Source organism: Oenanthe melanoleuca, chromosome 9 (assembly GCF_029582105.1).
Source record: "Oenanthe melanoleuca isolate GR-GAL-2019-014 chromosome 9, OMel1.0, whole genome shotgun sequence".
Lineage (NCBI taxonomy): Eukaryota > Metazoa > Chordata > Aves > Passeriformes > Muscicapidae > Oenanthe > Oenanthe melanoleuca.
The window spans coordinates 8,263,787-8,407,965 of NC_079343.1; the positions used below are offsets into that span (position 1 = coordinate 8,263,787).

General features: G+C 43.6%; 4 protein-coding genes across 9 annotated transcripts; all 4 read right to left on the reverse strand.

Moving 5' to 3' along the window:
- Positions 1–2,378: 2,378 nt before the first annotated feature.
- SCG2 (secretogranin II) lies at positions 2,379–36,531 on the reverse strand. Of its 4 annotated transcripts, none has more exons than XM_056498908.1 (2): positions 36,479–36,531; positions 2,379–4,655 (listed from the first exon to the last, which is right to left on the reverse strand). In XM_056498908.1, the coding sequence occupies exon 2, from the start codon at positions 4,639–4,641 to the stop codon at positions 2,770–2,772; it is 1,872 nt and encodes a 623-aa protein (XP_056354883.1). In that variant the 5' UTR covers positions 4,642–4,655; positions 36,479–36,531; the 3' UTR covers positions 2,379–2,769. The 4 variants fall into 4 exon arrangements, with proteins under 4 accessions (XP_056354883.1, XP_056354885.1, XP_056354884.1 ...); XM_056498910.1 differs by lacking the exon at positions 36,479–36,531 and adding an exon at positions 31,769–31,787; XM_056498909.1 differs by lacking the exon at positions 36,479–36,531 and adding an exon at positions 25,711–25,731.
- A 4,830-nt stretch (positions 36,532–41,361) lies between these two features.
- Positions 41,362–57,093, reverse strand: AP1S3 (adaptor related protein complex 1 subunit sigma 3). Its single transcript, XM_056499336.1, has 5 exons — positions 56,934–57,093; positions 45,099–45,277; positions 43,818–43,926; positions 42,792–42,929; positions 41,362–41,847 (listed from the first exon to the last, which is right to left on the reverse strand). Exons 1-5 carry the CDS (start codon positions 56,934–56,936, stop codon positions 41,812–41,814), a joined length of 465 nt encoding a protein of 154 aa, XP_056355311.1. The 5' UTR covers positions 56,937–57,093; the 3' UTR covers positions 41,362–41,811.
- A 6,894-nt stretch (positions 57,094–63,987) lies between these two features.
- Positions 63,988–87,209, reverse strand: WDFY1 (WD repeat and FYVE domain containing 1). Its single transcript, XM_056499335.1, has 12 exons — positions 86,980–87,209; positions 81,289–81,356; positions 80,496–80,569; positions 79,295–79,349; positions 77,832–77,982; positions 75,123–75,235; positions 72,673–72,799; positions 71,002–71,107; positions 69,532–69,633; positions 68,641–68,771; positions 67,568–67,676; positions 63,988–66,868 (listed from the first exon to the last, which is right to left on the reverse strand). The coding sequence occupies exons 1-12, from the start codon at positions 87,114–87,116 to the stop codon at positions 66,809–66,811; spliced, it is 1,233 nt and encodes a 410-aa protein (XP_056355310.1). The 5' UTR covers positions 87,117–87,209; the 3' UTR covers positions 63,988–66,808.
- Positions 87,210–94,185: 6,976 nt separating this feature from the next.
- Positions 94,186–117,306, reverse strand: SERPINE2 (serpin family E member 2). 3 transcript variants are annotated; one of them, XM_056499339.1, is made up of 10 exons: positions 117,221–117,282; positions 103,991–104,265; positions 102,675–102,791; positions 101,303–101,530; positions 100,062–100,259; positions 97,505–97,703; positions 97,266–97,366; positions 96,199–96,285; positions 95,610–95,693; positions 94,186–94,848 (listed from the first exon to the last, which is right to left on the reverse strand). In XM_056499339.1, the coding sequence occupies exons 2-10, from the start codon at positions 104,244–104,246 to the stop codon at positions 94,811–94,813; spliced, it is 1,308 nt and encodes a 435-aa protein (XP_056355314.1). In that variant the 5' UTR covers positions 104,247–104,265; positions 117,221–117,282; the 3' UTR covers positions 94,186–94,810. The 3 variants fall into 3 exon arrangements, with proteins under 3 accessions (XP_056355314.1, XP_056355312.1, XP_056355315.1); XM_056499337.1 differs by having other exon boundaries at positions 102,675–102,794; XM_056499340.1 differs by lacking the exon at positions 102,675–102,791 and having other exon boundaries at positions 117,221–117,306.
- Between the last annotated feature and the right edge of the window lie 26,873 nt (positions 117,307–144,179).

A 144,179-nucleotide genomic window follows, 5' to 3' on the forward strand; every position in this document is an offset into this window, starting at 1 on the left:
CTCCAGCTGACAAAATAATGGAACCATCAAGAGGCAGATGTAAACAAAGCACTTGCAGCAGCATATGAATTAATGAAAAAAACAAAACAGCATTTACTCTTATGGGTACTAATAAATGAATTCTAGTGTATGTACGAAGAAAAATTACCTCATATTGTGAGGAAGGTGTTCAGTAGCTTGGTGTATTAGGACAGATACAGAATTTCTGTTCAATCTGAGTGTTAGGGAGGACCTTAAACATGAGGACACAATGAAACAAGTTTTAGGAGGAAGATTTGAGCAGAAACATTTTCTTTGCTGGACAAAAGCCATTGACACAGAGAGTATAAACCAGCTGCATCTGGGATGCTGTCAAATCATAACACAAAAGGGGAATTAAAAATCTGCTTCTCACTTTGCCCGAGTGAAAATTGCAGGGTGGTCACTTTATTTTGTATATAATTATAATAATAAGCTTGATAGTGTATCTGTTATGGATTATGCATTCTGTGTGCATTATTAACAACATGACTGTTTGTCCCACTGCACCCATAAGGAAAACACAAACCACAGACAAATGAAAGCAGAAGCAGCCGTGGCTATTAAGAGCAATTAAGCACTACACAGCCTCTCTGCAGGGGGAGGCTCTGGAGTGGTTTAATGGAGCAGATCTCATGATGGGCTGTACATTTGGATAATGCTGTCTTGCATATTCAGGTATAACTATCACTCTTCTGCAGGAGCCTTGGTTGCAGAGCAAGAGGCAGCTATAGCTACCAGGAGAGTGCTGCCTATTTAATATTTTCTCATTTCATTTAATTCCAACATAGAGTTGGAGATGAGTTTGTTAGAAATAAAGCACTTCAGAGGGAGATTAGTTGTCTGCTATCTGAGGCTTGCAGAGGAAAAAGTACTGACATAACTTCTTAGCTTGAAATCAGCTTGACACTTCCATACAGTTGTGTTAGAAAAAGAGTAATTCTGTTATTTCAAGCATGACACCCCTTTTCTTGGCTGTGAAGTTCACAAGGCCCCTAATGGCTGCACATGCTGTGAGTGAGGTGGTCTTCTAAAAAGTGATGTAGTTACTCATGCCATGACTAGGATTTTCCAAAGCTTATTTCCTCTTCTACACAGCATCTGTCCTTTTACATGTAGGTTTGTACTACTGGTTTCTTAGATCCAGAATCATTCTGGCATGCAACATTTTCATTGAGCTCTCCCTGAGTAAGAGCCTGCAGCAGTCATCTCCCCAGGGCTTTGGCCAGCTCAGGAGCCTGGGAAGCCCAGGGCAGGGAGTGCTGTGCCAGGAGGGGAATGACGCTAAGGAACTCCCACCTGTCATGGGTCACCACGTGTGACATCCCTTCCAGGTCCTACACACACCTGGAAAATGAGATATTTTATTGTCTGGTGTGTATCAAGGAATAATGGCTGGAACAGGGCTGAGCTCCTGTCAGCAGTGATTGCTCAGGGTAATGATGACACTGAAGATGAAGTTTTATTTCTGCAGCCTTGGTACTTCATCACACATTACCTTGCCAAAAATCATCCCCACCCCACTTAGCCAAGATGAGCTGCTGCAGAATACCACAGGGAAAACCACTTCTAAACTATAATGCTGGAAATGAGCTGTCCCAGTGAAAACCACCTCTGACTCACAGAGTTATGCAAGCACATCTCCTCTGTGGAAGAGCCAGAACTTTTCCAGACCATCTACTGTAGGTCATAACAGGAGCTCAAGAGACATTTCAAGTGTCCAGAGAGTGTGCTGAACAGTAAAGGTTTTCTGTGTATTTATGTGTCGTGTAATGGTTATTTCATAGAAAAGGAAATAATATTTTTATATGCTGTTCCCAGGGGAGTTCCTTGCCTTGGAGCCTGGCTCTTTCTTTGTGGTTGTCATTGTGAGAGATGGAGGGGACTCTTCTGCAGAGCTCCCCAGCTGCTCCAGCAGAGCTTCCCAGAGCTCACCTACAAAGGTTCATTTTGTATTTTTTCAGAGCTTCATCATCAAGTCTGTCTCAGCTGGACAGATCATTATATTCCTCCTGCTGCCCAGAGGTACTGATGTACCTCTTAATTATGTGAGGTCAAATTTTCAGTTGTTGGTAATGCAGCTATTACACTGGTTGACTACAGCAAGCTCTTTAGGTACCCACTGCCCTTAAGGGTAATACCACTTGATGATCTTATGGCCCAGAAAACCACAAGTTTATGCTTAAAACTTAATTTTTAGGAAAAATAATATATTTCAGAAGAGTCATCTGCAGAAGTAAAAAAGTTTCCAATTAGTATGACTTTATCAACTGTCACAAAGAAACACAGTCGATTGTCCAGAAATAATTTATTCATCAACAATAAAACACTGAATAGAAAAAGCCTTGTAAATAAAACTATATATATATAATGCTTTATTTTTTTATTCGATACTGCACAAAAACCACTACAGACAGTAACAAAATAATCCAATAATCTTAAAAATTTCAAATAATAGTTGTCACTCTTCATTTATCATGTTTTATTAACAATGCAAAGGTCATTTGTTTACATATTATACTTTTACTTGATATCATTAAATTGTTTCTTAAAACACTTGAAGCAATTTGTTGTTTGCCCCATAATTTATAACATATATCAATAAACAATATAACAGCTCTGAGAAAGATATGCAGACTGTTCAATGGTAAATAGTCTACCATAGGTTGTTTAGTGGGAGAGCAGGAATAAATCACAACTGAATGGGGGTAGAAGTCAACACATTGAAGAGAAATAGTACTTGGGGAACAATTACATGTTTTCCATTGCTCGCTTGGTGATGTGATCTCTTTCAAGCTCTGATTTCTCCTGTTTTAGGTACTCCAGCACCTTTGCCAGCATATCCTCATCCAGGAACTGCCTGGCTTGAGTGTCATCAGCCTCCCCGTTCGTGGAGAGCCGTTTGCTGAGCGAGGCCAGCTTGGCAGCCTCCTGTGGCCCCAGCTGGCTCAGGTGCTCGCGGATGGCCTGCTCCAGCTGCTCCTCCTCCTGCAGGCTGCCCTCCGAGCCCAGGGCTCCTCTCACCTGCTTCGTGCTCATCACCTCGGGGTAGCTGGCCAGCACCTTGGCCAGGTAGTCGGCCAGCTCTTCATCCTTCTCGTTCAGTTTCTCATACTCTGTTTGTCGCCTTTCCAAATCGCTCATCCAGGCAGCTTTGGGGAACAGGTGTCCTTTCAACCTTCTGGGAACGTAAGACAGTCTTGGCAAATCATTTTCTTGATTAAGACGACTTAGTAAGTAGGAGGGGTTCTGATTAGCTAAGTTGTCATTTCCCAGAAGGCTGACAATATCTTCAATATTGAGGTCTTCAGGTAGATTTTCTGGAATAAGAGGCTGCTTCATGTACCCGTTTTTAGAGTTTATATTATTTTTAAATATGTCGCTCTGTCCTAGATTGGTTTCGGTTATCTCGTCGAGGTCTTCTGGGAATTCCATTTCCTGCTCAGCTTCCAACCTTTCGCTCTGAATCTGCTTTTTTTCTCCAGCTTTCAACATGTCTATTAAATCCTCAGGAGGAATTTGCAAATTCCTTGAGATTTCTATCAGCTGAGCTATAGCCTGAGGATCAAGTTGTTTATCCAAAAACATGGATGCTCTTTTTTCCTCAAGTTCTCCTCCAGTCCTTAATTTCCTATTGCCAGCACTACCAATCAGTCTCTTCAGGTAATAATTCATTAGTTTTGAAACATCCTCTGACACTTGATCTTTATTTTCTCTTCTTATTTCATCCTCAAGGAAGCTGAGTTTTCCTGATCTTTTCATTTCGTCCTCAATCTCCTCTTCGTGTTTATCAATTTCCTCTTTGCTGTCTTTTATCTCTTCCTGAGTTTGGCTTTCCACTTTTTCCTCTATGGGATTCCAATCTTCTCCTCCAACCACATCCTCATAGGCGATGTTATTCACTTTATACACGTCATCTTCATCATCTGTGTACACCTTCTGGTCCTCATCCAGCCTTTCTTTCTTGTGGGTGCTGGGTCCTGCCATCTTGCCCAGCTCCTGGAACACTGACTCCAGCGTGGCCAGGCTCTGGGGCGTGTACTGCTCCTCCACGATTTCGTTGGTACGTTTGTAGGGACTGTCTCTTGAACTGTCTTCATAGCGCCCAAGTGGCATTTTGAGGTACTTTTGCCACCTCTCAGGCCACTTGTAAGCCTCGTAATCATCAGTGACTCCAGCTGGGAAGTTGTTATCTGAGCTCAGACCGTAAGGCTTACTCTCCTTCGGGCCAGCCTTTGACTCCTGCTCAGCTTGCCGCAAGGCTTCCAGCATGACCTTGACCCACTGGGACTCGTCTTCAGTCAAAGAATCCCTCACACTCTCCGGGAGGTGAAGCTGGTCCTTGCTTTCTCTCTGTGGGAGGAGGTAGGGGACGCTTTGATAGGAGCTGTAATCGGGGCTGCTTTCCCCCTTGTTGGTTTGCTTGCGAAGGTCTTCGATGTATTCCAGAGCTTTGATCATGTCGGGGTTTGGGAGCCTTTGTAAGTTTTTCATTGCATAGTCCGGGTCTTTCTGAAGCAGCTGGTGCTGCTGGAAGGAGGCTGCATCAACCCAACAGATTAGGACAAAGAAAAAGGTGAGAGCACAGGCTGCTCCAGGCTGGAAGGTTTTATTTTCTGCCATGTTTAAAGTACTCCCTTTAAATAAAGAAGAAGAAGAAAAAAAGAAGCTGTTAACACATAGAGACAGGCTTAGGAAACAGAGCTATGCAAGAAATTTCTTATTTCTATGCTCCATGTATTTCATGAACATTAATTGTCCAATGGCAGCACAAAAGTACAAAACACCAATCCTGTGTAACTCATGAAATGCCCACAGACATACCTAGCTATCATTTTGATAATGAGAACAAAGCACCTAAATGACAAAATTGGCGCATCCATACATTTGAATGCTGCTCAAAATACTAATATTAAAACTACAGACAGAAATAATTTGTGAGATTGCTCCATAGGGCATCTAATTTCATGTCAGGACAATACTGCTGAATGGTGCTACACTACAATAAAATTAATGTGATGAAGTGGAGAATGTGGCATATAAAATTACTTGCAAGTTTATTTCTGTCAGTACTGATAGTACGGAAGCTATTACTTCCTTTATTTTGCTGTTTCATTAAAAAAATTATTTGTATTAGAAGTGAATCTCAGTTAATGACCCTATGAGTCATCTTCCTAGGGCAATGATCTCTTATATGAGCGGAAAACTATAATCTATGCTAAAGGTACAGAATAATTTCACTGAATCCTTTAAAGCACATCTTGGAAATGAGTTTGAGTAGTTAGGTTCTGAGCGGTGATTTCATTCATTTGCTTATTCATTCACTTCAGAAATTGAATCAGGTCCCAGGACAGGCAGAAACATGACCACTGGCAAATTTGGTTAGAATAGATCAGTAGGAGCCCATGTCTGCCCAGCTCACACCAGACAAAAATAAACTCTGGAACAGAACTGGGAAAAATATGCCTCTGACAGAATTAAGATGATTACAGCATCACTGTGCATGAGGACACAGCTGCAAAAGCCCAGCCTTGCAGGGAGCTGGGCACCCTCCACACAGCACAGGGGAAAATTGCCATAGTCATTCCCCAGGACATGCTCAGGCTCTGGTACACTGGGGCCACGGGACAGATTAGACTCTTTTCTGATCCAGTTACATTAATAAATAAAGTACAGTAATGAGAAAGGAATGATAAAGATAGAAACTGCTTTGATTAATTGACCTATTTTGGCTCCTTTGGTTTTTGGCTTGTCTCAACCATCCTGTTGAGACACTGGTGGTTCATGACAGCCAGAAAAAGCTGTGTACACCCATGTTTGCCCACTGCTGGAAGTAGAAAGTGAGCACGACATTTCAGCTCACTTGTAGATTTCTCCACTCAGTCTTTGTCCTTAACATAATGTGACTTAACTAAATAATTAAAGCACTATCAGTTCAGAGAGCTGCTTGTTTTCCCTCCTTTAGCATGCATGAGCAGGCTAACAGGCATAATAGCAAACAATTTCCCCAAACATTTCAGGCTTCAAGCCTGGATACATTTGAGCATTGATTTCACAAATGGTTAGTTCAAGAGCTGATTAGACAGTCCCACCCTCCATTTGCCCTGAGACAAAGCCAACACATTGCTTCATTTTCTGTCACAGAAAAGGCACTAACCCTGTACATAAATGTATATTTCCATTAAAAAACAAAAAGCAAAAACAAAACAAAACAAAAATAATAAAAAAACAAAAACAACAAAAAAAAAAAAACAACCAAAAAACAAAACCCAAATATCACCTAATTTTCTATTTCTGTAACAAATAAGTGAAATTCAGACTTTCTTTTTCAGCAAAGACCGGTTATTAACAGAGTTTGTTTGATTAGCACATGAGAAACTGTCCTTTCCAAAGGGTGAGGGAAGGGAGAGTCATTCTATCATCATCTGCCAAGCACCTCCCACTCACAAAGACCAGGAACTCACCCTCCTTGCTGCACACAATTTGGATTGTTACAGCCTTTGCAAGAGCTGTCAGCATCCCACTAAAATCAAAATGTATGCAGCCAGGCAAAGTTTAGTTTAGTGTTCCACAAGGATGCTGCTCCATTGGATATTTCCTTTGCAGGAATAGCAGATCATTGGCTCCTCTCTACATATTTTGTGTGCATTTGCCTCTAGATCAATTTTTCCTTCTAATTTATTGGTAGACTATATTTGAGAGCCTTGTCAAACAGATTTGGGAATGATTTCTTATAAAAGCTACGAGTTTGGGTCGTAAATCTTGTCATTAAATACAGTGAGCTATTCAAGGTAAGAGGATTCCTCGCCAGTCTTTTAGATTTTAATTCCACATTTGTTTTTAGAACGGGACATTTTAGCCTATCTTTAGGAATTACTGCAAGCATTCTGTCCTGTGCCTCTCAAAGGACAGTACTCTAAACAGCTCTTTTGTCTCCAGATCGATAACTGTGAAGCCAGTCTAGACAGAGAGCATATTTTCTCCTCTATTAGCACCTAACAAACAGGAAAATCATCTTTTAGCCAACAAATGAAGATGAAGAAGCTTCTCTTTACAAAATGAGGCAATCATGATCAAAATTTAACAAATACAAAGGCAATACAGACTGAAAAAAGTTCCCTTAAAAACAGACACAGAAAATATCTCCTTTCTGGGATGTTTCCATGGTAGCAATAATTTTTCTGTCTCATTCTCCTAGCAGTCGTTCTGATGTGACTCTAATGTTTCCAGTGAAATTTATCTATGAAAACTCACAGGTTTTTCCTATAGACGTGTCCCTGCCCTGAGAGTCTTAGGTGAAACCTAACAGCAGTTTTCCACAGGGAAAATAAATTTACAGTACACTCTTCCTCCCATTTCTTTTTTGCAATAAATAACACGATTGCAGTGAATGTGCCTTGTTTAAAAGCATCTCTGACCCTTTACCCTGTGGAAAGAACTGAAAACACAAACGAAACAGCGACGAAGGGTAAAAGCCCAAACCCACAGCAGTTCTAGTGAACATAACGAGCGTTTGCAGGCGGACACATCTGGGCAGTGGCTCGGAGGGGGTTTGCACGCGAGGGAACCCCCCGCCCATCCTGAGCCCATCCCGGCGTGACCGAGAGCTCGGCTCCCGAGCCCCGGGCGGCGCTGGCAGCGCACGGATACAACAACGACACAACGCGATAAATACAGCCAGAGGGGCACATTCCCTAGGGATGAGTTCCCTCGCAACACCAGCCGCGTCTCCGTGCGACTTCAGGGCTCTCTCAGTGCCGGATCCCCCTGCGCAGTCCTGGGGCATTCCTGCATCCTTTACTTACATCCCTTCATCACTTGCATCCCTACATCCCTGCATCCGTGCATCCCTGTATCACTCACATCCCTACATCTCTACATCACTTCATCCCTGCATCCCCGCATCCCCGGGCAGCCCGCCGGCCCTACCTGCGCTGCCGCCGCTCCGCCGCTCCGCCGCCTTCAGCACCGGGACAGCGCCGCTTATACCGCCCTCGGAGCGCGTCACGGCCCCGCCCGAACCGCCGGACCCGCGGGCGGAGCCGGCCCGGCCCGGCCCAGCCCGGCACCGCAGCCGGGCAGAAACAGCAGCGGGGAAAGCGGAAAGGACAGGGCAGAAAAGGCACGGGGTGAAACGACAAGAGGAAAGCAAGGCAAGGAGAGGAAGAAGGGGGAAAGGGAAAAAAGGTTTAAAAATAAAAAAAAAAAAAAAGGCAGACGTGATATAGCCTTCTGCTTCTCAGCTCGCACGGGCTGGGAGGAAGGAGTTGATAAACCCGACCCGCACCTCGCACCCAGGGCTGCGGGGCAGCAGCAGAGCTGGGACATGGGGGGCTGGAGGTGGCTGTGAGCCCAGCTTGAGGAGAACTCTGCGCCCCGGGTTCACTGTGTGTGTGCCTGGCTGTGCCACAGCCTTTCAACAGCTATGGCCAGCAGGGGTTTTTTATTTTTTCTCTTCAGCTCATTGACTGAGCTATTGTGGCACTTTCTGGCTTTGTCACAGGGCAGGGACAGTCCATGGCATCTGTGGCCTTGCCATCAGGTGTGGGAGGCCCTGGAGCTCTGGACCAAGGAGGGATGGGTGCTCCTGAGGGAGGGGGCTGAGGGGGAAGGACACCCCTCCGTTGTTTGTCTGAGGTAGATGGAAAATCTGAAGCATGTTGGGGAAAGATGAGGTTCCTCCTGCCCCGGTAGCCCCACAGTGTGTGCTCTGTGTGCTCTGGCTCTGCCAGTGCCTGTGGCGTGGGACGGGGCCAGGCTGGCACTCCTCTGGGAGGGGCACTGCCCATCCCTGGCACCCCTGCCAGGCACTGCTGAAAGCGTTTTACCTCCATTCTCAGCACTCAAAAAGGGCAGCGCTTGCACACCTGGTGAATAAATACCACCATGCCATAAATCACAAAATACAAGATGTAACACATGGCTTCAGCTGATGCTCAGAGTTTTAGCTTCTTCCTTCTGCTTCCTTTCTATTACAGAAAGGTTGTTTTACTTTGGCTTTTAAATAAGGATTCCTTTTCCCCAAAAATAAATCTTTCCTGACAATTTTGACCTTTTACAGCACAAAATGCAAAAAAACCCTAGGATGAATGTACCTTCCAAGCCAATAAACATTGTAAAATTAAATTATTGTAAGAACAGTAAGCTAGAAATAATTGTAGCCATGAACAGACAAGATAATCCTGGCTGCATTTGCTGTAGTTGACATGGAGATCTGGAAATAGAGATCTTATTTCGCCTCATGTAGTTTTATGGGTAAAATACAGTATCAGTTTTTGTGCTGAAACTCTTCAGCAGCAGCTTTATTCGGGCCCCAGACTCCATCCAGCACACTCACTTTCATTACCAGAGCCAGGAAGAAAAGAGCTAAAAAAATATTGCATTAGGGCCTGTGACAGCACCCCAAGAAGGGGAACAGGAAGGCATTGCAGAGGGCAAGGTCCAAGTGCCCTCTGAGCAGCTGGGAGCTGTATTGCTGAACACCACATCCCTTCAGCAGGGCTCTGAGTGCCCACAAAACTCAGCTCTGCAGACATTGCTATCACTCCTACACCTCTGTCCATGGACAGAATACTCAATGCAACCAGAACCAACAAACAAAGTATTAACAAAAAACACCCAGAAGAAAATTACTCAATTCAGATTTTCAGGAATTTTCTTGTGCTTCTGCAGGTATTTCCAACAGGCTCTTGTGCATTCTGTCACCAAATGACTAACACTTATGGAGAAATTTCTTTCCCATTAAATCATCCTGCTGAAACTCATCCATCTATCCCTGATCTTCCGCATTGGAGTGCTTTTCAGACAACCCAAATTATTTGGCACATGATTCCATCCTCCTTAAGCACTCACCTCAGATTTACAGCATATAAGGTCAGGCAGACACTTGGCTTAGGTCTCTGCTCTGGCTATTCTGGGTTCAGTGGATAAAATTTTCCAAGGGCTCTCTACAATCATCTGTCAATTTTACTCCATATCAAAAAGTCTTGCCTGGACTTTGTGCTTACGAATGACTGCATCCACACAGCCCCTGTAAGGAGGGCCTTACTGAATGTACTTTTTTTGGCCATATTGAATGTACAGCATTCTTTTCCTCAGAATGAGTCATGCAACAGAAAATTGGATCTCTTCTGTCATCAGAAGTTCCATGGCATTTTATACAAGAGTGAGATCGCATCACAGCATCTCTGAATTTTAGGAAATTGCGTTAGAATTAGCTTAATATCATCTGCTTAAGCAAAGGAGCTGGGTAATCTTGTTTTTCTGAGTGAATTTTGACCGTGCTGCATCCTTTTGTGGGTGCTGGGAGCAGCCCATCTCTATCTGCAGTGATTTCTCTGAACAGCTTGCCTTGTCACATGCTCTAGCTTACCTAGTCATGCATCATGAGAAGATAAAAGTTAATCAATCAACCCTGCACCTTGCAGCAAAAGGCTTTTCTTTCATTCCATGCAAGAAGGAGGGCATGGAGTTGGGAGGGGAACTTCACTGCAGCAAACTGAGGCTGGAGAGTTCCAACCTGCTCTGTTTTGTCATACCCAGCTGGAATATCATCATCCCCACAGTCAGTGGGAAAAGAAAAGTCAGGGAACTTGTCTTGAAGAGGAAGCAGGGTCTGGCAAAGGGCTGTGGGTCACTGTCCCTGTGCCCTGGCCCCAGGACACACCAGCACCAGTGGGATGATGGTGGCCAAAACCACATCATGGACTGTGGCCTCCACCACAGCTGCCCAGCTCCCAGGAGGGGATGGAATGATGATCTTGCTGGAATGACCATCCCAGCAGAAACAAGGAAGCAGCACATTTATCTGGCTGCTGTGGCCGTTTTCTAAACACCAGAATGGTTTGCACTTCTGCAGCTCTAGCTCTCTCCTCCTCTAATTGGTGCCACCAGGATCAGCACTGCTCAAAAATAAAGCAGGGTTGTGTCAATATTGATTATTTCCCTCCCTTCTTCTGTTTCAACAGCAACTAAAAATAATTTACAATTCATTACAGACATGACATCTCCTGCAGAATAAATGTCATTGTCGCATTTAAAATTCAGTCCGTATCTGACTTGAATATCTTCATTTACTCTGTATATAATGAGAAAGAGGAGGTTTTCTTTTCTCAGAAAAAGTTCATATTCCATCATAGATACAGATTATTTTAAATTATTTTGATTTTAAAATACTTGAGCTCTGCTTGTGTCCAACATAGATATGTCATTTTCTGCTCATTTTGCATGCTTGAAAGATCAATCATATTTGTATGCAAATATTTTTGGTCTCCCTAAATTTAGTGCACAATAAATGGCTCAAATTTCATTTCCAAAGGCATGAGGGGAGGGATAAATGCAGCACTGTAAGGAAAAATAAGGGCTTTGCAGTTTTAAAGCACAGTCCTTTAAAAGCAGGGATGTCAAGGCAAGTGTCCACTGGCTGTAGATCACTGGGCTTTATTCAACACTGCAACGAGATTAAGCAGGTTTAACACCAGCCTGCCCTACACACCTCCCTGAGGGGACATTTCAAGAACAGGAAAAGCTCAGGGAAAAAGAAACAAACAAATCTGGACTTTTATGCAATATTTACTAGTTCAGGATTTCAGGCTGCCTGCTTATAAAAAACAAACCTCTCTCTGAAGAGGAGCGCTATGTGGCTGTGCCCACCATGGGGAGTGGTGCTCCCGTGGAACCATCACCTCAGCAGCAGCTCTGCACAGGGGTCACCTGAGGCTGGGGGTGCCACACCTGCCTGCAGTGCTTCCCCTCTGGTGCCTCTCCTCTTCTCCAGTGCCTGCTGCCTCACTGCTGCTCCCTGCCCACCACCTGCACTCACTCAGGGATGCCTGAAGCTGGGGATAATCCCACGGGAGAGCCCCCTTCTCAGGGCAGGGAATGGGATCTGTCAGCTCAGCCAGGGCCAGAGAAGCCCAGGCTGGAAGGAGCTGCAAAAGCAGCAGATGAATCAACAGGGAAAGAGTTTAGTGCTATCCTTGTTCCAGTATAGCAGCCTCCACTTCGAGTACCCTGCACAGGAATAGCAAAACACCAACGGATTAAGGAATATATGCCTTCTCATAGAACCACCAAATTATTTTTATCTCCAGGCCTCCCACACACATACTCACATATTTTCTCCTGCGGAGTTTCAAGGCTTTTCACGAGCCCGTGACATCTGCTTACCAACATTTGGTGTAAAAATATCGATATCTGCTCTGCATAGCTGTTCTGAGTGCTACATTTACCAGCCAGTAAAGATCAAGAGTCTCCTGGGAGCTGGCTGGATCAAACTGTCATGATTTCAGCACTGCTTTGCGTCAGACAGCAGAATTTAAAGTCAAAACACAGATAGTTCAGGGAGGAAGACAATGTGAAGCCCTGAGTCATACCCTGCTGAGGGTGAGGAGAACAGATTAATAGACAGCAAACATGAATGAAACTGAAGGGCTCATTTAGTCATGAGGCTGCTTCTGAAACCCAAAATAGGATTTATTTTTAGTCCTTGGGCATGAAAAGAGGATTTCTTTGCACTTTGCCAAGGAGAAGTTGAGAAAAGAGTTTTAATTAGCGTGGGGCAGGCTCCCCTTTGCCTTGGCACCCCGAGGGGCAGGGCTGGCTGTGCCCAGCTGCTGCTCACAGCCTGCTCTAACAACCCATCATCCACGGGATGCTGGACCCAGCAACCTCCAGCATCATTCACAGATGGAAGAGGCAGCCTTTCTCCAGCCCCAGCCAGCTCTCCTTTGCTAGCTGAGTCAAAATAGTCTGCTTGTAGCCAGGTGGGGTTTGTCTGGGGATCTGTGCCACTCCCCACTGCTGCACGTGGGGAAAGGAGACAAGGAACCGTGTCTAGGCAATTGGAGAATCTGCACAGGTTCACCCAAATCACTGGAGATTACATAACTGAAACCCTTCAGAGCAGCTGTGGCAACAAGGAGCAGCAGCAGCCAGCAAAACCGGTTTGCCTGTGCCTTCCCAGGGCATGCCACCTGCTCATGTCAGGATGCTCAGCTGGCCTGAGGGTCAGCCAGGGGTGTTGGCCACCCTGGGGTGTGTGGGTCAGCCAAGATTGCCCTTCAGTGATGTTTCCTCATGAGAGAATACAGAAGGTTTTACCTGAGAGAGAAAAATCTTTGTACAACAGTGATCTGTACACACATTTATGTGAGTTTCCATTTTAAATAGAGAGAAGTGCTTTCACAGCTGTGCATAAGATTAGGTTCATTATCTAGTCCTCTGCTAAATCATTCAGCAATTCTGCTCTACAGAAATGTCATGATCTTGGGGCTAAGTAATTTCTATTCCTTACTTACATTAAAGCCTCATTAATTTTTACATTAATCACTCATAAACATGAGGAAACTCAGTGATTTTGGATCTCCAAGTCTCTGGCAGAAAAGTGTCCACTTTATTATCTGCTGCCTTGTCTGACAACACAGGATGGGGTTCAGAGCAAAATTGCCACTCCAAATTAACACTTCTGTGCTTCCTCTTCTTTTTTTTTTTGAGAGTCCAACCATTCCCAAAGTAGGAACCAGCATGCTGGCATTGCTGCACGTGGGCAAAGGTTCTTCCATCCCCAAGCCATTAGGGCAACAGGTGCTTTAGCAATGGAGCACATGAGAATTTATGTGCTAAAGCTAGGAGGGCAAAAAGCCATGCACTGCTCCATGCCATAAAATATTATCACAATTTTCTCATGCATTGTCCTTGTCAGGGTCATTCGTTTCACTGGTTTCACTACAGCCTTTTTTGTGGCCAAAGGTTTGTCCTTTGCTCAGTACATATGTGCATGAATTTCAACCCTATTGATACAGTAATTTATACAGATCTGGGTCAAAATCAAATCTAGTATTTGGTCAAGAACGTGACAAAAATAGGCAAAAGAGACTCAGTGCAAGGCACATCACAGAGACAGGGTTATAGAATTTCCCCCTTCTACAAGAAAAGAGCAAATAATTTGATTTGTTAGCTCATGTGAACAAGGCAAAACCACTTCATGCCATGCCCTTTTAAAAAAGTGTATACTAAATTAAAAGTTTAGTAAACATAATTATGAGTGATTACATCAGAAAGAGAGAACAAATTCATGTCCTCCCATGTGGTCATGGCTATTAGCATTTGTAACATCAGCATCAAAGCAGAAATCTTGTTGGTTTAGGGTTCAGCTGAGTTTCAGGATATAGACCCAGGGAGAGCTGGCTGGCTTCAATGGCAGCTTCCCTAGTTCAGTGGCTGTGGAGTGAAGGCAAGTGCAGAGTCTCAGTGCAAAAAGCAGAAGAGATGCAGGTTAATCATTCACCCCCTGCTGCAGGCTGTGCTCGGAGTGAGCACAGAGCCAGCAGGACCCACTGACCTGCTGACACCCACTGCTGGGTGCTGAGGGCTTCCTGCCATCAGACAGATGTGCAGGAGGCAGACTCTGGACAGCAGGAGACACAGAAATCCAGCAGTGTGGTCTGTGAGCTGCACAATTCCACAATGGGCAGGTGATCTTGGAGATCACCGTGCTCCATCCAGAGTGGGATGGGGTGGGAGCCAGAGGGTGGGCACAGCTGGGTACATGGCACAACATCCTCTGCAAATATAGAGACCTCTGCCAACATCTCCAATTTGCTTTTTCTTATCACTCAGTCACAAAAAGGTCTCTTGGGGCAGGAAAAAACTGATAGGCTGCTCCCTTCTCTGGCAAAAGTCAAAATACAAGTGATGACATTGTTTCTCCAAACAGGCTCCAATCTACAGGACAACTACTGACATTTCTGCAAGCTGGGAAGAGTATTTGTTTGGATGTCCAAACTGTTTTAGATAGCAGTCTCACATCTCTCTCAGCTATAAAAGCCTTGACTGGCAAGTAAAATCCATATAATCAGGTGAAAATGCTGTGATTTTCCCCTAAGGTAAATACTTTCTGTCTTACTTACCTTACTGGTAAGTGCCTGAGATGGGCTGAGTGTCCTTCCCAGCCCTGAGGCTCCTGCTTGGGAGGGTACATCTTTCACCAAACTTGTAGCTGGTGCCTTTATTTTGAAGCAGTTCTGCTGCTGCCACTGTGCTGCTAAACATCACCCCGGGTCCATCCCACCAGCAGCAGGGCTGCAAAACCCAAAAAGCACAGCCCTGGAGCTGCTCACAGATGCAACCTGCATCCTCAAGGACTGAGTGGCCATCTTCCAAAAAACCACCAGGTATCCTGTCATCTGTTCCTACTGCATCCAGCATGATGCTGCATCTCAGAGAAGCGTTCTCTCTCCCAAAATAAATGGTCTGAAATTCAAGGCAAAAGCAATTCATTGCAACTCAGGTCACAAAGCCCTCAATGAACTGCTGCCAGCATCACCCTGAGCGTGGCTCACAGTGCTCCTGTGTGGACCTGGGGTCACAGGGAGCTCTTTGGCCAGCTGTGGGTTTCCACTGGTGTGCCTCAGAGATGGACCAAAAGGCAGATGCTTTGCCTGAAGAACGGGATGGATTACCTGTCCATGCCAGGAGGTTTTCACCACCTGTTGCAGATGTAACATTGATGAGGTTCTCAATTGTATGTAACCATTTCATGATGCTGTTATATGAAAAACACACTAACAAAACCAAACCCAGCCATTCTGGGTTGCTGATGCTTGTTTTGATCAGGGAGCTGTGACCAATCTGTTTGGAGGGGGATTCTCCTTGGCTTCCCCCTCTGTGCTGGTGCCTGTTGTGGCAGGTGGGTGTCCCTGACCAGGCTGCAGGAGCTTTGTGATGTCCCTGCTGGCTGGTTCTCACCCTGATGCACAAAGGTCTCTTCCTCACTCCTCATCCTCTCTTCTGCAAGTGCCTGGCAGGTACAGACTTGGTCCTGTGCAGAAGCAGAGCCCCCTGAGCTCCTGGGAAGGACATCAATCCCATCTTATTATATTTTTTGAAGAATGGAGGTATTTTGTCTGGGACAGGAAGAATGTAACGTGAGGAGGCAGAGCAGGAGTTGGTAAGTGAAGAAAGCAGCCAGCTGCCAGGGATGCAGCTGCAGTGCCTGAGCCAGCAGAGCACAGAGACCAAAGCTGCTCTGGAAAGCACAGACACAGGCTCCTCACTGGGAGGACCAGATGGTGCAGGAGCTGAGGCAGGAATACTGAGTCTCTCTTTGAGGGTCTGTGCCAGGGAGGTGGGACCAAAGGGTAATTAGGCTGATGAATGGTGATATTAAATGTATGAAATGAGGCTTACAATGTAAGAGAAATCTTAGGAAAAATTAGTTGAAGGGAGAAGCATAACAGGGTAAATCCCAGCTCAATTAACCTGCAGGGAAGCAGAAATACAGAACCTGCTCCCAAAAGTAAATCCACATAAAAATTCCAGTATGTTTCCTGATTTTTACCCACCAAGCACATATATGAATTCCAGTGTTTTATTTGCTTCTAAAAAGCAGTAAACCCATCGGATTCAAAATATCTGCTTCAGTTGTAATGAGACTAAATATATTTGGAATATGCACAAAATTAAAAACATATCTAAGTGCTTTGAGCAGCAGCCAGTGTTTGCTGAATGAGAGCCCTTAACCATAATTTTTAATTAGTATTGACAAAAACCTTAATACTAAGTTGATGTTATTACTTCTCACAGCTGCATAGGCAGCCAGGGCTCAGAGATCATCTATCAACAGCAACACCCAGACAACATTAACTTGGAAACCAAACACAACTGCAGAGGCTTCTCTGTGCAGTGGCATCAGACAAAACCTAACCAAACCAAACCAAGCCAAACCTTTTTTCATAATTATTACAACCAAGTCCAACCTGTTCTTTTACAAAACAATGACACTTCAGGAGAAGAGATCAAAAAAAAACCAAGCAAACAAGCAAAAAAATTTCAGGCAGACAGATTATAAAACAAATTTGATTGCTCTGTTGATCACTGAAAGCAACATCTACAAAGCTGCCAACAACCCACTGATAACTGTGGTATATTCCCATGGCTGTATTGCCTATTAGCTTAAGACTACTCTAACCTACAGAGTAGCTGTTGAATTAATACTTTGTATTGTGCTGAAGTAAGTCTTAAATTCATAAAGCAACATGAATTTTAATAATGCTGAGTAAGTCTTGCCTGACATATCAGCTGCATTAGCTTAAAAAAGATGGATCACCAAATACCATATAACCACACGTGCAGAAAATTATACACACCCCAAAGAGGTGGCTTGGTCAGGTTTTTTAGGCAGAAAAGCAATGCAAAGCAAAGCAATTCAGGCTAAGTAGTTTTCTAAGTCCCTAAATTCTTACATAGCACAGACAAAAGTTCTGAGACCTGTTCCTTAATGAGGTCTCTAAGTACTTTGGGTGCTGTAAATCATTCCTCTCCAAACCTTACTTTCAATTGCCTTGTGAATATAGAGGTCTTGCAAAGTAGTTGCCACTCCTATAAATTTCTTTCTGCTTCATTTAGAGGCTACCAAGATACTGTAAAATAATCTGGAGCAGCTGTGATATAGAAACAATTCCAGCTGCAAAATAGCATCCTAGGAAGAACCAGGAGTGCTTGTTTTGCTTGGTGACATCAAGTATATCCACCCTTTTGCACAGACAGAGAAGGCAGACATGACTGTAACTGAGAAAGTGAGCACTTGCACGGGACAGAAGTGGAGGGTGGTTAAATTAACCTTTCACAGACCACTTCAATGCTGACACATTCTAACACATGGTTTTTTCTGCAATCTTGCCTCCCATTCATCACATTTCTGAGCATTCTCTACTGTGTCTAACCCAATGAAGCCCTGGCTGGGACAGCAGAATCTGCTGTGAATAGTTTGTGTTCCAGTAGAGCTGTTTGTGCAAGGATTAAATCTCATTATACCAGTCTGGGGAACAGACAAGCATTTTCTTCTGGTCTAACCGAGCTCAGGTTAAGAAACCTTTATATGTAAGTAGGAACCTGTCCCTCTGTTTCTTTCACCCTGGTTTGCAGTATTTACCAGCATCCTGCTACAGTAGAGTCTAACTCCTCCTACAGAACAACTGGCAGAGCAGAAAAAAAAGCAGCTTCCACTAGACTTTTCTTACCAAGCTTTCCATAATCTTCCTGTAGACTTTCTTGTAGCAGTCCAGGGCAGTCAAAGCCTTGGTGGCCTCACTGCTGAATAACAGTAAGTCTGTGACCATTCCATTAATGTTACATGAACAAAAGATCTGTAAGGTATTTGCCAGTATTTGTTATCTAGAGGCATTTTGAACAGCCACCTTCACAGACAGTTGTATCACAGAGACAAGAATGTTTCCTTGACCAATTGTTTGCTATTGTCTGGTGAATCCTGAAATATTTTGAAGTGGTTTGCTTATGACTCAAGAAAGGAAAAAAATAAGTAAATAAAAAAGGCAAGATCAGAAACAAAGACTTTGCAGCTGATGCAGTTGGCTGACATTGATGACCTCTTGTGCTATTTAAACCTAGACTGAAGGTGCAGAAGGCAGAGTGGCAGATAACTTGCACGACTGCTGAGGGAAAGAGAAGCTTCCAAAACTGCAGTGCACACTTTTGCACTGATGTACTGGCAGTAGAGCATTAGTCAGGCAGACAGAGAGCTTCCATCTAAAGCAGCAATATTAGCATGCAGTGCCTGACTACATTTTCATTTGAAGCTGAGCAAGGCAGGCTCATTCTCTCCAGCAAGCCAGACTGATGCATTCTCCCAAGAATCATGTCTTACAGAAAAATAACCATGAAATATTAATCATTTCCTATTTAGAGCTACAACTGTCACAAACGATGTAGCTCTCTCATGTACAGCCCCTTGCTGAAAAACTGCATGAGGAGCACAGCAAACATCCCCTGATTCCCGGGCAGACCAAAACCTGGACTGTGCACAGAGCAGGGACAGAGCTGAGCCCTGTGGCCAACCCAAACCAGACCATCCCCTGCACCACGGGCCACGTGTTCATAACCAAGGAGATGCTGCCAAAGCCTGCTCACAAGGCTTGGCACAGAGAGGCACAGGACTGCCCCACGCACCAGGCAGAGCTGCCATCCCCTGCTGGCAATAACCACGGCACAAGAACAGGAGCAGAGCCCAGAAATCTGCCTGCACTACTGAAAGATCATCCTGGAAGCTCCAAGTGAGACTGGAAGCTGCTCATTCAGGGCTCAGCCTCAGTGCCCCGTGACTTGTAAGGACTGTCATTCAGCTGAAACAGCAAATAATGAGAAATAATGTCTTCTCTGAATAGCTGATAGGCAATCCAGAGCATGGAACCATTTGCATAAAACAGTCATTGTCATTTCACACATGCAGATCTCTGGCAGTCAAAACCTCACAGCAGATCATTCAGGCACCAAGGGAAAGAAATTAAATCAGTTGTTTGCTACAAATAACTCATCCAGTTGTATCTGACATGACACTGCCTCATTACTAGAGACTGTCAATGCTCCAAGGTTTGACCTGTGCCCAGGATCTGGGGCCATCAAACCCTGTGTGACATCTGAAGACACATGCCTGGCTGTTACAGGCTGCTGCAAATGGGCCAGGAAGATCAAATTCTTCACATGGGTCAGGGGGAAAAAGCACTCACAAAATAAAGGTGATGTTTTCCAGACAGAACTGGGGGATCTAGACCACAAGAAATTAATGTCTGTAATTCAGTGTTTATAACTGGACACTTTTGGGTTTGATAATGATTTTTGTCTACTATCAAATACATTTTCAGTCACAAATTTCATGGGTGTCTTCTGATCATTCTCAATAACAATTATATATTTTATCTGAAATAGAGCCTCCTTCTCACTATACTGCATTTGGTACATATGCAGTTTCTTGAAACTATGTGATTCTGTTGCACTTTTCCCCTCTTGAAACAATGAAAATCAGTTTTTTAGACAGAATCAAAATATCCAACCATTACCTCTGTTACCAGGAACTTTTTGGGGACAGAGAGGGAAGCCACTTTCATGGAGCTGGCTTCAGCACCCACAAAAGTTTTCCCAACTTCCAGTTCCAGTAATGGTTGCAAACCACATTTTTCAGCCATTGCAGTGTGATACCATCCAAGTTTATCAGGCTAGAAAGCCTTGAAACACCTGCTAGGACAATTAGCAGTCTCTCTCTAATGCTGGAAGGTAAATCAGAGCTGTTGTGCATCAACACTCACCCACACCCCAGCAAGGGACTGGGACTGGATGGAGGTGATTAGAGCCCTTCTGCCTGTACTTGGTGTCTCTGAGTGAGGGTTTGTCCCAAACACCCACAGTGTCCTTCCCCAGTTATCTCCATCTCACTGGAAGCTCCACTAACAATGGGCAGCCTGCAAGAGGAAGGGCTGAGAGAGAAACAGGTTCCCCTTGGTGACACCAGCTATGACAATGTGTTTCCCCAGTCACTGAAAATAAGGAGGCTGACCGAGTTTTCCAGCCAGAGTGATGGATGCAGTGAGGCTGTGATGGACTCCAGGCTGTGCCTCTGTGGTTCCTTCTGCTGCCTGTGGAGCCATGCCTTTCTTTACTGCAGGGGCTCCATCAGCTCCTTTGCCTCCCTGCTCCAGATTTCTCTCCCTGCAGAACAGAGAGCTTTCCCTGCCCATCACAGCTTGAACATCAGGCAGTCAAGACTGAGAGGCCCCTTTACTATTAAAGGCATAAAATTTTCAGCAGGTTTTGAGAGGGATAGAAAACTGCTCAAAATAAACCACAAGAGAAGAAAATTACACAATAGCCCCCTGTATTGTGACTGAAATCAACTGTCTATGGCTTTGCACAGAAGTTACCTGAAAAAATTTGTGTTCTGTAGCATTGTGGCATTAGAGTGGGCTCTAGCTCTGAAGCACAATGAATTTAATAAATTTAAAATACATTTGTTTACAGCCTAACTAAAGAACTTTTAATAATCTCATATCACAGGCTTTACATTTTAAGCTATACCACTAAAACCCAGTGGTGAGAACAAAAAGGCCAGGTTCAGCTATTCAGAGCAGTGAATCTTTTTCTCCTGATGTGCCATGCAGTGAAAGGCATCAACACTGTAACAAATATTAAGAAATCTGTCACTTGCTATCATCCAGCTGGAAAGAACAAACTCCCCAGGGCTCAGTGTTGACAGCACTGAAAGAAAGAGCCTCACCTGGAATCACACATTATTTCATCACAGGGAACGCTTCAGTGTGCAGCCCTTCCAACCCAGATATGGGTGACAGGCTATTTTCTGCACTAATTAAAGGATGTTAAATTGAAATCAGCCACTTCTTATTGCCCAGCTCATATTTGTGTTCACAGGTGTGTTCAAGCACAGCTAGGGGTGGCTAAATATTAACCATGAACAACTGGGAAAAAAATAGCAATAATTTCTAGATTAGAATTTGCCTTTTATTTGCCCATTCTAATGACTAGAATTTCATATACCATTTTCCTATTTACAATTCACAGGGCTGAATCACCCCTGGAACTAATGAATAGCCACACATTGAGATTTTCCCCCTAAACTAAAGAATTTATGGGAAATGGGGCACTGTATCCCTGTGGGCAGGTACATGTGTATTTGCTGGCAGCAAATCCATCCTGGAACTAGCACAGCTGTGGGGATGCTGGGCAGGGCTGGCCTGGGGTCACCCCCAGGTGCCAGGCAGGCAGGGGCAGGTCCCAGCTGTGCCCAGGTGCCAGTGTCCCCACTGCTCCCTCCCAGGGAGTTTGGGCTTTCTCTGCCACAGAGCTCCTTCCCTGTGCAGCACAGAGAGGGGACAGCACAGCCATGGCTTCACTGCCAGCCTAAGCCCCAGGTGCCCACACACTGGGGGGGACCCAGAGCCAACTCAAGGCTGCCAGAGCCACAGAAATATCTGAGTCCCTGCAGCACCCTCACCCTGAGCCCCAGCACACTGCATGTGCAGTCACATCTCACTGTCAAAGCACACCCAGCCTTCCCACAGACCAGGCTCTCCTACAGAAAAAAACACACCAAACCTGAACAGAACAGGTACAAGAAACGCCAAGAATTTCCCCCATGGCAGGAGATTCATGCACACATCCTGCTTTGCTGTGGCCCTACTGCCCACACAAATCCCAGCTGAAGTTTGCTCCTCCCAGAAGCATCTTGTGAAATTCTCAGCTCTGTGGCCCCCACAGAAGCAGAGATGAGAGCACAGAGGGGTTCAGGGTGCAGCCAGGCAGAGCCCATGGTGTGAGCACTCCTGCTGTGCCATCAGCACTGGGCAGTGCCCCTGGAGGCAGCAGCAGAGAGCAGTACTGCCTCTCTCAGGGCTAGCAGAGAGCAGTACTGCCTCTCTCAGGGCTAGCAGAGAGCCCAGGCTCTGCTGCTTCAGCCCAGGAGAGCCCTGCTGTGCTTGCTCCTGGACTCCCCTGTTAAGGTTTCCCAGTGCAGGATCCCTTGCTCAGAGCCAAACCAGCACAGCTGGCATGATCAAGGCCTGTGGAGGGGCAGAGCAGGTACTAATGGATGCTGTCCCCACTGTGTGACACGCCAGCCAGCACAGCACAAGACTAATGGCTGCTGCCTCTGACAGGTGCCAGCACAAATCCTATTTCAGACAAGTCAAACCCATCCATTCCAGCCAAACACTGACACATCCCAGCCTGGGAGCTCCATCTCCTTACTGACAACAGCTCAGGTATCAGTCACACAAGTTTCCTTTTGCTGTTCCTTTCCTTAAGGCAAGTTAAGAAAGCGTGTTCAAAACAACAGTAAATAATCTGCCTAACAATTCAGAAATATCTGCATTGTTTTGTGCCTCTGTTACAGCATTAGTCTCCCTGGAGATCTCTCAGTGGCATGGACTCACTCAAAAAGCAGTAGTGCAAAACCCCACATGGCACACAGTCAGCTTGTTTGTCACATGGGCTGCTCTCTGGAGCTGAAAGTCTGAAGTGCATCAGGATAAGACATTTGGGAAACAAGATCACCAGCAGCCTCTGCATCTGCCTGATAGCAGCACACAGAGTAAGGACAAATGAAGAAACACAAGGCCTGCATTGGGGTATGTCACATCAAAGGTTATCTTCGTGCCAACTTGTCACCTGGATTGATTCTGGTGCCTTGTAAGTCTCTGCTGAGGTCACAGAGTTACCCATCTGCACACAGGAGAGAGCACAATCTCAACATCACCAGGCACAAAATGTTTCTAGCTCAGGTGCTTTTCCCTGTTGATGAAGCAGTCACACAGGTGCTGGGGTGCACACAGACCCATGTCCCTGGCAGCTGCTCTCAGCCCCTCCTTCCCTCGAGTTTCCAGATCTGAGGGTCAATAGCTACAGAAACCCATTGCTGCTGCTGGAGCTCCTCAGGGGGAGAGGTGAAACCAAGAGTGTTTCTTGCTCCAGGGGAATTCTTGCCTTTATTACCAACTAAAATCACAGAGAGTGACCATTGCAATTTAAAATCCTCTATCTGTGCTTTAACCTGTGTTCCCAGGGGGGATTTTTCCTCTGCTGCAATGGAACACCATGCTGCTGTGCTGGTGCTGTTCAGCAGCACACTGCACCATCCTTGTGAAGATAACCCTGTCAGGACACCCCTCCAGCCCGAGGGCTCTCCCACCCAGAACTCTCCATGGGCTGGAGCCAATTCTTTCCAGGCTGCTTCCAAAGAGAGCAAACCCAGGCAGCCAGCCCACCCAAGGGGCTGCTTGAGAGAGGTGGGAATGGCTCATCCTGCTCTGCCTGTCCACAGCTAGACTCACTCCACACTTCACATTATCAGAGCTCAACCTGCATAAGGTGAACACCTTCCAAAGTGATCACATCTTGAAAAAAATCAACCCAAATGCTGGAACACGTTAGTGACACTGTGTGGAAGATTTCTGCTCTGTGGTATCTGCAGCAGGTGACACCAGGTAAAACCCAACCCACCCACCACACCCACACATTCCTGCTTATCAGCTCATGCTGAATTTCAGGCACCTTCAGATGAGAACAGAATTTTTTCAGCCCATCAACACCAAAGATTAATTATATTTTTAATGAAAATGGGTGTTTTCAGATTGAAATGGCCTTTATAACGTCTCTGTTTCACTGGAAATGGATGAGAGGTGAGGAACTTCCCTAATTGCTGTTGGTACCCAACTCTGCTTCAAGGTACCCCATGCAAGAGTAATGCCAATGCATGGGCTCAGCCTTTAAATTCAGCTGAAACTTTAGAAGTACCTGAGTTAATATAAAGAAATAGTAGCAGTGGCATTGACCACCATCAGTCCCAAAATAGTTTTAATCACTTCTTACTCCACCTTTACTGTAATTATATGAGCCTTCCTTTGCAATAATTACACTTCATACCATGGACAAATGGCTTTTGATTTAGTGATCTCCTTCAGTAACTAATGGTAACATTAAGACAGTCCTTCATTAAACATTAATGATTAATACATCAATACACCTAATAGCTAAAGATATTAGAGTAGTTTCTTCATATTCAATTATTGTCCAGAATGGTGGCTCAGGAGGGCTTCCATGGCTTCCATTGGGAGTTCTGGGAAAGGGTTAATCATCTTCCACAAGTAGCTAAGCAACAGTGCTCTGCTCCTATGGCATGTTTTGCCAGCCAGAGCCTTGCAGTGAGGCAACCTCTGCATCTTATCCAGAGAGTTGGCTGAAAACTTGCCTGCCCAAATAGCAAACCCCTGGGCTGCTCACAGACTTAAATTTAGCTTCTGGTAGCTATTAGTTTGCAGATTGATTTATAGCAGTTAATTTTCTGTTCCAAAGCATACATTGTATTTTAATATGAGTTAAATAATGGAAAAGAGGTCTAACTAAAATGGGGCTGTAGAACTAAGAACAAAGAAGCCCTAATACTCAGCAACATTCAACATCCCACCAATAACTTCATGAGACATGTCAAATATAACAAATCTGCAAACTTGATAGACTGCAGAAATTCATAAGCCAGGTTCAGGCTTCAGCAATGGTCTCTTCTCCCTCCCAGAGGGAAAAGGGAAGCTACAAGGAGGGAAAAGAGAGCTGCAAGCATCTGCACTGGAGGTGCAACCCAAGCCACACCAAGATTATCATTCATCAAGAATTACTGAGGGCTGGTAACTGATAAATCAGTCTCATTTATTTGTGTTTGTCTGGCAATACACAACTCATAAACACCTTAATCAGAGGGGAGGATGCATCCTACAATGAGCAAGGCCAAAAATCCAGAGACCTGGGAAATACATTCCCAGCCTTTCAAAGTTAACTTCCAGGGACTCACTTCTGCATAGACTTGGAGAACATTTAAATTCACGGATGAACACCACGCACATGTAAATCAAGCACCCCTTGCTCAGCCTCAGTCACTCACCATCAGCCAACCTCTCAGAAAACACAAAATCTCTGTGCTGCCAGCATTCACTAGCAAAAACTACTAATCAGATTTAATGGAGCCAGGTTTTGCTTTGTTTCCTGCTAATTTCCTTGCTGCCTTATATAATGCAGTCAGACCTGCTTGCAGTAATATCCTGGTCTGTGTTTGTTACAGGGGTGCATCAACTCAGTGGGGCAAGGCAGGTCCCAGCCCAAGGTCCTGGCTGCTGCCACTGGCTCTGGGCAGGATCAGGCACAGCCTCAGGGCTGGAAAGGCAGCTCTGCAGATGCTCCAACCCTCCTTTGGTCACTTCACTGATCACTAGATCTCAGCAAAGCAAAAAACCTCAAAGCTGTTCTGGACTAGCTGTTGGGTTGATAAATGAAAGTATCTGGAGAGGGTGAACAGCTCTCATGACCAGGAACACTTTTACCTGGGAGCAGAAAAGATACCTGAAAAATGACTTTGCCTTCTGGAAGGTTGCTCCAAGCAGGCTGGGAGGTCTCCTTTGGAAATACTGAAACTAAAGACAAGCTCTGTGTGAAGGAATGTTACATTATCTTGACCTTGCTATGTAATTAGTGTCTTAGGCAACCAAATGACAAGAAAAATAATGAAAACCTATGGATTTGGGGAGCTGGGTAGCCTAACTCCACTGAGAGATAAATGATCCATCTAGCTTTATTTCAGTTTCAATGCTGATGCTGGTATTTATTTCCTACATTTTGTAAAGATGTTGAAACAAGTGAGCATTTTTTATAAGAACAGTTTTAAGTTAGTTTTCATCTAAATTTCTTAAAACAGGATGACTTCAATATTGATGAAGAACAAAAAAACCTTTGACTGAAGAAGGACCAAAAAATCCTCTAAACAAACACAAATACTTGTTTCAGAAAATTCTCTATTTTGTAATGAACAGGGTTTGCTTTTAAAATACCTTGATCTCTTGCCATGTGTGGATGGATTATGTGAGGAGAGGCTGAGCAGGCTCACACCTAAGACCCCATCAGCTTCTGGACTTGCAGCTGGACCTGGGAGACTTGTGGGATGCAGCCACCACGGGCACTGGGAAACCTGGCAGAAAAGAGAAATGGGTGTGGAGCTGGCAGCATTTCTGGAAACAGAACCAGCAGATGAGGAAAAGAGCACAAAGAGCCAGAAGGAAACCTGGGAAGAGGAGAGCTGAGGGTCTCCCACAGAGGCAGGGTGGAGGTGTTCCTGGTGGTTGTTCCCTCCTGCTCAGACTCAGGAGCTCACAGGCACAGAAATATGGCTGGGCACTCTGTCAAGGTCCTTCCTTCACTTGGTGCTTGACTTGCAAGGCTGATGATATTTAAAATCATGTCTGAGTTTGTTTCTGCTCTGGAAACCTGCCCAAGCTGTGAAAGAGAAATTCACCTCCAGCTCAGATGTGAGCTCCTTTGAAGTCCTCGTGGCTGTTTCTGTCCTTTTTCTGCAATGACCTGCCAGCCAAAGGAAACCTGGACATTTTTCAGCCAGGCTTTCAAACACACTTGTTAAATCTCTATGTTCATGGTGTTTTGGAGGGGACAACAAGCTCCCATGTCTTTGAGAACTCCCTGCAGCTCACTGAAGCTAGGAAAGGCTCAGGTGCCCAGGAATGCAGTCAGGCTCTCTCAGGTAGCTCCAGCAGAGGGATGGACAGTGACTCAGGGCAGAGGAGTGCAAGTGAGTCAGGAAGCAGGTTTCCCTCACTGAGCCACTGTCCTAGCTGAGCTGAACACCAAAGTGATTACATTAGATTTCTGCTGCTTTTTCTGAGAAGAGCTAATGAGATAAAGCTGGAGAGATCTGAATGCCTCTCTTGGAAAGGCAGAGCCCCCACATGCCACCAAGGCCACTCTCTCACACAAGAATAAAACGCCCTGCAGGAGGGATCTTCACTGCTGGGGCTGCCTGCTTTTTTAACAGCACGAAGACAGAGCTGGAATGGGCCTCTAAAGGCTCCCTCCTGCACAACAGCATTAGAAACAGTTAATTAATATTTTCTATATTACTTCTATAGGACCAGGAAATCTCAAGTAATGCTGGAATGCATGAATAAGACATGCACTTCCCCCATCCCCCACAGGCATGCTGTAATACTGCCAGAGAAGAATCTGGGGCACAATCATTCCCTATATTTTGGAGAAAAACAAGCCAAACTGACAGCAGCATGCATTTACTTGGAAACAGCAAGACAGTGTTCCTGTGTGCCATTAATTCACCTGTACTTTTTCTAGCCCCACAGCCCACACTTCCCCATCCATCTCCTGTTTTAGTACTGAGATCAGATCACATTTCCACAGAACTCAACAAGCCCTTGCTCCACTGGGGCAGACACTCAGAATATATCAAACTCTTCTCCTGCAGTTGCTCCCAGCCATCTTTCACTGAAAACCTTCCCAGGGGGGACTGGGCTAACCTGTCACCTGCCAACTTACCTTAAAGGATGACTATTGAACATAAAGAAAACGGGTTACTTATAGTAAGTGCTGACTGATTTTTTGGGAAAAATATAATAATTTCTTCAGCAGCTCTAAATTCCTGTAACCCTACAATTCATTGCTATACTTATAGATTCATATATAGCTACATTTAATATTTATGTCTAGTCAGGCTCCATTTAGCCAGGGAAATGCCACAACATGGAAGGAAGCCATCTGTTCCAAAACAATCAGCTTGACCTTGTTTTCCAGTAGGCTGGATGTCTTTGTCTCTCTGAGGAGACAAAGTGCCACGCTCTCAAAATTCAGAGCAGCTTCACAGGGACACTCAGAATCCTGCCACAAAGCCTGGAAGGATGTGATGGGCAAGATCAGGCTGCTGGAGCAGGGGGTGCAACAGGTATTTCCATCTTCATGAGCATGGGCTGAGGGCAAGCAGTCCTGAGGGTTCTGCTGCTCAGGAGCAGCTAAGCACTGCACAGGGTCTGAACCACTCCTGCCTTTGGTGGCTGTGAGGACAGCCCGGGGCTGGGACACTGACCCATCTGATGTGCTGGCTTACACCAGACTCAGAGCCCTCTGGAAATCCCACAGCCCTCGATCGAGGGTGGAAGATGAAAGAGAAACTTATTTCTGACCTTAGAGAAAAGAAAGGCCTCCCCTCAGGCATGGGAGAATAGGCACCTCTGTAAAGTTTTAAACTTTTAAAATTTAACTTTTGAAGGCATTCTTTTTCTTATGAAAGAAACAAAGAAGAGAACTATCACAATGCCATCTCCGAGTGCTCTGTCAATAATTAACGATGGCACACCTAATGAGCTCTGGCATCACAAGAGCTCCCTAAAGCTTTGCTGTGCAAGGCACTGACTGCAGCCCTGGGGGCTGCCAGGTCCAGGGAGCCTCGATGAGCCCTCCCAGGCACAAACTGGGAGGCCAGAAGTGAGTGAAGAAATGTGGTGATTTGACCAGCAAACAGCAGTGCTTTTCCTACACAACACAGCATCCAGGCCAGATGGAGGGCTAGGGAGGGAACACCCACCCCAAATGCCACAGGGCTCAGGCTTGGACACTGGCACAAAACCATGACTTAAGCCAAAACCTACCAGGCAATTTCTGGGCTGAGGAAAGATTCCTGAACCCATCCTTTAATCCCAGTTAATTTTGGTCCTTTGTGTTAATCTTTCTCCAATTATTATTTTTCCAGACAAACTCACATTTTTGCTGAGTACAGAGAGCAAAAGATTAAATGGCTGGCTGAATCAGTCATTATAAAAAAAACCCAAAAAGCCTATACTTGTTTTGCAATTAAGGGGGAAAAAAAATGTGTCTGGAGAATAGGGAAAATTTTCAAACTTGTTTTTAAACCTTCCAGTCCTTCCCACAGAGAATGCTTCCAGTAATAGAAATGTCAGAGCAAAGGCCATCAGCTGTCCTCATCCACAAGAAAAGGGCTCCAGGGGAGCAGCTCAGAGGCTCCCAGGTGCTCAGGGTTCGTGCAGACCCAGGCTTTGGTGTCCCAGAGGATTTCTTGCTGCTGACAGCTTCTCAGTGTTGTAATACACCTCACATGGCTATTTTCTCTGGGTGGCTTTTAACAGCCTCTTCAGAATGTATTGCTTTCCTGCATCCATATCTTTCCAGAAACCCTTCTCTATTTTTAATATGATATTTGACTACACAATGCATCTGATTTCCCAGAGAACAATAGCTCTTCAGGGGGACCCTTTTTAATGAGCAACTAAAAATAGCATCTTCTGTAGAACCAACATTTGAGATGAAAAATATTGATTCTCAGAAACTGTATTTGGTTTAGATTTTAACTGGTTTCCTCCTTTTGATTTTGTTTTATTCCCACACTTCCTAAGTTCTTGTTTGATTTCCCCTATTTCCAATATTCCTCCATTTTTGCTGGCAGCTCTGCTCTGAGACCTTCATTATTGTATGTTATACATGTAAGCTCCATCTGCAAGCAACACAATTTGCTTTGCTGACCTTTTTCCCTCCTGTATAAACAACCACCCTAAGCTCTGATATCCAAACTGGGCTCTATCCCACATCCCAGGACCAGTGGCTTGTGATGCTGAAGAATCCAAATGTAACAACATCAGGAGTTGGTAGTAAAGCCAGGTATACTTCTAATGCCATTTATTTATTAGAATCACATCTTTCAATATCTATGTCTCTCCAGGCCCTGAAATTATTAGGAATTTGAACACAGGAATCTCAAAGGCTCAGAAGGCAAATATGAAAAGTTCCAGAAGGGATGTCATGGGACCAAAGTTATAAATCCTCCATCCTCAGACACCCTTTTTCTCAGGCTGTGATTCTGTGAGGAGCACACAGAGCCACTTGGTTCATGATCTCTGATGGCTTGTGACAGGGTATGTACAGAATCTCCCACTGTTGACATCTGTAAATTGAGCTCTATCCCTGCCAGAATCAATGCAAACCTCCTTTCCCCCTGACCACACCTTCCATGGGTTTCCCTACTCACTTCAATGACCTGGGAAGCCACAACCCTACAGCCCTCACAGCCAGAGCTGCTCTGCCCATCCTTCTGGCTCTGGTTTCCCCACCCAGGACAGTCAGCCTGTTGCTGGCATCCCACCCCAGGTTTCACCATTCCAATGAACCCCCCTGCTCCCCTCCACAAGACTTCATGTATCATCTCTGCTGTTACCCCTAAATATCTAAATAGCCACCCACCCTCCACCAGTGAGGCCAGCCCTTCTGAAGGGATCCAGACAGGCCATCCTCATCAGCAGACTGACAAGAGGGCTCTGGAAACCATCTCATTACAGAAACAGCAAATCATCAGCTATTGCAGTTCCAGGACAACTCTCTTCCACAGTGATGTTATCTGGTTTCATCTGTCAGGATTTGTTTTATCTATCAAGAATTACTTAACTCATCAAATAAGCATGTGATAGGGAGCTGTAGAATTTGGGGCTAATGTGGGTAGGGAGGAGTGATATGATCAGTTAAACTTTGTACGAATCAATTCAAGAAAGCAAGCCCACAGTAAATTGGCCAAAGTGCTGAAAGATGAAAAATATAGTTTTCAACAAATCATTTCAAAGTTTCTCTTTCAGCAGCTGTAGTTAATTAGGCTCTGCCTATATATCCTTGGGCTTTCACAGGTCCATGGAAACTATGCCAAAGACAGAAAAGTTTATCAGACTCAAATGGTTCTGTGGGCTTTCTTTCTCATTATTTGTCTGACAGGCAGAACAACAATTTTTTCATGACATTGTATAGGTAATTAAAGTCAAAGTTTGTAAGCAATCCTACACTCCCCATGGTCCCAGCACTCCAACTGTGTAGGCAAAGCTAAACCTAGTATTTTGTCAAGACCAAGCATCATCCTTCTGTCCTAAGGCAGCTTCAGCCTTAGGGGATGGGATTGCTTTGGGAGTAAAACTGCCCATCTTACTCTTCCTCTGGGTAAAAGGCAGCAGCTCTTGTCCAAGACATTTAATACTAGAGAGGAAGAGTTCAGCAGTGAATAATTCCCTATTTAAGAATTTATCCAGTTTTGACCTTGTCTGAAATAAAAGTCCTACTCACCCAAAACAGAATCTAATGAATTCTTTGATCATGGCATGTTCACAGCTGAAGTTTAAAGCTCGTCAGAACGAGTGCAACATCTCTTGTCATGATACTGATTTAGCAGCAGGTCTAAATGATCCAGTCACCCACAGAAGATGTTTATGAACAGAAGAACTACCAGGGAACAAGCCTGGATAACTCTGCTTTCTTTGAGAACACACGACTTTAGGCTATGAGATAGATACAGAAACCCAGGCTTCCAGTAAAATCCAGCTCTTGCCCTGTCAAGGGCATTTGCTTCCCCAAGAACTTTCTTCTAGAAAACAAAAATATGGTTTGAAGTGGTTGTGGCAAGTGAGATGTAGATGATGGTCATAACTATATTATGTAAGCTTTACATGAAATTGTTAAGTCATGCCTATGCTTGACTGACACCAATGACTATCCAAAAGCTATTTACAGTGGTATCAAAAGATCAGTGATATCATTGTCCTCTCCCCTCACTTCCCAATACCTGGATTCTAGCAGATCCAGGTAAATCGACTGCGTCTTCATAATGAAAACAGAAATTTAATTATTCACAAGTATTCCCCTCGAGCTTTCTCTGGGCTTTTTGTGAATGATTAACAGAGCAGCTGCTCCAGACAGCACTCTCAATCCCTGCTTGCTGGCCTGTTAACAGCAGTGACTCATCAGCACATGACGTCAAAGCCTCCTCTCCTCTGAAATGGCAGGAAGGAGGTTTCATTAAAAAGATAAAAAAAGGTATCAACATAACAGCCTGAACTTCCTCCAAACACAGGGGTTTGGTCAGGGGTCATCTCTGCTGCTGCCTGAGGAGCTACACCCTGCCTATGCAGCCACAGCACCTTCGAAGGGTAAACTTCTCTGCGGAGTACCAAGACCACAAACATACTTCTTCAGGCACACTGATTTATCAGATACTGACTGAGAAATGAAAACAAACCTCCCAGCCTTAGGCCTGCTGGTGAGCCCTGCTTGTGCACCCCACAGGAGAGCTCAGCAGGGCAGGGAGTGCACGCCCTGTCCTGGCCCTCCCCATGCTCACAGCAAGGTGGGAGGGCTTCCAGGAGATGCTGACAAACCCAAAGTGGCTGTTCATCAGTCCTTGAAATGACCAAATGATGCTGCCCAGTAACACCTGTAAGGGTGCCCAAACAGACAGGAAGAGAAGCATCAACAAGTCTGGTGCTACCAAACTCCAGATCCTCTGTCCTCTGTGCCTTGCTAAGGTCATGGGAAATGTCAAGACATGAAAAAAGCATACATGAACACAGCCCTGAATGAGTGAAACAAAGAGGACTGAAAGCCATAAAAGTTAAAAGCAGAAGAAGTAACCTAGAAAAGGTATGTAGTTAAAACTCAGATTTTTACTTGAGACTTCAAGTCCTGTTATATGGACCATGGCATTTTACCCAGAAAACCTGCAAAGTGATGGAGAGGGGAACAAGCTGGGTAACTTGAGATTTAGCTCCTACATGGGACTAATTGCTAACATCTGTGATATGTACTTTCCCTGCTAGCTTTAGGCAGCACAGTCAAGCCCCAGCCTCCTCTGAGCCCAGGCAGCAGCTCTCACTCCTCAGCTGGGAAAGGCAGTGGCAGTGAATATATTTAGCTCTGATCCTGGCTGCCTGGAGGGCAGCATCACTTCCAGCTCCCGGATCCTGACCTCCCCAGCACGGTGGTGGAAGCAGAAGCTCTGCTGTTAGCTCCATCTCTTCACCAAAGTCAGTCAGTTAAGGAGCAAAGTGGAGGTTTGGAAAGTGTATGGGGCAATGTGGGGCTGTCCACACACACGGGCTCTGTGCCAGACATGGGAAATGCTGCTGGAGCATGGCTGTGCTCTCACACCAGCTCCTTCCCCAGGCCTGCTCAGGCTACAGCCACAGGGGGAAAGGCAAGCAGACTGAAATGATAGACCAAACATATGTAACAGAAAAGGTGCAGAAAAACTCACACACAGGCCAAGGGTTGCCATGACACCAGCCTCTGCCCAACACACTTTTCAATTTAAAAATAATCATCAAAATCAACACCATCTTTTTATCATTTTGGTGTGAAATAAGTTCCCTGTCTGACCTTTTGGCTCTGTTAGCATTCTTAGCCTTGGCTTGGTTTAACTGCTTGCTTTTCTGGGGGGTCTCTCTTTACCTGCATTCCAAAGCAGTTTTCTCAAATAGATCTGCAGCAGAGATGAAAAGTTCACAGCAAAAATGCCCTCTGGGTGTCCGAGTTAACTCTGGACTGCAAACACGCTAAAATATGAGTGAAAATACTCTTCTTGCTCATCTTTCTAGAACTGATCAGCAATGAATCTTAACAGTTTTCCATATGGCTCTTAATCTCATATTTGAACCCTAAATAACATTTCAGTTTGGAAAAGCACCAAGCTGCATCTGATCTAGTAGCAGAAACACCCTATGCAAAGCATCACAAACTGCAAAATTCACCTGAGCTAGAGGGAGCCTCTGCAGTTACTCAGGGAGGAGAAACAGGAAATACCACATCAGAAATGTGGTCATTCCTCAAACAAGGCCCTCCACAGACCTTGCATTCTTGGCAGAAGCACAGACAGAAAGGAGACAAGAGAGAAAGGTTGTGGAAATGCCCAGCAGCAGGAGATGAGGGCTGAGCAGAACACGGCTCCCAGGCTCCACTGCTCTGCTGTCCCTGGAGAGACACAGCCCTGCCTTCCCTCTGTGGAAAGTCAGTTCAAAAGGAGTACAGAAAGAAGAGACAGGAGCTGAAGGAGATTATGCAAGGCTAGACATCAGAAAAAGGAAAGGAAGGAAAACCAGGCTGGAGAGAAGAGGGAAGGTTTACAAAGAAAAAGGTGGTGAAGAGAATGGGGGCAGCAGCGATGCACAGAGAGAGCAGGATGTGTGAAAGCTGTGGATACCACGGAAAGTATTCCCCTCCAAATGGTGTGGAAACTGCCCCTAAAACCCCCTTCTCACCCTTCCCCTTGCCAAAGCCCCTCCTTCCCGTGGGCTGCTGACCCTCTGTGCCCTGCCAGGCAGGGATGCTGGAAGCAGGGCAGTCTGCTCTGCTCCCCCAAGCTGGCACTGGGCACTTCTCTCATGCTTTGGCTGCCATCCCTGACTGAGAGATTTCCTGCTCCCCCAGCCTGTGCCAAGGGGAACTGTGTGCCAGAGCCCTGGAGAACCTCCCTCCTGCTCCTGGCCGGGATCACCTCAGAGCAGAAGGGGAGCAGTAAGCATTTTCACTCCTGTTGATTTGTGCCACACTGTTACTGCTTGGCCTCACACACACAGCCCTCAGCAGCCACTCAAAGTCATTTCTAGAAGAAATGGCAGACAGCCCTCAACACATTTATGAACAAATTTTGTAGTTTCATTCAGGAACCCAAGGAAAATGGAGGTTCTCTCTCTCTAAGAATCCATTTGCTTTTCTGTTAGGTTTTCCTTTTACCAGAGTAATCTGCAAATATTTAGGGTCCCAGGATTTTCCCCTTTGGGAGAGAACTGGATGCTCCACTATGGCTATTATGACAACCTCCTTTGCACATGACACACAGGCTTCTCTGCCTGTTAAAGCGTGGCAGGACAAGCCAAACAACAGCAAACCTTGTGTCTCACTGCCAGCCCCTCAATTCCTTCTGCTGCCCCAGAGGATTTCTCCTCTCCAAGCCAGAACATCCTGGGACACTCTTTGGGCACTTACCTCCTGCTCACCCTCTGCCAGAGACCAGCTGTCCATGTGTGCTCTGAGCCTTCCCCTCCACAGGCATCAGGCTGCAGCTGTGCCCAGCTGTGCTCCAGCACCCCACAGAAGTCAGACAGCCAGACATCATCCCTTTTGAAATTCTTTCCTTCTCTGTCTGCCTTCAAACCATACCCCCTTTCATATTGTAAATTTCCAGCCCTGCCTGTTGGGGTGAGCTCTTCTGCTGCTTCCCAACTGGAAAATTACATGTGGGAACCTCTCACCCAGAGCCAGAACCTGTTAGAATTTACACAAGCTTCATTTTTCATTAATTTTGTCTTAAAACATAACTCCAGAGTAATAACATTGAAAAGAACTCCCCTTTTCCTACATCTGGAAAGAAACAGCTCTTTGCTCAGTGCTGAGCCAGCCAGACAGGGAGGTCATTTAAACTCAAAAATGCAGGTACCCCTTCAATGCAGTCTGAGCTTTCTACCATATTTGTAACAGGGTAGAAAGCATTTACCAAGGTCCAGGCCTCATGCTCAGCTGTTTTGAGCATTTACAGAGTGAAAAAAAAACGGAAGAAAGAAATTGTGCTCCTGCTTTTCATCCATTTAGCTGCTATTTACATTTTCTGACCAGCTACTCATCACCACAACTGAATACAGTTCAAGGGAATCGAGGTTAAAACCACTCAAGAGCCCATACTGAAGGCACAGCCAGCCTTGTGCTTCACTGCTCCTGACCATTACCTGGAGCTGGACGGCAAAACAGAGAATCCCCAAAGGGATGCTGCAGGGACATGGAATAGAAGTTTTTCTTCATCTGTGCCTGGTATCACAAGTATTACTGGGCTTATGCTGCAATAAAGGAGCTGGCAGTAGGAAAAGCATTTCATCTCAGAGGGGGAGTTTAGATTCAGGGCAGATTCTTCAGGAATGTTTTGAAATGTCCACAACAGGCTGATTTGAAGAAGTTACAAAAACATCATGCAGAATTTAAGTGCAGCTGATCCTGCCTGTGACTGAAGGATGAACAAGATTTCTTGAGGTTTTAAGCTTTCCACTCTCGTGCCAGACTTTAACATAAATATTGGAATATACATTATGACAATCTTTTTGACAATTAATTGTTTTCATCATTATTCAGACAGAACTGTCATGCTAAATATTGATATTTCCTCATATTAACCCAAGCAGAATGAATCAATGTTTTACTACTAGATTTTAAAATAACTTATATTTCATTGCTCTCTGTGGTACCTTTTTGCCAGAACATTCTTGTCATTGCCAACATAGCACTGTGTCAGCCTTTGTCAAGCAATAACTCATTATCCAAGCCAGTCTTCCCTCTGAGAAAAGCAAGGACCACCTTGTCCTTGACAACAGACACCAGAAAAAATCCTCCTTCACCCCAGTGTAGCTGTCAGCTTACAAACCCAGACAGCTCCTTGTCCATTTTCCCAGAATCTTTCCTTCTTGCTACATTGTCAGATTGTGCCTTCAGAGCTCTTATGCAGCATAATACTCACCTAGAACCTCACTCTAAGCCCTCTGGAGAAATAAAAAGATCCTTTCACCTGAAACTTCTGTGAAGATGTTCCCCTGTGACTTGTCATTGTTGGCTCAGCCCAGCTAAGGCTGACTCCTCACTGTGAGCTTGGAGGAGGGCCCTGAAGTGTGATCTCCACAACACAGGGAGACTTAGAGCTGCTGGTAATTTATTCATGCAAGATCCTGGTCCAGAGGGCAGCTGAAATTCAAGCTGTAATGAATTTGTCACCCTGTGTAAACTAGGGATTCTACATTCAGCACTGTTTTTTTACAACAGACACACAGTGTATAATGATAGATTTTGGGTTTGGAGCAGGAACTCTGGAAGAAAGAAGTCTCAGTGGGAATTCCAAAAGGAGATGGCAGAAGGGTGACACTAACTTTAAAACACCTTTTGCATGTTCCCCTCACCATTTCCTTTCAGCATTAGAGAACAGCAATCTTACCAACCAATCAGGAGTAACCAGATTTCTCCAAAGGTTAAGTCCACAGAAATGTTCCCTACCTCATATCCCTGGACTCTCTGAAACCTACAACTACAGCCAAAAGGCAAAAATCCTCAGCTAAACTGCTACTGCCCTGGCCTGTTGGGGCATTCCAGACCAGCCACAAGTTTGTCTCCAGTGTGTGCCTTCCACAAAAGTTGAACAAATTTTGTAGTGTACTGGGAGTGCAAGTAACATGCTATTTATTTCTAGTCAGCCAAAGGGTTAATTTTGAACTATTTTCTTTGCACAAAAACACATGGTTATAAGAGCTCCTGAATAAGTAAATAAAAGGACAAGGTTAGGTGAACTAGACAACAGAATCTGAAATAACTAAAATTCATGGTATTGTATACTGCTGGTCTTGCTTAGGGTTTGCTGAATACTAATTTCAAGAATAGCTTCTTCCTTTCCCTTAGCCTATCTCATTAATCATGTTCCAAGGCAACAGATTTCCATGACAGCAAACATTAACTCTCTTGCAGCACAGCCTGTTATTTCTGTTACAAACACAAAGCTTTCACTATTATACTCTAACCCAGCCCAGCTACCTTCATGAAAAAAAGATCCCTGAAATATGCTAACAGACATTTAAATCAACAGCTCTATTTCATTAGTAGTGTGATCCTGCTGAAGAACACACACACTACTGAATTGGGCAGGAATGCCGTCAGCTCCCCCAGAAGGACGCTGGTACCTGGGCTGAGCTCACGAGTTCTGCCAGCTCTCTAAATGAGAGATACAGTGATGCAGGATGATGATGCAGACTCCATGCTCGTAAAGACACTGGATAAAGTTAATGAAAACCCCAGCACCCGGATCAGCTGCACAACTGAGACCTTTGGGTTTAGTCATCTCAGGCAGGGTGAGCAGCATCCCCCTCACACAGGAGCTGTGCTGACAGAAATACTCTCGGACGCACTTCAGTGGAACAGAACGTCACGGACAGGCAGGGATGGGAGCTCTCTCTGAGAACTGCTTTGTTATTTTCAGGGGACTCGGGACTGAACATCTCTGGCTCTCTCTGAAAGCCCCACTCACACTGTGATCTTCCCTTGTAAGCCAGCCCCTCCCAACACCACATGTATTAGTTCTGGATGCTCCATTACTCCAATGCAGCAGTGCTAAGCAGAGGATAAAAAATGTGTTATCTACTGAAAGGACTGTGAAATAAAGGAAAAAACCAGGAATTCATTCTTTTATAAGTACAACATTATTCTGTCCAAGGAAAATTCAGATGCAGAATCACACCTAAACTTTACTGTGATTTTCCCACTGGCGTTTCTAAAAGCACAGCTGGGTTGCAGGAGCAGCTGGGGATGGTGTTGAAGATTTTCAGCGGCTCTTGGTAAAACAAAAGTTGATAGGAGTCAGCCTAAACATCAGTTTTCTTAAATTATTTGTAAGAATTGACCTTTTAATTAACACTCAGAAATTCACAATGAAAAAAGAAAAATGATAAAAATTCAGGAATCCTGTGCAATCCTGCTGCTGCTCTTGCCTCTCACTCACGACGATTTGCCACATTTCTATTACTTTTGACATGATTACACTTATTTTTATCCTAGTCTAATATTTGTCTCTTCTGCCTTGGTATGTTCAGAGGTGTCTCAACTCACGTGTTGCAAACAGTTGCACAACAGAGAAGCAGCCCTGTCCCAACCACTGAGCAGCAAGATCACACCAAGAATCCTCCAGAGATGCTCACATGAAAATCAGGCAGCTTTTTGTTACATGCAGCTGGTAAGAGCAAGGAAGGGAATCTAGGCTAGCAACACGACCATGATTAATGGTTATATTAGCAAATGCAATTTTGCAAACTAGGATGTGTGCTGGAAGCTTGTCAGCAAGGTGAGAGTTTAGGTAACAGCAAAATATGAGATTGAGATGAGGAAAACTTCAGAAGCCTGCTAATACATTTTTGGATAATAATTTCATAAAGTTTCACAGAAAACCTCACATTGAGCATTGGCTAGGATAGGCAAGTTGGAAAGACAAACATCAATGGCAAATATAAACAGGAACGCTTCACAGATTAGTGAATATGTACAAAAAGGTAAATGCACCTCCAGCTTCAAGAAAAATCAAGGAACCAAGACATTGAGACAGAAATCCTCTGATGAGCTCTGCACTGCAGTGCACTAATCTATGTAGGGCTCTGTTAGTGGCAATGAAGTTCACAAAGATGGGAACACGTGCAGTCTGACAGAGATCTAAAGGTGACCCAACAATGACTGGGTTTCATTTGGGTTCTTCTCTTTGAAGAAAGCCCTGGATTAACTAAATTCCATTAAAACATTACTTAGCTGAGTGATCCCTTTCTCTCTGAAGGTTGTAAAAAGTTGAAATACAAGTTTTATGTTTCAAACCCATCTGTTTTCAAGGCTGGCACTTGCAAAAGTCACATCAACTAAGGCTCACATTCCTGCTTTGTGGAGCTCTCCTACATCTCTCCTACAAGAAGCAGCAGGAGTGTGTATATGTTTATTAAAGCATGAACATAATTCAGCAGATCTTTTAGAGTACTTACCATGCTTTCCATTCATCTTTGTAGCACAGAGGCAGGTGGCACAACAGGCACACCATATTCCAATGAATCTTTGCACAAGGGTAAGGAAACCAGACTAACTCCTTCACACTTACCAGACTAATTCCTTCACACTTCTCAAGCTGACACTGGTTACACCAGCTTGGCAATGCTATTTATTTCAGATGCTACACTGATATGGCTGGTGTAAGTACCTCTGCCCAGTCCATTATTTTCTTCCATCAGGAATTCTCTTCAACTTGATGCAAAAAGAAGCCTTCTAGCTGTTCTTAAAATGACTGAAAAGACAGGCTTATTTGTACCAAGAAATCTATTTGGTACTCCTATTCTGATTTAATTCAGAATTCAACCAATTTTAAGAGTCAGAGAATCACATAATGGCTCCAAAAGGGAATAAAATCAAACTACTGATGATTTCAGTTAGTAGAAGTCACTTATAAAAGCAAAGTGTGGAAAGAGCCTCTTTGCACATTCTGAAGTGACTTCTTAATGATTTCTAAATCAATTAAACACTGTACTTAAAAAAACCATGAGAAAATATTATACAAATCATACTATTTCATTAATTTACTATTAAATTGAATGTCTTCAGAGCTATTAAAAGCCCTTCAGCAATTTTCACTGTTTTTTCCAGGCTGAAAGTATGTCTTTGACATCAATACAGAGAAAACAGATGGATAAAGTAATTATAAAAAAGAGCAACATGATGCTATGAACCAGTTTGTTACAGTTTTACTAACAGACTGGAAAGCACAGGCAGAATAGTGGGCTAACAATGAGTAAAGTCGTGTGGTGTGCAAGTGCCCCCACCCTTCAAACAACCCCCAGTGTCCCTCCTGTAGGAAGATACAAACTCACAAGGAAGGAAGGAGCAATGACAGAGTAAGCACACAGGACATTTAAAGGTCAGAAAGGCCTCTGAAAGAAAATATAGACTGTACATGCCAGAAATCAAGGGAAATATACATACTGAAGGGAAATGCAACAATGCTTGGACCATTCTGGCATATTTGTCTTATAACCTCCCTAATTTTTGTATAGAATAATTTCATGATTTTGACAGAAACAAAACATCTAGCTTGGAGTTACGGGCTCAGATAAACAGAATTTCTCTGAGACTTGGATTCTGTTAAAAGAGGACAATCTAAGGAAACCAGTTCAATCAGTTCATAGTCTAAACTGCACTGAAAGGTGAGTTAACACAGCTGGCTCCACACACATTCTGCTGCAATGGTTTGTAACACACAGGAGGGCGCACAGCCCAGCTGACTCCTACCATTTTATCCTTTTCACAGCTTGCAGAGTTATAAAAAGCTCATTAAACTACCCAACCTTCACAAAAACAGCATCTTCAACTACCAGAAAGCTGATCATCCCAACAGGTGTGTGAATTTGAGATTGAAAAACTCTACTGGGAAATATGGGTTTGGGATACCAAAAGATATACAAAATTATCTTCCAAAGGCTGTTTTTTCCTCTTCTGTTTTTCTCCTGCACTCATGCTGCACAATTCCAAAGTTTGTTGCCTTTGCAGAGGTCCAAAGGATCAAGAAACGGGATAGGAAAACGAGGAGAAAGACAGAAATAGGCTTCTCCTAAGTTTAATGAATTCTTTTTTAGCTGCTGCATGCAAATAGGCTATCTCCAAACAGTCTTCCAGATTAAATGGAGCCATGGAGTGCAGTCTAGGAGCAGTTGGAGCAGCCTTATTAGCAGACTAGAGCAGGAAAGAGAAGTGAAAGAAAGGGGCTGCCCCAAAGAGACGTATTTCCTTGTATACTTCAAGGGTTAATCTTGTCACAAGTTTGTGAAATCAGGGCCCACAACATTTTGGCTTTTAGAAAAAATTATTATTACAGCAGAATAACCATTACATTCAAAATAATGGACATTTGTACAAAAGTAGAGTCATACAGTCAGCAGTGAACAAAACTAGTAAAAATACCTCTTTTCAAAGTATTGTCAGAGGAGCACTTTGTGATGACAAAATCCGTAGCTAAAAGTCGTGGTGCAAAACAAGAGCTGAGTCCAGCAAGGAGAAGAGAAACTAGACTGGGGTAATAACAACTCTGAGAAACTCACATACAGAGTAATGTAAAGCACAGAATTGTTAAACCCTTTGCTACATTAGCTGACCTTCATCTTCACCATTATACAAACAAGCCACTTCAGTTATTGGTTTTTGGTATTTCTCTGAGGATCTGGCACATTGGGAAGCAATTTCAGGAAGTGCACTTCAGAGGTGCAAACAGCAGTTTTCTCAGCAGGTAGTTTAACATCAAAATGCAGGCTTGTTCATGTATTCTTCCACTGTCTAGGAAACAAAAACAAATAAACGGATGCATTATGGAATGGTACAATAATAGTCAGAGAAATCCTCTTGTCTTCTTTGAGGACAGCTATAGTTTTGCAGGAAATTAGATAAAATTCCTTAAAATGCAGAAATAATTCTGCTTTAAAACATGTTAACAGAGTGGTTTAAAATCTGATGTTTAAATCATGCCATAGCACAGCTGTGGCTCAACTCATCATGCCAGTGGCCTTTGCACACAGTGCCTGAGTTTCATGTGCACAGGGCAGAGCCCTGTGGAAACCTGCTCAACTCCCAAGCCAGTTCTACCACTGTGCTGCTCCCTTCAGGGTATCATGATGGATCCTGCACTACTGAGAAAAAAATTGAATTAAACCCATCATATTCAACTGTTTTTGCCATTCCTGGCTCAATGGTACCCCTTATGTTCCAAGTCACAAGACAATTCCTGCAGGGTTTTGAGTAAGGGTTACGTATCTGTACCCTGCAGAAAAACTACACAGGTGCTTCTGAATGAAAGAAGAGTTTGCCAGCACATATTCTTTCAAATTTTAAATGCTAACAGTAGGTCATGTTTCCAATGTATTAGTGAAATAGGAGAGACTTTTCTGTATTTAGATATACATATGCATACATAAATACATAAATAAGCTTAGATTATGTTCTTATATTAAAGAAGTATCTTAGATACATCCTAAACTATTTCTTAATAAACTGTAGAAGTTAAGCTGCAAGAGAGCAACAGCTTTATATAAAGCTCCTCCAGATGATACCAAGAGGGTTGAATTGAAAGCTTTTGTAACTGCACTGCTGTACCTGTTGAGACTGCATGTAAGACACACTTGGATAATTAAGTACCAGAAGTGCTTAGCTGTGTTTTCATCTCCTGTCAAACATGGAAGATGTAGGAAGATGAGGTGTTTGCCTTTTGTCCTCCTCTGCCTTACCTCCTGCAGCATGTCAGACTCTTCTATGGCTTTCACTGCAGTCTTCTTTGAAGTCTCTTGTACTTCTCCACCAATTATAAACTCATCAAGAATAAAATAAGCTTTTTCAAAATTAAAGATAATATCCAGCTCGCACACCTGCCAGGACAAGAGGCCACAACCATGTTTAAATCACTTTTACAGTATTATAAGCACTACTGGGCCAAAAGCTGTTGTGATGATCAAATACCCTCAGCATGTGCACCCCTGTGCTAGGTAGCAGGATGAAGAAAGCAACTGCATGTTATGTTATATTGAAGCTTCTGCACAAATTGTCTCCACATATACAGACTTACAGCAAAGATATTCTACTTAATTATTAAGCTCATGCTGGTTGTCAAAGTGACTTCCCACCCCACTAACCTTAAGGTCCTACAAAGCCCTTGTAATATGAGTTACCTGCATTCACCATTTCACAGGGCAAGACAATTTCCTGCCCAGCAACAGCCACCAACTGCTTTTTAGTTTTGTAAAACTGAAGGCAGTACAGACATAAGTCATAGCACAGTGATTTAACTAAGATATGAATTAAGGTAGGCAGGATAATTTTAAAAAAATTCATAGAAAAGATGGGTCTCTTGTAGACCTTCTTTTAAGTCTTTTCTTTAAAAACCCAGTAATCTTATCTTTTGCCTCTCCTTAATTGTTACACAATATTATGAGACAAACAAAACCAGTATACCTGAAGATGCCAGGATAGAGAATTAAAGTACTTTAGTCAGTTTTGAGTTTTTTTAATGATTTTTCCTGAAACCTTCCCCTCAAATTCTATCCCAAGACAGACATACAAAGCATCAAGATTAATTCTGGGCAAGTGGAAAAAAACCCAATCTTATGATCATTTCAGCACTATTTTATAAAATACTCTAATAATTAATTTTATTCTGGATTGAGCGCAAGTGAAGCAGATGGAAGACCAAGCAAATCAGCTGCACGTAATTTTGTTTATCAGACAGGAATGAGTTCAAGGGAGAAAGTGAAACCCACGTTTCCAAAGTATCTGTCCAGGAGCTCCACATATCGATGAACGACCTCTAGTGTCAGGAGCTCGTTATCCTGGTCTTCTATTGCACAGCAGAAATACAAACTAGCATACCTGGGGAAATAAGCAAAACATGGCAGTGAACAGCTGGGACCTCAGTGCTCTGCTCATCTCTTAGAGGTCATTCAAATGACAGTTAAGTCCTATCTAGTTTCTAAAATAAACTTTTGCTTTCACTCTTATAGTGTCCCAGAGAACACTCTAGAAAATCAGATGATTTAAATTATTATTTCAGTTAGAAGAACCAACTCCCCCCTTGGTGAAGTGGGACACCTATAACACTGGACATAATAAAAGAGGCAATAAATCAGTACTAAGTAGTGGTCTCAGGTTTCCTCCATCTGCTGCAATAGCACTTCAGTAAGTGGGGTTAATTAAACTGTAGGACAAGCTACCCCATCTAATTAAAAAAAAAAAAATAAGGCAAAGGTGAAAGGAGTTACATCTCAGCAAGCCTGCTAACTAACTGTCAAATGACAGTGTTTTACAGAGGGCCAGAATGCACCAAGCTGCTTAGATCAAACAAGCTTTGTAACTAACTTGCACCATTTATGTTTAAACCAACCCAAGATCTATTAAGCTTGCTGATACTGTGGCTGGAGGCCAACTTGTCACAGCTTCTGGTCAGATGTTTATATCCCTCCCTTCACAGCATGGAACTCAGTTTTTGCTAAATGGGAGATGTTTAATTTACCCAGTGTAGTACACATTAAGGCTACATTTGTTTGCCACAACTTTAGGAGAACAAACAAGCAGTTAGCATTAGGCAGACCAGGGATTACTTTGGAAAAGAAAATGGGAATTAATACTTTCCAGAGCAACAAATATTTCAAAACCAAAATTTGACAAAATTATGAAAGTGCCTTGGAACAGTTCCTGTAGTCTCCACAGCTGATAAAACCCAGCACACACATCTCAGCCAGGCTACCCTGGGGAATTTGAAGGGGCAGTGAGGCCTAACACCTTCTAAACACTAATACCTATTAAGTTACTCCTGTTTTTCTCATTTGACAAACCATACAAGTGTTTTGCACCCCACAATTACCCTGCTGGTTTGTCCAGGGATACTGCCTTGCTATACCCAGATTGCCAATGGCAGGCTCCAAATTCAGCCCAGCACCACAAGTGCTGTTTGCTGCTTTTCCTTAAGTGAGCCTTTATTTTTCCTCTTCTAGCATGTGTTACTCATGAATAGTGATTATATGTTCTTACAAAACTACTCACACCTTTTGTAAACAAGCTTGAGGTCCTTCCAGTCAACAAAACTACTTGTTTTTTGATTGCGAGACAAAATAATCTGAACAATTTCTCGAATGATCTTTTTCTTCTCTTTATCAGGTAGCGTCGTGTACCATTTCTGAAGCCTTAACTTCCCCTGCCGACTGAACAGCAGTATAAAGTGTATCTAGAGTAAACAAAGCAACATGGTTAACACCAGGGCCACGGCCAGGGAAGAGCATTCCTCTGCCTGGGACCAGAAATCCCAGTCCTGGCCACACACCTCCAAACCTGGCATGATGGTTGGACATGGTGTCAGTGAGGTCTGGGGGAGGCTCGGCATGGGAAAGATCGATCCTCTCTCCCGTTTCTTTCCCAGGCAGCTCTCCCTTCCCTGTGGCACATCTTCCCTAGGTAAACCCTTTACATCCTCTCCTACCCATCCTCCTTACCTTGTGCAAACAGCAGCTTTGCTTCCTTTTCTGCCCCTGCCTGAGGAACAGGAGCATCACCACTTTGCAGTGGTGAGAAGAGGGCACCACCCCGTCCTTCAGCAAAATCAGATATCTCAGTGAAGGGAATAAACTTATCCACAACAGGAGTAGGGAAATCAGGCCTCGCTTTCCTCACCTGCTTCCAAATCCTTGCAAAGCCCTGATCCAGCAGGTCTCTTACCAAATCCTTCACCATTTCCCTAACCTTATCCTTCCCTAGAGGTTTTCTATCTACACCCTAATCTCTTCTGCTCCATGTTTCCTGTTCCAGTTTACTGTTGTACCTATACTTCATCACTACATTTCCAAGAGAGGATTACACAGTTAACGTTCACAATCACTATCAAGATTACAATGCAGATTTCTGTGAATATAAAATCATTCCACATTCTGGTAAAGTCCAAGCAGAGAAGTTTCTACACAAAAGAAAAAAAAGGAAAAGCTACTGGATTTTAAACAAAGCACTCATTCATAATTCAAAACCATTCTCTAGCTATTGAGTTGCATAGTTGTTGAGTAATCCGGAGATAAGAGTTCTGACTATACTGAGAAAGACTTCAAATGTGGAATCATTTTCGGGAAAGGAGGAAGTTTTAGTCATGTGTGTCTGTGGCAGGATCTACTGTTGGAAATAAGGCTCTTACCATCATTAGTCTAATGTGATTGATAAAATTACAAGGATTTTGTAGCTGCCTTCTGTTGAGTCCTATAATATTCTCCAGACAAGCTTGCTAAATAAAAACAAGTATTCTGCTGGCAGAACACACACCTGATTACAGTGAAGAGCAAAGCACCATGGGTTTGCCTTTCTCTGCAAAAAGCTGGGTTTTGACACAGGAATCGTCCAGCTGCCAGGGTTACCCCTTCCCAGGCAATGCAGGGACAGCACTCACTGTCCATAAATTGCCCACTGAGAGCAGCTGGCTGAACGAAAGGCTATTTTGCTTGCTGCACAGCACATTAACTCCAAAGCCCTTGTAAAGATGAGGGTGTTTTGAAAAGCAGAGCATAGGTTCCACAGACAAGAGCAGCAGGTCAGCAGGAGTCCATCTAAAAGCCTTTGGGTAAAGGTAGCTATTTGATAAACTAATTTCTAAAAACATGGTGAATTATCAGATAGGAGAGGATGATCAGATTTGACTGAAAATGAAGGGAATGAGTCAATCTCTATCAAAAGCTGACAGCATGTTCAGCATAACACTGAGTTTTGTGGCATCCTTTGCCTGCAGTGTTTCAATAGGAAAATAAAATCAAAAGGTATTCTGGTTTAGGGTCAGCTGTTGGACCCAAGAGACCTTAAACCTGAGTGCCTGCATGTAATACACACATCTGCAGAAGCACAACCTTATGCCTCTAAAAGGTTAAATGCCAACAAACCAGGCAATCACTGTGTATATTACCACCACTTTCTGCCCATTAGTTACTTATGCTTCACCCATAGGAAAGTGAGCTGCTCTCCACTTAAAACTGCTTTGAGAACTCCACTGTTTCTTCTACACATGCAGGTGATGTCTCACTACCACTTTTATGAGCTGAGGCAATGCTCTTTACAATCAGAAAATATCCACTAATGCTCCTAAATGCACACACAAGCTCCAGAATCTCATTGTTTGGGTCTTCCATCTCACACTGTTTCATATGCAGACTATAATAATTGCCTCACTTGGAAATTTTGTTATTACAGTAATATATATAGGTAGAAAATAGAGCCTTTACTGTAGCACAGTACTAAATTTTATACTCTGCAGTAATATAGTACACCCTCAAGCCTAGGTACATATTACTGGCCAGCTAAGAACTACTGTAACAAAACAACATATTAGAAAGCTGCAGGTACTTGAAGCAAAAATATTGTGGGGAGGTGCAGTTCTCCTCTTTTGGTTCTTCTTCCCTTTTTCTAATTTCTGAAACCCCTTCAATCTGGGGAACTCTGTAGGAGGTAAATAATACATTCTTAAAAGGTTAAATGGCTTTCAGCATTTTCAATTTCAACATCCAGTGCTGTACAATACATTACTGAAGAATACAGTTTCTAAGAGAGCATTGGCTTCCTTCACATGTGGAGACTGATGGAGACAAGCTCTGGTCTGGGAGCTGAGAGTAATTTTATTAGCATGTTTTACTGAATCAAACCCAACCACCCACAGCACTGTGCAAAATTACCTCCATAAACGTCAGCAAGTAATCCAAATGACTGCATTTTCTATTTGTAGGCTATTGGAAAAATAGTTTGTTGGGGTATTTTTTAGATCAAACATTTAAACCAATTTCTAAACTGGAAGTCTAACCCCTTCTCATGCATCTATGAATCAACTGCAGCAGTAAGTTACTTACCAGACTGGAAAGTTATAGGGCCTTCAGTTCTATCAAGATCTACAAAACTGTACCAGGATAAAAACCAACACCCTGAGTTTCAGGGCTACAAAAAAAAAAAAAAAAAAAAAAAATCTAAGGCTAGACTTTGACATGAAATAATTTATCAATAAATAGAACAGACAACAAAAATGCAAAACACAGAAGGGTTTGCATATTCATGAATAGCAAATACAAGAGAGATAGATGAAACTAACACTGATTTCTTTCTTTCCAGTTTCCTTGGGAGACCTTTCCCTTCTTAACTAATGGACTGTAATAATCTGATAAGCGGCTCACCCAAGCTTGTCTTCTGGACTGTTCCCTGCCAGGACTGCAGGTCCCCTTTGGTACAGCCTTCTCCACTATTTGGCCATCATACACTTCAGACTGATCAAACACATTACAATTGGCTCAGTAGTTTCAAACTTGGATCATTTTTGCCTTTACGAAGGGTTTAAAATTTAACCTAATCTGCAACAATTAGTACAACTGTCTAAAGGGCTGTATTCCACTACATATATAACAAATCACCTGCAGGGGGAGAAGATAAAAATGAATACACGGGAAAGGGGCTTTCCTTTTCTAGAGTAATTTCTCCAGTTTACAGTTTAGTAACACAAACAGGTAAAAGACGCCCCATTTCTTCCTGAAAGGTGATCTCCAGGGGTGTGCAAGAGGCTCCAACTCACCCCATTGTGAGAAAGAAGAACGTGCCCTAGAACTGCTTCTCCTCCTCCTGTAATTCAACCTGCATAACATTTGCTGACTGGTTCCAAACCTGTTCTGTGGCATCTGGTCCCTGGGTGAGGGGAGGAGGATAAAGATGGGAACTCATCAAGGAGCCTCAGGGGAGAGAAGGCAGAAGAGGAAGACTGCAGAAAAAAGAGCAAGAATCCTCTTTCCTTTCTTTTCTTTGTGGTTGGGCAAGGATTTGCTTGGTGAGGCAGCTCTGGGCATTCACTCTGCTTCAGCTGCAACCTTTCCAAATTAAGAGCCCTCCAAAATCAAAGCCACCTTTATAAAACCCACACCTGAAATTCACACGTAAGTAAAATTTGCAAATTAGGAACTGCTATCCTTAAACAGACATCTTGGCAGAATGAGGAAACTTTCAGCTTTCCTTAAACCTTTCTGTAGGGCAACAGACAACACAGGACATGCTAAGCAATGAAAATTCCCAGACCACATAAAATGGGAAGTGGGATGAAAATCCAGACCTTCAGCTGCCAACAGAAGCCTGGGGAAAACCAGACTGACTGGCTGTACCTGGTGGAGAGGAAGTGACCTGCTATGATAAAAGTTCTTTTTTAACTTATTTTGATTCCCTGAAGTCTGCTAGATCTGCTGTCACTGATTTAGTCTAAGAGTTCATATTCTGCTTCTTTTTTACTTTTTTCATTCTTTCCTCTAAAAAGAAAGAATCTATTTCCCAACATAGACAGCTGTCCAGGTGTTTTTATCAGTATTTATTTTTACATCACAACTGAAAATGAACAAAACCTACTTTAATCAAATCTTCTCTTTTAAAAAATATGAACACTCACTTTATTCCAGCCATTAGCTTTTTTTCTAATCTCCAAAGCATTTCAAGAATAAAAAATTCCTTCTCATTTTTGCTTTGTTTAGTGAGGTTCTTTTTGTTTGGTTTTGGAATGGGGGGAGGAAAGTAAACACTGAAATTAAAAAAAAAATAAAAAAATGTGAACACACAGTTGGTTTGAAATGCCAGGTGTTTAGGGTGAAATGAGAAAGATGTGCTGAACAGACCTATTGACCTATTAACATTCCACCCACATCAGGACAAGACAGAATACTAGCACACTCAAGTACAGATATTTTGGTATTCTGCTGTTACATGAAATCCCATCTGGCTACTGACCTTTAATACACACTCTGGAGTTTCAGACATTTCTAAAGCAAATATGTAAAATTCAAAACAGACTACTTAATTAAAATTATTAATTTCCCTACTTGTTTACTCTGTCACTAAAACATTTATTCACAGCAGCACAGGAGCTGACAGATGTTTATTAAATACTGTTGGCTCTCAGCTTTAAAATTTCAAACACGTACTTAGTCTGCATGATGTAAGCAAGTAAGAAAAAAAAGAAAATATGCACAAGCCCAGCAACACAGAAATCCTGAAGCAGTGTATTGCTGCCTACCTGGCACAGGATTCTTCCTCACTTAATCTCCATTAGGAACATTTCTGAGCAATTTCCTCCAAACAATACATCCAAAGTCCATGCAATAAAAGCCATGCCAGATCATTACAGGCACACGTGACCATAGTTACACATTGATTTTATGCTTTTCATGATGCAGAAGTCACCCTTGTTACCAAAGATTTTAAATGGACCAGCACACCAGCATTTTATTTATAATATATGGTATCGATCCAGACAGAAAGAGCCTTCTTGATAGCCTCACTTGAGCTAAATAAAACTGTAATCAAAACAATATAGCTGAGCTCAAGCTGCTCCCTCCTGATCCCTAACTAAGGACCAGAAAACAAAGCTCAAGGAGCTTTCCAAGTGCCCCATAAGTGCCCAAGCTCCCTCTGGCTCTGCTCCCACTTATCTCTACAGGCAGCAGGTTGAGTCCTCCCGACCTCGGCTCATTCCTCATAAACTGGTGGCATTCCTGCACCAGTGTCCTCCCTGCAGCACAGGCATGCCTCCTCACAAGCTGGGCTGTCCCACCAACAGGAGGATTCCCTGCACTGCTCTGGAGAGCAGAGGCAGCACAGCTTTCCAAAACAACTCCAAAGGGGAAGATTCAGGCAAAGGCATCCAGTTTTTACAGAGGATAGTAACTCAGAATTTTCTAAAAATTTTATTCCTCCGAGTGGAATTACTCCAGTTTTCAACTAATAGGCAAGCACAGACCCAGGCTGGAGTTTGTCTGAAAGCTGCCTCAGGCTCTGCCATGGGAGAGCAGGCCAGGGAAGCAGTCACACCACTGTCCCTTCACTGTCCCTTCAGTGTCTCCAGGGGACAGACACAGCAGGGATGCGAGCTGGCTGAACTCAGATGAAGCAGCAGTTTAAAGAGGTCTGAAACAATTATTAACTAGATAATCACATTCCTTCTGCCTCCTAGGCTGGGCTTTTAGAGGTGCTGTTATTTACTTACATGTTTTTGGGAGGCAGAGGACACCTTCATTAGGTTACTACAAGGAGGAAAAGGCCAGGGGAGAGGCTGAGCAAGCTGCCCAGAGCTAGCCCTAATTCACTTCAACCCCAGTGCACTTTACAGGCACAAGAAGCTATTTTTCCAGCCTGTTCCTTGAACTCCAAGTGAAGAAACAGAGCTAAAATCTCATCCAGTGGATTCCAGCAAAAGGTGCAGCTCTTTTAGCTTCATTTCCACTTTGCCTTATCAGTTATTTGCAAAGGCCTGCTACATGAAGGCACTGCAGTGCCCTTCCCTTGCCTCTGACCTCTGCAAGAGCAAAGTTAAAAATCTTTGCTCTGGGACAGGGCAAGCACACCCAGATGGTGACAAGCTAACGTGGCTCCTCAGGCACTGCTCCAGCCTGGGGATTCCCACATCTGGTGGAGCAGGAACAAGGCAGACTGGCAGCAGCCTCACACCCATTCCTCCTCCATCCCAACAAGGTGTTCACAGAAAACCCAAGCTCCAAAAGGACCAAAGATCCATGTGAGTTCAGATCATGTTTATAACCCTGAAAAGAGCACAGAATAATCTTCTGGAAACACTGAAGCATTTAATTTAGAGATCTCAATTGAGAAATTCTCAATTTTCCCTTTTAAAACGACATTTTTTTCATTATGGTAAAAAACCAACATGGATTTAGCCTAAGCATAAAAGAAGCAACCACTGTTTACAGAAGGGCCAGAGAAAAAAATCTTCCAAAATGCTTTGGAGTATGTTGGCCCAATATTTAGCCTGTAGAATGAGAAAGGATCACAAATTCATTTTCTTATTTATCCAAGTTCCGTCATGAGACCTGAGAGAAAGGAAATACCTGAGGTACTCCTCTTTCCATCCCATCTCCTGAGCCCAGAGGCTGTTGAGAGTTTCATGCAGCACTTCCCACAGCTTCCTAGAGCTCAGAGCACACAGGCACTCAGCCAACATTTCACCTGCTCTCTTTTCAGCACACAAAGGCACAACATGGTACATTTCTGCATTTTACTCAAAGAATAGTGAGTCCGGTTCTCATTCTTTTGTAGTTTGTGTCCATCACTCACCCCAGGGGACTAAGCAGAGGATGGTGACCACAGAGCTCCTGTGCTGGCTAACAAGTCACTGAGAGCTACAAGTGTCTGAGCAAAACTATCCCCAAGCTCCAAAGGCAAGTAGCAAGGCAACAACAGGCATTTACTGGCTAGTGAAGAGGGACTGTAATGCCCTCCCTAACAGACCAGAGCAGATGGATGTCCTACATAAACTCAGCAAGCTAGAGAAGAAAAAAAGCACTGGTGCACAGAGTACCTGGGGTTATGTCTGTAATATTGAGAAACACACATCAGGACATTCCAGGCCAGACAGACAGTCTGGCCAGAAAGGCACGCCAAGCTTGCCTTCAAACACACAAATGTAAATTGCACCTTCCCATCCTACCCCAATGCCTCTGTATGCTGTATTCCTACTCCCAAATGAAGTGCCATGCTTGCCGGACTGGATCTTCCAACTCCCTCTCTCCATTGCAACATCTGCAGAAATGCAAAGGCCCGGGGCTGGCTACTCAAGAAACCACAGAGCCAATGCAGCCAAGAAAATGCAGATGACAGCTTGCAGGAATAGGACAGTAGGGAAATTAGTGGGCAGGGATGGAAATTAGTAACTGGGTACATGTGATACAGACAGAATTCTTTTCACACAGGCAGTATAGTTTTAATTGAGACATCACTAGCAAGACCACAACTGGCTCATAGAAATGCCTGATGTGGATGCCAAAGCATAAATCTTGCAAATACTTGAGGGAGGGGCAGCTCCATCTGCCTCCCTGACTCACCAGTTTCCTCAATACTTTCATCGCATTGTCCTTTTGTGGCTCTTGCAGGTAACTGGTGGCTTCAGAAGGTCCATGGGATCGTTTATAAAGCATAGGATTTTGAAAAAACTAAAGGTACAGAAAACCTGTCATTTGCTTGCCTCATGACAGACCAAGCTGCCCATTATCCCTCTAGCCTTCTTCCTGCATGTGCCCAGCCTTGGCTTTCTCTAAAGCCCTCTAGGCATTCCACATCCTAGTAACTCCTGGCTCTGACATGCCTGCAGTTTTCTCATTTGTAAGTGAAAATATATATATATATATATAAAACAAGTATTATTACATTGCTGATTATTAAGCAAATAATCAGCAGATGATGTATCACAACATTTCCTCTGCTTTCCAAGAATGAGCTTATTAACCAGGGACAGTAAAGTGTGAATGGCAGTTCCTGCATGGCCTGAGCAGGCTCCAGTATTGAACAGTGACAATCTGTAATGGTCATGGGCACTCGGAGAAGGAACATCCAAAATTGGCAAGTCAGAGATTACACAATTCCAAAGAAATGTAAAAACATGTTTCCTCACAAATCCCATAAAATGCTACTCTGAAGTCCAACTGAATGACAGGGAGTAACAGGAATGCCAGATTATGGATCAGCCCCTGAGCTGCACGCTGAACTAAGCAGCTTCCAGAAGGGCACAAGCATAAGGAACAGGGCATGTATAAAATCACTCTGGCAGCCCTACCTCCAAGAATCACAGGTTTAAGAACTGGGCCAGAAACTGCATCCCAACAACCCACCTGTGGCCCCACCCTGTATGAGCTGCCTAACTACTGGGACACCACCACACTTTCAACAGTGGATTGAAAACAGTCATCTACACTGTGTGAAAAAGCACTCCCATTTATTTTTTTATACATTTAATGTCTAAAAATTTCACAGGATGTACACTGATTCTTTGTGGAGCAACCAATCATTATAGTGTTTATGATTCCATGTGTTTCTGTCACTTCCTCTCAAGTAATGTGTTTGGAAGCAGAAAGTCTATTAACTCAGGATCTCCTGAAAAGGATGCCATTCCACTGCCATTATGTACTACCACAGTAAAAGTTCACTACAAGACAAATTAACAAAGAAATACCACAAGAACTTTTCTGTCATGTAGCATAAGAACTGCTGCCTTGAACAACAGACTAATTTATTTATTATTTTCTCTCCTCTCATCTCTTCTAATCTGTTGCCCTCCTTGTCTTTCAGAGGTAGATGCCTAGAAGCAAAGTTCATTGTCTTTGTGAGGCCAAAATACAGCTGTATCATAAGCAGAAAATAAGAAGTCACTCTGTAAATAGTAAATTCTGTGCAGCATTGAAAACATCTTCCACAGATCTACATCCATTTTTACTTAAGGGCATTGAAAGTATTGATGAGATCAATATTCAGAAGAGCTGAGAGTTCATTTCCAAACATTAGGCAGGTGTCAGCAGCTGCAGTCACAGCAACTAATATTTCCACCCCAGCTTCTAGATCAGTGACTGCTTATCAAATGTCTTGCTAAGGAGAAACAGTGCTTGCCAACTCCTTTTCTATTCAGGCCAAGTGCATTTTTAGAGCCACAGTGCTCAATGGGATTCTTTTGATCTTTCTCCAGGGTTTCAGATCATGCCCATAAGTACTAATTTGTCTCCCTGTACTAATGAGTAGCACAGGTAGGAGGGAATCAGATCCTTTACTATGCAGGCACCAATTCTGCATGCAGAGCTATGCAAGCAGAGCCCTGCATTTATTCACGAAGGTAATCCTGAAAACACCGAAGCAGCAATAGGATCGAGATGTTGCAACACTTACAGGCACAAGAGACTACAGCAACACATGTCCTTGGGGAGACTTATCTTTTTCTCCTCTCTGCTCTCTCCCCACTCTTTGACTTTGTTGAGACAGCGATCTTTCATGAGATGTATCTCTGCTGCACCCACATATGCCAGGAAGCAGAATTTAGTCTTTCTAAAAAGTCATTTTTTAAAAAACATGTCACAAAGCACAAGATGGGCATAAAAAGCTGTGTTTCTCAGTTGGATATGAATTCAGTCAGCTTTGCTAAACAGACTCTTCCCTGAAAACTTGCCTGGAAATCTGCAAGAGAGCAAACAACTGGAGCAACCCTCTGGCTAAGACATGGTACCATTTGCACAAACATCTTTAATTCCGTCTAAAAACACAGAAAAGGGTAGCAAGCACAACTCTTGTCATTCCAAAACAGAGGAACCAGTCTATGGAAAGTTTAAATTACCTGTTGAAAGTTCATCACTCATAAGCCTGGATAAGGCTTATTCTTGGTTCTTAACCCAGCAAACTTTTTTCCTTGACTCGTAACCGAGTGTGAACAATCCCTTTCTAGAGACTGGATGGCAGAGATATTTAAAGCTTTAAAGCTGACAAAAGCACTGTTCCTTCAGCACCAGATCCTCAAGAGAAGAGTAAGGTTGACAGCAGTAACATAACATAGTAATACCACCAAGTGTTGTAATATGGCCTCAAAAAACGGAAAACCAAAATTCTTACTTTTAAGAATGCACACTCACCTTGTAAAATTCTAACCATCAATACAGCAGTCAGACTCCAGATTGTCAACAAGCAGCACTACTGTAAGCAGTGCTCCCCTGGGACTATCGTGAGTGCTTTGAAAACTGGCAGTTGTGAAGTACATGCATCAAGGAGAGTTCTGAGATCAGATTCCCTGAAATCAGCTCCCCTATTTACTGACCTTCAAGGGCAAAATAGGAACTCTAGTTGTTTACATAAGCTTTACCAGAGGGAAGCGGGTATGTAGGGCTGTCTCGGGGTGTGACCAGAGAAGTTACAGGGACTTAAGGTGTGGAGACTGCATTGCCATCTGTAAACTCATTACTGTGCATATTCTGTTTGCAAATATAATGACAGGTACACCTTCCTAAATACAGGAGACTAACACGTATTTAGCATTCTGGCTAAACCACTAGAGAAACAACACAGCTCTGCCTTTGAGGATAGAGACAAACAACAGCATTTGGCCTCCCCTGAAGGAGTTGAGAGACTTCTGTTCAGCTGCAGGGCCAGTAACTGGTATTACAGGTGCACACAATGGGCAAATTGTGCAAGACAGCGGCTCGGGGCATGCCCGCAGAACCTGCCTCAAGCCTGAATTATCAAGCAGTGAGATGGTTTCTCTATTAAGAGCCATCACTGACCAGCTCGCTACTTGGGAGCCTGCAGTTCCCCCTGGGGAAAATCTAACCACTGTTCTCAGGATGAGCATCCACAGTAACCTTTTCTGAGCCCAGCAAACCAACACCAAGCGCTGCAGTGGAGGGTCTCCCTCCCCGGCTGCTGCCCCTTCCAAGCCCAATCGAGCACTGCCAGCCCTGGAGCCGGGTCGCACAGTAAGGCAAGTGACCGACAGACAAGAACATAACCAGACCCATCCGCTCTCTCGCTGATGGAAAGGTGCACATCAGAGCCGGCAGCGGTAATGCTGCTGCCCAAGCCCTCCACTTACCTGACACCTGGGAGTACAGCCAGGGAAAAGCTCTTCCCAAAGATCCCGTCACAAGAAAACCCACTGCCCCACACTGACCCGCTCTGCCACCAGCCAGCCTAGAGACAGGCACATCCACACGAAACCTCACTCCGTCCTTCTCCAGGCACCGGAGCCGACTCGCACCTCAGCTCCTCGGGTTACAGGAAGACTTTACAAAACCTCTCTGCAACAGCCTTGTTTTCCCGGTTGTCTACGAGAGGCTCTGGCGTGACCCGAGCTCATCGCGAGGCCCGGAAAACCAAACGGAGAAGAGCAGAACTTTCATTTCCCCCAAGCAGGTGCAAGCCTTGCCCGACCCCGCCTGGGGATGGTTAGGGCGTCCCGGTGCCGAGGGGCGCGGGCAGCCCCGCTCCGCCCGGCTCGCTCCCGCCCTCACACCGCGCCCGTCGAGGGGCCGGCGGGCACGGCGGGCCGCTGCCGCCCGGCCCGGCCCCGCTGGGCCCCGCTCACTCACCATGGCGCGGCGGCTGGCGGGGAGCCGGCCCTGCCCGGCGCGGCCGCCTCCGTCCCGCCCGCCCCGCTCAGGTGAGGCCGGGCCGCATCGCGCCTTCCCACAATGCCCCGAAAGGGAACTCCCGGCGCCTCCTCCCGCCCGCCGGGAGCGCCCGGGGCGCGGGCCGGGACGGGCCGGGACGGGGCAGGGCTCGCAGACCGACTGCCCGCAGGCAGTGCGCACAGGCCGCGGGTGCCGAGCCCCCACCTGCCGCCCCGGACGTGCATGAACCGCTCCGAGGGCGCGTTTCTCACCTCGGCATTCCTGACATTAATAAAACGCAGTTCATGCATCCACTGGCTCGAGCTACTCCCCTGTCAACCATTCATGCCCTAAAGACACGGGTAGATCGACAGGCATGATTGCTCTACTGCCCATCTCCATCAGAATAGAACTCTGATAGTTTAAATACCTTCAGTGGCTGGGCTTGGCTCACCGGTGCTTTGTGATGCAGCTGGATGAGAGGGCAAGACATCAGCAAATCCCTGTAACCTGTGGCAGGGATTTGCTGATAAGCAGCTGGTGCCAAAAGAATGTGCAACATTCACAGACTCAGCACTTCAATCAAAAGATCTAAATCCAGGCCTAAGGCTTCTCAAACTTGTATGTGGAGCCTGATCCAGATGCAAACTACCACCGGAGCATAAAGTGAGAAGATTTAGCACTGCTTAAGTTCCATGTCTGTAATCTAAAGGAGAGGCATTTCCCAGAGCACAGCATGCATCAGTTCAGGATATGGACCACAACTGCTCAGGCAGGGAAGAGCTGTGCCCTGCTCCTGGTTGCAGTGGTGCATGTGAGAAAGGAAAAGAAATCCAAAGAGGCTTGGGGACTTCAGGGATCCCTATGGTGTCAACGACAACCCCTCTGCAGGCTCTGGCTTCAGAGAAGGGAGGGAGATCCCTGGCCAAAAGCAATTGTGCATGTACTGCTGAGAGGGTGACTGGGAGCAACTGCTCCCAGCTGGAAATGCAAATTTGCAAGAGCAGAGTGCAAATGCAGGTGTGTGCTCCTTATTCAACAGTGGAGGTAACTTCCACATTTCCCCAACTGTGCATGAGCCTAGTCCCCTCAGCCCTCCCTAAGTTTCGGTTTGGTTTATACAGACATTCTGTTCCTGGAGTCCTTCACTGCTGCTTGCTCAGAGCTGGTTTCTGCAGGTTCCAGCCCAGCCTGCTGAGCAGCACATCGCTGCTCTGCTCTCACTTCTGGGGTGCAGCGCACACAGAGCACAAGGCCCAGCTGCCCCACACATCGGTGAAACTTCATCTGTCACTTCCCGAGTGCACACTGCAGGCCCACAAAGCAGCACTATCTCCAGAGGGCAGGGACACCTCACCCCTGTGCTGTGCATGCAGCACGCACCATGCCGTGCTGCCAGACAGCTCTGGCCTCACTGGGTTTACTGGGCTCCATCTTGCCTTCAGTGAGCCTGCCAAATACATACTTAGTGCAATCAGAATCTGTTAAAGCAGACCAAAACCTTTTACCAGATTCTCTGAAAGACCCACACAAAGTGCCACAGTACCTACACTGCCTCTCCCAGGAGGTAAACACCTGCCTTCCCCACAGCCACGTTCATACCCTGTCCCTTGCACCCCCCAGCTCTACCTGCTGTGGCCTGTGCAGAACAAGAGAGTTGACTCTGCACTTAAACCCCAAACACCCCCTTGGTGAACAGGAGTGTTCACAGATAGCACTGCAGCTCTGGGAAAGCTGGGTCTCAGAGAACACTCAGAACTGGACTTGCCTAACACACAAGAATGTGGACACCACAGTGCAGCTGTACTACAGATATGAGACATCAATACTTTCATCTCCAAAAGAAATTTAAAATTAAGGAATGAACATACTCCTCACTCCCTACCTGTGTAATTTACCCAGGTGATGGACAATATTATTTCTTGCTTAACAATTGTTTCCAATTGTTTCACTTTTCTGTGCAAAGACCTTACCTGATTAGGCCATAAACTCAAGAGAACCAGTCTGCTGCTTGTGTGTTTTTGCAGGTAATCAGAAAAAAGTGCCAGCAGCAGCAGCAAATAGAACAGGCATATCGTGAACATTAAGATCAGTGGCCAAAGTCAGCCCATTATGGCCAATCTTGGAAGTTGGCCCAGAGAAGCCCTACAGAAACAAGCCTGCAGATATAGGATCATGCTTAAATTAGATGCTTTCCAGCTCAGAAAGCCAGGCTGCACTTAATGACTGGCTAACTAGCCATGATAAGGACTTGGAATTCTTCTCTCCCTGCCTCTCTGCCACTAGCACTGTGTAGCTGCATAATTTTCTGATAAAAAAGATAACCATCAGTAGTTCCTAGCTGGGAAGTTTGAGCTATTAATGTCACTCAGCAGTGGGAGCACAGGGAGGCAGCTGGGGCACACAGTTGTGCCAGGTGAACCAATGGGGTGAAGTTATGTCAGTTTAATGCCATTACATGAACTCCTTTCAGTACTTCCCTTAGGCCCAGTTAATTAACTTGAACATGAACAGTTGCAAAGTAATGCATACTTATTTCTCTAAATCAAATTGCTGCAAAAGGCAGTTTTGAGACCCTTTTTTTTGGCTTCCTTTTCTGCATGGAAGAAATATGAACATTTTCTTTCTTAAGGGTTCTTTGAAACAGGCTTTTAAGAGAGGCAAGGAACTTTTTACTGTTGTGGAGTATTTCATCCTCTTTGCTTATATTCCACTCTCCTAGCAGCCTGTCATGTTCAGAAGTAGAAAACATTTACACCAAGAGTTACAGTGGATTCAGTGAGCCTTGTGTGCCTACTGATGAAAAAACTTCCCTAACTCCTAAGTATCAGTTTTGGTGGGTCTGGGCATTATTTATGTGAAAAGAAGTCATTGCTAAAATGTCAGATGCCTAAACCTGCAACAGGCTTTGTCTTGGGTCTTCCTAATCTCTGCAAGCTTTGTGCACTTCAGAAGCTAATCCTGAACCATGTAAGTAAAGCTATATATGCAGCAGTCATTTACAATTAATTGGGAAGTTTTTTTCCTGTGCATTTTAAGAGAAACAAATCCTGTCAGCTTCAATTAAGAGACACAAACTATTGTTTAAAGAACAGTAGGGAATGAACAAAATCTAACATTCTCACTTCCTTCTAAACAAAACTGCACAAGCTTTCCGTCTGAAAAAAACTCAAACCACCCTTTTATTGCAGAAAGAAGCCTTTTCACTGACACTGTGTACCACAATAAATGAGATAGAACAGTGAACCCTTATTCTGATTCTAGCCAGCAGATGTTTTTGTTGTTTTTCAGCACCTGAACTGAGCTCAGACTACTTCAGACTACTGTGCAAACCAAGGAATTGAGTCTGATGAACACTCCACTTGGTGATTTACAGGAGATCTGCTGTGCAGGTGTTTTACCACTTGATACTAGGTCTATGGGGGAAAGAAAAAATTTTAAAAGCCCAATTTAAATTCAGCTGCAGGAGGTAGCTTTTAATTGCACTTTGGATCAATAGAGAAGCAGCATAACACTTGCACTTGGTTTCTAGGCAGGGCTTTTACTTTTCCAGACTGCTTTTCCTATGTTCCCGTGTCCTTATTTGCTCACACAGTCTGGATTCTCCACAATTTAAGTGCAGAACAAAGCATTCATATCACTAGAGCACATACCAAATTATATATCTGTGCCACAGATGTTGATACCTTATCAGCAGCAACATGTTCACTAAATTGAAGTAGTGAGTGTTAAAAATAGCAATCCAAATCATTGTACCCTGTACTAAAGTGATAAGTGTACACAATTGTACACAAGCACTTAAAGGGTGTCAAGTAGGCATTTTATTTGATTTCCCAGCTGAATAAAATTAAAAGCAGGCCAAAAGGTAGACAGGGATTACCAAAGCTCCATCAAGATTTTTTTCAATCCAGAGAAAACGTGTTCTTGTAGCCCTCTTGTGTTCAGTTGGAGTAACAGCTATTATATACACAGCATCCTTCCTTACCTCCCCAAAATCACAGCTCTGAATGCTTTAACCACACTGCCAGTCAGTTATTTGTCCTGTACACCTTCACTCAGTTTCTTTCATGGTTTTTCTCTTTCCATCCTGGTTGTAAAATTGAAACCCATTCAGGTTCCCATGCTCCCAGGCCACCCATGCTCCTGAAACAGCAGAGTTGGTATATTCATACGATAAAACAGGGAACTGCTGCTTTGGAGTAGGAGGACTAAAGCACCCCTCATTACCTGTAAGCGTGCTGATATTCCCAGCATTTTTTTTTTTTTTCATAAAAGGACTGTAATGAACACAATTTCCAGCCTTGTTTCTCTCTTTCAGTTAATGCCTGTGAGTTCAAGTTTTAAGTTAAGTGTCCCACAAACACATTTAGACATATGCAAGTCTCTACCCTTGCAGTAATCACCGACATTCTCCAAACTCTGACTCTTCACAGTTCTCTTTATTCCACACCTTCCCTGCCAATCACCAAGTTATGGCTGCACTGCTATGGGTGTCTAATGTGGAATGCAGCCTTGTAGCTGAGGATAAGAAAGTGGGTTGTGTCCTAAACCACACTCACCTCCCATGTCTGCTGTCTCGGCTGTCCTTCATTCAGCCACTGCAGGAGAGATCAGGAGGCTTGGGTGAGCAGGGCAGTTGTGCTTCAGGAGCTGCTATCACCTGTCTCAGGGAGACAAACTCCAATATGGATGTGCTGCTGTGGAGGAAACCTGGAGAAGGAGCCACATACTATGGAAGAAAGAAAGAGAAATGAATGAGAACAGAGAAAAGACAAAGGACAGCACTAGAACTGACAACCAGCCATGGCTTAGCAGCAATGCCATCACAGAGTACAAGCAAGCAGTGCCCACTCTTGATCAGCTGCACAGGTGCACTTGAGCTCATGAAAACTTGGTTGTGACAGATACACACATGTAGATTTTGAGAGTGGCTGAAAATAGGTTTCAGAAAGAATACTCAGTACAGATAGTGCGAGGCGTAGTATCTTCTTTACTTGAAAGACAGCTGGAGTAGCAAAGCTAGGAGCAAGTTAAACCCTAATGTGTGTTTCTCTATAAACAAGGTAAAGAGGAGAAAAACATGTACCTTCACAACCCATAATTTCTTTGTGATACAAAGCAATTTAGGAATGAATGTACCAAATTTTCTGCAGACAAGTCAGTCAATTAATATAATACATCAAGAGTAAGTCAAAGAATATGCTTGTACTTCTTTGTGTGAGCAGATTATACACTAGAACTTGTCAGAGACCCTAGGTACAAGTGTGAGTCAGACAGCAGGTAGTTAGAGCAACTCAGAGCTGCTGATATGTTGAGGGAAAAAGGGTCATGCATAGAAGCAGTAAGCAGAACTTCTAATGACCCCATATATATCAGTTCATTATTTGATATTTAATTTTATTTAAAAGTGGTATAGATTTTATTACTGATATTATTTTGATACTTCCATTGCCAGAGTAATAAAACAAGTATTGCTGTCTTTGAATCTGTTCAACAATTAGCTTTTGTATATTAAAAGTTGAGCAGACTACACAACTAGCTAGAGCCCGTGCCCTTACATCTTCCAAAGGGACAAAAAGCTTTATAGGATCACTTGATAGCAGTCACTTAAGAGATCCTTGATCCTTGCCTTTTGTGAATGAGAGGCAGAGAAACCCTTCAAAGGCGACACTGCAACTCCCTGTAAGATGGCTAGTTGATGACAAAATCAGTTTTTAAATATTAGGCTGGCAGAAATTCATCCTTTTCTGTAACATTTGATCACAGCATTTCACGGTTAGTCAGGTCATTCAGCATTGAGGACTTGGTCAACAAGATAAAAAACCTTAGAAACCTTTCCTTCTCAACTCTGTAGTAGAGAATCTGATCAACATAAAAATCTGTCCCTTTCCTGCATCTAATGTATTCTTAACCTCCTCAATGAGTGAAGTCAACACTACAGGTACTGCGACCTGGCACAGCTATCTGAAATTTAAATGAAGTTTTCAGTAACGGGAATTTGAGAAGTGATCAACTGTGCATTCTCAGTTAGAGAATCTATTTTTGTGCTTTCACTACAAGGACACCATTTCCAATTCTCCAGCATCTTCAACTTTGAGTTCATATGCCTTACTCAAAATATAAGATGGTCTACGCAGACATCTAAATAGGCTTTTCTGACTATAGATCAGCAACAGCTTCATTTTTTGCCAGTCCATTTTTGTTGGAACTAGAAAACACAGGAATCTGGGCCTTGGGAAAGGTGAGAAGTTAAAGCTGTTAAAAATGAGACATGTTTAAAAAAAAAAAAAAAAAAGAAAAATTATTATACACCACACAGGCTTTTCAGTCCTCATTCAAAGGTGGTAAGTTCGTCAAACTCTTCCAGATTCCCTCTCTGGCTCCCAAATATCCCAAGGAAGCAGTGAGGCACACAACACACTCATCAACCAACATTCAGACATTCCAAGTGTTACAAAGCCAGACAGTTCTGTATTTGAGCCTGTGAAGGCTGTGAGCAACTGTGAGGGATAAGGATGCTTTCCAGTTTATCTCCATCCTTTCTCTGTAAGAAAGTATCATGAAACAAGTGCAACCACCTTGTGTGGCTGCAGTGTGTGTCCTCTGTATATAATATATTGTAGGTTGTGCTCACCCATCCAGCAAAATTAGCATTTCTTTGGCCCCTCAGATAGGTCCAAGACATCTCTGGAAAGGATCCTGTGGTACTCTGTAGATAAGAACCTTTGCAGAGTCCTGAAGGAGAGCCAGATGAACCAGAGAAGATGTCTGCATGAGCTGTCAAGCAGAACACAAGATAGGGTTACACATCTCTAACTGCATCACACAGCAGTTGCTCATCTCTCTCCTCAGGGGTTCATGGTGGGCCTTTGACCTGCTGCAGCTCATTCAGTTCCAAGACAACACAGCCAACAAGCTCTCCCAGGAACCTACAATTTGTACATGGGGCATGTAAACAAAGAGCCAGAGCACAAAATGCAGACTGTGCTTTTACAGGATGGAAAAAAAAAATGGATCATCCAAATAGACTAAGTGAATATCAAGAAATATTTTATTGTACATGTAATCAAAATTTAAAAAACAGACAAGGAGGAGCAAAGGACAGATTTATCTAGATTCTCTTAACTATGCAGGGTACAGAAATACAACTAGGAAAGAATTAGCACATATTAGTACCCTTTGCTCCCCTTCCCTGCCCCAATGGAAGAGGTTACACAAGCGAGATCTGTAATGCTTCAAATCAAGGCTTCTCAGTAATTGCACACTTGAGCTGACATAGCTGAAGTATGTTCAGTTTCATGAGAGAGTGTGTGCCTTCAAAAGAGTTGTTTATAAACAAAACTACTCTCTCTCTAGTGGTTTGTGAGCATTACTCATTCAACACCAAGAGTATACTTAAAAGACTAATGATTTAGTGGCCATAATTATCATTATATCTGAACCAACACTATCTTTAAGTATATCAATTATAGAAAATAGATTCCTTAGGCAGTAGAGAATATATTATTTAGTGGCAAAAACATAATGTAAAGAAGCAGAGAAAGTATTCACAGGGAAGGGAAGGAGGGAGCTGTGTGCTGGGCAGGGGCACATTGAGTAATCAGAACTAAAAAAACTGAGTTCTGGAGTGCTAACTGCAAAGGAGTCATACCTCCATCATGGGTATAGGTTTCAGGATGTCTGGGTAAAAATGTGATACTCATTGCACATCTACATCAACCTTCCAGCTTAACTCACACCCTAGATCCTCCTAACCTATTACAGTGGGACATTAAACAATTCTAGCACTGTAATTCATGTTCTGCCTTACATGCTGAAGAAGGCTTACATACAAGAAGGCTTCTGTTCTCTTCCAAAACCAGACAGGATGAAGTCTGAAAGTGAATGCAGAGAATTATCAGAGCTTAATTCACCCCTGCAACACTTCCCTTCCTAGTTTAGAAGGGTGAAGGCCTTCAGAGCATAAAGCTGCAACTGCTCTTCCAGTACATGCTGATTTTCTCTCAACAGCTTAGAAATAAGTCTTCCCAAAAAACCTAAGCTATACAGCATGTAGCCAAAATTGAATTAAATCAGTGTGACAAGTGCTAAATCCTGGATTGAAGGCAAGACAAGTTTTGGGATCCCCACAAAAGATGGTTTTGTTTATTCTTCAGTGCCCCAGTAAGACTAGCAAATTAAAAACTCTTCACAAAACTTCCATAGAAGGCCCATGGGAAAGCAGACAAAGTAACAGTAACTATCATATGCTGTATTCTAATGCCCTTTGGAGACTACCAGATTTTTGGCTTAAAATGCAAGTGAATTACAATGCATTAATGATTTTAATCTATTTCAGCCTACAGCATGGTCCAATGCAGATTATTAGTGTCAAGTTACACACTAGGACTTGAATTCACTAATACTCATAGCACCACTTGATTGTTGCTGTAAGTAAAGACAGTCTAATCCTCAACTCTTCTGGCAGAAAGAACGTATTACCTTTGATAATTGTGTAACACCACCTATTCCAGGCCAGCTGACCTACCCTTTTTTTGTCCTCATACATATTGCATCTGTGTTCAGATAAATCTTAACAGCTCCAAGCTTAAACTCTGTGACATATCACCTTAGCTTCCAAAGTTACAAAATAAATTCTCCTTTACAGTATTCAAATGCAGGAGATTCACTCAACTGACAAACCAGTTTACTGACAGTGTCTCTCACTAGCTATTTACTTTACGTGCCAACTGCACAGTCATAAAAGCCTCACAGTTCTTCTTCATACTTCTCAGCTTTGAAACAGGGAAGGATCAATATAGATATCTCAGGATTAACACTCCTAGGTGCAGGGGAAAAAGCAGCTGTTCTGTACCTCAGTAATTATTGCTCAATATTTATCTGTTTTAAGTAACATCAAGACAGTATTTGAATTTATGCTGTACTTTAGCAGAGACAGGTTCCCTAACATTAAAGAACATAAGGCTTTCCACAGAAAAAACATCTCTAAAATTTAGCTGGCCATTTTTTCTTAACTGATCCTTGTAACAAGGCATTTGTTTAGGTTTCCTTTCTAACAACATTATAGTTGTCAAAGTATGTGGCTCAGATCTGTGGCCAGTCTTTAGAGTAGGTGGGCTGCACGTTTTCAGAACTACAGAAGTTTATCAGCTATGCTAAAACACTACATAAAAAGCCCAGGATTGTTTGCAGACTCACCAGCTACCTACACAGAACAGCTGTTCCACAAAAAGTGATTTCACTAACAACTGAACTTGAAGACAAATACTACAAGAAAGCCAATAAAGGAGCTTGTGTGATCAAAAGTTCTCTTACTATCTCATCTGAAAGAAGCTACCTTCCACTTTAAACTATCTCCTCCTTCCACAGGAATAACCAACATACCTTTTGGAGGCAATTTAGACAGTGACTTCTCAAAAACATTTCAACAGAGCTGCTTTTTGGAGGAGAGAATAAGTTATTTTACTATTTGCACAAATTGAATTTACTACACTCATTTTACTCTGGAAATGTTTTAGCTACAAGGTATCTGTACAAGATATATCAGCAGAGATAGCACATTGTTAACACTACATATGTAAACTGAGAGACAAGAGGTCCTTCCATCCAGGTGTCATATTGCAGATAAACGGTTTTTGTAAGTCCGAGAGGCTGCGGAACCGCACTTCAGCAGTACGGAGATTCCTGGGGAGCCCAACAGAAAAGCTGTGCTCTACAAGGGTGACTGTCCATCCTGGAACAGCAGCAGGAGGAGAATCAAGCAACCAGTGTTTGCAGTAATATTCTTGAGGAGGATTCCATTCATTCGGTGCATATTGCTGTACATAAGGTGCATAAACCTGCCACGGAGGAGATCAGCGGGAAGAGAAGCCAGTGGCAAGGCTGCAGCCAACTACTGGCGTCATGTCCCAGATCTGCAAGGCAGTTGTGGAGAATTACACAGCATTAGTGTCAGACTCACAGGTCTTTCTGCAAGAGGCATAGAAGCAAACATAAAGATATCCCTGGACACAAGGTAACAACTCCTTTTTAACCTATGCTTGAGGAAAATCTGAGTTACACCAGCCTTACAATCCAAAAGCCAAATTTGGGGCTCAAGAGTCTTTTTGCACTTCTGTGTAAGTCTGTTTTAAGAAGTGCTGTGCAGTTTGTCACGAACATGCTTAGAGTAAAACAAGGGCTGGATGGCACATTCTCAGTTCTGACATGCATGGTGAATTAGAGCTCGGGCATAGCAAGTTTCTGTATCAGTCTGAGCTCCGTGTCACTGACTGGTAACAAAGGCTTTCAGTGGCCATGCTCCAAGCCATAGAGCTCAGAGCAAAGGAACCTGCATATTTCCTCAGGTCTGTGTCTTTAAGGCTGCTGTCAGATTCTCCTGCTGCTCACACCTGCTGTGCTTGTTCAGAGACACAACAGTAACATCCAACAGCTGCATTCCATACAGTGGAGTTCCAAGTCACTTCCTCATTCAGCTGCAGAACAGCCTAGCAAATACAATTCCTTCTTCCCACAATAGATTGCTTGTAGCAATAGTGGTCAGAAAGAAAGAATATACAAAAATGAACTCTATTAAATATACTTAGGCATGCAGGAAAGAGATGCAGTGATACCTTCACAATCCGGTCGCTCCCACAAGTCACCATGAGCCCTCTGGAGATGTCCATGGACATGTGTGAAATGTTGTGTTTTCCTTCATGAAAGGTTGCCAAGGAAGTACGGCTGCACAAAAACAATTGAAATGAAAGCCAGCCATCAGATGAAGCTTCACGTCATCATTACAGCAATGCAAAATAAACTTAAAAGAAAATTAAGTTGCTCAAGTACTAATAAATCTACTCCAAGAGCTGCAGTGCCATATTAAAGGGGACAGAATTAAATTAGGAAGTCATGCTAAGGCACTGCTTGTGGAGTTGTACAGGTGTGACATCTCCTGGCCTTCTGAAGAATGACTGTTAGTAATGCTAGAGCAGAAGTGGGACACTGAATTAGCAAATACTTCTACTCCTGGTTAAAGTCAAACTCAGCTACACTTTTCCTCTGCTGGCTACAGAAGCTAACTAGGGCACAGCATCCCACTTTTCAAAAAAGCCCAACACCATGCAAACAAAAACTCCCAACAAATGAAAAACCCAACAACACAACAAGAAACCCCAAACACTCCTAAAATTTTCATATCTGATTACTGTGTCCATATCAAGAGATAAGGGGTTCCTTCATTTCTGTGACAAGTTTAATAAGACAGCATATGATGTTTAACCTGATTTGCTTGCATGGGGAAAATAATGTTGGGCTCTGAAGAATATTCCCAAAGTTTTTAGAAAGTGTACATGAACTAATGCATATACTGTAGTGCATTGTCTGGCACCCACTTAGCACCATTAAGTGCAATCAATAGTTTTTAACTAAACTGAAGTGTTGAGAAAAATATATCTCAAGTTTAGATCTGGACTCCTGGAAAAGAAGAACTAACAAGGATAAAAATGCTGCAATTCCACATCTGACCAAGTGCGCTTGCAGAGGCAGACGGGGGAAACCTCTGCCATCACAATGCTTTCAGCCTCCAAGGCCTACTAGCAGAGAGTTAGCTCAGTATGTTCTGTAGTATTGTGTGTGGATGCGGAGCAAGCCCAAGGGTTTCTGCACACCAGCAGTGTTATACAGTTTATTACTCCCTAATACTCACTCTTCATCCTTGATCGACTCAAAACAGGAATCACAGACACGGACCTGGAACTCAAATCCCATGATTGGGTAGCTCGACCGTTTGGTGCTGCACTTGCCACACACTGCTTGCCCACATTTTCTGCAATGATGCTTCATGGAGGAAGAAGAAAATAAACAAATAAGTCACTATACTATGTCACTTGACCAGCGTACCAAGTGTCCACTGAACAACAAAAACAACAAAGCTTCTGTTTTGTGACCTGTTAGAAAGCAACCTGTTAGGAAATGCCCGGTTTCTTCACCCAAAGATCAACATCTCTGGAGTTCTGAACAGTTGTTTGGAGCATTAAGGGATTTATCTCCATACTCTGGGCATATCCTCTTCTCCTGCAAGCTCCTTCTGAGAGAAGGGGAAAAAGAAGGTTGAACAAGCAACCCCGTTAAAGACAGTCTAAGGAAGCCAGAAACAGGTGAATGTCTTGGTCCCTGTCCCTTCCCTTCTTAAAGAAAACTACCTGGAAAGCTTTCACATTCTGGTGCAGCAAGAAAGGGCCATTAGTGCTTCACTGGAGTGAGCATCTACATGCTTATTTATGGGGCACTGTTTGTCATTTTTCACAACACTTGAGGATTAGCTGTCCATAGTTCCAAAGCATGGGAGCATCCAGAGAAATCTAACAGAGAACTCCTAGCACAGCATGGTTTGACCTGTGAGAGAAGTTTGATGCCACACTTTCAAAGAATTTGGAAATGTCTTAGCAGTGCCTGGAAGCTGTAACTTCTGAATATATATCACTTCAAAGCAGCAAAAATACCAAGAGTTGAAAAGATCTACCAGCCTTAGTGGTCTCCTGTTTACATTTCGCTCAAGTGCTGAAGTACAGCTAAGCAATGAAACCAGACATCTCACCTGTCTCAACCCTATCGTCTTTGTGTCCCACATTTGCTTTATATTCCAGAAGAAAGGCTGTTCACACTTCTGACAGGAATCACTTTCTAGCCATTGAGGAGCCTACAAAAGAGCAGAAGATGTAAGCAATCCGAATTGTTTTCCCTCATACAACAGTCAAGGAAGTTTGTTTTAAGAACCCAAAGTAAAGTCTTGCAAGTGCAGCACCAAAGTAGTCTCACTAGTTCAATTCTGGACATTACAACAATAAATTGCCTAGAGCATTGTACAAAGAAAGTTTAGCACAAAAACCCCAAACCCAAGAACACAGTTATTGGTTACTTACACACCTCCTACACTTTTTAAGTCTATAGGAATATGTTATGTTACTGCCTTAATAAGAAAACTCAAACATCTAAGTTACTACTTAGATGCAACTAAAGTACTTACTAACCCTCTGCAGGCAAGCAAAGACTGCTGCTCTGATTGTCTGAATGGCTTCTATAGACCAGTTAGTCCAAACTGTAGAAGCTATGAGGCAGTAATCCCTCTAAGAGGGTGTCCAGAAGTAAATTCTATGTGTAATTATCTTTTCTACTTTCATAGGATTGCAGTTTGAAATAATTAGGAACTCATCTGCATTTTCCATCCTGCCCACATCTTTGTTAAGCATCCCTTCTCCCACCCACACACTTTCCCTGCCATAAATGGACAAGGCCAAATGAAAATAGAGCTTTTACACATTTCAGCTCTCTCAGATACTTTAACTGAACATCCCTGTAAGAGACAGAGAGGCACAAAATTTTTAGTACATAGACTTGAATTTGAATATGTATATTCTATACAGCTTTATATATCTCATGAGGAAGTCTCCCTGAGACTTGACAGGAGGAGAGCTGGAACAACACAGCATTTTTTTTTCTTTCCAATTCACTTACATTGCTGACAGTAAGAAAACAAGAATATTCTCAGTTGCATGACCATGAATATGAACTGATGCAGAAAGAAAGTGTATGGCCAGGTCAACTGGTGTGTACTGAGATCTTTTTTAAAAAAAATGTTGCCTGGGGACTGAATGTCTGCTTCTAATCTGCGTCTCAAAATCTGCCTCTCACTTCTTTACCTGCTTTGACACAAGTTGAGAACTTATTTCAAGACTATTGAAGCAGAGTCCATTGGTGTCTTTCCCACAAGAGTCTGACTGCTTTAGATTGTTCCAGAAGCAAAGCCACAGGCATTCCAGTGAACCTGCTGTCTCTCTGAGATAAAACTCTAAGCAGTCCCAAGCATCTCCTGCACTTTGCCTGTCCTTGGCACCCATTTACTACAATGCAGCATGGACAGCCACTAGAACACAATATAATAATAATATCATTCAGCTTGAAGTGTTAGACAACGTGAGGAAAGCAGCCTGCAGAACTGACTAAGGAAAGCCACATTAGTCTCCGAAAAAAGGAAAAACAAAATCTTTGACCTATAACATGAAGTTACCTCTTCTCGGCTGATATCCATGTTCCAAACAGCAATTCCCCCATCAGCTGAACAAGACACCAGCTGCCGTGTCAGCTGGATGTAGCAGATAGCCTGCACCTTGTCACTGCGAACAAAGCACACACTGTTTACCCGCAGCTATTTAAACAAAGCTTGGATTCCCAGCAAACCCTGATTTATACTTGTAAATAAAGCTACTGAGGAAGGCCAAAACTGACTTCCAGATTGCTAAGTCCACTAAGTAGAGCTCTAAGGACGAGTGAACAGACGCTGTCACCTGAGCACTCCCCTAGCATCAGGATATCGCTGAGAGTGTTCATTCAGGCCTGACCAGAATACCAGAGGTACAGTCCCATGTTAACATTTGCTAGCAGTAACCCCTGATGGTGAACTGAGTGTCAACTGGCTCAGAGTGCATGTGCAAATACTCTTGTGTGTTGGCAAAGAGAGCCACTTGTCAAAACAGAGACAACTGGAGAAATAAAGAGAAATACTTGTTTCAAGATGCAACTAAGCAGCAGACAGAGGTTCCACTTTTTCTAACAAATCACAGTAAGTCAGGCTGTAGCTGCAAAGCAAAGTATGCATTCACCAATAAGACAATTTAATCCTAAAGAAAATCATGGCAAAACAAAAGTCTGCCCTAAGAAATTAAACAAAGAATCTGAGTTGCATCAAATTGCTTTGCAACATCTAAATTGAATTAAAGAGTCATTCTGCTTCTCAGAACTTACTTTCCCATTCAGTATGAAGAGAACCTAGCTGTTACAAGTCCTCACCAGGACACATGAGGCAGCAGTAACAACAGTATAAAGTCCTCCAGTTACCAATTTCAGTTACCTTTCTGTAACCAAGACTCTATTATGAATTCTTTAGCCATAAAACTAAATCCTCAAGATTTAACAAGAGTTCTAGGGCTAAGACTATCAGTCTTGATCAAAGATGGATGGAGGCATCCATGGAATTAGACAAAAGGAGAACACACTAGACAATTATCTTTAAATGTAAACAAGATCTCTACACCAGTGCATTTCTAAGTAGAATATATCTTCAGTGGTGGACTTCCTGTCAAACTGAATTAGAGCCCTACATTTAAAAATAGCAGCTAGTGTTGAGTCTCTAAAAATTAAGAGTTGATTGTACACAACTACCTCAACTTCAGAAGAGGGGAGACATGACACTTTCTGAAGTTGAGACTACTCCTGTGATTTAACCAATCAGTTATCACCTCAATGAGAGAAAGATAAACAACAGGAACCTACTGAAGCTCACTTTATATGTGAAAATGAACATGCTTATACAAAAAGGTTCTAGCGTTCCCCTCACAGGTAACTCAGTGCAGTATTTACAATACAGACACGTGCAATTTTTACATAAAGGCCAAAACCGATGATTTAGGATTTTTACACACCTCTTTCTATAAACTACTTCTGTGTTACTTCTAAACCATGGTAAAAAGAATGTATTAAATGTGAACAAGAAAAATTATTTATCAGTAAAGCTTTCCTAGTACGGACTATCCTTCCTCCCCTTCAAAGTACTCAGGATTCTGCAAAGAGTAATTTTCTCCATCATTCACAATGATTCAAATATCTTGCCAAGCTATTTAGTCTTCCTGGGACTGTATGTTCATTACAGGACATGCAGGAAAAATAAGACTCCATTACATACTGGTGTCCCTGGAGCAGCAGCGTTCGCCCCTTCCTTCCACCAATATCCCACATGATAATGCTGTGGTCAGAGGCACCTGAGAAGAGCAGCCGTTGGACAGGATCCCACCACAGGGAAGTAATACTCCCTAGGAAAGAACATTCTGCAGTTAGATGTAAGGGACTGGCTCCCCAACACAGTGATGCCCTCCTGGAGCATTAAAGTGAAACCTGAGGTACTGCCTTACTCCAGTAACTTATTGGAAGCCTCAAGGCAAAGGAAGCATCCAACAGCAAAGTCCAGTCCTGCCAGAGAGGCAAGGAATACTGGACAACAGAACAGATGTCCCTAAGAAGACAGATACAGCACAAGCCAGAAAGTCTGAGCTCTGCCCCTTGTATTTAGTAGGTGATTTTAAGAGTTGCCAGGCTATGAGAGCTTTGGAAGACAGAACTACTAAAATTTGCCAAGCAGAAACCACTATCTTCAACACAGTGAGGTGCCTGGTCAGTGCTTGCAGCACAGCACGCAGTGTTCTCAGGTAAAGCAACTCCCTAACAACCATTTACAACCTTAAAATAGTTGGACTAAGAAACGAAATGATAACTTCACTGCTGTGAGCACATCTGCCACTACTCACTAAATTACAAAACTAGATTTCAGAAGGTCCAGTGCGACTGTGAATTAGTCAGGGATAGAAAGAAATGAGTCATCTGACAGTAGCAGCCTTATACTAAACCCATATCCATGATGGTAAGGCAGCCAGGAGACTAAAGGAGTAATTTTGTTACTCATGCCACCTATAGCTGTGAAGTCGGGACATTTTATTCCTTTGCAGAGATCCTTCCTTTCAAAGAATCCTTCCATTGCTCAGCTGTCATCAAAAGCCTTGTTAGTCCAAAACCAAGAGCCCAAATCAGTTCTTTCCAATGCTCTGAAGCAAGAGATTTTTTTTGCCTTCTTTAGGGCTATGCTGCTTTCAGACTGACTCATTTGGGAATAGCATGTGCACCAAAAAGGCACTAACTTTGAGTATTATTGCAGCATTACATAGAGGAGGCTGATATACATGGTGGATTCTGGAAGTTGAGAACAAACTCTGAAACCATTTAAACTGCAAAGCAAACACTGCTTGCTTATGAAGCCACACTTAGCAAGAGCTAGAAAGCAAACAAGATAAAAATCACACACTTGAAGTCTGTCAAACACAACTGCACTCAAAGAATTAGATGCCATTTAAGTTTAGTTACTAGATCTTGAGAATTTTACACAAATACGGTGGAGGAAAAAAGGTTACACATAATCTGATTTGCTTTAAAAAATGAAAAAAGGAAAAATACTAAATAACTAGTACTATACCAGTTGAATTAAGAATCTGTTTCTGCCCCTGAAATCATCTTTTATGCTGATCTCAATTCTTGTTTTAAATATCACAGTTCCCATATGGAAATATATGAGCCAAGGTTGGCTGCTTTATAGACAGCACTGCTGAAGCTGGTGCTTGGAAGCCCACCACAACTCAAGAGACAGAACACACACTACAAGAAAGTGCCACGCAGACATACTGCTTTCAGACTAACTGTAACATATACCAAGAAGCTGTATTTGAACACAGACCAGTGCAAAAACATAGAGAGGGAAAGGAGTCTCTAGGAGCAAGAGAATTATTTTGCTCTAAACAGAAACAATCTGAAATTCTCCTTGGAAGCAGAAGAGACATTTATCACTTGAAAATCTCAACTTGCCTTTTGCATTCAAAATCAGCTGTATCATTTTACAGTCATCTGTAGATCAGGAATCTACTCAGCTTTAACAAAGCCTACTCTGTACTTCCAGTTGTTAAACAAGGCAGCCTTTTCCAGTGGGTCAGAGACTCATGACCCAGTAGTTCATCCCTACCCACATGCAAACTGTCAGCTGATTTGGAATTTGCCAGTACCACATGGGAAAAGGCATTGTCTTGTTTATTTTTCTCAGCATATTATTAAGTTACCCATCACTCAGTGATTTGTATTCTTGCCTTACTCATTGCAGCAGACGCTGGCTCTGTATCGTGTTATGGACCACTCGATTCTTCATTTGATAAAAGGACTACAGCTGTACTACAGAGGATGAGACATTTGCCTTAGACTAGGCAGTTTCTCCAATGTTAAGGAGACTAAAGCTTTTAAAGGTGGCCATCTAGTGGACAACTTGTATTTAACTGAATGCATATGCTTACTTTCACTTTTCATCTAGAATAAAAATACCTGTAGGTCACAAGGCTAAGATTTCCCTTCAGCAAGAATATGCTTGCTCATTAACACACAGTCAAGTACAGCTTTCAACAGCTTATGATAACCACTACCCTGGACTGGTTTTTCATCCAGCATCTACTCTTAAGAGGCAGATATGCATCTGAACATCTCACCCAACTTACAAAGAGGTACTTTATCTAGGACAAGTGGCTTTAAGACAAACAGTTACTTTACCTTCATGCCCTTTGAGGGTTGTGATAACTGAGCAGGTATTCTGCTCAAGCTTCAGAAGAGTGATCTGTCCAGAATAATCACCAACAAATGCATGCTGAGTTTCATGATCATATCTGAACACCAGTCAAGGAGAAGCTTCATTTGTTCAAAGAGTATTTTACATGACTGAAACAGTCAGCTATAGAGTCTAAAAAAATTGGAAAAGAACATTTTAATATGCTGGGTAAATGTTTGTGTAATTACTTTTAAAGTGGTTGGAGACTGTAATAAACATTTTTGATTCCTTTCTTTTCATCACACTTCCCTACATGTGGAAATAAAACTGTACAGAAGAGAGGAGTTTTAGAAAGTTACTGGAAAAAGCCACGAGATAATCCATGCCCTAGTTTAAGGCCAGCCAAGCAGCTTCAAGCCATCTAGCAGATATTTACAGAATACACTCATGCTTGTCTACAAGATGCCAAAACTCATCAGGCTACTTGTTGCAGTGCAGAGGTCTCTGTAGTCATTACGAGCACCTCAATGGACATTGGGCAGCATTCAGTCTTACCTGGTATCTTCTCCAATAAACCCTTTGTTTTCTAGCATGGTAGTAGTTGATATCCCCAAGAGAGGAAAACCAAGATACAAGGATGCTGACCCTCCACAGAGAGTTCACCTTACAGTGGAAGTACACTCCCAATGTTCCAGCTATTGCCAAGGTGAGACTGTCTCACTTCTTGTCCATTCTCTGGACTTCCCAGTTCATCAAAGCAGATCCTTGAGTGTGGTATTGAAAACTGAGCTAATTTCAGAAAGGATTCTTTTACTTAACACTGAGATAAAAGCCTCACCAAAGCTTAACATGGGATCCATTAACAAGGTGGCACATTGGGCAAAACCATTATACCTCATAACAGTTCTGACACTTGGTTTTTGCCATGATGCAACTATGAACTCCAGAAAGAAAAGCATGGCAAGCCGATGGAACTAGGTAATTTGCTGCTCTTAGAAGACTTTTGTTATTCAGAATATAAGCAAGAGCCATGAAAGACCTATGCAGCTGACAGCAGTGTATAAACTTAGGTGTCCTCCTTGAATCACACAAAACCAAGCAGCAGCCTCTGGTATCCAACAGAAAAGGCTAACTTTAAAAAGACAGTCTACCAAAAAGCCTGAGTGAAAACGCAGAGGCTTTGCATCTGATGACATTCCAAAATCTCTTAAGCCTTGAGGATCTTGAGATAAACAATTTGCTTTCAAGAAATCCTCTAACTCCCTGAACATGTGATCCTTTCTTCATATTGGAAATTCAGGGTTGTCTTATCCCCACTAATCCAGTAAAGAATAGGCACTCTGCTGTGTTTTTCAGAAGCTTACACATAGGATCATTAACAAACAACTTCTAAGGAACCTCCTGATAAGGGAGGCTAAGCACCTAGTACACACACCAGCAAGCTGGCTCTTCCAAACACAAATCCAAAGGCAGATCAATTACAATGGATTTCCAAATGTCAAGTTCTTCGGTGGAAATTTATTTTTATATTGATATAAAAGGTCATACTCTTTTCTCTATTTTAATAATAAACTGTGTCATTATTTGCAATAGCATTAACTGTAGAAGCCACTGAATTCAGTGAGGCTCAGACTGTTCACCAGACTGCTATGAGCTGGTCTCCAACACACACACCTGCTTTAACCTATTCTGTGCTGCACTCAGCTGAGGCAAGCTGCACATGGAATGATTTGTGGGACACAACTCCCCCAGACTCTAAAAAAGAGCAGAAGTACAACAGTACAAACCTGACAGTTCTTCAGTCAGTAAGGCAGGGTCTGCACATATGGGAGACCTCAGAAGGCCAGACATGCAGATGGCAACTGAGTTTTCCTCCCAGCTTCTTACCAGGACACAGGTATGCAGCCACTCTAGAGAGGGCTTCATGTTTTCAAGAGATATCATTGACCAGTGTTTCAGCTTTTGAATCTTGCTACTTCTAAAACATTATTGCCATTAAACCCCAGCAACCAATACCTTCAATTATTGTCCAGCCACATCTAAACTGCCATCATTAGTAAGTGCTAAAAATAGTTTTAGAATTCCCAGTATTTAACTTTCTTTCAAAAGCTTTGATATGTGAACTACCTTTCAAGTTACTGGGTTTGTAAGTATTTTACATAGGGTAAATAATGCCCTGAAGTACTTAGAGCTGAACAGACAACCAGAGTGTCTAAGCTGCAAATGCTGCAGTTAAATGTAGTTTACAGAAATTGTACACAAACAAATTACTACTGGTGAATAAAGTTTCAATGTACCTGGTAGCTTAAAGATAGAAAAGATTAACTTGAGCAAAGACAGAAAAATTAAAGCAGTCCAAAGGGTCTTCATGTTTTGTGCTCTAGAAGAACTCAAAGGCACACTGGCATCTGTTGAACAAAGTGACTTGCCCAGGAAGTCTACAGGCCAGTCTACAGATACAGTCACTGCCACAAGATGCTACAGACACCTCAAAATCAGGAACTAGTAGAGAGACAGATTTCTGCAGCTCAAGGTCTCTTCTGCTAATAACCACTAACAGAAATAAAGGTATTGAACTTCTAATGAGAATAAGGGTTAGCAGACTTGCAAGAGATGTCACTCTAGGTTTATACATGAAAAGCTGGGAACAACTTGAGGTAAAGGAATGAAGTACTCTCCCAGCTTCAGGGCAGCAATCATTTTTCAAAGGATACTGTAGACACGAAGCCCAAGAGGTGAAGTAATGTCTCCCCAGCATGCTCCCACTCCTGGTGCACATCCAGCTGATACACTTGTCATGACCTGTGCTGATAAGCCACTCTGATGCCAGGCAGAAAATAATAGCAGACACTCTATTCTGATGAGCTGCAAGAAGAAAAAGATTCCAGCTATTTTTCCCCAAAAATCAAAGTGCTGTGTACTTCCATTCTAGTTCAGACAGACAAAGGTGATGATATCTAGGCAATGCCCCAGGGAGATCTTTTAACATTACATTATCTTGCATCAAGGCTGAATGAAAAGGTTCCCATAATTCTGTTTAGGATTTACCTTCTGAATAGCTCCAGTAAACCAAACCCATCACTCAGCTGATGAAAGCCTTTCTCCCAGAGAAAAAGAAGCTGAGTTCAGCCCAAATACCCAAGTTTAAGGAACAGGCAAACCTTCAGCTTCCTCTAGTTAGCTCAGGACTTCTGGGAGTAATGAAACATATCTAAAAACTTGAATTGCTTTACTAAATGCATCTTCTTCTAACTCCAGAGAGCTATGTTCACATTCATCATTCTAAGAACCTGAAAGGATATCTAGTCCATGGCATTCAAACTTCTCCCTGTGACAGCAACAAAATCTCACCCAGCTTTGTTGAGAATGCTGCCACTAAGCAAGCAGTTACACGTACTTTAGAAAGAGGCCTCCCCTGCCCCCCAAGATGCAAGTACTTCCCTTCACTGAATTGTCAAATTATCTCCTTTAGGATAAAGGGAGGTTTTGTTGCTTTAGGAACAAGGTCTTTTTCTCCCAAGCACGAACATTGCTTCTATCAGTGTCAGGGAGTCACAAGACAAACTGCACTTTGTTTTGCTACATAATCTGCAGTCTTTAAGAGCTTCCTTCAGGCCTAAAATATTCCAATTTTAATCAGCAATTGAATTTAGCATTTTTCTAAAGGGTGTGTAGACAAATGATGAAATTAGTATCTCTATAAATATTAGAAGACATACCCTGTTTCCCACATATTGGAAAAATAATCTCTTTTTCATCCCTGTTGCTCTCCTAGGATGACAGAGAAGGTAAAGACTTTTACCTTGAGCTAGGAGTAACCAAGATTTGATTACAAGAAGCCAGGAGAGAAATTGCAAATACCAAAATGCACCTTTAGAAAGCTCTTACACCAACACTCATGGAGTACAAATACTCCACCTGAAAAGCAAAATCTGAGCTCGCTAGTTCTGGCTCATTACACTTGCAGGCTTAATGACAGTGACTACAACTTGGACTCAGCTGTCTGACAGAATGTTCTTCTTATGGCAGTTATGCCCCAACTAAGTGACAACTATAAGGTCAGTCAGAGTTAAAGCACATCTGGATTTGATTAATCTGTGACTGGGTCCAGTTTCCCTAACATTGTAGGTACCTTCCCTTTACACAAATGTTAGTTAGACAGCGGTTAACAGTTTACCTGGATAGGTCTTCACAAAGTTCATCTTATTAAAGTCCTCAGAAATATGAAACTCCTAAAAGCAAAGTGAAATCGTTAGAAGATACCACAGTGGCATAAGCAACATTGATACCCAAAAAGGAGCAGCAACCTCAAAGACCAAAATTTGCATGGCAGCAGTATATCCCACAAAAAAAAGAGGCAGATCCTGAGGCTGGAGTAAAGCACACTGAAATACCAACTGTAAATTAAGATTTTAAGTGAGCTGAATTTTCAACAGGGAACATACTTTCAGAATTGAGTTTGCTGAAGGGAAATTATAGGAAGAGGTAAGATCTCATTTGTCCACAGCAGGAGCAAACAAAACTGTAGAACTTATGATTTGCATGTTCTTGACTTTACAACGGACAGGTTTAAGTGACAGTGTTCTCTATCTGATCCATTAGACTTAATGAAATTTTAGAACTTGAAATTTCCAGTAGTTATCACCAGAATTCCATGAAGTTCTTTGCAGGCTATTCATAGCAGTTATCTGTAGAATCACTCTTTATGATACTCATGCAGTTCCCTGGCTTCTTATGGGGCAGTTATTATTTTGACCTTATTTTCATAGAGAAAGAAAACCATTAAAGCATCTGAGAGTCACAAGATTCCCCTCCTTCACCAAGGGGGGAAGAATAAAACCCAGTTTCTGTTCTGCCAAGTGTCTGCTCTCCAAGACAGGGACAGCAATTACAGGAAGAGTACAGAAAGAGAGAAGAAAGAACTCCCAGCAAGAAAAAAAGATGAAACTAGTCTCTTATAATTTTATAGCTAGTGTTGAAATTTCTAAATCATAAAAGATCTGCAGCAAGTAAATCCAGGATGGCAGGATACAGGTAGATCCATACTCTTGGCCAGAGGCAAACTAACTGCAGTTCACAACCCCACCATGGTACTCTGTCCAGCTTACTGTACTCCCCTCAAAACTACTCCTTGGCAAAGTGTAATTGTCTGGGTCCACTGCTGCACTACAGGCTCAAAGGCTCACATCTAGCCAGAAGAACCTTTGCTTTGCAGTCCTCCCATATACAGCTCAGCTTAACTGTCAAGAAGCTCAGCCATTCAGCAGTAGCTGCATTCCAAAATGAATGGAAAGAAAATATACTATCAGCTGCCAGCAACACATGGACAATCTGAGCAATTCTAACCTACATTCAGAAGAAAAGTCACAACAACTTACCATGATAGCTCCATTATCCTGGCCAACAAATATCCGTCTGCTGTCATGATGATAAGCCATGGCAGAACATGGTGCTGTGAAAAAAAGAAAGTACATTATGGTATTTAAATAGAGGTATTAGGATGCACATGACTTTAATAAAAGTCAATTCTTTCACTCAGAACCAAAGCTGTTTAAGTAGTTTGATAGAAACTAGTCTGCATAGCTTACATTCCTTGGAAAGACAGTTCAATTCCCACGTGTGAAGCTGAGGAACATGACTACTGTAACTCAGACATACCAACAGGAACCATATGCAAACAGGATTTCCTGCCACAAGGTGCAACTCAGCAAGAGGAATTTTACACAGGCTGAAAGCTGAGCTAACAGCAACAGCTGGTTACACTTAAGAACTTGAGCTCACTAAAATTATCTCAAATGAGGCCCTGAAAGAAAAAAATGCACACCTTGCAAAGCTGAGAGTATTCTAATGTCTCAACTTTCAGCTAGTGGTCAGAAAAGCTCACTTAATTGGCAGACAAGTTATTTGCTATCATTGTAGGCACCTCCAGCTGCAGATCCACAATGATTTACCTGGTGAAGGATGTGGTTCTGACAGAACACTGCCACAGACCTTGCCTACCATGCAGCTAGTTTCAAATCAAAGTCTGATCTACATTTGCTGCAAAGCTCCCAAAATCAAGATCATTGAGGGAATCCAGCCCTTGGGGAAATGAGAAGGAAGTATTCCTACACACAAAACCCATACTCTACTATGCCTGGCCACCACTTACCACGTCCATGTTGTACTTACATGCCATGGTGTGATAGATGCTGGGCCAGTACTGGCCACTGTCTCTCTTCAGCCATACTCGGATTGTCCTGTGTCATGGGAAGAGCAGGGAGAAGCCCGCTGTAAGTGCATCACCCCTGGCATCTGAACCACTTCATTACCTATGGAGCAGCTCCACTCCCCTTAGCTTTTCTGCTACTCAAATATAATAGAGGAATGACATAATAGAAATAACAATACTCAAATACTGCTCTTAAAAATAGGCACCCTTGGATTTGGAAAAGCTTTCTTCAAAACTACTGGAGTTTCAATAAGTATGAAATGGAAATACTATTTCAGCTCACCTCAGAAATTGCTACAAATTGCATCCCTTTACCTCCTTCTTGGCTCAAACTCAAACTGCAGAAACCTTCTATCTTTGGCAGAGCAAACCACAGTTTGTTTATAGCAGATTAAGTATCTGATATGTAAAAAAAAAAAAAAAAAAAAATTGCAAATAATTTCATTACAGAAGTCCAAACTTCTTAGTTTTTTACATAGCATCTCTCTGTAACTCACCCTTCAGCAAGCCAGATATTGAATACTAATAACAGAAGCACCTCATCTTCTAGACCAGCACATTACTGATATTTCCATCCCCAAATATTAGGAATTCATAGAGGACCACATATCTAACTCAGTATTATTTCCTCCAAGCCATGCCTCTAATCCCTCATGCAGGAAGAAAAAGGACAAGCAACGTTAGTTGCTGTTAGTTTGCACTGCTTCTCTGCCCTCAGTATGATCAGGATTGATGAGCCAGTCAAACAGAATCTGAAAAGCTAACAAGATGACCTGGACAGCATGCTAAGATTCTTTATAAAATTTGCTTTAGTTTGCAACCTTCCAGAATCATCTCTTGGAAGGAAAAGATAAGTGGTCTTGAGAACATTTAGCATTATACTACTCTGATGGCTGTCAAATCCAGGGAGGAGGGATATAAGAGTACCAGCAAGGAAGTGGAAAGCTACTGTCAATTAAAAACATTCTTACAACAGACACACTGAAGGGACTCCATCAAGAAGTTAAGAGCACACATGTAGGCAGCATTAAGGTTAATTTAAGTCCTCCTGAAATTTCTTCTAACCATTGTTTGCCTTTTTGCTACTGTTTAAATCACACTTCCTCATTCCTAAATGATCTGTAAATATATGTACCTGGAAACACTGTCAAGAGGCTTCACTGAGATGTGCTGTTCTATTTACTGTTAGCTAATAAAAGTTCTGGTATTTAGAATTCTCTAGAAAAATACTAGGGGACTGATTAGTTAGACATCATGTAGGATCAACAGCAAAGAATTTAAGCAAAAAAGAGCAGTTGCTATTTCTTGGTAATGCAAAATATGGGGAAAACAGTGTTTTCAAGTCATTCTAATGATGCCAACCTAATAGCAGAGGTTAGCACCTATGCACCTCTTTTAGCTTTTTAATTTGCTTTTTAAAACAGCTCCATCATACTCAAACTGTTCTGACATGTCAGATGGTGGCTTCCACCCTTATTAATTCAACTCTTTCACTTCTAGGCAAAGTCATGTAATTATTCTTTATTTTAAAAAATTACATGATAAGTTATCATGGTGATCAAAATCTTCCATTGCTAATTTTTTCAAAAGCAGACTTAGCTTCCTCTCAGTATTGTGGTTAATTAACTGAACCAGAGTAAAGGAATCAAAGATTTGTTTTTCTAAGAAATTATTTAATGGAAATATAAATTCTGTGTTGATCATCAACAGAACAGTCCCTCAGTGAAGTCGAGAGCCTAAGCAAACAGCTGCAAATCAGCAAAATTAACTTGTGAAAGCTTCTTATTTTAGTTTAAGTAAGATTTAGACTCCACTTGCAAAGATAAGCTGTCAGCTTTATATCTAATTATATAAAGCTCTGACTGAGCAAAATTTGAAGGTACCGTTTCATAGTAGTCAGCAAGTGACCTGTGCCAAAATGCCTCTTCTCCCTGACTCCCTCTCCTACAGACCTGTGATGAATCTCCTTATGTTAAGACAAATTCATTTGTGAAATACTAGTTCTTAAAGGACTAGAGAAGTCCTCCAGTAATGCTGCTCCCACAATCTCCTTCAGTCACTCAATTGCTTTGTTATGACAACTGCCTTAGAGTCTTTAGCACTTTCCTCAAAACTTGGTCTTTATTTCATGGAAAATCCCGTGCTCAGAACCTGAGAAGAGCTGGCTACCATTCCCTTCTTAAGCATTTCTTATTAAGGCTCAAGAAAGACACAAGTTTGTTTGACTGCAGTCTCAGTAAGGATGTAAAAATGCTGAAACTCATCAAGGACTACCCAGAGATAGATACAGACTTTTTAAACTCTAGACTCAGGTCTCTGAGAGTGCCAGGGGAAGCAAAACTTTTTTTAAAAAAAAAGATTTAAAATTACCTCCAAACCTCCCTAACATTCAGTATTGAACCAGAAGCTGCTTTCAGCTGGGGAGCATGAATCTTTATAGAAGCACAATTCAAAGGGGTTTTGGCATAGGATTTTTTAATGTAATATAAAGAAAGACACTCAAAAGCCATCTTCAAGCAACACTGACTGTGGCCTTACCAATTTCTAAGAGTTTTTATTGTTCTCAATCCTGTTTCATTTAGAGAGTGAGTAAGCACCCAACAGTGTTTGAGAAAACCTTGGGGTTTGAGAGCAGAGACAACACTGTTTTCCAGCAGTGTTTGTGCTCCTGCTACACAAGCTGCCCTCTGAAAGCCAACAGCACAGGTGCCAGGGAGGGAGAGGTGATGAAAGAGCAACAGCCAAATCCAAACCTGTTCCAATACCAGCACTGCTGCAGGTTACTACAGAGCTACACCAGCTCTGTTCCCAGCACTGCATCTTCCTAACTCCTTCACACCAACAACTGCTTTCCTACCCAAAATCAACCACTGACAGTTGTTTTCCTAGCAAGAACAGAATACTGCCTCTTTCTGGTAGTTTAACTAAATCAAAAATATTTGTACTGTTATCAACCTTGTTCCCAAAACAGCATTAGGCATCTGGTTTAATCACAACGCAACAGAAGCTCAAAGACACAGCTGATCATTTTTATCAAATTTCTGCTAAAACTAAATCATGTTTTGACCAATATTTAAGTTTCATAAGCAAAAAAAACACCAAACAACAAAAGCTAATACTGTACTTTAAGCAGCTACTGATGGTCACCAAACACCAGCACTGGAATGTGCCAGTGACCCAAGAGCTCCTGTTGGTCTGTAGTAAATACATTACTTTCATCTTGCATTTTGGGTCTTGTACACAGCTTATCATCCCTCAGCATTCCCAGCTGCAGCTGGAAAACACTCCTCTTGCCTTAGCTATTTGTCTGCTGAGGGACACACAGCAACAATTCCCAACATTGTCTTGCAGCCAGGGTCAGACAAGATGCCAACAGGAACACAGAGTTAATCATCCTTTCAAGATAAGTTCTGAGAAAGCTTCACAGATGGCAAGTGTCCTGCTGAAAAATCTAATTGGGAAAATTAGCTCTTTGTCTCCTGCAGGTACTTTTGTTTCTTTTTTCATCTTTAAAACGTTTTTAAAAAATTGAAGAATTTTGTTGGCATTCACAGATCTACTATGAAATTTTTTTGTATCCTCTAAAAAAATAAAACCATTACTTTTCATTCTAGGAAATATAATTTAAAATAGAAAGAACTACAATGTGTAGCTCTAATGAGAGAATAATCTACAACATTCCCAGAGAATGTTTGTGCACCAATGTTTTCCTCACTACCCAACTTGTAAACACATTCCTCTGACTGGTTATTATGAAACACCTGACAGCCTTAGCTGCATTAAGATGTAATAAAAAATACTTTAGCCCTGCTCTTAGTATACACAGCAGCTCTTTTGCTCCTTGTACTCTGCACTTTGCTGCCAGTAGCACAATCAGTTATGCAGTATTGACACCTACACCCCACTTGTAGCGAGCAAACAGGGGAGCACTGTTTGACAACATGTTGAACTGCAGGTGAAAGCTTTGACGTAGTGTAGGAGGTATCCCAGATTAGAGGTAATACAGTGCAATGGTTTCTGAAAGTTTAAAGATGTAAGTAATTTCTCACAATAAGACAGGTGACACAAATTCAGCCACAAGCCCACAGACTCACTTGAAAATTACACACCAAAGGTGGGCAGTGACCTCTGCTCTCCTTGCTCAGGTCTGCATCTGACATCAAAACTTGCCCAGGTAAAGATGCACCTCCATCCTCAGTTCGTATCAGCAGTTTAAGCATGAAGACTTCTTAACCTTTGGGATTACACCTTGAGTTTAAAAGCTGGCACCGTCTGCCACAGACAAGCCTCTGCAAGCCCACACCATGAAACCCTGAGAAGGCTGAGCTCTGATATGGAGTCTTAAAAAATCATTATTTCCTCTTCTCTCCTTCAGGAAACCCATGGAAGCAAACTGAACACAAACACAATCACACCTAAGTGATTTGAAGGAAAGGAAGCTGCCCATTCCCATCCAAAGCTGTTATCCAGCATGTACTGCACAAAGCCATCTCCACAGGAAGGGATGACATGAACCAACTAGACAGCTGATCCGTTTGCACTTTTTGACCTAAAAATAAATGCCTGAAAACACAGTTCAGATAACACCTGATTTTCAGCACTCATACCCTCCTATTTCTCACAAGCAAAAATTCATGCAAATATTAATGCAAATTTAGTTTCTAAAGCTTTATAGTATAACAGTAAAATTATCCCTGCACCAAGCTACATCTCAAAGAATGCACTTTTGTTCTTTTAACATCATTCTTTCAAACGGAGCCATAGTTTTTTAAGAAGCATCTTCCACCCCTCTTCACTTTTCAGTGTCACTTTCCGCATAGCACGGGTGAAATTCCATCTCTCGCTATACACTGCAGACCCCTCACCACTCCCGGCCACAACCCACTGTACTACCTGCTTCCTCATTTCCACTTTCCCTCCATCTGAGTAACTGCTTAGCGATGTTACCAGCTTCTGTGGCAGACCTTTCACATGCTATGCGAACCAGCGCCGAGAACCAGGGTTAGACTGTAAAGACACCTTCCCTTGCAAGCAGAAAGCACCGTGCCCAGCAGCTCATCACCCGTCTCCCCTCAGATCTGCCAACTCACTCGCTGAGCGGCTCAGCCCGAGGGAAGCAGGTTTGGGACGCGCACACCGAGCCACCAGAACGGGCTCGTTCCGAGCGGAGCAGCTCGGGCACTCCAACTCTCCCGACAGGCAGGGGAAGCAGTGACACACTGCGAGTGTTCCAGCCAGCAGAGCGGAAGGCCGAGGGAAGCATATTCCCTGCCTCCTGGTTCTGCTCAGAGCCTTTGCGGGACCCATTCGCACACAGGGCGAGCTGCGCCTTTCCAGGGCTCGGCAGGGCCGGGGCAGCGCGCTCGGGGCGCAGCAGCTTCTCCCGCCGCCGGGACAGGGACAGGGCCAGTGCCAGTGCCAGTGGCAGCCCCGCGGGCCGAGCCCATCCTCCCTCACAGCTGACGGCACCTTCCTCCCCGGGACCGCGGCTCCTTCCGCGATCTCCTCACGGCTGCGGGCACGGAGTCCCTGCGCGCCTCCGGGCAAAAGCACAGCGCACACACGGACTGCCCTCAGCAGCCCCCGCTGCCCCGGCTCCCGCCCCAGCCCGCGGCCCGGTCCTGCCCGGCGGGGAGCGGGCCCCGGGTCACCTGTCCTCGCCGGCCGTGATGACGCCGTCCTCCTTGGGGATGAGGAGCGCGGCGCTCACGGCGTCCTGGTGCCCCTCGACCTTGCTGAGCAGGACGGGCCGGCGGCTCTGCGGCCGCGAGTGGATCTCGGCAGCCATGGCCCGTAACGCTGCGTGTAGCGGCGCCGCCCCGCCGGCCGAGGTGCCCCGAGTAGCGGCGCAGCCCCACCGCGCGCCGATGGCGTCACGGGCGGGGCGGGCCCGCCAGCCGTATTCGCTAGAATAGAAGGGCCGCTGCCGTATTTCATAGAAGAGCAGAGAGGTCAATCTGGCGGTGGGGGCTCCGGCTGCCTGCCCGGGGCGGGACGTGTCCCCTCCAGTGTCCCCTCCATGTCCCCAGGCTCAAACACGGGCTTCTGCGGCCCGGGCCCCTAGGCTAGCTGTGCTCTCCCGTGGGCTCTGTCCAGGAAAAGTCGCCGCCGTGACCCCGGCTCAAGGAGCCCGGTCGCTGCCCATCCCCGCTGGCATGGGACCACGGCAAGGCAGCAAAGGAAAAGCTGCTCCCCCTGGAGTAATTAACGCAGGGATATGGGCTCAGGCAGGATGTGTAGTCACAGGAAATACATTAGCTCCTTTCTGTCGGTTAAAGCAGCTGTAATCCTTCATCCTATAAGTTCTTAAGCAGCTGGATTGTGCTGTTATTTTCTCTGTGTTCACTGCATGGGAATGTTGGCCACGTAGCTGGGTAACCAACAGAAGAATTCCTCTTCTCAAAGCTTGGTTTCTGGTGTTATACCTGAACAGCAGCCTTTGGCTATAGCCAACACACACTGGGCTTAACTGAAAACCCTCACTGGGAGCTGGGTGAAGCCATTTGTGCTCTGGATGTCCCAGACAGAACTGAGCCCAAAGAGATATAAGCTCCAAGATGAGGTCAGACAAACCTCCTGAAGCAGGGTGCTGGGCATTGTACCATTTGATAAGCTGTCACAGACCATGTCACACAGCTGCAGTTAGGGAGGATGAATGAGGCTTCCCCAGGATCCTGGGGAGGGCAGAAAACAGCAATTATCTTTCCCCTGATCTGACCCAAGAGAGGAATTTTGTAGCTGAGAAAGCCAGTAAGGAAGATTGGCTATACAGCAAAGGAAACAGACACAGGAAGAACGGGTCCAGCTTGAAGCTTTTAAGATACATCTGGTGGAATACACTCTGTTTTGCCTCAGTTTTTTCCCTGCTTCCTTATTTTTCCTGTGTATTTCCAGAGTGACTTGGTCACTGAGGACAAGAGAGTTACTCCAGGTCTGGCCTAACAAATCATCCCAGTCAAGACAACAGGCAATGACAACTTAAGCAAAACACCTGGCATAGCTGGACCTAAAATCTTCCAAACAATATTTCAGGCCTGGACCATGTTTGCTGTGCAAGGTTTCCCTGTGCTTGCAAATGCAATGCAATGCAATGCTGGGCCCAATGGTCATACCTGTAGTCAGAACGATAATTTGTGATCCAAGCAGACACCAAAGGCACCTTGTTGCCCAATGCTCTGGTTATTATTTAGACTTGTACACACCTATTCCTCTGCTTTCTAAGCCTGACCTGCTTAGCTGAGAGGTGAGTTTGGCTCTCTGCCCGAGGAGGGGAACACAGTGCTCTCCACACACAGAGACTGCACAGCAGGATTCTGAATGAATGTGCAGCTCGAGGATGGCATATCCACAGGGAAACGTTTTCAAGAACTACTATCCAAAAACTTTATTTGATGACTAGTGGTTATGAGCTCTTTTTAATCTTCCTTTCTTATCATATGAGACATTCCCTCTGGCCTCATCATCCTGCTGACCTTGGCTAGGGACGCGTGGCGGCGTTTCGGCTCGGAGGTACATCCATCCCTCTCCCCGCTCTTCCGTCTCCGGGCTGGGGCCCCAGGAGGTCCCGCAGGAGCGGGGGATGTGCAGATCGCCGCTGTTCCGCTGCTGCGGCGCCAGGGCCCCGCCGCGCCCCGCTGAGGGACCGGCCCCGGCCCGGCCCGCGCCGTGCGCGCACGGCCGCCAGGGGGCGCTGCGGCCGCGCCGGGCCCGCGGCTGAGGGACGGATCCGCCGGGACACCGGGAATGCGGGGATAGGGAGACGGAGGGACGCACGGGTAAAGGGCAAGGGGATGTGGGAACAAGGCATATGGGGAGATGGGGACAGAAGGATGTGGGGAAAGGGGTACAGGGGAAATGGGGATGGGGACAGGAAGACATAGGGAGAGAGGGACGAGAAGATACGGGAAGAGGGTGACGGGGACAGTGGGATGTGGGGAGAAGGGGATATGGGGACAGGACAGGAAGATATAGCGCAAGGGGAGAGGAGGACAAGAAGATATGCAGTGATGGGAGACAGCAGGATGTGGTGACAAGGGGACAGGAGGATATGGGACTGGAGGAAAGGGGGGGGAGAGAGGGACAAGATATGGGGTGAAGGAGAGGGGAGCATGGGGAGGATATGGAACGGGATACGGGAACAGGAGGACACGAGGAACCTCCTGCTGAATCACTGCCTCGTGCAGAGGCCAGCCAGGCAGGAAAGTCACCTGGTCAGCCCCTGCTGCTTGGAGGACACTGTTAAGAGCTACCAACAGGGAAAAAAAAAAAAAAACCAAAAACCAGAACAAAATTGTTAAAATGCCATCATTTTCCTCAGAATAGATTTAGAGGGGCTTGGGGACTTTTCTTTGGTTTTGTTGTTTTGGTTTGGGGGCTTTCTTAAGCCCAAGGTGGAGCATTGAGGGTGGCAGTGCTTCTCAGAGGGACTGACAATGCCCTGTCCCCCCAGAGCCCCATTGCTGCTGGGGACAGCTGGCAGCCAGCCCAGTCCAGGGACAAGAAGGGCCAGAGGTGACACAGGGCTGTGCTTCCCACAGGCACACAGCTGCCAGCAAAGCTTGACCTGGCCAACTGCAGTGTCCTCACCTCCACCATTTCAGGGAGGGAGAAGAGCCTGGGTTGGTTGGATACAGCAAAAGACACAGCCCTGCCTTCCCCCTTCTCCACCATGTGTTCTGATCCCAAACCAGCCAGCACGCACTAGTCTGGAAGTGAAACAAATGCTGCCTGTGATCCAAGGAGACAAACCCAGCCCTTCTGTCTAGGACAGAGTGGCTCACAGCCAGTGTAATTAACTGGTGGCCACAGGCTCCAGGTGCTCAGTGCCCCAAAGAAAAATCATCTGATTCACTCCCTCTATTGCACAAACACCCTTCAGGAGCTTGTACACTTAATTACAGGGAACATGGTGCATTAGGAGCCCAGATCCAACATTCAAGGGAGATGCCATGGATTTAGCAACTCAGAAGGCTCGGGGAAGATAATCCTTGGATCATGGTTGATTGTGCATTGGAAGCATGTTGGAATGAAAATGACACCGTGTTAATGCACAATGCATGGCAGATGCATCCCAGACAGGGCCTAATCTTTCTCCCAGTCTGTACAAGTTATCCTCACCATGGCCTTGAAAGCAAAAACTAGCATCCCTGGGACGCTGAGCACAATCTGAAGGAAAGAGAGGACAGCACACTGAGCTGGCTGTCCTGCTGTGAGCTGGCAATACACACCCATCACTACTCCAGCAGCAGAACAGAAGTGTCATCTATAAGTGAACAGTGCCCACCTGGCCATAGCAGCAAGCCCAGAAACAAGAACAAGGAGAATGTACTCTGTCACCAGCACCACCCTCTTGGGGAAGAGGGCAACTTCCACCTTTAAGTTCCCCTACAGCCTTTGACAGGGGCTGATCTCGTCCTCCCAGGTGTCACACCCAATACAAGACCATCACAGCTTCCTGGTACCACAGTAATAATGGAAATTATTAGCATTAGACAAGTTTCAACCACTGCAGGTATTGATATTATTACTAATAAATGCACACAGTTTAAACTGGTGGGGCTAAGCTAAAGGGCTTTTTGTTTCTTTGAAGCATGAGGGAGAGTTTTAAAATGCTGCTTACAAAAGAGGTATTTGAACTTCTTGCTCTTTTTCATCTTTATTAAGCCACGTTGCTGCTGGGAGGCAATGCAGCCATGTTTTTAAGATTCCCTGCTGGCAGTCTTCTTCTGGCAGCAATGATGCTGTGATGCCAAAGGGTGAACAGCAGTTATCCCTTTGTAGGGAAGGGCCTGTTCCTCAGTCCATGTAATCTCCACTCTGTCCAGCAAATAGGATTTGAAATCAACTGTGTTAATGAAATGTGGAAGTTGTAAAAGAAAACCAGCGTTTTTAGTTCTCTGAAGTTAGAAAAACAAAGTTAAGACATGGTTTGGCAGATTAATAGCCTGCTATTTTACCTGTTAATTATTCATGACTAACTACTTTCTTCATTACATACCTAGCTCTGGAAATTTATGGCAAGGTTTACCAAACTTCTTTCTCCCTACTTATTCTCTAGGATAAAGCAACTGTAATCAAGTATTTTCCACAGTCATTCCCTGCCCAGGTTTCAGTCTCAGTGCTGAAGAGCAATCAGTCTCTCAGGGCTTTCCACCTCAGAGAAGTTTACAAAGGATGTGTAATCTGTGCTTTTAAAGACTGAGAAACAGGTATCTGTAGAGAACAGCCAGGAAGAGCAGACAATGAGACAATCAGAGCTGCAATTCTGCATCTCCTGCTGGAAGTTACCCATCTGTCATTACAATACATTAAACTTTGCACATTCATGGTCTCTGCTCTTCCTTGAGGATGGTCCCTTCCCAGCCCTCCTACCCTCAAACATTGAAGGGCTCAGGGGCCCAAAACAATCTCAGCTTTGCCAGGATGACCAAGTTTAACTGTGAAGCAGTTGGGAGTAAAGGAGGAATAGGCTGACCCAAACAGCATGAACATTCACCTTGACCAAGATGACTTCGAAAAAACTTAACATGCAATGGCTACTGACTGCAATCAGATTCCCCAAAGCCTTTCAAGAGCAGCTAACAGACTGCCACACTAAGGGTTAACAGACTACAGTAAACAGTGCCTTAATGCTAAAACATCACACTGAACTCATTTCTCTGTCAAGCAGGACTGGAAATTTGGTATTAATCAGCTCCCAGATGGATGGAAGAGCACAGTGCTTTTACAGCACTATTACTAAAGAGGAAGTTTTCAGCAGCTAACCTGACCCTCACCTTCCAAGGCTTTTAACTCATTTCCCTTCACCCTGAGCTCCTCTACCCAGTTTACAGACAAATATCACCAGCACCTTAGTCCAAACCTGCATTTTAACTTATCTTTTCCAGCAATGAAAAAATCCAGAAGTGCTACCTAAGAGTGGCAGAGCTGAACTCCCCTTTTTCTGACTGGTGACATACTTCATCCTTGTACTGCAGAAGACTGAAGCTTACCAGAATATCTACTACATGTGGCATTGCCCCTTCACTTTGCTCAGAGCTCAGCTTGGGGAGGCAAATAGTAAGACTAAATAATCCCATTCACCTTTGCCAAGCCACTCTCTTCACTGTCCACTTCTGGGTGAAAAAAAAATCCAGTTACTCACTGTTCATGCTCTAAAGCAATCATCTTATTTTGTAAATTATTTCAGGACTAACAGAAGGGAGTAACAGTTGTTTACACAGAAACTGTGCTAAGGCAAACCTGAACGCTTATGTCACTGCCTTTTTTTTTCTTGCCCAAACCTAATCCCAAATCTGCTTGCTGCCCAGTGCAGACAGTGCTGCTGTGTATGAGTCCTATGGGAGTTCAGCTTCAATGCCAACCCTGTAATACTTGAATTCTTAATACAAACATTAAATAGAAGCAAATGGAAAATTAAATACCATATTGCAATTTTATTTTGATATTGAAACAGCAGCTGTTACTCTGAAATACAATCCCACACCACTCCAGAGCCCAAAGATGACATCTTGTACCCCAATAGTCAAAAAAATACAATGCGTATGGGAATTAAGTCCAGCTCAGGTCCTGGCTCTGTAGTTTCTGTGAGGCAACATTTCTCTGTCCTTGCAGGACAAACAGTACCCAAGAGAGATGCAAGACAAACCAATGCAAATGTCACTATTGTTTACAGCCCAGTAACTGTTCTGCTGTTGCTTGTGCTCCTTACATCCACAAGATGCAAGGAACTGAAGACAGGTGTGGCTGGGTTAGCCAAGAGAGCTCTCCTGCTCAGCACCAGAATCTTGTTACATGATCCCCATACATAGTCATTCTTTGGTTGCTGCTTTTGAGTTGGTCTTTTTTTTTTTTCTTCCTCACCTGCAGGTTTCACTTTCTCTTCAACAAGACAGGAAGACAATGAGGCCATACTAGTTTCTCCATTCACCTATTGCAAGAGACCTAGCCCCCAGCATGCATCAGCAGCATCCCTCTCCCAGCTTATGTGGATTGGGTGGTAGGCAGCTAATACATCCCATAAAGCACTCTAAGATTTATTCTTCTTCCACAGATAATTGCAGTATTCAACTCAAGCAGGAAAAGAGAGGCAAGCAGATTGGCTCAATATCTGACAGCATATTATAAGCTCTCAGCCTGGGGTTTGGACTGGCCCTGCACAACACATTCAGGTATTTTCAGCTGGAAGCATTTTCTGTTTGTCTTGTTTTCTTACCTGACCAAGATGCTCAACACTCATTCACCCTCCACTTTATGGATACATACTACATGCACCTACTTCCACCAGGGCTGAGTCTGCTGGAATTTCCCCCCTGAGACCAGCAGCCTCTTCTCCCCATGAGTGTGCCCTTCAGAGCTGCCAAAGACTTACCTCACCCACCCAAATCCCTCAGTTGCCACAGAAGCAGTACAACAAAGAACCATCTGTGACAAGCCAAAGGGATTTACTGCTTATTTTTTGGAAATAATTTTGCACTCAGGAGAGTCCTGTAAGGGGCATGAAGAGATGCCCATGTGCATATAAACTGCACCACAGGAACAGGAAGAAAGGCCTCAAAGGGACACTGAGATGTCCTCATGGGGCAGTTTTCAGCAAACTAGAGTTCTCTTCAGATACCAAACCTATGGATAAATTCATCTACAGCAGAATGACTTCAAAAAACATCAGAAGGAGGGACTAAAACAAGCAAAATCCAAACAATCAAACCCCACCACAAAAAAACCAACACTTCCCTACACACAACAAAACAGTCTCAGAAAACATCTCCCTCCTTTCACCCTTCTTAAAGGTAAATCTCAAACAATTACGCAGGGCTCTGGACCCCAATATCTATCAGCACATCCACAATCCACAATGCTGACTGTTCATAATGCAGTTTTATTTCTTTCCTTTGTACAAAAACAAATATAAAATTTAAATCCAATAGAAAGTGTATACTAGCAATGACAAGTTTACATTACAGTGAGACAGGACAATGCGATGTGTATTGAACACCACATTAGTTTTAAAACTCTCAGTGATACATGCACTATATAAAAACTGCTAGAACTTTTATTCTATTTCTACCAAGAATATCCAGGTACCAAGATACTCAAGAACCAAAAGTAATCTTGATAGGTGGTATCTACAAAATTAGACCTTTTCCACACAAAGAAACCAACACTAATAGAAACATTTATCATTCATTGTTAAAATCCTCTCACAAAAAGTCATACATAAAATTCTTAGTAGATACAGAAAAAGCTCAGAAGCTGTTAGCATAGGTAACCATTCAGTAGTTTAGAGAATCTTTTAGACATTTTGAAGAGATACTGTAGTTTTCAATCTGTATTTTCCCCACAAAGCCAGAACTATGTTGACTCCTGTTTCAAAACCTAGTCAGTGGTTAAAACTAGTTCTTGAGTGAAGTCAGAGTAGTGTACAAAATATTTAACAGAACAGGGGTGTGCCTGTTTACTTCTTGAAGAAAGTCTTTTCCACATTCAAGGTTTGTTTATTTGTCCCATAAACAAGATTGTACCTGAGGGATGAAACAAAAACAAGGATTACTGTCTGTAAATAGAGTTCAACTTTTCCATAAAAGCATTAAGTCCACAGAGCACAGCCAAGCCACCTCATCGGTCTTATCCAGCCTTGCTCAGGTCTGTGAGCCCAGGGAAGTGTATGTTTGGATAGGTGGCCAGCTCCTATTTCTAGAGACACACAGTCCTGTTGATGCTCTGTGGTGCCTTGGGCTGGGGCCTGCTGCCAGCAGCCTGCTCTTCCCCCAGTGCTGGCAGCAGCACTGTTCCCCACTAACTCACACATTGATCATACACATCACTCCAAGGACAGCAATTCTGCTCTAGCAGAGTCAGCCCATACTGCAAAGAAGCCATGAGCACTATACTGGAACACTCACTTATGGTTCAGAGCAGGCTGGAGCAGCACCCTAGATCCCCAACCCCCAACTCTGCTTCACTGACTGTCCAGAAATCTAGGTCCTATTCACCAATTTACTATCAACAAAGAACTGTTTCCTCTGCACTCAGGGGATCTATGACTGTTAAAGACTCTTCTTTCATACCCACAAACCCACCATGCTTATTTCTGTCAACTTGACAACCAAAATGTATGTTTTTCCCTGTTCCAAGTCACATTCCCAATAAAATAATCTAAAATTAAAGGCATAAAAATGCAGGAGTTATTTCAATAGTTATTCAGTAGCTCCAGACTTTTGTCCCTATTACATCATTGATTACTCAGTTTCTAAGCCAGAAAGTACTTACAGATGCTGCTTACCTGTAGGATTGTGCCGGATGAAAAACACAAATGGTCTGTCTACTATGAACCAAGGAGGGGATGACCTAGCTATTAAAATTGCAGCTTGCAAAAAAAAAAAATTTGAGTAAGACAAATCAAGCACCATAATACATTATACACTCTATCACTCAGTCTATATACATAGTTTTATAGGTGCATACAAATGCCTAAAACCTACCAACTTGGACATTTAAAGCCACACAGGTCACAGGATATTCTTACAAGAAGCATTTAAAAAGACATAAGATCCACAAAGAGCTGAAAGTCTTGAGCTGTCACCCAAAGGCTATAGTAGCTTACTCCTCTTTGTAACCTGGATTGCCAGAACATGCTATCAGTGACCTAGTCTAAGCTATGAGAAGACACTTCTCTTGAAGTCTGCTAATATTTCTTACAGTGATAAACACTGGCAAGTTGAGATTTTACTGAGAAATTACATAAAACCCATTAGCTGATGTGAACCCAAGCATATTGCCACAGTGATCTCCCAGTGGGCTATCTTTGCCTAGTGCCATAACCTTCTAATGAAATTTTTCCAAGTCTAACAGTTATCATCACAATTGCTTACTTGTTGCTGCAGAGGCTTTGGTTCCATCTTCACTAACTTCAATTTTTGTCTTTTGCAGAACATTAGATACATGAAGACCTTCTGTTCCTGAAAGATCCAAGGAGAAGAGCACCTTCAGTAAAACTTAAGAGTCCTGAAGTACTTTGTAGCTAAGCAGCTCTGTCAGCATGGCTCAGAATACTAAAAGCTGCTACAATCCTGCTGGAATCCCAAAGCTGCAGTGCAGAATACCTTTGAATACAGTCACTAAGTGAGTCATTACAAAAATAGAGAATAATCTTACTCCTCCTTCCTCCCCATTGACTAAGTTTTATTATTGATGGTTTAAGAAGTGCTCACATGTATTTTTAGTTTTAATTTAAAGAAAAAACCACAAAATATTTGGTATCTGAATTTAAGTTACACTCCCATGTGTCTCAACATCAGGAAAAAAAAAGCACTTAGCAACATACCTGGCTTTCAATAAAACAAGAATTGATTTTCAAATTAAGCCAGCACAAAGTGAACTTTTGTTAGACAGCTCTATAGAAGCTAATCAGGATTTTAATGAAAGGAGAGAAGAGATAAGATGACATTTTACAGCCATGAGTTCAAAAGTTGACACCCCATTTTCAGATACTAATATTTACAGCTCTGAGTTCATTCAGTCCCTTGAAGTGTGAATGCTTTTTGTACTTGCTTTCTTACAGCTCAAAAAGTCCCTAAACACATACTTCAGGGAAGGTTACACACTGTAGTTGCAGTATTTGCTACAGACTAAGGTGTGGTATTAAGTCCTGACAAATATTTCAGACAATGGTCAAGACCCTCAGGTTGCAATACTAAATCTTAGGAAGCTGACCAGCATGATTTCCTGTTGAAATGTAAGATAAGGGAATAAAAAAAAGCAACTGCAATGCTGAACAGAAGTAAGAGGTTATGCCTGGCTGGCTACAACATAAAACCAGCTCAAATGTCATGGCAACACTTAGCCAAGAGAAAGCAGACAACTGCATTGGAAAAGCAGCACTTTATTCAGAGCTAGAAACTATGAAGGACCACCATGAATTAAAACAAAAAACCCTTACTTGTTATTTTTGCAAAGTTTGCCTTTGACTGGTCAAACATATCTGTAATACCAAGTGCTTGCAGAGGTTCCTTTAAGTCTGTTTCTGCTTCTGCTGTAAATCTGGTTGGAACAAAAAGAATGCATCAGTATTATGCAGGAAAGTCACCTGAAGTATTTCTTCTCCTGTGTCAGATGAGGTACATATAAATAACCCCCCAAACACTCCCTGAAGAAGGAATGTATTATATAAGTACTTACTTTGGTAAAATAACCTGCACTCTTTTTGCTACCATGGTTGTCATCCAGCTTCCTATTGTTTTTGTGCTGATGTGGGGGATGATAGCAGAGAGCGGTGTTGTGCTTTCAGTGGGCAGTGCAATCAGCATGCTGATCATTTCCCCGTGGTATGGCAGCTCAATGATGTTGTACCACAACTCATTTGGGGTACTTGTAGTGCCTAAAAAAAACCCAAACAAACTAGTGAGCCATAGCCATTATAGCCTTAAATTGCTACCTTAACACAGCTACTGTTAGAAGAGTGTCAGGAAAGCTTTGCCCACATCTCAAAACCATTTCTAAAGTCCCAGACTGGGCAACTCCTCAAAAGGTATGAGCTCTGTACAGATGCTAGTATGACATAAAACACAGACAGCATGACACTATGGAACAAATACTCATTTAACATACATGCTGTTTCCAAAACAAATCTCACTAGCCCAGTGCAGCAAGCCAGCTACATTAGAAGTGACCAAGTCCGTGAATTAGCTGGATCTCTGCTTCAGATCTCAGCTGCACCAGAACCAACTGTGAACTGAGAATAAAAAAAAAAAAAAAAAAAGGCAAGGAATAGCAGCAGACTATCTTTCCAAACTGAAGAGATCTTGCAGACAAGCTTGTTCCTCCAAGAGTTATTGCAAAATCTCCTGGTTCCTGTCTGAAGGAGTCTGCTGCATTTGCTTAATTTTCTTGCTTAATAAGGATCTGATTAGGAAGCAATCTGAAGTCTTTCAAGATAGTGGGAATCAGCCACTTGAAGAAAGTGCAAGAGGCCAATTAGACGAGATGGAAGGAGATAGCAACACATCCAAGTTACAGCAAGACTGTCTTTGAGACACCCTCTCCCCCTCCAAGCTCCCTTTGCTTACTGTGAGATTTCTGGCTGGGAAGCAAATGCTTTTTATAGTAGTTTCAAGTTAAAATTTGTCAGTTTACCTACAGACAGTATTTCAGGCAAGCTTTTAGGATAGCAGCAAGATCTTATTATCGTCCCTCTTTCTTCATCTAAATCTGTACTTGCCAGCCCAAGCTGAAAATCAACAGCTTCATTACAAATCTAACCTTGTTGCTAGGGCCATGAAACCTGCTCTAAACTCCTATTGCTACAAAACTGGCAGCACTGCACCTCTGTTTTGCAGGAATCATGTCAAAGTTGGCAGTTTCACTATTCCTTTTATTATGGCAGTGATTCTCAGGCTGGAGCCTACAGATCCAACACTGGTTGCAGAAGTCAGCTGCAGGACAGTCACACAAGGCAAACTGAACAGGAGGGGAGCTCAGCTTCAGTCAGTTGATGGGACTGAAGATACTTAGGATATTGAAATTTTAAAGAACCCATTGCAAGCATAGATAAATTAGAAGCCCTGTGCTAGGAAGTCCAGAGATACTCATTTGCTGAAGACTCATTGGGGTTTTTGTAACTCAGCAGCATTTCCTTTCGTTCGTTTCTAACCTTAATAGTTTCTCTAGCTTAAACACATAGCAACATAATGGATATTAAAACCACCATCAGAAGTCAAAAGCCTTCAAAATAATAGTCTTGCTAAACCCCACTTTAAGTTATGAACTTCTTTGAAACTCAAAAATTAGTATATACTGCAGTAGGCTTCCCTACCTCCCCCAGCTCACACTTTCAGCAGTTAAAGTATTACATTACATCTGCTCTAATATACAGGTTTGGGACAGAGTCACAGCTGTTTACTTTAACATAAGTCTACCAATAGTAGTTGAGCAGTACCAACAGTAAAACCAGGTATTTAAAAGCCCAGTGTGTCTTGCTTTTAGATTTATAGCAAGCTGTATTCTCTGGCCTATTTCTCAGACTGTATTTAGTACACATGGAAGTAAGTTCCAGGCAGCACTTCTTAGAAGGATGTAACACTTAGAGCATCCATCTTACTTTGACCACTAAAATCCCCATAAGGATGCAAACTGAAGCTCCAAAGTATGTTGTCAGTCACATCAAGCTGCTGGTGTCAGCTCTGAGAGTCTCTGATGGAAGTCTGGCAGAACCTGCTGAACTACTTTTCACTTGTGACTCAATCTGAGGAGCAGTTTCACACCTCAGGAGATAGCCAGCATTCTAACCCAGCTCCTCTGGCTCCCACAGGACTGGAGACTCTGCAAGTCCCATTTCTCTATCTGCAGTAAAATATAAACTGATTCTACTCCAGTCTCTTTCAAATACAGCTCACCACCAGTAAATCTCTACTATTCTGCCTGTTGTCAGCTTTCCTTTATTCTCAGCCCTTATAAACATGTTTTACTTTCTTACAGCAAAGCTTAACTAACATGCAAATTTCTCAATTTGGGTACTTCAGACTTTCCCTTTTGAAGGCAAAGGATAAGGCAATACTTGAGAGAGCATCCAACCTTAAGGCAATTGTTAAGTGCCTTGCCCATGCCTCAGCAGCAGGAGACTTCTGCCACAAAATCCTCCTAGATCAGCTACAAGAAGCAACAGCAAGCTCTTTCAGTTTGAAAGGAAAGAGCAAATTCTACACCCACTGTTGGTGGTAGTGGGAGTCACTGAGCTTACCACAGCGGAAGATGGACAGCTGGGACAGCATAGGAACCTGGTAGGTCTTCCCATCAGCTCCATAAAATGGGCGCTTCTTCGTGTTCTCAGGTCGAAATCGTGACTTCCATAAGCCCTTGAAATACACAGCATTCACTAAAACCAGTCTGGTCAAACTGCCTTCAATATCATCTGGAGCTACAACCTGATCAATCATACCTAGAAGAAATAAAGGAATTCTTGAGTGTTCGCTGTCATAACACTGGCCAACTGTTTTTGAGGAATCTGACACGTGCATTACTTTAGACCCCTTGACCTGTGAGTGTGCCAGCTCCTCATGGGAAAATATATTTAAAATTCATAAAGTCAACGGTATTCTTTGTCAAAAAGCAAACTTTTGGGATAACTAGAAATAAACATACCTTGCTAAATGATAGCATGATGTTTTAAAAACTAAAAAGGCTCTACCCTTTCTAGCATGTAAGCAGATCTAAGACTACATGGAATAGTTTCAGCTGAAACACCTCCCCATTCACATACTGCTTGCAACATTGCTATGCAAAACTGGTGATGTGGTCGAGAAAGAATTTGACAGCCTCATTTCACAAATACCACATCTAACATCATTAACACACTCCTCACATCCAGGAGGGACTTGTTTTAGCTCCAAAAGGTACCAAACATAGTTCACCAAGACTGGGAACATTCTGCAAAACATGATCTCTGGCTTCACAATTGGTTCAAGAGGCTTGAAGCATGAGGAGTTTGTCAAGGCAGGGTTAGTTAAGAATCCTCCACTAAATGCAAATCCTAAGGACAGGTTCATATCTTAAGACAGTTTAGGGCAGTCAGAGCAAAAGCTGAACTGCCTATAGCTTCCCATAAGTCTGATTTACTGAGTAAAACATCTGAGTTGCCTGAAAGCATCTATGTTTGAAAAAGCATGGCCCCAAGACAACTGTGCTTGGATCTCTCATCAGTTACCTGAATGCAAAGAGAAAAAGCTGCTCTGATCCCATGGACAGATGGATACACACGCCAAACACATCCCTCCAGGCAACTACACAGGCACATCTGCTGGGGCAACAAGACTGCTGGTTCTTGACCCACCAGCTCTAAAACATCACACTAATGCCAGCTAAAAGACAGTTTTGAGCTGCAGATCAGATTTCTCTACTCCCTATCTTTGTCCAGTATTTCCATCTGAATTGGAAGTCTCAGACACCACCCTGCCATGCACAAAGGCACTCACCAATACTCACCCCTTGTTTCATTTTTCACCCATTGATTGATGGAATCACTTGCTGCATTTGGGTCCTCGAAGTCCACACTCTTGACACTGCACTGAAACACCTCTTTGTTCCTTGTAACAAAAGGCACTTCCATTTTAAAGCCACTCTTTGCAAACACTGCATTAGCAATTGTTACAATGTCTTTATTCTTTTTTGAGACTATCAGCCTGTTTATCTTCTTTAAGGCTTTACCAACTCCTAGTTGGAAAAAACAGCAAGTTTAATTTAGAATAACATGATAAACCAACAGTCACTTTATATGCAACTATAAATGACATGAAAAGTCAGACATTGAGTGCTGGACTAAAAAAGGAAGACCAAAGCAAGCAATCTGAAAGGACTTCCAAAATACCCATTTTTGATGGCTCATCTGCATTATACTACTGATTCCCAGCAAAAACATGAACCTCCACTATGATGCCTGCTGCACCTCTAGCTGACTGCTCAGAATGTTACAGACAGTGCTTGTGATTAGACTAAGGTTCAAATATTAGTGTAGAGCTACAAATCATGATTTTCCACAGAACAAACTGTTCCAAAAATATTTCATATCATATAAGCCAGGCCACTTGTCAGTTCTGTGACAATGACAAAAAGTCAAATGGTCAGCCTACTCACTCAGAGCTCTGCAGGATTTGCACAACAAATGGTCTTGAGCCTCAGAATGTAAAAGAAAAATTGTTTTCTTTAGTTCCTTTTCATTTACTGGAGAATAAAGGAAACTGTCAAGATTTTTATTATAAACTTCCAAGTAGAGTCTTAGTTTCCTTAAAGACTAAGTCCTGGCCTAAATCAGCTACAAGCAGGAGTTAATCTCTTAACACATGAGCTTGCCTCTAAAAAAAGGAAAAGGGAAAGTAGTAGGTTCCAGTGCTTAGTCGAGATCCTTAGGATCTGAAAGCAGATTGCATGAAGTGCTTGCTAGCTCCTCCACTGTGTGAGGGAAAGCATATGGCAGCACAGAAGAACTGCTATGCTCACCATACCCAGGTCTGTGTTACGCCTTATCAACGAGCACTTGTCTACACAGGGAAGCTACTGCCAGGCTGGCAACCTCATGTTCAACCATGGTATCAAACAGCATCCTTGGGTGGCTGGTATTAATGGGTTCCCTCTGTTTCCCAGTAATTTGGGCAGAAATATTTCCTGACTACTTTCTTATGTAGACAAACAAGAGATATGAAAGGAATAAATTAGTTCAGAGTTATTCTCTTAGCTGCAGGTAAGAAAAGCCTCAGATGGCTTTGCTGTTTCATATATCACAAATGCTTTAACAGCACCACTGGTATGAACTTCTACATGTTCACTCTCCATTATGGGCAAATTCTTTTGGAGAACATACCATAACAGAGGTTCTCAAACTGTATTCTGTGAACCACTGGTGGTCCACGGAGCACTTGCTGGTGGTCCGGGGAGAGCTGGCTGGTCTCATGATGCTGGCTCTCCTCTTTGCTTCCAGCTGCTAAATTGCATTAAAAGACAGCTAAACACAAATTAAATACTTTTCAACTATTACCTTTCCAAAGAAGCAGTTGCTACAGTTGCCAAAGGACTTTAAGGTAGCCACAAATAAGAGCAGGGGAAACCTGTGCAAGGACATAGGCAGCATCCCATAACAAGTCTCTAACCAGGTAGTGGCTCCCTTCTAAAGTGTTTGAGAACCTCTGTGTGTCAGAATTAGGCAGTCTGAAGGCCAAATAGAAACAGCTGATATAATGCTTTAACATTTTTGCAAGTACTTAGATTTCGAGCATTCAAATAGATTATCATTTGAGATATCATGAGAGCTGATTATCCCATGAAGATATTTCAATCTACATCATTTAGATGTTAAGGTGTCAAATTATTTTGTTGTACTTGATATCCAGGATCAAAACAGCAAAGCAAATGAAGTCACGACAACATGTTATATGACAATACTGCTCAAGATTTAAATGTGCACTTACCTCCTGGAGGGTTTTCTATTCTTGGAAGTAAGGCAGAATGCTGGCACTAAGATGTTAAGTCTTGCTGGCAAACACTCACAAAAATAGCATGCAAATTAAAGCTGCAAGAATCTTCAGCCTACTCCCTCTGAAGGGGCAGACACTGGCAGAGGAATATGAACACAGATGCATGCAGTGTCAGGCACAGGCAAGCAGAAATGGCTGTTTCAAAAGGAGGGCACTACAAGAACTACACATACAGGGATTCTGACAGCAGAAACACACACACAAAACTGAAGAGAAAAGTGAACTTATCAATTGTATGGTTAGTTTGCACTGCATTCAGTGAGATGCCAAGAAATAGCCTCTTGCCCTGTTATCTATGGAATGGCACATTAAAGATTATTCAGTACAGCCTGAAACAGGGTACTGCCACCTTTCTGCTCAGAACTAGCACAGTATCACCATCCACCCTGTTCTGGAACACCAATTTGGCAAGAACAAAAACAGTTCTAGCCAGGGCCCTGAAGTAATTAGCCAAACTGCTTACAAGCCAGTTTGGGTATATGTAAATGCCCATGCTCAAATTGCCAATTAACTTCACCCATGTCCACTCTGTGCTTTAGTAAACAGAGTTAATTGGTGCATGATGCAATCTACCACACTTTGAAAGCCATCTCATACATCGAAGAGTCTGACAAAACACACCCAAAACCACCTTAGGATCACTGACCATTTACACTGTATCTCATCATAGTTGTCAGCTGCTTCTTTGTCTTGCCATCAGCTCCCAGCTGCAACACCCCCAGGACTGATGCAATCCCATGAGGAGAAACAACAACATTGTCCTGAGGCTTAGCTTTCACTATTTGATTGAAGACCTGGATTCCAACATCAGAGCTAAGCTCCTCCAGAGGATAAAAACTGAACTGGGAACATACAGACATTAAAGTCCCAAGAACAAAGAGGAGTGAAAACTGCCAGTTCATGATTCCTGGTTGGAGATACCTGTAAGAAAACAAGAGGGGAAAGTTAAGCCAGCTTTCACAAGTACAGCATTTTTAACATACATTCTTACCTACCTAAAGAGCAGGCAAGTCTTACACACGTGCCACACTCCATTCACAGAGCTCTGGCAATGGAACTCACACCTGTGTTTTGCTTACCACTACCAGGATTTTGGATCTAGGGGTTTCTAGGTGCAGTGATAATCATGACATAGCTAGATTTCAGTGCCTATATAAAGGACAAAAGCCTTCAAGTTAGGAGACTACCTCCCACCACACCCAAGTTCAGATAGTTTTGTGTTTCAGACAAATGAGCTTTGGCATTCTATTTAGATTGCCCTTTAAGGTAAGTGTGTGCTGAGAAGTGTTGTGGTATAGTCCTCACCCACTGTATGTGATGCACAGTACACCACATAGATCATTTTCTGCAGTGAACACAAGCATATATACATATGCAAACGGACCTTCTGTTGTGGGAATTTACACCTGCCTAGAACAATAAGAGTTAGCTGCATAATTGCCATTCTCAACAACAGGAAGGTAAAGGAAAATTTTAGATTTTAAAATGCAAATGTTGGACTTCGATTTCAACCTGTAATTTTCCATTTAAGAAATCCTAGTGGATACAGAATGAAATTAACATTCAAAAATAGGCAAATCTTCAAATGCAGGTCTAACACCTGACAAAAGTCAATATCATTACCCATGAGTTCCAAAGAACTGAAGCACAAGTAGCAGCAGCAACGTTTTGTTCAGGACCCATCAGCAACTGATTACAGAGAGCCAATCCCAAATATCAAACACTGAGCACTGTAACTACTGGGCTGTATTTCCTCCTATGAAACTGCATTCAACCCTTTTTGTTAGGACAAAGAGATACTTAGAGAAACATGCAATAATCTCAAATTTCCTTAAATTATGTTCCCCGTTCACAACATTTTAAAGACATTTCATGGGCATGGTTAACAGCCCTGACTTCCATTTCCAGACCAGCCAAGAGCTGACTTCAGAAGAAAGGTTGCAGAAGGTGAACAACTGAACGAAGTGTTATTTGCATAACAAATACAAAAACAGGTCTCTTCTGCCCTGGAGCCCCCTGTGCAGCAAGTGTGACACTCTTCCAGGTGCAGCACCCCAAGGTCCTGGGGCTCAGCAGAGCCACAGCCCTGTCACTGGCAGCCTCCTCCCACACACCCCAAGGAGCTGTGCCATCGCCAGCCTGCCTACACTGCGAGTTCAAACCATGCTGGAGCACTTGACTACCAGAAAACCAGCTGGTGTTTGTACAGATTTGTTTAATCATCTTTTAATAGCATGTACTTTAACTGTGCTAAAACACTTGAAAGCGACAAATACAGCATTTCCACTTTCTTCTACACTGTTTGAGGGGACAAAGTTGGCTTTGTTGGAGTCTGACGTTGTGGAAAGAGCCAAATGCTGAAAATGCAGTAATGCAGGAGTTTAGACATCCATCTCCCCTGAACCCAACTTAGTATACTTCTGACCAGAGGAACTTGCTAGACTGATTTAAGTCATACAAAAGTAAAAATCCTGTACTACAAAGTGGGGTAACAGCTCACCCAATATTTAAGTCTTTTCCATCAACCTACTCCAGTTCTGAAGTAATTTCAGTGCAATTCCTTCCAAAGGAGCTTCATATCAGCCATCCACTGCAACTACTGAAGCTTAGTCCAAAACTTAGACTGGACTGGGCTAGCTGCAGCTGAGACCTACAGGAACAAAATCCAAGCCCCACAGATTGGGTTTGTGACCCCCCTGAGGCAGGTTACAAGTCACTCCTAGGTTTGTGCTGGACCCTTCACCACCAGCTACAGCAAGAAAATGTCATGGGGGAGAGCCAACAGCCTAATGGAAAGTATACTAGCACTTTAAAAAAGAAAAGTGTTAAGGAATAATCTTCAGTGTTCTTTGATACTAGTACAAACCACCTGAAACCTCTAATTTTGTTCTTAAGGGCAAGGATTCCCTCTCTCACAGGCAGGAGCTCCACACTAATGGAGGAGGCACTTTCCAAGAAAAGCTATGTTTATGGCTAGCTTTTAGGGTTTTCTTTGGTGGTTTGGTGACCATCTTTTCTCCCAAGCCTAGAAGCTTAAGGAGTAGTTTAAATAAATTCTTAATCCCAATATTAAGCAGACTTATACCTCAACCTAATATCTTAGCAAAAGAAACTTCAAGGTGCTGAAACTATTACAAAATCTTACTAGATGCACTTAGAAGCAAGCAATGGTTCATGTTGGTGCAATACAGCCTATCCCACACAGTGATGGACAGGGACAGTACCAGATAACCAGAGCACAGCTGGAGATGCAATTTGAAAACCAGGTTTTTAACTAAGGCAGCTCCACCTGATCATGACAGCAAACTACAGAAAACTGGGCTATTTTGAGGGCAATCTACCCTTGACACATTACATGGCAAGAACCATACTATAAGGGCACAGACAGGAGTGATACCTTGAAATCAAATAAAACAATGTTTCATTGTCATTTACCTACTTCATCTGCACAAGCCTAACAGAAATCAGACATTCCTCTTCTTGCCTTTCCCAGAATATATTGCAAGTCTCCAAGTTTTCTACTTCACTGGTGACAGTCTGACAGACTCAGGGTAACAGCCTTGCATTTTCCCCATGACATGTGAAGCCCTGTCAAAGCAACCCAACTCTGCTCCCAAGGCCACTGCTGCAGAATTTTTTTTTTTTGTTTCAACCAATTACCTCCCACATCTGGTTTCCATAGATTTCTCCATATTTGCCTAACCTCTCTCCCCTGACACACAATTAAGATGGGTTGGTCTCTATTATGGAGCATAATCTCTAACAGATACCTATTCAATAAGTGAAGTAAAGTCGTGCAGTGCTCTGAGCATGGAAACAGAGTAAAATTATTTTTCATCACAAGTTACGGAGCAATTGCTTCTTGGCCTGGCCCTGTTATGGCCACTGCATAACTTAACCAGGTAACTGGGGAAATAACTGAATCTTTGAGAAGTGGCATCCCTGTAATTGAAGTTTCCATCATAGATTTCAGTAAATTCAACTCCTATGCAGTTCAGTATCAAGAAGTGCATTTGCAATCCTGAAAGAAACAGCTTAAGCACAGTGATGAGAGAAGAAATCCAAAAGGATGTATGATGTGTAGGATGGAAAACAGCTGACCTGCTATACAGAATATCAACAAGCTTTCAACAAGCTTTCATAACACTGAAGCTAAAAGCTTAGTGATAGTTAAATCTGAATCTAATGCTTCAGAAAACCAAACAAAAATACAAGCTAGGCATTTCTTTGCCTATGACCTTTATATTTTTTTACAGTTAACTAAGAAGGAGGAAAGTGTATAGGCGAATTCATTTACATAAATGTGGGCTTTTGAAAGATGCTTGATCGAAAAAAGTCCCTCTTTAGGGCAGGTTGCCCACTTCTTAGACTGAGCACTTACAGGAAGGACAACATCCACAATTTAAACTTCTCAACACGCAATGGAAATACTGTCACTAACCCAAAGAAACACAGCCAGTGTTATCAGCCATTGTAATTTGTTATGCAAATCCAGTTCTTAACCCTTCATCTATGAGAGATGCCATTTCCACAGCAAGCATACCGAGAACTCAACTCCCCCACCTCACTGAACAGCACCACCCCAAGTCCTGCACATCACACCAGTTATAACTCTGACTGCAGAGTCTAGCCTAAGCCACAAATGAATTTTTAGACAACTACTCCAGTCAGGCACAGAGCTCTGGGGAAGGCAGAAGAGGAAAACAGCAGCATGTCCTATGTACACCAATGGTTCTATGTTGTTTCATGACAGGTAAGTCTTTGGGGTACCAGTCTTGGGATGAGCTTCATGCTGGTGCTGCAAACACTAACTCTCACACATACTGGGCAGGATACTCAACACTCACTAGGCTCAACTATTCAGATCATCCACCTAGTTTAAATTTTTGGATTAAATTATTATGGAAGTAGTTATATGAACTGTCATACCAACTGTATATTTCAGCCTGCATTTATAGAATGCTTGTTACAAAAGCAAAGCTATATTAATACAGACTGTTTAATCTGTGTCTACATGAGTATTTGATGGAGCAGGGAAAAGTTACATCTTCAGCTGCAGGCACAAAAAAACTGCTAACAATGAAGATCCTCCTACAGCAAAAAACTAACTTAAGAAGGACTTCATTTTCAGAGAGCCAAACCAAGCTGCTGCAATCTTCCCAAGAGGAAGAAGAAAAATTAATTTGGTTCAAGATCAGAGGCAAAAACATGATCTGAAAAAATACCCATATTTAATATCTAAGTTGGAGAAAAGGCCTGTCCCAGAGAGGCTGAAGAACATTTTGCAGTGGATTGAGGATGAAATAATGAACCATACATAGATTTTTAGATATCTGTAATGACTGCACTATGAGACACCTACAAGTGTTTATTTTGAAGCCTGACTCCAACAGCAGTAATGTGTAATCCAAAAGGCTCCTTCTTGCAGTTGCAAGATTGATTCTGTAGTTTCTTTAAAAACATTTGAAGCATAAGGAAGTTTAGATATCAGACTGCATTTCTGTGAATAGCTGTAACCAAACAGCAGCAAGCACAGCTGAATGGACTAAAACTGAAGAGCAGCCTCATGGTATTGCTGGTCTCGCTGTATTAAGCCCAAAAACCTCAGATCCCCTGAGCCCACGTGGCAGGCACTGGGCAGCCTGTGTGACCAGAGAAAGTCAGCCTGGAACAAACATGCAGGGACCTCTCCAAGTCTGAGATGTTGATGTTTCCATGCCACTGTCATCTGGGCTACTAATTTAAAAGTCTTATTTCAACTGACATACGAGCTGAAAGAAAGCAGCTTCACTTCAGGCCAAATGCAGATTTAACTAACCCTCTTCAGCAGGACTGAATAAATACTCAACCAAACTTGTTAACAGTTATTAAAGGAGCTGGCTGAACATACAGCAATTGTTTCTCCCAAGCAAGGAGACCACTCTGGTTGCAGCAGGAAGGTCACATGCAGGATCTTGTTTTACAGCTGATGACTGCTTAGCAGCACAGTAAAACACTCCAGCCTCTTGGTAGGCTTCCCCCCACCTCATAGGTACTCCTGACTCCCCTTCTGCCTGAGCTTCTTACATGCCAAAGCCTTCAGCTTCAATATCCTCTCCTCATCCTGAACCTGAGTTCAGCCTGCTGAAGTTCTGGCTTCTTCTACATGACAGATCTCATCTAACAACTCCTATTATTACTCAATACCTGGAAAGTTTAGTATATGCAGTGTTTCCAAGAAAGGATGAGTGCTAGGTTTTAAGCAACTCCACACTCACATTGCTCCAAAGAGGAGCAAGTTACTTTCAACAAGATATAAACATAACTTGTACACAGAGATAAGCTGGAAATGATGGGTTTTTTAGGACATCAGTCTGACTTTAGGCACAGCAGCCAGTGTTGCACATGAATGCAAAAAGCATGGTATTGGTTTGAAGATTTCCTCTCCCAACTGTAATCCTTTTTCTGCTATTCCTATTTCTCTCAGGTTTTTAGTGCACTCTGGAAAGCTGTGTCCAACCAGCCTCCCCAGCCAAGTGGGAATTTCCCTGCAGAGCACCAGCTTGTCCCACATAGGAACCATCTCTTTGTCCAAGCACTGCTCCCACATGAGCAGGAAGATAGAGTTCAGTGCTTCTTTATGAAGAGTCCTGACCACCACTTTGGGGGAATTTCTGTTAAGCTTGAAGTGCAGAGGGACCAGATCCATTTCAAACTGTCTATAGCCTCATGGCCAGAGTTATCCAGTTCACAAGCCAGACTAATTTCTCTCACCAGTATCTATTCTTCTAGAGCATTTGGTGGTGGTTCATGGCAGTTAATTACAAAGATCAGTTTCACATCATGCAAAGCTGACCAGAGTTTTTTACTTCACCACTGAGTTGTGGCTGTACAACAACTACAGAGACACTGTTCAGAGTTTCAAGAACATAGATAGGCATTTATGTATTATTTACTTCCATCCCTCATTTATACATGATCTAAAAAACCAAATTTAGCTCTGCTTCACGAAGCAAATACAGCTGACAGGGCAGGGGGCTTATGGAGACTATTATGGTATTGCACAATTCTATCACCATTTTCAAATTTTGTGTTCTCTTGTTACTGTAGGCTCAACTATAATTGCTGAAGTTTCTGGGTATTATTTATTACTGTATTTAAAGTAGTTTCCACAAAATTCTCCAAGATCTAGTATCACATCTTAGGGTATCAGAAAGATTAAAGAGAACTATGCTTTGAATTACTTCTTTATTAAAGAAGTGGTTTGGGTGATCGTAAGTTCTTTATGCAATTCGGGTATTTTAACATAATAAAGAAACAAGCATGGGGCAGTCAGCTCATCAAGACTAATGCTGCAGAACCAGTTTCCCCAAAAAAGGGAGCACAGTAGTGCTCCACAACACAGTGGGGAGGCTATACCCTCTTCTCTGGACTCACCCCAGTAGAGGGAACAGGGGTTCCACAAACACAGCATTTGCCTAAACTCAAGCTCCCTAGTTTTTTTGTGCAAGAAAGGCCTCAGAAAACCACAGTTCCCACATTACTGTACATTAGCAACGCTCACTGTGCAACCACAGGCTTGTTAGGAGCCAAAGGCAAGCCTACAGCACTGCAAGCTCCCATTAATAAGGTACAGGGTATTAATTCTTTGGCAACAGGCTGTGTAAGTACAGATCTATGAAGTAAATAGTCCACAAGGTGTTAGACTAACAATGGTTGGTGTCTTATCAGGTACCTCACCATCACCTTCACCCAAACCCCACCTTTGCTTTAGAATTTTACCATCTTTCCTTCCTTAAAAAAAAAATATTAAAGGGAAACCCAGTAGTCTTATTAATTTTCACTTGTTGCAGTATCTTGGTGTCATCTGATAGCAAGACTCACACAACTACAAATCTGGTTCTCCTTTTCCCAAGTAAATTTTAATCTGCTGGCTGTGACACATGCCCTGCCTCTTGCACCTACCAGGCTGGGAGGGTAGAAAGACTTGTGGAGATGGCTCCATGGCCACTGGGGAACTGTGCTTGGGAAAGACTGAATGCCAAGACTTCTCGGGATACATCCTTCTCCAGAAGAGTTAAGACACCAATACCTGTAACACTTGGACTTAAAGAACCGTCAGGCAAAGGAAAAAAAAACAACCTGTGTAAGAAATAAAGAAAACTAAAGGTACAGAATTGAGTCCTCAAGCCAATATCTCATATTTCAGAGCTTTGACAAGGCATGTGAGCTGCTGCAGAGTAGAAGAGAGATGACTGTTTGCCTTCAGATTCTACAACTTTTAGGTTTAAGTTACTCTACAAAAGAGGCACTTATATTTCCTACTAAACAATGCTACAAAGCCCAATTCACTCCACACTCTATGGTGTAGTCAGGGTTTACAACATAACTGAAAATCAGGCTATGGAGCCATTCTGTTTTTCTATTATTTACATTTTAATTACTCCTGGGAAGCCAAGAGAGATGGCAGGATCTATCAGCCACACAACATCTAACTAAAGCCAATACATGCTGGGTTAAGGACACCCAACTGGTAACAGAAGACGGGGACAGTCTCCCAAGAGGACTTTCAGAAACCTCACTTAAAATAATGTGAATAATACTGAATTGCTTTTTTTTGTTGCATGATTAAGTTTTTACTTATCACTCATCCTTCAAGAGGAAATACTACAGCAGTAACAGTGTTGACAGTTCTCTAAATTTGCATACAGTCAATAGTCATTTCAATAGTCATTGAAACTCTAGTATTCTCTGTTCGTAACAATGACACTTGTAAAAACTTGCTCTTACACAAACCCATTGATAGCCAAAACCTGATACTTTATGCATTTGTACACAGAGAATGACAAAATACTTGGAGAGATCAGGAATAGTGTTCTAACCATTTACTACACTTGTGGTTGGAGACCCACAGAGTATTAGGTGACTAGCCTTTTATTTATTAATCACACTGTACAACATTGGGTTTCTAAATTAGCTTGCAAATAGGAAGTGGTTGATTACTAATCTGAAAAACTAGATAACAAATATAACCCTTAAAGTGTAATGTAGCCAAGTTATTAACATTTAAGATAAACTGTATATGGACTTTCTGCATCCAGGACAGCATCACTGAAACAGACTTAGGCCCATAGGAACATGAGAGATCAGTTTTTAGTGGCCTTTTCTCAGCCATTCCAGCCCTAGCTTGAAGATTACCCAAAAGGGACAAGGGCATTCACACTTCTCTTTATGGCACAGAGATTTACTTATATTCACCTTTTCCCCCAGAAAGCTCCAGAAGCAGAACTAGCCAACCACAAGAGCATCAGAAGTCCCAGATGCTAGATGCTGTAAGGATGCAGGAATTACGCTTTGTGCTGGGAACCCTGTCTGTATGACCTCCTCAGTCATCTGCAAGAAGACTTACATTAACCAGTTAATAAGAGAATTACCAGGTATTTAAAAACCTGTATTTAAGAAAACACTCTTGTTAAACTGACGTCACTTCTGACTGATCCCACTGGCTTTACTACACATTTCTGGGAAGGCAAGACTTAAATTTCCATAGTAAAAAAGGGACAACTGAGTATGAACTATGCACAAGAATTCTCCAAGAGCAGGTCGTGACCTGGTATATTAAACTGTCTGATTCAGTTCAGCTTGAGAGTTTGTAGGCTGAGTTGTGAGCTGTGTTGGCTGAGCCTCCACAGAGTCCATCACTATTTCTGTAACACAGATGACGAACCTCTGCAGAGGAAGTAGGCAATTAGCTGGGAAAGCAACCTCTTCAACCGAGCTGCCAGAGCAGCTGGAGGCCTCAGCTTGTTAACTCCTGAGAAAGCCACATGAGCAACTCTTTCTGGAAGAGGAGGCTGTATAGCAAGATGGAGACATATAGCTATAGATAATGCACCAACTTCTACACAGCATTTCTTAGATTGCATAGGGATGCAAAGTTATAGGGTAACAGAAAGGAAGAGGAAAAATTAGTTATGTTTTCTCCTCTTGGTTTTGTACCTGTAACATGTCAGAGCCAATGGGAAACTGCCCCTTTCCTATTCAAACAAAAACCTCAAACCCCATTCAGCCTTGGGCCAGCACAAGCTTACAGCTCACACCAGATGATAGAATCATCTAAGCAGCAAGAAAAATCACTAAATACCTCAACATCCCTTCTGCAAGAGCAAAAGCTTAAAGAGCAAGTTGTTAAATAATATAGAGAGCATTTAAGTAAAAAAACAGGGTTGGTCGAAGCTACATAGCTGATGAACATAAATTCACATCCCCTGTACCATCAGCCAAACTAAGAAAGCTAGAATGTACCAGCATTTCTCACTAGTGCTTCTGGAGACTCCAGGAGGATTTACTACTGTACTGCAGACTAACAGTCTGTTGTTAACCCATATTTCTCACAAAGCAACCTACCTGCATGCCTAGGCCACAACATACACACAGCCTTGAACAGGCTTCTTCAGTTCAGTGCTCACTGGCCATCAGGCTTGATGACTTCCACAACTGCTTTCATGGTCCCATAATGCTGAAGAGAACTTTAAGCTGCTGTTTCTAAAGCCCAGGAAGACAACAGTAGACTGCCTGAAGCCCACACTTTACATCACATGGCTGAGCATGGTCAGCAAAACTGACATTTTCACCACAGGGAGACAATTCCACAAGATGAATAGGTTTTCACTTAAACTGCTTTGTGGCATAATTATCAGACCCCAGCATAAAGCACCTTCTGATTTCAGCCTGAAAATAAGGGTTAAAACATCTTTCTGGCATTAAAGGTGAACACCAGACCACAGAAAAGATACAGCAGCTGCCAAAATGCATGTTTTTCCACAGATACTGCTCAAGAAGAGGTGCTAATGGATTTAGAATGCATTTCAATTAGCATTTAAGCGCATTTCAGCTCAAGAACCTATGGCTTATACTAGCACTGCCACTAAAACCACCCCATACTTTTCCAGTCCATGATTACTGGCTCTCACTTCAGCAGAGACCTCAGCTCTGCCTGCAGAAGTATTCACAGAAGTATAAACTAGAGTCTATCCCTAAAGAGACAGGAACAAGCAGAACACAGGACAGCTTTTTCACCCCACAGCATGCCAGCCTAAACATTTGTGTAGCTCCAGCTGTAGAACACTACCACCTCTTTTTGCTCTCCTCCCATCACTTTAACCATCACCAAAGGAGACACCTGAACGTGTACAAGGTTGTACATATTCAGCTTTCTAGTTTTTACACAAAGAAGCTATCACTTCAAAAATAATAAAACTACCTTATATTTTCATAGCTCCCTAAGTTACACTGAATCTTTACACTTACACTAAATCTTTAAACTCAAATGTAGGTGACTGACTGCACCATGTTACTACTACCTGCTCTTAAAAGCAAAAAAGAGAAATCTTTATATCACTACACTCATTTAAAAGATGCTTATGGCTAGTACACATGCACTGAATTACATGGTTCTTACTGGCCAGCACTTTGAAAAACATGACTTGCTAGCTATGTCACAGGTGACTAGGAAGATCCCCAGAGGCACATAAAGATGACTATTTAGCAACACTTTACAGATTAGGGATGATTATCCATCTTTTCCCTGTCTTCTCATGCACAAAATCTTGGACTCTAGAGAATCTAAGAAGTCAGTTAACAAAGTTGACTGGAAATGTTTTGATGATTAGAATTAATTTCCCCATAATTAGTATTACAAAAGCATGATCGTTCATGCATGCTTGTGATTAGGCAATTCAAGCAGCCCAGACAACCCTGACCCCAGCTTCCAAGAAAAACCTTCCACTGAGCCTCAGTTTTTTCAGGAATAAGCACAATAGTTCCTATCAAGAACCAAAAGCTACAACCAGCTGCATGAGCCCAGTAGATGCTGTGCCCACCACCAGAAATCTCTACTCAGAGCTCCCTCTGAACTGTCCCTTGCTGGGGATGCATATAAATTGCGTGTATCTCCATTGTAATTCCCAGCAGTAAGGTGAGGTGGTTATTTTTCAGTATTATACAGACACATTCACTTCAATCTAGTCTAAAAATACCTGGTGCAACTTACTGGGCTCCCTGCTTGTCATTTTTCTGCCTAACAGATGCTGGTAAGAAACTCCAGGTCGGGAACACGTTTCTGCCTGTGTGATTTGGACGCTCAGGCTAAAAGTCTCCACATGCCACTAAGACATGCTATTCTCCCGGTTGTCAATGACAACACCAAACAGAAGCTTCAACACTTCTGTATACACCTTGAGACAAAATCCACTGCAGGTTTCTGTTTTCTTTTTTTTTCTGACATGAGTTTCTATTGCCTCCCACACGAGATACATAGAGCTATAGATAGATATAAATACATGTGTGACTATAGTGATGGCCACATCACCAATCAAAAGCAAAGAGGAGTTCTTCTACCACCCTCACACCTGGGGAGCACATAAGACTGCAAAGCCCAGAGAAGCTGCCTTCCAGCATCTTAAAGTGACAATTGACGCAATTTTCTTATAGGTTGCCTGACATACAAGTTGTCTTTAATTGTAAAAAGCTGTGGACTAGCACTCATCACTCAACGTTTGCTCCAGTGCCAAACAGCTGCTATTCTCATGAGTTTAATTACACCCCACAAAAGGCTAGATCTCCAACCTGGTATATCTTATATGCAGTTGAATTAATCTACTTAATAATTTTGCCTTCTTATTTGCATTGGTCTTCACCTCACACTCCAGACCGATCTGAGCACTCAGCAGGCATGCAGCTGCTTTTCACTTTCTCAAGGATGTCTGCAGCTTCTCCGAAGCTACACAGCAGCACAGCCGCTTACACCTACGTACATTTTGTGAACAGTCCCTACGAAGTCAGGTTTCTAATGAATTCCTGTGGCAAGCTGAGGACAAGACATTACTAAATGCTCACACCAGAGAAAGTGAAGGAAGAACTCATTTTTCAGTACACTGAAAAAAAGTCATTCTGCCAGGTTTCTCCTTCAGGAAGTTGCCCAAGAATGCGACTACAACCACAAAAGCCAAACCACGTTCAGAATCATGTGCAAGCATATTGAGAAAGGGGGAGAGAAATAAATCACACTAAGGCCTCTAATCCATAAACAGATATTCCCCAGTTTTATGAGAAAGTCGATATTTTAACACCTATTTGTTAGTATAATGGTTTCTCCAAAGGTATCTTTCTGTTAAGATACTCCAGCATTACACAGTACCGAGCCAAAACATCAGGCACTATTTCCACCAAGAGACAAAGGACTCTGCATTTCCAAATCTTCCCAGAACACGATACACGAAGCAGCTCCCATATCGCTCCAAAGTGAGCCGAGGTCAGAGTTTCAGCTAACCAGCTCTCCGCTTCAGCACACAACGTGATGCCACCAGCCCTATCCAAATCCTGTAACAGCATCAGAATATCACCCCTTCCTCCCCAAGGGGCAATGGCCGTACATGTTCCTACCCCGTTACCCTGTCATTCGAAATGCCAAGAGAATCTCAGTCACCAACTGAATTATGATTTATTACTTTTATTCAGCACAACACCAGCAAGCTCTCTCTCACAGCAGACAAGAGACACGAGCAACTCGCAGTGCCCAAGCCCTCGCAGCGCAGCCGGGCTGGGAAGTGCCACCTCTCCCGCACCGGCGATGCTGCCAGCCTCAAAACGCGCTGCCTTCGGGGAAAACCCTGCCTGCTCACAAACAGCCAGCTCAGCGCGCCAGAAGCCCTGCTCCCGGCACAGTGCCCACGCACCCGGCGCCGGGAAACTTCTGAGAGCAGGTAAGAGGCACGCACACCGAGGAGCGACCCCCGCGCCGCGGCCTCGGGCTGCCAGCGGCCAAACTTTGGGTCTCCCGGCGGCTCCGCCCGGGGCCCCGGCTCCCGCCCGCCCCTCCGGCGCCGGCCCCGCTCACCTCCCGCGCCGCTCTCCGCCGCTGCCCCACCGCCCCGCGCCGCTCGGCCGGAGCAGGCGGCGCCGCCCGGCATTTATAGGGCCCGCGGCCGCCCCGCCCGCCCGCCCGCCCCTCGCCGAGCGCCGCGGGCCCGCCCAGGGCAGCGCTGCCCGCGGCCGGGAGCGGGAGCGAGAGCGGAGCGGGGCGGGGGGCGAGCCCGGGGCCGGGCTCCGTGTGCGCTCCGTGTGCCGGGCGGGCCGTGAGCCCGGAGCGCATCCCCAGGCCCGGGGTGCCCCCGGGAGCGGCCCCAGCCCCGGGCGCAGCAGGAGGCGCACCGGCCGTGCCGGGGAGAGCGGGGAGCCGGGGCGGCGGTGGGCGTGCCCGCGGGGCGAGGAGAGCAGGACACCCGGGGGCTGGTGGGGGGACAGAGACACCGAGAACATCTCCATGCTGACCCTTACCGTGGGCGTGCTGGGACGGTGGGGGATTTTGGCCAAGGGACCCCTCCCCGCAGCAGCCAGGCGTCCCCGAGCGCTCCCCACTGCTCCCGCATCCTCGCTAAGGTATAAGGAAATGCCTCAGCCTAGGACCTCCATCCCTTGTGCGGCACTGGGGTTTTAATCTGCACAACAGCCTCAGGGATCTGGCAGAGGGAAGTTGTTGCTGCTCCACAGTAACAGCACAGGCACAGAGCAGTGTGGCAGGACAGGAGTTTAAACCTGGGAAAGCACATGTTAGCACTGACTGACTGCCCTGGACTTGTTGTCTGACAAAGCACAAGAAGGAATTTCCACTCTGTACAAAAACAGTCGTGCTGACAACTTCGGTGTGTTGGTGCGGCAGTGGACAGCACTGCCTTGTTAAATCATCATTTCTGCTCCCCGTTTCCAAAAAAATTTTCATGCATGGCACAGTTCAGCTTTGAAGAAACAGGATGAGTATGCAATAAACCACATTTCTTCCCTGAGGAGTTTGGACTTCTCTGGATAAAAAATCAAAACAACCCATCTCCTGGCATGAGCTGGAGCAGCAGCGGGGCAGCTGCTGCTGGTCTTTACTGTGGAGAGCCTTGTGTCCATCAAGGTGCCTCTGTGCCTGGGTAAAACCAAAATGATGGGAAGATGGGTGAGAGAGGTGGCACAGTGAGGCAGTGCACAGGGGCAAGGAGCTCAGCCTCTGCCAGGGCACGGGGAATTAGGCCAAGATAAGGTGCTGGTGCTAGAAGGCTGGGCTGTCCAGGAATGCTTTCTTTGTGGACAGCACCAGCTGAGGTGGATATTTGTTAGGCTATTTACTAACCAGCTCGATTTTTAAATTTTAATTAAAATTTAGCTTCTATTCCTAAAATGTTTCATACCATCATTTCTGCACAGATCCATTTCTGAATTGAAAATAGAGATTAATTAAGAAGCCAAAAAACCCACAAAAATACCCAACAACCACCTTTTGCATGATTTTTCATATTAGCAGAGATAATCCTTGAGTATCCATTTTCTCTCAGGCATGATGGCAGAAAGCTGTTAGACCATGTTAGATCTCCTGCCCAACTACTCAGCATCATGAAAACCACATGGGAAAATATCACTGAATGATTTTAGGAGCATTTGGAATAATCTTGTTTATGGAAAGGTAGCAGAAGAGCTAGAGCCTGGCTAGCTAGCTGAACTCAGAACTTGGAGCAGGAATCCTGGTTCTAGTCAGACAGCCTGAAGACCTAAGGCAACAGCCAAGCCCCTAAATGCCCTCAGCCTGGATCTGAACCCAGTCTCTGCACGTGCAGGCTTTGTAGTCTGTCTTCAGTAGAAACGGGACAGGGAAGAGGAAGCTGTGTTCCAAGAAAATTACATGAAATTGTCCAAGTTTTGATTCCACCCAGTTTGGACAGCACAGTTCCAGTCCAGTGAAACTGGAGCTAAAGCATCAAAGCCAAAGTGCAGTTCCTCCCACTAGTTGTTGCCACATCGCCCACAGCTCATTCAGTTCCTGGCTGTGGGCAACCACCTCCCACCCAGGCAAGAAGTCACTGTTCCTGCTCCTTAGCAAGTGGTTTGAGGGATCAAATTTGTGCCCACTAAACAGTTAACAAGCCAGGCTTTTCGGAAAGAGTGAGGCACCACATTACTAAGTGCTTTGCATCAACAAAGAGCTAATTTGTGGAAATCAGGCAAAAATAGCTGAAGTCAGGAGGAGTTTGAGGTGAAGCTGCCTGAGATTTGCCCACCCAATCGAGCAGCTGCCAAAAAGGGAGCACTACCTTCACCTCATTTTCCCCCTACCCTGCTCAGGGTCTCATAGCCTCACCAGCTCTGCTGCCTGCCCAGTCCTTGTGTGAGACATCTCATCCTGGCAGGGGGAAAAAACAACCATGAGCCATTTCTTCTGAATTTATCCTCTGATTCCTTTAGGTGGGCCACACTTGGTTGCTACTAGAATTAATTTTGTAGATAAGTACCTATGCACAGAGATGAAAGATGTGTACATGAAAGCAAAACTCACTGACAAGCTGTATGTGCTGTGAGGCTATACTTAAAAGCAGAGAGGTTCTTCAGATGGTATCTCACCTTAGAAAGGGCAGATTTCAAACCGTACACCACATTGCTAATGAGGATACAGGAAATCTCATCCATTTTTCCACTTGATGCAAAACATCTCTTCCCACAAAGGGAAATGTCGATGTTTCCCTGTATGATTTAGGCTGAAACTGACAGGCAGAAAGTCACAGTGAAATAGAAAAACTGGCTCCAACACAAACAAGCCTAAGCCTGACAAAATAGGCTGTAGTTTTAACAAGCAGGTTAGGAGAAGACCAAGGCGGAGGCCTTTAAGTAAATTTACTGTCTTTTGAGGCCAAAAATTTGAAAGCAACATTTCTCAAGCAGTTCAGATAGGAAATCCTACATAAAAGGGAAAAAGAAGAAACTTTCCAGTTCTCATCCATGTTTTATAAAGCTAAAGTAAAAAAGAAAAAAATATGGTAAAAGTGATAAGCCTAAAGAATTTATTGTTTCATGTATGGTTTTGACAGGTTGCCAAAAGAATGGTGCTGCTCTATGGAGAATAGAAGAAATGACATTTTCCTTGCTTTAGATTGTTATAAAATTTTCAGTTCTTTACAAGCCCCCAGATGGTTTTTATAACCCCTTCAGGGGTTGCAACATATTGACTGAGAAATACCGATTTATATAGCAAACTCCACTCTCTTATTGCTGGCAAAAATTACTCCTTTGTATCTGTGTATATACACAGTGGCTGAGTATAAATAATAACCCAAAAATAATGAGATCTGAGGCAAAATCCACCACCTGGCAGTACATTAAGTTGGATGAAATTTCCCTAAATTTACACTGGTGTAAATAAGAGGAATATTTGGCCCTAAATCTTTTAGGTGAATTTGGGATTGAGGATTAAAAAGTTTGTACTCTGTTTCACCCTGCAAACAAGCAGGCTGACTTCATTGGTGTCAGAAATAAGGAAACATATCCAGTCAACAATTCTTCCATTTTTTATTCATTGTGTTCATCTGCAGTGTTTTAACTGGGAAATCTTGGTGCCTTGGGACACAGCAGGCTTACAACAGAATCACCAAAGCAGGTGACCTTAGCACCTTAGGAGGAGCAGCCCTGAAATGCTTTGCCTGTAATGAGGAAATAATTACTGAAGTAAACAGTGTGTCCAGTTTTTGGGTTTTATAGAACACTGTAATCATCCGTATTTTGTACATTCACTGTAAGAAAATTCATTCACTGAATGGTGACTTCACAAAGAATGTCCAAGTCCAGAGTGGACCATGAAGAGCTCATATCCGTTGAAAGATTAAGCCTGAGCTTTTGCTCTTGCCCACACTCCTGTACAATCAGGCTGGTGGTTTGGCTCACTGGGTGACTCTGGTCACTGCTGAGACTGCCTGCATAAAAAATACCGAGTACCTGGTGCTGTGCTCCAACTCACAGCTAGGGAGGAGGCAGCACCCATTCTTCCTGTACCTCAGGGTTAGGTGGCTGCTTAGAACACAGGGATTGGGATTTTCATTCCAGTGAAGGCAGGAGGAGAGCTGCTGCTGTTCCCAGGAGAGCTCTGTCCACCCTATCTGAGGCTTTTCTGAAGAAAGAGAGATTTTGGTGCCTTCCTACTCTGCAATAAAGAATTAAAAATGCATTTGAGCAGGCAGAAGGAAGAGCACGGCATCGTAACTTCATATTTAAATCATCCTTTGGGAGGGTGGAGACTGCAGTTCTGCTCCTGGCTTGCCAGGCAGAATACTTTTGTATTTTACATTAGTCAGCCAGTGGATAAAATACAGAAGAGCCCTTAGGCTGGTGAGAAAGTTTAACTGATATCCTTGTACTCAGCATCTCCTCTGCTCCTTTGCATTGCAATACCTCATTCTTCTTGGAGCTGAGCCTTAACCTGTGCCCTGTAGCTCTGCACGGGGGGAAGCAGAACTGCTGCACTAAACTTTCTGGCAGTTTTCATTATGCAGATTTTGAAACCTTTAGATCACAAAGTTTCTCTGTCAAGGCACGCACACAGCTCCCAGCTCCTTCAGCCCCATCTCGGCTGAAGCCGTCTCAGGCTGATACTAAAGCAGCAGTGAGCTGCTTCCAGATTTCCTTGGATTTGTGTGGATTTAGGGCTAAGTCCCACCAGCGAAGCTGCTGCTCAAACTGTAGCGCCCTGCGTTTCAGCTGTAGGACCCAAGTGAGCAGAGCTGGCGAGGTTTGACTGTTGGTTCCACTCTTCCTGCGCTTGGACAGCTGCTAAAAGAGCAGGCAGCAGAACAGCTCCAACCTGAAAGAAGGCAGCAAAGCAGACTTGGCAGAGGGAAAAAAGCACAGGCAAGTCAGCTGGCTGAGGGGAGGCAAGTCAGAGGAGCGAGGCCAACGCACAACCAGAGCAAATGGCAGCCCTGAGCTGGCCCAGGTCCTGCGGGCAGAGCGGGCCCAGCCGGGCATGGCTGCTTCCCAAGGCGACACACACGTGTGTGGGCAACGGGTCAGCGAGGGCCATGGTGTCAATGAGCGGCATCGGGGTCTGGCTGAAATCTGCCTGTTCCTTCAGGCTACAGATTGTGCCATTTGCCATTGTAAACACCCTATTCAAGAGCGCGGTCTCTGTGGCACTCGGCTGAAGGACTGAGGATCTCATCTGCAGCTCCTCAGCGCTGGGAAAAGCCAGCGCTGCTGCGTCAAACCTAAATTAACTTCCCTGGCTGTGGGCAGGATGCAGCGCTTAAACTCCTTTGACATGTATTTCCTACAGACAAATGGCAATTCCCTCTGTGGCCCATCATTTACTATCTACATAAAAGCAGAAGGAGATGATTAGAGTGGAGAACTGCACTGCTCTTGCTATATTTAGTGCTCTGTCAGCTCAGCCTATAACATTCTGCTCTTCAGTTGTAAATAATACTCTAAGGAGGGGAATAAAATGAATATCAAACATGGAGAAGCTGGTATAGAAAAGCAGACAAAAGACTAGGTCCAGAACACACAGGAATAAACCTTCTATTTGGGTTTAAAAGCTGAAGGAGGCATTAATGGAGCTCATCCCTTCTCCTGCCCCACAGCTGGCAGTGATAGAGGGTTGCAGTCTTTGGGGTCTTCCAGTAGAAATCTGAATAAATCAGTCTGGCTGGCTGGCTCTTTCTGCCTGGCACCTGACAATATGGTCTGACGTGAAGGCTTCCAGCACTATACCTAAAGGAATTCTCACATTTATATTTCAAAGAGTTCTGGGAGGCTGCACATATTTCTTTTACATGTATGTATTTAAATCTATTCAAATTTGTTCCTCTTAAGAGTGAATTCCTCATCATAAATCATCATCGGGACTTATTAGCTTAAACACTACACAGCAGACACTTGTAAGAAAAAATACAATATATATATATACCTTGAATAATCCTGTGGTAGCTGGACATCTTACAGCAATAAATAGATTTCCTAGCAACAACCTCCTGAGGTAAAGTGGAATATTCCCATTTTACGGAACAGTAATGAAGGTGGTCAGTCCATGGCTGTTGTGGAAATCTATAGAAGTGACCCCAGATTTCTTGTACTTCAAAATCTTTGATAACCCACAGGACCAGCTTCTTCTAAAACCAGATGGAAGAGCAATGCATAAAGCAAAAGAACAAAGAAAAGGGTTTGGTTTGGTTTGGTTTGGTGCAAATGAAGAGTAAAAGAAGAAAGCCATTAACAAAGCATTTTCCCATGTGATTCAAATTAGGGCAGCCCATAATGGCTGAAGACAATTTTGCTTTTATTCTTTTTCAGGGTTATTTTCAAATTTGGGGAAGTTTTTGTTGTTCTTTTGCCATTCAACATAAGTAAGTTGAGTTTGGTTCCACCACCAGAATGATTCACTGCACTGAAGAAATTCAGAACATCCCCAGTAGAGGAAGTACATTACTAAATTTTAAATCTTGACCACATCAATACAGATTTTTCTGTGCTGGGAAACAATTTGTCTACAGTGTAGAGGAAATACTCTCTAAAAAATGAAAAATGAATCCTTTATTGTAAACCCCACTTAAGATCACTGGGTTGTTGGTTTTTTTTTTTCTTGTTTCTCTTTTTCATGAGTAAGAAATGAGTAAAAACAAACAAACATCCTTTTGGATATGAACCAAAAAGACACATAAAACATTAAGTCAGGCTTTTAGCCATAACCTGCTTGGAGATCCACATTGCAGTGAGCTTTTGGTCATGCTCTTCAGGAAATACACAACACGTAGTTTATTCAAGATAACTTAATGCAAACAGCTCAAGGCATTTTGGTTACAAGCTGTAGGTTTCTTTATTACTGACTCATTCTTCTGGATACCTGGTGCTGCGTTCTGTCTGAGACTGGTTTTTGTAGATTTTAGTTTCTTCAGTTCTTTCAAAATGAAAAAGAAGAAAAGAGGTTATAAGGAATATAAAGCAAAAAAAATCAAAACCAACACACACACACAAGTATTTAAATCTTGAAGGTTCTCTTCACTGTTTTATGGCTTCTTTTGTTTGAAAACTCCTAAAATTCAATTTTTAAAATAAATATTTATGAAACAAGCATTTGCAAAATGTGCTTGCCTGCCAATTCCAGTGAATACTTACTGATTAACCATTTTTCCAAGACTACCTGGATGTTTTCATACTGTCAGTTCATAATACACTTCAGTGCATTGCCTCCTCTGAGAGCTCACACTCTGAAGCAGCAGCACATGAAGGCACTTTGCATTTGATTGAGCAGAGTTTGGATCTGTTCTGTTCCATATGCTGAACTGTAGAACATGGTTGCATAATCTATCTGCAGGAGTAGACCAAAAAGCCTGGAAGAAAGGACATTTGATATGATAAACAATGGGAAGTTGTAGAGGTGAGGCATTTGGGACTATTTCCTGCATTTTATTGATAGAGAAACAATAAAAAGCTAATATTCTCTCCAGAGATTTAGAGATTAAGAATTCAGGGTTTTGGTTTAGGGTGGTTTTGTTGTGTTTTATCCACCCATTCAAGTGGCTTTTGGGACTAACAAGTACATTGTATCCTCTGAGGATAAGTTCTGATATTCAGCCCAAGAATATTAAATCTATTTTGGTTACTGCTCTCTTTCAGAGGCCTGTAGAGACAAACAAGGTTCAGGGTTTTGATTTCAACCTGCTTGGGTGAAACAGGCAGCTGCTGCTGAGAAAACAAGCCATGAGCCTGCTCAGCCAGCAGCAAACACCAAGAGGACAAAGAGTCCAGAAGAGAGATGCTATGGCTGTGATTCCCCAAAAGTTCCAACCTCCCTCTGAAGTAATTAGCAGCTGCAGGCTGTAATCACTGCCACTCAGGCAGGAAGGAAACCCAGCAGCAGCCAGGGCACTGTGCAAATGTCCCTTGCTCTGCATGAGCCAACCTGGCTGCACTTGTGCACCAGGGCTTGCCCCAAACATGGTACTTCCATCTTTCTCTTGCCAGGATCTTCCCTCATCACAGGGCTGCCAGATCTGACACCTCAGCCCAACCTCAGCATCCCATATTAGCCTGCCTCTTCCCAAAACAAAGGCAGTTCCTGGGTTTGCAAGCTGAAGTGGCACACAGGAAATCTTGCTTTGGTAGTGCTGCTAAAATAATGTGTAAGATGGCAGATCAGGCAGTCTTTGTCTAAAAGTAAAGGTTTTTTGCCTTTCCACTAATCCAAGTCTTGCTTTGAAAACCCTGTTATTTCTTAGCAAGATATTTCTGGTCTCTTTATTTTCCTGCCTGCGCTTGAACTCTAATCATGCTAATGATCTTCATCTTCTGTGCCTTCTGTCGTGTTTTTTTTTGTGACCTCTCTAAGTCTCTAGGGTTTGGCAATTAAAAACTCAACTCTGGGTAAGGTGAGGTTTATATATATATATATATATATATATGAAAGTTTTAGATGTATAAAGCACCTACCATCATATTGAGACATATTCTTTTTCTATTTTCACCAATTTCTTTCTCTGCTCACCACCTCTGGTGTACTTGATGCCTCAGTGTCTTGGGTTTGCCCACTCCCTTCTGCATTCCAGCATGAGCTTCTTCCAGGAGTCCTCTGTGCTTGGGAGGAGAGATTCTCCCCTATGGATCACTCCAGACATCCCATTGAGTCAGTTTGTGCTACAACAACAACAAAGACAGGATTAACTGGTTCAAAGCTTAAAGAATTAATTTAAGAGATGATGGGATGTCCCATCCCATGTCCCATTCTTAGAGCAGGAGTTCAAGCTAACAATTTCTTAAGTTTCTGAAGATTCCATTTTCTAAAGGCAGAAGTAGTCTGAATGGTTCAAAATTTGAACTCATTCTCTCAGAAGAGGGTGGAGTTTGTTTTAATAATGCCACACGAATTTGTGAATTAATGTCTCAGTTTTCTGAGGTACAAGAGCAGTCTGCTTCAGAGGAGTGGTATGTATGTAACAAAAAAAAAAAAAGATGACATCAAATCTAATTCTTTAGGTTTAGTTTCTACTGTGCTTTAGGACTAAAAGACCAACTACCCACTATCAGTCAGTCTATAAGAATGATTTAATATATTACTATACATGGTGAATATATAAAAACATATGACATAAATATTGTTTGGGGATTGGTTTATTTGTTTGTAATTAAAAGGTAAAGCCCAGCAGCACTGTGGGAGACAGATACTCTTCAAAAATAGAGAAACAGTAAGTTCAGAAATTTTTTTATAAACAACAATACCAGAATGAGCACCTTTAATCACAAAAGACATTTCTTTAGTACAAACAGCTAGACTGAAGCTTAAATATGTTAAATCTGCTCAGGTCAGTGCTCTCAGGGAATGATACCACAGGGACAAACAAAGGAAGCGGGGGACACACAGGATGCTGAAGGGTTTCCCAGGCCTCAGCAGTGCCATTCCCATGGTGTGTGGGTGTTGTGGACAGATGCAGCCCATGCTCTTGCCCTGTGGTTATCCTCCACAGCTTCCCACCCACTTCATTTATTTCTGTCCCTTTTGGTGGCAGTGCCAGCTCAAACCCTGTCCAGATGGCCAGGGCCAGCCCTGCCACACACGAGATTGTCCCTGCCAGTCCCTTCCCTGCTGCACCAGCACAGACTCCTTCTCTGTCTGAGGCTTCAGCAGATGCACCCATCCATGAATCCCAGCACCACAAGGAAACCAGGGAAGATGCTGAGCCTGTCCCAGGCTGGCCACCTTTCACCATTCCAGGAGTTGGGTGACTGCACAGTTGCAGCAGCCAGTGGTTCCCCCTGGAATAATGAGGCACACTGAATCACTGTGTGGGGCTGAACAGCTCTGCTGGAGCAATTTCCCTCCCAGGTCTGAACCTCTGGCTGCTGCCCAGGTACCAGGAGTATCCCTTCCTGAGCAGAGGATGTTGCCACAGTGATCCATCTTGCTGTGGCTGCACAGAGAGTCATTTCCACAGCTATCATAACAGTTCTGGGGGTGTGTTCCAGTCTCCAAGCTGTGTATGCTGTCTGCATTCTGAAACCACATATAAGCTGGTGGGCTCATGGACCAGTCTCAGAAAACCTCAGCTCTGCACCAAAGTCTCTCTCAGGGTCTTCCCTGAGTCAGCACCTTTTCATTCCAACACACATAACCCAGCAGAACAGAGATTAAAGCTTCCCCTTAACCAAGACAGAACACAGTGAACCAGAGGCTGCCCCCACATCTCCTTCTAAAAAAAAAAACAAACATGACTTTTTCTGGTTTTGTTGTGCTGGATTGATAGCTCTGCCTTCCCCACTGTGTTTCAGTGTCATAAGAGGGGACATAAATCAAGGCCCAAATTCCCAAGTCTTCTCTGTGCCCATCACTGTATGGACTACCCTTGCCACACAAGAATCCTTTTTGTTGTTTTTTTTTTTTTAACTGAGCTGAGATGGTCTATATTTTTATATTGCAGCATTTGCTTTGTTCTGGTCCTGGCTTGTCTCCATCCACTTTTGTCAGCTAGGATTTAGCTGCTTTGTTTTCCAGTTGCACCATTTGGGCTCAGTGGATAAGCTGTTCAGTCTGAAAGCTCCCACACAGGCAGCAGCATCCTTGGCTCTGGCTTGCTCTTGCCCCATCAGGCTTGATAATGCCTCAGAAGTGATTGATGTGGTAGCCCCAATGCCCTCCCCTGGGATGACAGCACTCAGGAAAGTTGTCAGTGCTCAAGGAGAAAGGATCACCCCAGAAATGATGGCTTGTTTCAGCTTATCTCCAGAGTCACTTACTCAAAGATCATAAATACATGGATTGGCGTTTCTAACTTCATCAGTTCCTGGTTAATTGAGAGCTGTATCTCTGCAGTAGAATGTGGATGTTCTTCCCTCAAGTAACAGTGCCTACAATATCTACAGTTCATTTGGTGCACTCTGTGGTTCAGAGGTCATGGAGGGCCATGTAAAACATCTGCCCAGGTTCAAATAACTGCAGATAAGTCCCCTCACAGAGGATTCTTCTAACTGTGCCTGGAGGGTAAGAGGCACATGGTGTATGAAGCAACAGGAGTCCAACACCTTATGTTGCCCTGGCCTCATGTTATCATTCTCATGCCCTGTGGCATTAGAGGAAGCTATTTTTGGCAATCATATCATCAGGAAGGTCCAGGAAGGTAATCCAGATGGCAAAGAGCTGCATAAAGCAAATTCAGCTTTTCTGAAGAATTTCTCACTTCTTTCATACACTAGACCAAAAGTAGTGTTCCTACCTGGTGCCTTTGTGCCTGCCCCTTGTGACTGGGTATTTGTTCAGGTTGGACAAAGGTGTTAAATAAATGGCACATATCAAAGCACTGGTTTTAGTAACTTGTAAGAGAAAGGCTGGGTATTAGGCCTAAAGTAGCTTTGAGAGAGCTCAGAGCACCAGCATCTCACATCCATCCATTTCTGCCAACAGCACTTTAGATTCCCTGTGCTTCTAGAGAAACCATTTCTCACTATCATGTCTGGACAGACCTCAGAGGTGCTCTGGGCTTTGCTTTCTTAGGGTGGCTATTTCTGTCACAGAAGAGTTCCTAGTAGCTTGCCATGGTTTCTCTCAATAAATCTTCACATACCAAGTTTTTATAAGCTTTTTCTCCACGTTATGTGTTGAGCAATCTAATATTACATCATTTGTACTGAGTGTTCACTGTCATCAAGAGCAGAGAACATATGATTTCCTTTCAGAGGCAAAACAGTCATTTTTATTAAGCCTGAGTGTCTCAGTCAAATACAGCAGGTCTGACCCCAGCCTTTCACACACTGGTCTGTAGAACCAGTGTCAGGCAGCTACCAAAGACCACAGATCTCCCTCACCTTTCAGGAGTGGTCTGCTCACACTTGCAGAGCAACACAGGACACCTGAATTCCAGTTCAGCAGCATTTAGAGTCCAGTTTGCATAGAAACAAATAATTACCCAAGCATCAAAGACAGAGAGTCAGAGCCCAGTATCCATGCACTGCATTCAAGGTGTACAGGACCTTGCTGGTCTCCTCTTGTGATCATTAGGACTGGCTCTTCCTAAGACTATTATTAAACAGATCCAAGGTACATTGCATCTCTGGTAATGACCCTCATACCTTCAAGACTCGATTTTGCAGTTTCCTGTTCTCACACACCACAGCTCTGGGCACTGGCATGGCACACACAGGGCACTCAGAAGTGGCATCTGTGCACACACATGCCATACTTCCCAGATGGACTTGGACTGTGCTCCCAGGTGGGACACACAGCTCCCTCAGGGCACTGACTCCTACTTTTATTAAGTTGCTGTTGAAAGAGTGCAGTACAAGAGCAGCAGAAGCTAAAAGCCAGTTCTAAGCAACAAAAACAAAACAGAGCTCAAGCAGTGCCAGCGGCTCCTTTGATTCTGCATCCATCTTTCCTAGGCACACTGCATTCAGCAACTCACACCTCACACCTCAGGCTAAAGCATTTCTTCCCTTGTACAACCCTCTTGCCAAGCCTCTCTTATGTTTTATTACCAATTCCTGCTATTTGGGTTGTTATTCCTTGGTATGACTGGCTGCCTCCCAGCTGCCTGTGACACCAACAGAGATTAAGTGGGGGAACAAGAGCAGCAGATGCTCTTCCTTCAGTCCCCACCACACTCACTGCCCTGCACTCACTGCTCCATCCTCTCTGAATCTAGAGAGTAGGAGAACTGCCACTGATAGCAAGTGGGATGATGATACATGCCATTATCTTCTTAATTCTGTATAAATATTTCTGTCAGAATGTATAAAAAAATCCAAAATCAAAACTAAAGAAAAAAAAATCCAAACAAAAAAAGCCAATACCAAGCAAAAAAATGTCACAAACTAAACCAAATCAGCCAAATTCCATTGTCCTCAACAAATTTCCTTGTCCTCAGGCTCTTCACATTTTGCCTTTTGGTGCCCATTTTAGTAGACTCCCTCAACTCTAGCAATTATCATGGATTTTGCTGTCTGACTGGAAATCTCTAAGCAGTCATTCGAATATCAGGCACTTTAAGATACATCATGACAGCACCATCTCTATTCACACTTCTCCAATATGCCCTTGATAAATCATCTACTATATTTTCAACTCCTTTTCTGGATTGGCATTCAAACCTTCACTTGGTATTTCTGGAGTGTTAACAGCTGTCTCCCTATTCCTGGTGAATGCTCAGTGAAGGTTCTTGAAAACAATCTCAGACACCCAGGGATCTGTTCCTAGGGCTGCTGGAGTTTTCCACAGATGCACTCTGGACACCACGAGGGCCCTGCTGTTGCAGTCACCCCTGTGACACTGCTATCTGGGTTTGCTAAACTTCTTGAGATTAGAGATACACTGAGAAGAGACAATGCAGAGGTGGGATGGGAGATAAGTTGCAACATAAAAAGAGCAGATGGGGAACTGAGGCACGCTTGGCTTTCAACCAAATATGCAGAGCATGATCTATATAAAATACAAGGGAACGAGGAGGTGGCACTGAAAACCCTCAAATCTGTCAAAGGAAAAAAGAATAACAATTCTGGGTTATTAACAATGACCCATTTCACAACTCAGAAAAAAAAACAACAAACCCTCCAGTGGCCAAAGATTTAGCTAGTTCTTTGGGGACTTGGGTTCAGTCCCTGACCTGTGTACAAACTCTCAATGCTCACTTAATTTGCTTTCATCTATCTCTCTGTCTGTAGAATGGGAACGGTGACATTTCTTTACTGTGGTGCCAGACAGCAAGAATTTGGAGCATGGAGATGCTCAGATGTCACAGAGTCTACTACTGCTCCTAAAAAAATTGAATATTCCTCATCTTTATGAGTGGTTTTTGATGTGCATGCAATAGAGGGTAGCTAGCAAAATGAAACAATTAGTTCTGTGACATTTTCAGCTGCCTAATGAGTTTCTCTTCTGCTTGTCACACAAGTATTTCAGAATTGGAGCTTGTGTTCCCAGTTCCCAATATTTTATGCTTTTTCAGCCTGAAATTCAACAGCTGTTTCAATATTGCAGTTGGAGCCAACATATTCCATATAGACTTTCCTCAGTGTGTTGGCATTTTTAAAAACCTTTGCCATGCCTCTTTGCTTCTCATGGCTTGATCATGGCTACCTCTTCATTAGAAATCTGGCAGTTGAGTTTTTCTCCTACAAATGTGTAACTGAGTTTGTTTTAACGTCAGTGGAATAATTTCTCAGAAAACTCAGGTTTCTGTCCCAGCACTTTCCCCCACTCTACCAAGCTGCACATCATGTGCTTGTTAGTCACTTTTCCACAAAAATACCACAAAAGTTATGCACAATACTGCTCTTTCCAGCCTTTCTACTTCTCTTTCTAGGTTCAAGAAAGTATTGTATTTATCACATATGTTATTGGTGGGCTTTTTTTTTTTTAGTCCAGACCGTGTTTCTTGGAGCTGGCTCAGAAAAAAAATTCCTTATGACAGCTCTATAAGCTATTGTTGTTAGAATTATTCTCTCAAAAGTACTGTACTCCATTGAGGATAAGCCTCCTTTTTACTCCTCCTGACATATTAAAAATCCATCTGGGATCTATACACTGAAACTGGCCTTTTTCTCCTGTCCTGAACTAATCTCCCACTTATGTTCCCTGTCCTGACTTCACCAGCCCTAATGCGATGTAAGTGTCTTGGTTCCTGCTATTAGAAATAATTACAATGCCTATATTGATCTTAAAATTAAACTGACACTATCTTTGTCACCTGTACATCAATAAATATTCTTTCAAGCTTTTCATTCCTGCTGTGTTGCACATCCCACAAGAAGGAGCCCCTTTCTCTTTTGGAAGACTCTCTGCAGCAGATCCATCACTGTCCAGGGCTGGAACACACCTGCAGATTATTATCTCTGAAAAGCTTTCAATCATATACTTTGGGCCACTTGAAACAGATTTTTTTTTTTTTAAATTCAGTATTGAGGACAAAGGAAAATATACCTTTGTGTTTGATAGTACTTGAAAGTACTATGAGGAAAATGGTAAAAAGTACCTCTTGTGTGAGCCTTCCTTCACTGCTGGGTGCCTTTTCCCCTTGGTTCCTCCCTTCTGCTCACGGGGACCCAGCTGTCCCTCGAGCCCTGCCTGGTGACACAGCATCAGCAAAGAGAGCCATGGGGACACACATCTTCCCAGGGCTCACCAGGCAGAGCAAAGGGTTAAAAAATCGTGAGGGATTTCTCTGTGAGCCACGGAATGGACTAAGAAAGCGGAAACCAGCCTGAATTTAAACTGAGGACCTCATTCTTCTGCCAAGGCATTCGGCTCCTTAATCAACTGGGGCCTTGTTTCACAGGCAGTCATCAGAGGCTTTAGAGAGTCGTTCAGACAAATCTGTAAGGGGAGATCCACAAAGGACGTCTTTTCTGTGCCACTCTCTACCTAGAATATGCAATGCTGGGGACAGGGCTGCCCTCAGTGGTGCTTCTGTACCGTGGAGCACAATGCACAGTGATGCTATAGGATACTGCCACTGCTCAGCTCCTGCTTATTTAAATATGCATTTGATTAAGGAAACTACTGTAGGAAATTAAGCAATGAGCTTTCCCAGGGGTACTTCTCCTTCCTAGGAGAAAATCCTTCTCAAATTTCGGAAGTGCTGCAGTCTGCTCCAAGTCAGACCTTTCTCTCATTAGCTGTGCAGTCCTGTTGCTTACTAAGTTTCTAGCTTCTAAGGAAACAATTCCTTTTTTCTTTTTTTTCTTCTCAATCTAGTAATGCTTTAAATGATTTCTGAGAACTACACTTTTACTGGTCATTATTATTGAGTCAGGAGAAAAAAAAAACCTCACATAATGGCAGAAATCTGATTATTCTGGGAAACTTTGAAATTCCCTTCTCCAGTGGTATCCTTTGATGTGCCTATTAAATAAATAATGATTTTTACATCTAAGGTTTATCTTACCGTGCAAATACACCATTATCCTCAGGTTTAAAAACACTTTTCATTGTTAGCCTCTGTAAACATGGGCTGAAGCTGTGATTCAGAGTGCTTGAAGCTGACCTGCCCAGGTATGGGGCAGTGTAATGTTTTCACATTAACAACTTGTGAAGGAGAAATGGGCCATGGACACAGAAGCACTGCAACAGGGGGAGGGAAAGAAGAGGTTAGATCAAAATAGAAATGTCATGGAGGCAAAAAGAAACTAGCAGGCACTCTAAAGACAGAAACACATCTGATTAGAAACAGAATATGAGTCTTTTCATAAGATTTTTCAATCACAGCCTCAGGCACTTTGTATGACAACGGGAAATAGGGTGACATTTCTGGAATGGTACAGAATTAAAAATAATAATAAATAAGATCAGAGTTTACTGGAGAAGGAACTCACTAAAGACTTCAGCAATGGTCAGGACATGCAGGACATGGCTATGTAAAACCACCTAAAGTAATGTATTTTTTAGTGTGATAATGGCTTTTACTGTTAGGGGTGCAGTCTGGAGCCCAGCACTGCTCAGTACCTGTTCAGCTGTCTCCAGGTGTGCCCATGGCTCGTTCCTGGAGGCTGGGAATTGTCCTGTGTGCAGCTGGGATGGAGCTGTGCCCCCGTGGCAGGGCAGGGCCAGGCTGCCCACCCTGAGCTGACTGAGGAGCTCTTGTAGAGCCTGCAGGTGTTTGTGGGGAGGTGTGTTCCTGGGCACTGAGAGAGCCCCAGGCCTCTCTGCATCATCTGGGTCTCACCCGCAGCATCCTGGCTCGGGGAAGCCGCTCCGGTGCCCCACACAACCCCGTGCCTGGTGCTGGGCTGGTGGAAAGGCAAGGGGCATTGCCACTGGGCAGGGCTGGGTGTGTGTCACACAGCATCCCTGCAGCACTGGGAGAGCAGAGCAGCAGCACAGCAGCACCAGCACTGCCAGAACACAGTGGGCAGGACGGGGAGGAGAACCTGCAAAAACAGCTCCCATGGGTTTTGGGCTTCTAGCCAGACTTTTATGTCCTCTGACGTTTTGCAGGGGGTTTTTGGTTGGTTTGGGTTTGGGTTTTATTTTTTGATTTGGTTTGGTTTTTGCATCACAGAAGTCTTCTGTCTCTCACTTCCAGTTCCCGCCTATGTCTTCCCAAAATTTCCCTGATCTGCTGCTCCTCCCAGAAGTTTTGTATCACCTTTGTTACCACTCTGCAAGCATACTGATCAGACGAGAGTGGAAGAAGCACTTCCCACCACAGAGAAGCAATCTTGTGCTCTGGAATTAAGGCCCTGTGCAACAGATTGCTGGAAACTGGGAACTTACCCTGGCAGAATGCTGCTCTTCCTCTTGTTTCCCAAAATGAATGTGCATTTCCAGAAACCAGAGGTGATAAACCTGGGAAGTGTTTACACCTGGAATGGAAAATGTGTTTAGAATGAATGCATAAGGAGAGCAGTGGTGAAAGAGTGTTTATTTTGGGTTGTGTTCCCTTGCAGCAGTGTGAGCACTGAGCCTCAGCCCCTCTCCAAAACCTCTCCCATCCCTGTCCTGAAACAGGAGCAAGGAACAGTAAAGGAAATGGAAGTGAGCTGTGCTCAGTAATAAAGTGAATGTGAGAGAGGGCATTTATCTGGAAACCAGGGCTCCTTCCTGGCCTTCAGCCCCTTCACCTCTATAAATGTATCAGCAAGCCCCATCCAACCATCCTTGGCTGGTTTCTTCCAAGAGACATTTCCAAAAGAAGGATCCTCATTTTGCAGTCCTGCTTCCTGGAGCTTGGTGAAGGCTCCAGGTTTTGTGTGCTTCCTACATGAAGCAGCTTTTCTGATTTTCAGCCTCCTGAGATCTGGATCCAGTTCAGCCCTGAGCATTATTCACTTCTGTGCAGTCCAGTTTCTTTTTTCACAATCCAGCCTAAGTGAAGGCTACCAAACAGAGCAGCATTTCTCCTGCAGCCCTGGCAGATGGAGCCTCCTAGGTCAGATTCCTGCATGCATAGTTATGGTCTGACACAAACTGAGCCTACAGTGAACTCATCTGCTTTGGACTGGGGGAACAACATGGTCTGAGTCACCTACAGCTTGGGGATACCCAGAGGCAGGAGAAGGGAGAGGGTGGGAATGCACATGTGGGGTGTGAGGAGCCTCTGTTGGAAGCAGCTTGCATTTAAATGGGATTAAGCTTCATGAATCTACACCCTCAGTTACACAGGATTTAGCTTCCAGGCCACTCTTAGTCATCCCAGTTTGCAGCGTCCCTCCCAGAGGCTGCTGCACAGGCGTGTGCACAGCACAGCTTCATTTCAGCCCTTCTGCTCCCTTGGCCCTGCAAGCTGATGGAAGGGCTCTGCTCCTTTCCAGCCAGGGCAGCCAAAGCTGAGCTGCTGTGAAGACCCGTCCAGGGGTGCAGGAGCCAAGGGAAGCCTTGGCCCAGGGTCTGTCCTGTCACAGCCCAGCAGCTGTGCCTGCTGTGGGCAGGAGTGACCAGCCAGATGGCACTGCTGCTGCTGCCAGCATCAGCCCAGCTCCAGGCAAACGAGCTTAGCATCTCCAGAGCAAGCTGTGACTGTATCCTGGGCAGCACAAAAAGCCACAGGCAGGTAAATTAATAGAGAACAAAAATTAGGCTCCAGTCTGCGTGGCTTGCCAAACTGCAGCTGGTTTCATGTCCTCAGTTGAGTTCAAACATGATAGCAGTTCCTAATACAACACAAGATTAGAAAAACAAGCCTGGCACGGTGGGGATGGCAGCTCCTGCTGCCTCAGAGGATGAGCTAATCAAATTACACAAGAGGAAGAGGGTGGCAGTGCTCAACTTTCACCTTTTCTGAACTGTTGCAATTTTTCCAGGAAGGGTGTTGGTTCTTTCAAGAAATCAGTCATCTCCTGTAGATTCACACAGTGAAAGTGCTCACAGGTACTTTTAAGAAGCAGCCATGGGCCACACATGTGGCTCTGAGCCCCATGTCTGCTGACCAGCCTTATTCTCCTTTTCTTTACACCTGCTCCAAGGCATGGTAGCACTGTCCCTGTTCAGCAGAACTGGAGAGTGTGCCCAGAGCTTTACCCAGCTGCTCTGGCTGCAAGTCTGTCCCTGGGTCAGTGAGCCTAAAATTGAAGACACTGTGGTCCTCTCCTCTCCCTTGCACTGGCTGTGTGCTCCCACCTCTCTTCCTTTCATCAGTGGTGATATTTATCTGACCTCTGGGGCTGAGCAGAGCTCCAGCCACCAGCTGGGCAGAAAACAAACCCCACAAGGAAAAAGGAATAGATTTTGCTGGTTTAAACCATATCCATAAAACCAGAACTGATCTGAACCCTCTATAAGACAGTTTTAAACTGTAAACTTAGGCTTGCTTACTTACTGTAAACTTAGGCTCCTCTTGAATTTATCATTCTGCAAGATGTCAGATATGTTTCACAACCACAGAAAAAAAATTTAAAACATGAGTGTATCTAAGGACCTTGATCTTCAGGAAGTCTTTCTTTCTTTCTTAACTTAGGGGGAAAAAAAGAAAAAAACCCAAATCTGCTTCTTTCTTTCTTAACTCAGGGGGGAAAACCCAAATCTGCATCTAGGAATTTCTTTTTTGAAGCACTTTCAGGAAATAAAAATTTAAGATCATTAACCCCCCCTCCCCAAACAGTGAAAAACAAACAAAAGGAAAAGGAAAAAAAATAAAGAGAGAGAATAAAGAAAATTTCAGTTGAAGAAGCAAAAATCTTGGATAATTCCTCATAGTCTTTTACTGGAATCCAATAAACACATTACCAAATTACACTGTATATTTTACTAGGCTAACTTATCTCTGTGTGTATTAGAGGCACAGCATGAAGAAAAACAATAAAAAATATTAACCTCCTTTGTATAACTCAGTAGAGTTATAAAAGATCTAATTGAATAAACTACATTTGACAAGAACAAATGGTGACATTTCCATTTAATGTTGTCTTTTTGGCTGGCTGACAAAGAAAAGCTTCAGGAACCATGAGTTTTGTTTCCTAAGGGCAAGTTCTTCTTGTATCAACTCAGCAATCAATAATAAAGTATGAGCATAAGCACTTTTAATTTATGAACTGTATACTTTGAGTGAGTTTAGTAGTTTAATCTTATGCATGTTGCTTTGTGTTTATTTTTGATGTACTACATAGAAGTGCTTAATGGAAAATACTGCACTAAAGCAGCCATATATGTAAAAAACAGAAAAGGAATAATTAAGACACAGTGAAATTAACATTGTGCTGATTTCTTTAAACAGAGGAGCATCATTACATTGAGAGGAGCAAAACCCCAAACAGGGAGCTTGCACTGACATCACCTCTCAGCAAAAGAGCATCAGATGACCAGGCTTCCTCTCCCCTGACAATCATTTGTCACTCTTCTTTTTCCCTAAGAGAGGAGAGATTAGCACTCCTGGGTTTTGGTATTTGGCTTAGGTGCAGTTTTGTAGCCAGTTCCCAGTCCTGTCACTGTGGCTTTTCCAGCATGTCTCCCCCAAATCACCACTCCAGTGGATCTGCCAGCTTGCACAAAGCTGGGAGTCAGCCAGGAGGGGTTTAAACTGACCTAGAAAGGGCTGAACAACAATAACACTTGTCTATAAAAATATCACTCCCATTTGTCCCTGGGAATAAGGAGTGGACTTTATGGGACTAGCTGGGGGGTGAATCACTGCTGTCCATTGCTCACAGCTGAAATGGGATGTGACCTGCACCTGTGTCACAGACAGGGTGGCTTTTCCCACCCAGCTCTCATTCAGACCTGATAAGGATTTGACAGTGTGTATTTCTCCTGTCAAAAGCACACTCCCTTTGAACTATTGTTGTTAGGCACAGATGGGCTCCTGGTTGCCATGCAGGTGATAATATTCCAGTGAGTTCCAGTTAATATTAAATGGAAAGTGGCTCAATCTGCATGTCTCTCTAGAAACAACAAACCAACCCTTTTGAGAATCAATACTGATAATACTCTGAATGTGAAGCAAAAAAATAAACACAGCAACAAGGAGCACATGCCATGTGGTGACTCCAAGAGCTGCTAAGAAACTGCAATATCATGCAACAGGAAAAGCAGGACATTTGCAAGAGAGACAATCCTTCAGAACTGTATTCTAATGAATGCATTAATTACCAGATTGCAGACCATCTATACACAGCCACAAGCTTTACCTGCCACATCCCTGTTCTGGTGTAGGTGAGCAGCACGGGCAGGAGCAGCACACAGGAAGAATAAGAGGCAGACCCAGGCCAGCTGCCATGGACATCATGGATGTCCTAGGAGCACTCAGGGGCTGCAAAGAGCCCTCTCACCCCCTCTGGCAAGGGAACACAGGGCTGAGGCAAGCCCTCATTTGCATTATTGGATGTGGGGTTTTTGTTCTTCTTGGCCTAGGAAAACATGATGAGACAAAGCAGCAGGCAAGGAGGATTAGTTTTGTAATTCTATCTCAACCCACATCACACACAACAAAGAAGAGTTACTTGCTCACCAAGCTGCTTCAAGCCAGGATAAAATGCTCATGACCATGTGTGGGCTCAAACAGCTCACATGGACCTTACCTTCCTCAGAGAAGATTAACTTCTCAACATGGTCATGCAGTCAGTAATTCCTGGAAAACTGTATTCCCTGGCATTTCTACAGCAGCCAAACAGAGGACTCTGATAGCCTGCTCTGTTTTATTAGTGTCAGCTTTGTTACTTCCAATATATGGAGGAAACCTGTTCAGGAGAGCCAAGAATTATGGTCCCTTCCACCCCAGAGTGGCCTGGGTTGGAAGGGACCCTAAAAACCATCTAAGTTCCACCCCCCTGCCCTGGGCAGGGACACTTTTCACTAGACCAGGTTGCTTAAAGCATATCCAGAATATATTTCTTAGTTCACTTTGTATTACCAGTAGCTTGAATTCTGCTAAGTGTTTAGCTAAAATAGATTTAATCAACTCATCAAAACAGAGAATTGTTTGAATCAAGACAGTTGGTGTGTTTCATCATACAGGCAGGATTCTCTTTTATTGGAATATGAGTGTACGTGCAAGAAAATTAAAAAAAAAATGCTGTGTTCTAAACAAATTTAAAGCAAGCAAAACCCACAGGAGACAGAACTAGGAAAGACACCCTGTGTCTGGTTTTGGATCTGAACCAAGAGAAATGCATTCTGGCTTTAGTTTGTCAATGTGCTCACCCCAGAAAAGTCCATGTTTCACCCTAAGCTTCTCAGTGAAGGGCAGCACTGAGATTTGGGACACAGGTGAAAGATAAACCATGTGCAAAACCACTGAACAACTGGCAGTGCTGGGGCAAGCCCTGGTTTGGGGCTGGTGCTGAGCCACAGCCATTCCACCTCCTCTGCTGGATGCAGGCAGCTGCTCCCTTCCTCCTTTCCTGAAGAGCAGGGCAGCATCCTCATTATCCAATGCAAACACACGGGAGGGATGTCACAAACCAGCCTGGAAGGCAGAAACAAACTCTGCATCACCTAGCAGAGGGAAGGAAAGCAGTACATGAGTGATTGCAGTCCTCAAGGAAGGGAAAACAGAGAACAACCTTGTCAGAGCTTAAGTAAAACACAAATGAGAGTGTTTGTGCTCCCTTATCTGCAGTCTGAGCTCTCCAGCCTGCTCTCCCCTCACTACAGCAGTGAGACAAGAAAAGTCATGTGCTCAGCTCAATATGCCATGATTTAATGCCCTAGAAATAAACTCAATTTTTAGCATTTTTTATATCTATGGTTTTTTTTTTTTTTCAATTTCAGTTGGACCCAGATCACTTTTTCAAAAAGATCATCACAGTTTTACCTTTTCTAGTAACAGTGAAGTTATTATGGATGCAAATGATCACATTATAGTCGTTGCCACGGAAATAGACTGCGGTGTTATAAGCACAAAAATAAAGAGCCTGCTGCAAAAGAAGATGTGGCAGCCACAGCTTCAGGGAAGTGCTTCTTTGGTAGCAAATGATGAAGCAATTGCTCCAAACCTCTTGAACTACAGGAGGTAATACAGCAGCCCAATTTTGCATTTTTATAGGACTGTGCATAATGCCTTAAGTCATTTTAGAAACAGAGTGCCACCTACCTTATGGCATGAGGTTAAAGGGTGGTTTTGTCATACCAGAAACTGTTGTGGGACCTTCTGAGGGGTCTTTGCACTACAGCCTGTTCCTCCCATGCTGAATCACAATCCCAGCAGCACAGGTGCCAAAAAAACAAGTCTCTTTTGTAGTGATAATGTGCATACTTGAGCATGACTAAGGCACCTTATAGACACCATCCTTCCAGGATTTCCCCTTAGGCAGGAAGGTTTCTCCACTGGCCACATCCTTTGAGCCTGTAGCCATGTGACATCACAGAAATGTATAAGGGGGCCAGAGTCTGATGTGGTTTAGGGACCCATTTTAAAGCATGAAAAGAAAAAAGCTCATTAAAACCAGCACTGCTTAGTTACTCTTGCACGGTGAAGGCAATAAACACATGGTCAAAAGACCTCAAGAGCCATCTCCTGGTCTGGCTCAGGGGACCCAGCAGAGCACTGGGAGCACCAAGCCCCAGACAGGCTGTGTGCAGAGGCTGCCCTGGGTGCTGGGCACTGCCAGAGCTCTGGGTGCCACAGGCAAACTCTGCTCCCCCAGCCTCAGGCAGACTCATGTCACAAACAGCCAGTTAGCTTCATGGAAGTTAAATAAACAGAGAGGGGTTTATAACTGATTAACTGAAGGGCAGGAAACATGAGAAGCTGGTTTGCTAGAAAGAAAAGCTCTTGTGCTGAGACCTCCAGTAATTAGCAACAACAAGACCTACAGAAATTTATGAGGGAAAAAAAAAAAAATACCATGAACCCTTCCTGTTTAAATGTTCTCCTTTCATATGTTTTGCTTGGAAGGCTAACTTAAAACACAAACACAGACTGGGTCTCAAATATGGAATAGATCGGTGCTCTACAGCAGTCGTATACTTGGATTGCAAAGCAAATGAATGTGTGTCAATGCAAGTCCTTCTCCCCCCCAAATTATGTATTTTGTTACCAGCTGCCAGGTTGACAGCTCTATCCCTCCCTGCAAGCACCTGGAAGGCAGTTTGGTTACTGCTGGCAAATGCTGGAAGTGCTCCTTGGAGCAAGATGAAGTCTGAAGCACTGGAGAGCCAAAGGCTTTGGCCAGGACTGCCCAGTGAGGTGCAGCAGTAATTTAGCAGTTCCAGCCCAGCCATGGCCTGTGTGACCTGTTTGGCAGTCTGCAGTGGATTATGCAGAAGCTTACCTGCTTTCATTACACTGCTCAGAAGTGTCCTCCACCTGGCCCCTGGAGCAGCACAGTCTCCTCCAGTCATGTAATGAAACCCCCAGGCAGAGCTGAGACCTTGACCTGGATTTCAATGCCTCTCCAAGCTGTATTTATGCATCTTCAGCATGGCTGTGTTTACTCCCTTAAACTGCAGATAAACTGAAAATTAGAGAGCTCTGCAGATTCATGTGTGCTTTGCTGTCCTGGCTTTGCCTTTCATTGTTGGATAACTCAGAGGACAACTTGAATCAAAACTGAGACTTGCTCAAATTGATTGCAAACCTCAACACACACTTGGAAAAGCAGCCTGAGCAGGCCAGCAGTAATTTCATTGAGGAGGATGGCAGGTCTGATCCTGACTGAATGCATGGAGGTCATTAGCATGGAGTTATTATTCTGCATTATGGTGTGTCCCCAGTGCAATTACAGCTCCAGGATGCTGCTCTCTGCACATGGCTGAGGATGGGGATTACACTCAATTACAAAGGTGAGGGAATATTCTATTTCCCTGACAGTAAATTGCAAAAAACTCAAAGTAAATCTGTATCCTCTTCCAAAAACCACCAGCCAGGGATTTGGGGAAGAAAGAACCCAAAGCCTGGCCACTTTCCATTACAGCATGTGATGGTGGTTGCTGTGCAGGAGCTGGGGAGGTTGTTAGCACCCAGTGATATCTGCTGGGAAATGAGCAGAGCAGGGGGCTCCTATATTTCCTTTGCTAATTTTCGACTTTAGCAAGTGTGGAGCCCTTTTTTTCCAGGCTACAGTCACAGACACAGGAGGAGCTGTTTGACTCCTTGAGCAGTGATCAAGATGGTTAAAAACCTGCCTATGGACAAGCTGGAGGTCCCCAGCTGGGGCTGCTGCAGGGCAGAGTGAGAGTGGGTATCAATGCTCTTTGGAGCCTGCTGAAGCCTTGTTCACATTAAAAAGCAAATGAGTGGGTGACAATTAAAGTGCTGTATATTTATATTTCTGTCTAAAAAGAGCTCTCCCACAATCCCACTCCACTTATTTCAGCAGAGAGCTGAACTGTAATTAATTTATAGCCACCAGAAGAGAGAAGAAATTAGAACATTTGACTTCTTTAAATAAATATTTTCTATTTTAGTGCCCAACACTGTGCACTTCCTTCACAGCCTAGGCAAAAGGTATCAGTGAAGGTTGACAGTACTTGCAACAGCAAAAATACATTTTGAGAAATCCCTGTAAGTTTTTGGGTATTTGTGTAGCTGTGAAAGGGCAGCCTGTCCCCAAAAGAGCTGTGACCCAGCAGGAGCTTCCCAGCATCCTTGTGGTGACACAAGTGGGAACACAGGTCCCACAGGTGTACTGGGGAGATGGCAAGAGCTCTGCCCTTCTCAGCCCAGCAGCCTGCACTCAGAATAATCCTGCTGAGGAAAACCACCAGCAGGGCTGAGAGGTGGAGCAGAGTGGCAGAATCCAGGCTCTTCCTGCACTCGGAGTCAGGCAGGGCTAGAGGAGCTGTTCAGATGGAGAAGGGCAGCCAAGTCAGTTTTGAATGCATGGGAAGCTGGAGGTAAAGTCTGAACTTCCTTTTCACCCTGGCTTTGTGTTTGTCAGGGTCCCCAGCTCTCCCCCAGCCTGCTCTGTGCACACCAGTGCAGACCCCACTCCAGGAGCCATGGGGGACTAACCCTGGAATAAAGCCTGCTCTAACTTGTGAAAAGTGAGAGCATGAGTGCTCAGATAAGCAGCAGGTCCTGCTCCACCCTGCTGTGGCTGCACTCTCAGCCCTGTGCTGGGGCTCTGGGGATCCCTTGGCTGCCCAGCAGGTCAGTCTGCTCTCATTTGGCCAAAAGCTACCCACCACAAAATGCTCTGGAGTGACACTGGAGGGGAGAGGAGGCAGCCCCAGCCCACCCCTGCCATCACAGTGTGAGCTCTGCCAGGCTGAGCAGAGCCCAAGGCTCCTCCTGCTGAGGGAAGTGCTGTGAGCCTTTGATGGAGCAGCCAAGCCACGTCCTCCTGGCCATGGAGCTCACACCCAAAATCATGCCCACCAGCCAGGCTGGCAGCTGGCCAGGGGAGCTAAGCTGTGTCCAGGAAGGGACATCAGCTTCCCTTTCAGCTGCTCCCAGAGGAGAGGTGTGCACAGTGGTGCCCATAATGAGGGGTATTAATTACCTTCCTGCTGCTCTGCAAGGCTTGGTGAAAGCCAGGCACTGCCTGGCACTGCACTGCCTGCAGCAGCTGGGCCATTTCTGCTCTGGCCCTTTTCCCCACAGATACATTCACAAAACTACCTCTGCTCCAAGCCCACTGCTTGTGCAGCCCAAACACTGTCCTGCTGTTTCCAGTCAGGGCTGTCAATAACTCTTTTGCAGGATGAACTCCCTGGCTCTGAAGCACTTGCACCAGAAGCCTCTTCTGTTCATTGTTAATCTCCAAAACATGACTGCAAAATGATGCAGTTGGTTAAATGAGAAAAATCTATTTTTTCCAGCCACCCTGATGGCACTCTCATGCTCTGTTGTCCTGGCCATGACCATGTGCACTACAGTCTCCCCATTTGGCCTTACCTGCACTAGTGTGGCTTGCTGGTGAGGCTGTTTGGTGTGTCACCCACCATGTCCCACTTCCTCAGCTCCAGTTTGTCCCTCTGCTCCTCCATATGGCTCACACAAGGGCTCTGATGCTGATTACAAAGAACTTTAAAATATATCTGGTTGAATTTACATCTTCAAAGGTCTATGAGAAATGTTAACCTGTATTTTGGAAAAAAATACATTAGTATTAGAAATTAGAAATTAGTAATTAGTAATTAGAAATGTAATTAGAAATTACATTTTTGAAACAGCTCCTGTTTCAGCACATGTGATAAAAGGCAA

Excerpts from the sequence above, each read along its gene's own strand:
- WDFY1 (XM_056499335.1), bottom strand. The coding sequence starts at position 87,116 with ATGGCTGCCGAGATCCACTCGCGGCCGCAGAGCCGCCGGCCCGTCCTG. Across the intron at positions 81,357-86,979 it reads ATCACGGCCGGCGAGGACAG|GACAATCCGAGTATGGCTGA; the intron begins GTGACCCGGGGC and ends CCCATGACACAG. Across the intron at positions 75,236-77,831 it reads TCTTGGGCTTCGTGTCTACA|ATATGATCATGAAACTCAGC; the intron begins GTATCCTTTGAA and ends ACTGGTGTTCAG.
- SCG2 (XM_056498908.1), bottom strand. The coding sequence starts at position 4,641 with ATGGCAGAAAATAAAACCTTCCAGCCTGGAGCAGCCTGTGCTCTCACC.
- AP1S3 (XM_056499336.1), bottom strand. Across the intron at positions 43,927-45,098 it reads CTCAAGCTTGTTTACAAAAG|GTATGCTAGTTTGTATTTCT; the intron begins GTGTGAGTAGTT and ends TTATTTCCCCAG. Across the intron at positions 42,930-43,817 it reads TGGACAGATACTTTGGAAAC|GTGTGCGAGCTGGATATTAT; the intron begins GTGGGTTTCACT and ends TTGTCCTGGCAG.
- SERPINE2 (XM_056499337.1), bottom strand. The coding sequence starts at position 104,246 with ATGAACTGGCAGTTTTCACTCCTCTTTGTTCTTGGGACTTTAATGTCT. Across the intron at positions 102,795-103,990 it reads GATGAGATACAGTGTAAATG|CAGCTGGAAGCAAAGAGGAG; the intron begins GTCAGTGATCCT and ends AATGCAATTTAG. Across the intron at positions 100,260-101,302 it reads GGTGAAAAATGAAACAAGGG|GTATGATTGATCAGGTTGTA; the intron begins GTGAGTATTGGT and ends TATTTCTTCTAG.